Source organism: Biomphalaria glabrata, chromosome 11 (genome assembly GCF_947242115.1).
Source record: "Biomphalaria glabrata chromosome 11, xgBioGlab47.1, whole genome shotgun sequence".
Taxonomy (NCBI): domain Eukaryota; kingdom Metazoa; phylum Mollusca; class Gastropoda; family Planorbidae; genus Biomphalaria; species Biomphalaria glabrata.
In genome coordinates, this window is record NC_074721.1 from 18,632,466 (window position 1) to 18,767,497 (window position 135,032).

Sequence of the window (135,032 nt, forward strand, 5' to 3'; positions counted from 1 at the left end):
AACTCGAAGGTTTAATACAATATGGTATGAGTCTATGAGTTAGTATAAGATCTAATTATTTTGTTACTTTGTATGTGACAGTATGTCAATGTCTCAATTAAAATTTATAATTAATATCACCAGCCATATCATTTTAAATATTTAAAAAGTAGACATAGATTTTTATTATATTATAAATAGATAGATTAGATCTATATATAATTTTACAAACTTTAGAAATGATTGATTTTATTTTTTATTGATAAGCCTTCTAGACTAGATCTAGCATCTCTAGCTAGACTCTAACATGTAGATTGTAGATCTTTGAATTGGATCGATATTCACCTTCCTAAATTGTCTCTAAAGTCTATAGCTGATTTGAGAGGCCCAACGAGGCAAGACGAGTCTATTAGTACTCTGTCTCTTGATCTATCTAGTAGGCCTACTAAGCTAGTGCATTAGCCATAGTGTAGTCAAATCTTGACAACTAGTCTTCTAGATCTAAGCTTCTAGAATAATTAGATCTAGATCCAGTTTAGATTTAGAGTATAAAAGTTTTTACTACCTAAAATACTAAATCTACTGATCTAAATTCTAGATATATAGATCCAGTTCAGATTAGGATATAAAAATATTCCACTAGCTAAAATTCTAAATCTACTGATCTATACTTAATATGTTATATTATATGTTATATTATATGACATCTATCTACAAAAATTATTATTAAGATATAATTATACATTCTAGACTAGTTATATATGTACATAAAATATATAAATAAAAGATAAAATTTATGCAGGCCTAGGTCCCATAAATTTATAATTGATCCAGATCTATCAGTAAAAGTTACCTTCGATTGGCAGTTTTACCCAATCTAATCTATACAAGACAATTTATAATCCATGCCTTGCCTACACCCCATATATATTAGTTTCCATTCCATGCCATACCCATGAGTTCATGAAATAATAAATGATGTGGTGTCAAGTTGGATCTATCCCCTGAAATTCAGTACTTTAATATAAAACTCACATATCTAGTTAATTATTTGCTGACACTGATAAACTTGGACTTGTGTGATACATATATGTTTCTTATCAGATTTAATTAATGAAGTTTAGGTGCATTTTAACCAGTAATAGGGCTACAAAAGTATCATCAGGTGTATTCTAACCATTGGTATTTTTCCTGGCAACATTTCTATTCTAGTCTGTGATAAATTATAAATAAAAAAAAATGTTTGTAATGTTTCAGTTATTAACAAGTAGAACCATGGCAACCAGTTCTGATGATGTACCAGAATGGCTCAAGGATCATACTTATACTACTTCTACTCTCTGGGCATCCATTCAATATTTAATGTAAGTACTACTATACAATTTTTATTTTAGTTATCTAATAGATGTTTTATGAATTGTGTGATTTTCATGGTCAAGCAACATCCAAATATCTGGGATGGAATTTAACATTTTTCTCTAAGTTTTTTATTTTTTTATTTATAACACTCTTAAGCACATTCATCTTTCATGAATGCCTAATATACCTTGGCTGTTGTGCAGGCCATTCCTTTACAATAAACTGTTAGATGAAATTAGGCAAAATTGTCTGATAATTTGTATGTTTGATACAACGTTTTCAATTTAATAATATTATTTTTTAATTGTAATGTTTTCAAAAGAAATTAACCAATATGCCTAATTGTATAATTACAGTTATGTTTGGAAATGCAAGAAAAAGGCATGCATTCCTGAAAAGTCAATGATTGGTTGCACCTCTTAAAGGTAAGGTACTGCAATTTTTCCCATGTACTTTTCTCATAAGCTGAAGTACTTGTATTTTTGAAAAACTAGTTCCATGAAAATGTAAATCATAATATATGTTATAGTTGCTTTTAGATTAGTTCAATGTGCATCAAATTAACTGAACATCTGCCTTCACCTATAGTAATAATTCATAACTATTAAGGTCAGGGCCATGTCTACACATTAACGCAGTAGCTCCTTTTAGGTACAGACTATTTTTAGAATGGCAAAATTATATAACTATAATTAATAACATATATACGTTTAGCATGGTCAACACATATGTCACACATATTTTTTATTTTTTTTTTAAATCCTTTTATTTATTTTTATAACTAGATAACTTTCTGTTATGAGAAAAGATGAGATTCTTGGACTCCTGCATAGCACCACCAGAAAGGAAAATCCCATCATGTTGCAAAATAAAAGTCTTGGACCAATTTTAATTTAAGATATATATATTATACTGTAAGCTGTATACATATTTATGTATATCCTGTCATTCAGCCAACAGGTTTGGATTTAGTATTTCTTTAAATCTGTTTGATATTGTACTTGAAAACTATTAATCTGAGCCCCATTAAAACAAGAGGGAGTGCAGTGGATGAGTGGTAAGGGAAATTTTACTTTTTTAAAATTAAAATAAGAATCTAACAAAAGTAAACATATAAAATATGGTGCATTCTTAAAACTAAAACCTGGTGCAAAGGTTTAAAATGTTGGCAAAAAAAAAAGCAACATCAATTAAATATTCTTAATTCCCTTTGCAAAACTTACTGAGAAGAACATGCATGTTGTTCCCTCATAAGTTTCTTGACAGAGGAAATCTTGTTTATATTAGATTTGAATTAAGCAAATTAAGAAAAAAAATTATAATCATTATTTTAAATGGTTGTATCTAAACCTTATGAATTATTTTTCAGTTATAAGTATATTGAAATGAATGGATAATCATGAAATTGTTAAATAATTGCTGCTATCATTCCATTGACTAAAGAACCATATTTTTCAAAATTAATTAATTAATTAATTTTCAAGCAGAGTTCACATAGATCTTGAGTGAAATTTTTCTTTTTTTGACTAATGCTTCAATTTTATTGTATCATTAGTTTTTTATTTTTATTACCCAGAATATTTAAAAAATGAGTACACTATTTTCATGTAATAATGTAACTTGGTATTCACACATCAAAATACGCTATAATCTTTAGGCCATATAGATTTGTATAAATATAAATTAACTTGCTTAAATACATTGTAAATGTATATTGTTTGGATAAGAATAAAGTTTTTCTGTAGACAATTATTGTTCAAGATTTTTTGATGCTCCTGCTTAATAAATTATATACACAGGTCATTAGTTTTAACACACTACTGACACAAGAAAAACTGGTCGCCCCCACTTCCATTACATAGATGTAATAAAATGTGACCTCAAATCAGTGAACATCAATACTGACAATTGGGAAGACATAGCTTTAGACCGCAACAGATGGAGAGACAGTGACCAAGAAAGCTATGGACAGTGAAAGTACATAGGTCTCAGCTCAGGAAGAAAAACGTACAATCCGAAAAATGGCCAGCTCCTCTACCACCGAAGCAAAAACCACCTTAACCTGTGCTATCTGTGGATGGGAGTGTCTCTCCGAAATAGGGCTCCACAGCCACATGAGGAAGTGTGCTCTGAGATGAAACCTTAGTCTTTCTATTTCTACGACTGAAGGAGGCCAATGATGATGATACAGGTCATTAGTTTTAACACGTCTGATAATAAATGACAGTACAAGTTATTGAATGAAAATTTGTCATTATTTCAGGTGCTTTAGGCCTACATCAATGTGAGGTACCAGTACTTTGATTGTGTCATATAACAATTTAAAGCAACATTTTGAAATGAATAGTGTGTAGAATTGACAGTAAATACATTTAAGTGATGGGCTGTGATCTGCATGAATTGAATTTGTGTTTTTGATCTTTACTTCAAGTAAATGTTAATGAACAATTAATTTTTAATGAATAAATAATTTAAAAATAAATACAAAGAAACCATAAACATCTACTTTATTTTAATAATTTTTTTTCATCAGAACAGAATTTCCAACTTTGCATTCTTAAAATAAAATATAATTTATTTAGAGTAGAGTCAGAACACAAAATCATAGTTTTGAAATTAAGTAAATTAAGCTAAGCTGTGATCTCTTATAAACATTTGTATATAGACTACACACAATTTAATTATTATTTTTCATCAAATTTCAGGAACTAGTACATGTACTTATGCATATTTGACAATAAAAAACCTTAGTCAATGAAATAGTAATACTAGTAAATGAGATAAAAGTAAACTAAATATCATCAATGCTATTGAAGCCACACTTGTTTCTTTTTATCTTGTTTGGTGGACTGCAATTAAAGTTGCTATTAATTTTACTGATTGTCTTAGCTGAAATGCCAGTGTCGTCTCTTTGAATCCTAAGCTTATTTTCTTGGTTACTGGAAGTCCAGATGTTTGGAGTTTCATTTTAAACACCTATATATTCCGAAATGGCCTTCCGATAGGCAAAACCTATTTGCCTAACATGTCATATGCACATAAAGAGGTACCACAGAAATGCTTTAAAGACAAGCTTAGGTGCCAACTTGCTTTAACTGACATAGAATAAGAGAGCACCTGGTTGCATACAGCTTCAGAGCGAGACAGCTGGAGGTCACTTACAAAGGTGTGGTATACACCAATGAAAATTAATTGCCGAGGGTAGACGTCAAAAAGACAAAAAAACAACTGATTCTACCACAGGTGGACAATGGTTATGCCTGTGCTCAGTGTGGCATAATATGTAGGTCACAGCTGGGGCTGAGTAGCCACTGGAAACATAGCATTCCTCATAAGTCTTCGGAATCAAAGACAAGCCTATCATTTTTGTAGAATAGTTTGTAGCTTGTGTAAATGCATGAAATGCCGTCACAAATGACACAAGTCCTCTGTGAGTTTGATGGATTATAAACATCTTACTTCTTTGCCTTATATTAAATGGTCCTTCTGTCTGTTCCACTAGGTTTATCTAAATATCATTGATATATCGTAACATGTCATCAAAATAAAAACTAGAATCTCTGCAACTGGTTTACAAGTCAGAAGTCATATTAACACTTGCCATTTAAAAAAAAACAATTTAGATTACTGATTAGTCAAATTAGTGACTCATTATTCGATTCATTTTAGGCCTATAATTTTTTTTATGTGAATATATAATGATCCTTTACACTTTGTGACTTTACTAGTAGATCTATACTTTGGAGTAGACTTGTTTGTTGAGCTAAAGTCGGAAGTACACATTGAATTTTACTGTGATCTAGTAATCATCTAGTCAAATGTAGTGATCTACTAGTACTAGATTCTAGATCTAAAGTCTAGTAGTAGAGAGAGTAGGCCTATCTGTCATATCGTGATCAGTAGGTGGCTGAAGTTTTATAAATCTATTCCATGACAAAAACCCTGGCTAGATTTAGATCTAGTGGTCTAGACATCTAGATCTAACTAGAATTAAACTACAAAACTGAATTAGAGAAGTAGCTTTCTGGATCTAGAACTAGAATCTATATATTATAATATTACTAATATTAGATCTAGTTGCGTCAAACGCTTAATTTTTGGTTGTTGTTTTTAATAAATGCACATAAAATACATTGTATTTTGGCAATAAAAATACCCAGTTGGTAGTCAAGTAATTCTAATAATTAATTTATGAATGACTCTATCAGTATTTGTTTTAGATCTATCAGATTCATATGACTTATTATTTATACTTATTTTATATCATTCGTCCAAGAAAATCTAGCTCTAGATCTATTTCATTTTAGATTAGGCTATAGTTGTTTTGTTGTTGTTTTTTTGTCATTTTATTTAGGCTACAATATTATCAAGATTAACTTTTTCTTTGTTTCCCACGAGACGTGTATGCCTATAGCCTAGTCCTTTCGATAATAAAAAAAACGATTAGAAATGCGTAGCTTGGAGTGTCAAAACTGTATTAGGCCTCCTATTTTTATTTCGTGCAATTTAGTATATCGTAACAAATACGCATTTGGCGGAACGGTAGACAGGTCTTCATCCAGATTTAGTGTAAATAAACCAAACACAGAAACACTGAAAGATTGTATTTTCGGAATTTAGATTCTATTTTTTGGAAAATAAGTGGCATTTTATAGGGTGATCGAAAAAAAAAAACTTTTGTGACGATCTCTTATTCAGGGAAATTGTATCTATTTTATCAGATAGTCAGAAAATGGATAAAGTTTTTACAGATCTAATAAAATATAGTGTGGGGAAGTTTTACTCTCTATGAAGGTAAATCCAAGTGGCTCTCGGAGTAAATTTCTTCTTTGGCATCCTCATCGATTTTTCAAAATGGTATGGTGCGCGAAAAAGATGCGCGACGGCACTTCGACTCTCTTTGTCTTTGTAAAAAACTCGAAGCTGGTGTTCCATTAGTATAGTTCCATGGACTGATAGATTTAGTCTGATGGATTTGGTGTGGTGGGTTTGGTCTCTAGAACTGTAGCAAATTAGGTTATATAAAACCTTGCTTTTCAAAAATATATATATGAATACATTCGTTACATGTATTTCTTTCTAATACCAACTCAGAAACTCAAATGTTTGTAAATCGTCTATTTAAAAAAAAAACACAAAACTTGGAACTATTATACTTTTTTTTAATTCTTCGTGAATTCTTAAAACTACGAAACTTTCTAAAAAAATTTTAAAAAAATTATTCCAATCTGAAAAATATATTAGTAATAACTCAGTTATAATACCACAAACACCCAACCATGGCTCTATAAACTTTAGGCCTAAATTTTAAAATGTAATTCTAACAAAAAAATAAGAGTTAAAATGTAACATTTTTTTAAAAGACTAGAATGTGGAGTTTAAATCAGCGAAACCCTTCTACAGCGCTGTCCTTTAGACCAACCATTTAAGCGTAGCTGTAATTCCAATTGGAGCTATAATTATTAACCACAATAGTGTGAATATAAAACTCAACGACATTCACTTTAAAAAAAAACAACGCTTGTAAAATGAACCTCGCTGACTCAACCAAATCATTCGGTTACAAGTTTCAATACGTATTGAATCCAATTATCGTTGTAAGCTGAGCTTAGAATCAGAAGCTCGTAAGTCACTAAGCCTATGATGAGAACACCAAGGAATCATCCACTTATGACATCCCACACAAACTGACGCTTCCACAGTCGCCCCCCCCCCCTACTCACAAGCGTCTACATTGATTTGACCCCAAGTTATAATTTTTAACGGACAACCACTTACTAACACAGAAAAATACCCGCGTTTTAAGTTTTTACCATACATTGTTTCTGTGTATATGCGTGTTTTAGAGAGGAAGGTGGTGAGTGGGTGGTTGGGTCTGTAAAGTGGTGAAGATTTTACATCAAACTGTCGAAATAATATTAATAGCAATAAGTATAGTTTTTACATATTGCGTCATCAGATTTGATTAAAACTTGAATTCCATCTTAAACTTACTAAAAGCACACTAATCATTCCTACATACTAGAGTGAACTTGAATATGAGTATTGCTTACAGACGGAGGTTTTCTGTTATTACGGCTACCCGAGAGATAATAAGATGACATTAATGATTAATTATATAATTAATCTGATAATGCACTATACATTTTGATGCCTCATTACGTGTTGCTTGTCTTCCACAAACAGAGAGTATGTACAACTTCCTTCCTTTATTTAGTAGATGAATGTCATTTAAATATTAGAACCTTTTATAGAGAGCGAAAAGGAAAGGCTTGACTTCCGAACCGAGCTGTCTGGAGTTCAAATACCGGTGAAGACCGAAATTTTGAACTTTTGGATTTTTTTTGCGAAGTAAGGGAGACAATGTCGCTGCGTTGTTCTACATAACAAACGCGTTTGCACCCCCCCCCCCCCTCCGGATAAAAAGGTCTGAAATAAATACCTTTATTTTTTTTTTTTATTATTTTTTTGGAATGGGTTGCTTGAGCTAGCCAGGAAAACCAGAGACTTGGCAGAATTTAGGTCATGGTTAATATGCATGACTAAATGCATGACGCGTAGGACGTAATCATCTTCTTTTTTGAAGTAACGTCTGTACTAAACAAAATGATTGGACAATTTCAACATTTATGTTAATTGCCGCATTTAAATATATTTTTTTTTTTGCTTATTCTTTCGAATATTCAAATTTTATTTGCTCTTGGAGAGCAAAATAGTTTTAAGCTAAAAAAAAAAATTGAAGAACAAAATGATGTGTAGATTTAAATTTTTCTTCCTTTCAGCTGCCACAGTAGTTCTTGCATTCACAGCTTCGTTCAATTCGCATCAGTTGCACTTGTTTTGTTGCACTTGTTTTGTTGCACTACTTAAGATGGCACGCGAGGAATGTGAACAGTTATTGCCGGAATCTAAAGTGGCGTGATGTACCATTTATTTAGAGCAGAGCATAAGTAGACGTTGCCAGTACTAGGGAGTCTCAGAGTAATAGGTGCCTTCATTTCCCTTTGGGGTCGAAGTTTATCTCTTGGAAACAATTGGCCTACCTATATACCAGCATAAATATTCAGAGGTATCAGTGTTCGTTGGAAAGGATAAAACAAAGCCAATAACAACCGAAGTTAAAACTTTTTTTAAAAGTGATTGTCTCCGGTGGTGTTGAGCGGTTCTAATACATTGTCTCCGGTGGTGTTGAGCGGTTCTAATACATTGTCTCCAGTGGTGTTGAGCGGTTCTAATACATTGTCTCCAGTGGTGTTGAGCGGTTCTAATTCATAGTCTCCAGTGGTGTTGAGCGGTTCTAATACATTGTCTCCAGTGGTGTTGAGCGGTTCTAATACATTGTCTCCGGTGGTGTTGAGCGGTTCTAATTCATAGTCTCCGGTGGTGTTGAGCGGTTCTAATTCATAGTCTCCAGTGGTGTTGAGCGGTTCTAATACATTGTCTCCAGTGGTGTTGAGCGGTTCTAATACACTGTCTCCGGTGGTGTTCAGCGGTTCTAATTCATAGTCTCCAGTGGTGTTGAGCGGTTCTAATACATTGTCTCCGATGGTGTTGAGCGGTTCTAATACATTGTCTCCAGTGGTGTTGAGCGGTTTTAATACATTGTCTCCGGTGGTGTTGAGCGGTTCTAATTCTGGCACGATCTAAAACAAAATATAATCTTTGATATTTTGGGGCTTTGGCACATCGGCACAATTTAGGCCATGTCGTGCCCATAAACCCTCAAGGGTTACTTCCTCTTTATAGCTCACGATCTAAATATTATACAGCTAAGTTATTGAAAATAAGGTCCATTCATAGCTTAAATAGTACAAATAGTAAAAATGTATATCATTTAATAAAAATCTGTTCTTTGCCCTATCTCAAATCAAATTTTCGTAGCCATCCCCACCTCCCGGATAAAGCCCAGTATTTTCCCAGGGTCGATATTATCCAACAGTGTTTTTAAGTTGTCTGCTCCACAATATTTCTCTCTAATATCCTGGTATCTGGGGCAATCAAGGAGGATATGTTCCACGATGAGATAACAGTCACAGTACTCACACAGCGGGGGGGGGGGGGGAGGGGGGGCTCTTCTCTCTTTAGCACAAGGAGTGTGTGATATAGGTGCGACCAATTAGTCTGGACACATGGTCTTGCTTAGTTATATCAAGATTGGTCAAACTGTGTAGATTTCTATAAATAATATGCAGACACCTTACAATTAGCTGCGTATATTAGATCCAATTGAAGATGTCACTATACATCATACATTCCTTCATGTACAGCAAAACGAATACTTTTTTTCTCAAAGATGTTATTATGAATCAAACTGTAGACTAGGCAAGTCTGAATCCAACTGTAGACTAGGCAAGTCTGAATCCAACTGCAGACTAGGCAAGTCGGAATCCAACTGTAGACTGGGCAAGTCTGAATCCAACTGTAGACTAGGCAAGTCTGAATCAAGTCTTGGGCTCCTAAAAGTACATCTAGCACAAGTCGTTGTAATGACTTCAGTTGTGATCTATTGATCCGGTCAAATCAATGTCGGGATCGGTCCCCCAAAGACAGTTTCTTCTGACTTAACAGAATCAGGCATACTGTAGCTTACGTTGTGTGAGTCGGCAGTTGTATATATCAAACAGTATTAGAGAAGGTCTCGGTTAGGTTAAGGTTGGTATGAAGTCTAAAGAATTCTGGTCAAGGGTGTCTGGTAAATACATAGAAGTATAAGTAAATACTAATGTTGGATACATGTACAACTAATATACATAAACTTTTTTAAGTACATGCCAGTCTTATATAAAAAGTTCTGAAGCAAAAAACAAAAACCTTAGTGGGTGGACACGGATCTCGAAAACGGCTCTAACGATTGTCTTAGAAATTCGACAGTTTATTTATATCTTTGGGAAAAAGAAGCAAACTTTAAAAAAAAAATACTTTGTAGATTTAACTTACCTGATATCATGTGTGGGTCAGTGTTCACATGACCTGAGAGTCATTATTAAAAACTCAAAATATGTATAGAGACAAAAAGCCTCGTAATTTGTTGCACTCTATTAAACTGGAGACATTTCAAGTCTGTCTGTTGTTTCGTTTCGTATCTTCTAATGCTTAAAGAGACATGTTTCTTGAGAATTTTCTGTTGCTGTTGTTTTAATTAGTTTATTGCGGAATCAAAGACATGCTGGGGATAGATGCTAGACTCTCTAGTGTTCATGTGGGGGGGGGGGGCAAGGCGGAACTGGCAGGCTTCCGTGATGTCTTCAGAACCTAACCCTAACCTTAACCCTAATACAGCTCAACTCAAATCGGGATCCAAACTCAAGCCCCTTGGATAGCGGTATATGCCACTCACACACACACTCACACACCCCACACACACACGCGTCGTTTTTCCTCCAGTTTTTATTTTTGCATCGCATGATGAGTAGATGAAATCATTTCTACTTTCCATCATGGCCACGCTTAGATAATTGGACGCCCTAGGCCAAGTGAATTTTGTGGCCCAAATTGAAATAGAAAAATAAACAAAAATCGGGAATAAAAAGTGAGCAATTTAGTAAAAAACCACTTGTATACTCAAGCAATAACATTGAAGTTTCGCCATTTCTTCTCTAAATAACTTGTAAAGAGTTCTGTGCGAGGCCCCCCACCAGTCGGAGGCCCTAGGCGACTTCCTAGTTTGTCTATGCCTAAGGCCGGCCCTGTTTCCATTGTCTGTTGTACATTCAATTCAATTCCTTTCCTTGTCAGTCCGTTGTGTCTCTCCCTCATCAGATCCTATCAAGTGCTACACCTGTGAAGGGACAGCAGAGAACAGCACGTGCTCTGACCCCATAGATGTGAACCACTCGGAAGTCAGGACCAAAGAGTGTGACCGAGGCATATGTCTCAAGTGGACCAAGTACAGGGGAGGTCAGTCAACCAATAGTTTAGAAGCGACGGCAGAATGACCGGAAACAAGTGTATGTGTGTGTTTGTGTGCATATGTGTGAAAGGTGCGTGTGTGTGGGGGGAATAAGTCTTATCTTATAAATTACAGACGTTACTTTAAAAGAGAAAAAAAAAACATATATTGGATGCGGGGCATGTGTCAATCTATCGTTGGTTTTCCTGGCTGATTCAGGCAATTCATTTCATGCTCTAATCTCACAAGGGAAGAAGGAGCACTTGTATGAATTTGTCCTAGCTTGTGGAATAGGAAATGTCCCTTTTGTATTTGTGTCTTTCTATGTATTTTATTATCTTATGTTATACCACAGGGTTAAACTAACAAAATGATCACCTAGTTTAACCATGTGGTATATGGTATTAACGTAAAGATGTTTTCTATTTTGTTACAAAGCTTATATCAACTCTGTCACTCTGTCTGTCTGGGTGGAACCTTGTACTTCTCCCACTTCCTATCCTCGCATCAAAACTGTTTGCCTACAATTTGTTTTATTTCATTTTGTTTTTCAATCGAGGCCTGTGAATTTTAACATGTTTGAAATGAAATAGTTTTCAAAGATTTCAAACAGAAACAACAATCTGTCACTAATGTTGAGAGCCAGGAAAACTTCTTAAAGGAAACAATTGTTTATAGTTTCATCTTTTTTAACATGTGCATCTGAAGAGAGGCATCAATTTGGTTGACTTTTTTTCTTACACCGGGTTCAATGACGTCTGCTATTTTCATGCCATGACGTCTGCTGATGTTTTTCTCGGATTGTTTCTTTACTCTCAGAATATAGTTTGATATTTGTGAATGATATTTAGTCCTGGCTTTGACTTGAACCAAACTTTAAACATTTTCTGCCAATAAATCGTTGACTTCCTAAGACTTGGTTATTCCAACTTTGACTTCATTAGACTTACACACAATTTACTTTTTCACACTCACACACAATTTACATTCTCACACTCACACACAATTTACATTCTCACACTCACACACAAACAATTTACATTCTCACTCACACACAATTTACTTTCTAACACTCACACACAATTTACATTCTCACACTCACACACAATTTACTTTCTCACACTCACACACAAACAATTTACATTCTCACTCACAAACAAGTTACTTTCTAACACTCACACACAATTTACATTCTCACACTCACACACAATTTACTTTCTCTCACTCACACACAATTTACTTTCTCTCACTCACACACTAACAATTTAATTTCTCACACTCAAAATTTACTTTCTAACACTCACACACAATTTACATTCTCACACTCACACACAATTTACTTTCTCACACTCACACACTAACAATTTACTTTCTAACACTCACACACAATTTACATTCTCACACTCACACACAATTTACTTCCTAACACTCACACACAATTTAATTTCTCACACTCACACACAATTTACTTTCTAACACTCACACACAATTTACATTCTCACACTCACACACAATTTACTTTCTCACACTCACACTCTAACAATTTACTTCCTAACACTCACACACAATTTACTTTCTCACACTCACGCACTAACAATTTACTTTCTAACACTCACACACAATTTACTTTCTCACACTCACGCACTAACAATTTACTTTCTAACACTCACACACAATTTACATTCTCACAATCACGCTCAAACAATTTACTTTCTCACACTCACACACAAAACTTCCTCGAGACAAAAAAAAAAGATGCTGCTACAAAAATGTCCAATACGTAAAGTCTATTCCTGGGCCGACATTCTGTGCCAGTTTTTGTTTTCTCTCAAGCCCAACTGTTCAATCAGTCTCTGCACATCTTTCCTGTTCTTGTGATGAATGATGAAGTTATGTGTTTAGGTTTACATCGCTAGAGAGAGTTTAAATTACAATTTGTAACCAAGTCAATTTCACTTTCGCAACTACGCCTTTGAAGTAAAGTCGAAACTTTTTTGTTTTCATTCCATTACATCATGTGAGGTCCTCGTTTCTCATCGGAACTGTCTGAAAATCGAAAGATAATATATTGGATCGGTGGTGGCTGAGTGGTTCAGCGCTAGGCTGGGGTCCTGTGTTCGAATCTTGGTGAAGACTGGGAATTAAAATTTCGTGATTTTGGGGGCGATCCTGATTTCACCCAACTTTAATGGGTACCTGACTTTATTTGAGGAAAGTAAAGGCGGGTGGACGTTGTGCTGGCCACGTGACACCCAGCTCGTTAACCGTTGGCTAAAGAAACAGATGACCTTAGCATCCTCTGACCTATAGATCGCAAGATGTGAAAGGGGAATTTAACTTTTTTATATTAGACCTAGGGTGATATTTAAAAGCACACGTTATTTTATAAAGCTTATCTCAACTCTAACTTTTGTTTTAATTTCTAGGTGTCCTTCAGATGATTCGTGTCTGCAGCGCTGACCTGGACTTCCATCTGACCATGTTGGACGGTGTGTGCAGAACTGAGCGAAACGGAAATGGATACCTCTGCATGTGTGGGAAACATCTATGCAACTCTGTCTCCACGCCCCATGGGGGTGCTAGCTTGCGCGCCCTTATGACTATCTTGCTCATTTTATGTATATATACTTACTGGACCACCTAACCCTAACCCAGAGGGTTTGAGATTGACTTCCTAAACTAGTTGGACTATATATCATCGATTTTGAGAGAATCTGGACTCTCATAAAATCAGTCGAAATTTTTGGAGATCTTCGAACTTTATCGAAAATTGTGGACATCTTCAAACTATGTGAAAACTCTTACAGCATTCAGAGTATTTTGTGTCTTGAATGGAATAGACATGCAAAATTCAGTCTTGAAAGTGTTTATATTTACACTTCGCTGACAAAATAATCTTTCCCATGGAAATCGATTCATTTCCCGTAAACATTTTAAACTTTGAGACTATTTTTAGAATGTTGTGTTATGAAATAGACGCAAAACAAAGAAACTCTCAACTAACATAATTTCCTTTTTTTGAAAAGGGAAAAAAAAACAGTTATTTGAAAAGGATGCAAATAAAAGACGTACAACGTCATCCTTACTAATCCTTAGCACATTGCAAGTAGCCACATTCTCATATCTTGTGACCTAGTTAGCATTTTTTAGCACATTTTCAGATGGAAAATGTATCAACTCTAACAAGAGTAGACTTGATCTTGTATTCTGTGATAAATGGTAACAAATATTTTTTGCTGGGAAAAACAAACAAAAGCAAAGGGAAAATATGAAAGAAAGACAAAAAGAAAACTATTAGCTTATATTTCGCTTCAACTTGACATTTAAGGTAAAATGTTGGCATTTTCCAAAAAGAAAAGAAAATTTTCAAACATTTATTTTGGCAACAATTTGTTACAAAATTATTATTTTTTTCCTGCTATACTCTTCAATACTATGTTTCGTTTCACCTTGTCATAGTCTTTCCGTGTGATTGTTATTTAACTTATGCAAATGTTGAATTGTTGACCGTGTAGTTATTTTTTTTTTCCTGTAGTCTGTCGTGTCAGCGTGAGAATGGTGACAGTTGAAGAGTTGCCGATTTAGCTCTTCTAATTGTACTAGGTAGCATCCAGTATTCCTGAATGTGTGTGTCACTTGTTCAATGAACGTATTTTTAACCTTTGTTCTTGTCGAGGTTGTTTCACAATAATCTCTTCAATTATACTTTGTTCACTTTAAAAATAGTTTTTGATCCTCATACCAGTAAATAGTGCAATGCAATTCGACAAGAAAAAGTAGTTCCTCTTTGTTATATGTTATCAATATTCATGTTAACTCTAGTAGACCTACTAACCTTTGTCCAAGTAAAACAATTGTACCATCAAACATCTTTTTTTTTAACCCAATCAAATTTCATGAGCTCGGCAACCCACTTCGCGCATAAAGTCTTCCAATTCCTGGACCCAAGCAAATGATGAATAAAAAAGGAAAGACGGTCAAACGCAGAGATAAATATCGTCTAAAGATAAACCAATTAGCAAGGGTTTCATGGGACGTGCAGGGGTAACTGTTTGGTTACTGCTCAATACTTCAACCAGCCAATAGAAATGGTTAACGAAAAGACACAATCACTTCCCTCCTAGTTTAACTTCAACACATTTCTTATTGCCTTTCAACAAAATGTTAAGTCCTGTTTATCCTAAACTTTTCTACCCCCCCCCCTTTCCCAATCCCAGACATGTTCAGACTTTTAGAAGAAAAAAATTCAAGATCATTTTTGGGAGATACGATGTTACAAAAGAGAATATTTTTTATTGACGGTCCCCCCCCCCCCGCCCTTTTCTCTATATGGTTTGTAGTGGCTGAGTTGTAAGGCGCTTGGCTTGAATCTCAGTGAAGACTGGGCTTTTAAATTTCGACATTTTACTACGTCCTTGAGTTCACCTAGTACTAATGGGTACTCAGCATTAGTTGGGGGGGGGGGTAGGTAATTGTGCTTGGTCGTTGTGCTGGCCACATAACAACCTCGTTAACCATCGACCATAGAAACAGATGACCTCTACCAGATTATAGATTGCAATGTCTGGAAGGATTATTTTACTACAGCCTATATAGAATCTCGGTATAAATATCAAGTCGCTATCTACAAAATTATGACCACTTGATTTAAAAGCTTCTCGCATCAATTGCAGCAGCTGCATTATTTTGAGATAATTATGTTTTATTTTCCACCATCAATATATCGAGATCAGTTTCTTTTATTGTGATATTTTATAAACTAAATAATATTCAATTCTGATCTGCTGGAACTGTATTGAGGTGAATATCTTCCTGGACTGTTCTTTTTTTTTCAATCTTTTGATCTGAATCATCGCACACTGTGGCTTAAGAATGAGTTTGGATCAGCATTGTATTTTTTCCCCTTCTTTTTTATCCCCGTTTGGTTATTGAGCCATCGAACTGTTTCTATTGAACAACGATCTGTTATTGTTAGCTCCATTCTATTCTTCAATGTTGTCTTTGTTTTGACCAAACTAGCGCCAGCAATCACGTGTCTGAGAAAGCTAAAGGATGGGAAATGGAACATTAGATATTACACACACAATGTGCTCTCTCTCTTGATCGAGTTATCTAAAGTAAAAACACATCGACACACGTGAGAAAGTTGTATCGATTACTTAGGCCCCTTACACATTGCACGTCTTTCACCATATGGCCAAACAAATAGTGCCGGTACGCCTGAATGTGTAAAGAAGGGCGTGGGAATTTTCAGTTTACGCCCTGACGGTCGAATATATTTACGACATTTTTAACTCTTTCTCTCCTAGTTGATTAAATTAATTTAAATTGATTTTTGGATTTATAAAATGTAATTTGTGTTGTGTAAAAAGAGCATGCATTCTCCTATGGTTCAATTACCAACTAAAACATTTTCTGATAACAAACAAAAAAGTTATTAAAGTTTAATCATAACAGGATAGTGAAATACAAAATTAGATAAACGAATATTACTATCGAAACGAGAAAAATAATTACGGAGAGAAAGAGTTTACCAGTTGTCCTGCCACTTAACTCCACGGACTCATTGGGCCTACATGACTAAATGTCTGCTTTTACACAGGACAGTAAGTTTAGCTCAAGGTATCATAAGATATTTATTTCCAATTTTATGGACATGGCTGCCTGGTTGTGCGGTTTGCGCGCTGGACTGTCGTATGGATTTATCGATGGTCCAGGGTTCAAACCCTGCCCGCTCCCATCCCCCCGTCGTCCTGTGGGAGTTTTGGACTAGGAAGATAAACTATCTTCAACTCTGAAGGAACATCCGAAACATGTAAAACATTTTACAACATTTTGACACCATCAGGCCATGAAGCTATTTTACTAGTCTAATTATAAGCATACATTTTAAGAGGGCGTTGTGAACGATTGATAGAGCACTTAAAAACCGAAAGGTATAGTTTTGAGCTCTGTTAGGACAATGACTTTATACTTCGGCATTTTATAACATCCGTAAGTCCACCCAGCTTTACTTGTTACCATGGAAATAAAAAGGTTGGGGAAAGTCAAGGTTGTTGTGCTGGCCACATGACATCCTCTTGACTAGGCCATACAAACAGATGCGCTTTACCTTATTTGCCACACTGATCGCAAGGTCTACAAGGGACGTTTACTATACACGTCTTAAAACATATTTATTTTGTGTTCCAGTCTAAATGAGGAACATAAAAGACATTTCAATATTCGCTCATTTCAAAGTAACATCCAGTTGGAAAGCTTAGATCGGGTTCCAGCTTGGACACTAAGATTGATCTAGATTGGTCAAAACTGAAATCTCTCTAGTACGAGAACAAACTAGATGCACTGACTTGTTGTTGTCTATTGTTTACTACTCTACTTTGTGATATTACTCTTGTTTGGGCGTGCTTTTATACCACAGTCTAGACTCGATATACTGGACAGTGGACACCATCTAACCATACTTAAACGTTAGCAAACCTCACAACATACGCTTACACACATGCAACCAAGTTTGTATAGAAACTTCCTTCCAATTTCAGCTAGAAACGGAACACTTCAGTTGAATTTTGAGAAGAAGTGGGGACAGGATCCAATCTTTCAAAACTAAACTTGTGCATGTTGACATTTCCTTTGTCTTTTTTAGTCTTTTTTTTTTCTATTTCCAACATCACCACATGTACCCTTAATGGAGCATACCCCTCACTTTTTGGATACAATCTACTCTAACTCAAAAGTACTCTCTCACATTTATTTGGTTCCTGGCTACCACCCCTCACAGTTTAGCTGAAACCCCCACCTTTTGATATGGGTACTACCTTCTATAATCATGACTACCAACCTCTCTAATAATGGTAACATCCCCTCACAATTAGGGTACCAACCCCTCTAAATAATGGCAACCACCCCTTCACAGTTTAGGTACACCTTGCTATTTTTTGGACTGCAAACCCTCTATTATGTTCATTAGCAGTTGTTTTTTTTTTTGTTCTGACAGCCTATGTATGGAGTCTAGACTGTGTTGTAGCAAGCTCCTTCATTTTAGTACATCATGAATGTTTCTGTCTTGTGTCTAACCTAGATATTAAAAGAGCTATAGCTAGATTTTTTTTACTTCTATATCACCGTTACCATGTGATACAAATATGATTCAAATAACATGTCTAATGGAATAAAAACTTTCACACTCTTTTTGTCGTGTTCATTTTACAATACCTCTATTCAAGTCACTCCTTTATGGAACCTGGACCCAGTAGGAACCTAGACAGCTGATCTCAAAAATAGCTCTAACGATTCTCCTATAAATGTAACAGTTGATGTATATCGCCGAGACAAGAATTACTAGCTCGTTTGGCCACAATGGGAAAACTCTGGTTTGATCATTTATAATTTTTAAAAGTAAAGAAATAAATAAATCTAAATTTGGCTTGACTAGACTTAGAATATAACACAAGGCGTAGTCAGCCCTAGTGTACCGAAATTATACGATAACAGGGTAAATTTCAGATGTCTTCAATTTTATTTAAAGAATATCTAAGCTTTAAATATATTCTTAACGTACATCTAATACAGGTTACATGTAGATTCTAGATATAGAAGTAGATCTAAACTAGATCCTAAGAGATTTAAATCGAAAGTCTAGTATTGGATGGTGTCAAAATCACGGATTCGATACCTGGTTTGGGACGAATATCTGTTTTTAATTATTTCATTTTATATTTATTGTATTCATAATGGAGGTATTGTCTTTTTTGAAATGTATTTTTTAATGTTTATCTTTTTGAATGGAATGTTCATTATTTAGTTCATAACATCACAAAACTGGGAAACATACTGTCTAGACTCTAGACTGAGGCTAATGATATATTTCAACAACAAAGATGCTGTACCTTCCAGAACTTCAAGTCAAAGATACTTGATAATATCTAAAGAATGCTGCCTAATTATTCAAGTCCCAAGAGACACAACTCAGAATATGTCAAACCTGAAGTGTACCTGCCGTCAATGGTGTACTTGGAGTTTGATGCCCTCCAAGAAAAATCTACAATAAAACATTGAACAATTTTTTTTTTTATGTTCATTTCAGACTTCAGCGCTCCTCAAACCTTTATTTATGACACAAACAATTTCCTCTTGCGTTCCCCTCCCTCCAATTAGCTGGATCGAACTTGGATAATAATTTTACCAACTCCAAGATATTGCCTTCATTTTGTCATTCGAATTCATTTTTCATTACGAAGGGTATCTTAACTTGCCTCACTCCGTTACACTTTAATATTGACATGGTTGTAGAGTCCAGAAAATAATTTTTAAAGCTCAGGAAAACGCTTGGCGGAGCTAAAGCGCTTCCCCATAAGCTACCTTGCTGTATTGAGAGGAAAATATATAATTCTACCTCTAGAAATAACTTCTTTAGGTTATAGAAAACACTTTAAAAGTATCTACAAAACACTATTTCTGAAAAGAAAAAGACTTAACGCTTAGCGGGGCGCCAGCGGTAAAAGGTTGAGAAACACTGCTCTTTTGTCTCGGATGAAGTTGAATGTCCCTCACACTTCAGATACGCCAGTCCCATCCGTTCTTAGTTTAATTTAGTGACCTGCAATCTCTGTACGAGGAGATATAGTACAAGCTAGACTACGGAGAAAGAGCTTCTAAAGCTCAGCAATGCCGAAAAGCGCTTGGCGCCCGGGTCTCTTCCCCGGAATCCGTGGTGGAAGCTTTAAGCGCTCCCCCAGAACAATTATCAAGGGGGCGGATTACGTACATTTTCTGGTCTAAATGGTAGTCAAAGTTTGAATAAAACATAATAATGTCAAACCGTTTCCGTCTAAAGTCAAAGAAAACATATTCATGTGATGTTAAGTGTGTTTCTAATATTAATAAACTTTTTTTGTACAATATGTTATAAATATTAAATAGATATCGTAAACAATGGGATTTTATAATAAAACTGGTTTGTGTAAAAATCACTGCAAGTAGTTAATCAGCTCGCCATATTGGTTCTCAACAAACAAGAGTGGGAAACGTTTGGAGATAACCGCACCGGGTGACACCGATTCTAGTGACGCCACTGCACTCGGAGGAGAACGCAGTTGTGATGGACATGGTTAACATTCTTTGGTGACACTTCAGAGGGACAATTTTCAGCTTACGGAACACACGTAGTCTCATTCTGTTGTGTCCGGTTCTGAGGCTACTTGTTGGTCGTGTTGACATAGCCTTTAAGATGCAGTGAATAAATTACAACTTCCTCAATAAGTCACGTTCTCTTTGATATATGCATTAGTGGACCATACGATCCAAGCAGACTTCAGCCTAGAGTTTCCCAGTGAAGATATCACATTCCATACATAGAGCATTAAATGGGACTGAACTAGTTACTTTAGCTCTGTTCTGAATTGTGATTGTCTGTGAAAGAGTCAAATCAGGAAAAGGTTATCGAACATTAAAATATTATCTCCCAGACTTTAATAAAAGCAAGACTTAGAGTAATATGGCTCTAGACAAGATTTGAAGTGATGTAACTAGGTCTATCGATTTTGGTTTTCCGGCAGTTTCAACCTACGATTAATTCAAGGGAACCTACTCTTGGTCCCATACGACTAGGAAATAAAATAAGGGGAGAGAATACTTGCCAATGTTGATTTTTTTTTTAAAATTAGAAATGTCTGGAATTAAGAAAAGTATCAGTGCTTTCATGGTGTCCGTGTCCATATGCGCAGGCTCCAAATGTTTCAGCTGTGTTTATATTGAGAAAAGAGGGTGAAGATAATATGGTGAAACCGATAATTTATCACGAGCAATTCATCTCCAAACCAGTCAGATCGCCAAGCAGCTACAAGGTAACTAGCTACAATACAGGTTGATACAATTTGAAACACAATGTAACATAAGTCTACACCTAATGTGTAAGATGATAAATCGCATGGCGGTTTGGTCTTAAAAAATAAAGAAAAGAAAATTGAAGCTGCTATCGTGACCTAGAAATTCAACCTTCAGACTAGACAAAACGAAAACGCATCGCAAATGATGGCATCTATATTCACTTTGTAATCAGGTATACTCTTGGCCCGTCATGTATCCACATATGTACACCACTGCTCCATTGTGTTCAAATGATGGCATCTATATTCACTTTGTAATCAGGTATACTCTTGGCCCGTGATGTATCCACATATGTACACCACTGCTCCATTGTGTTCAAATAGTTTATATGCAATATATTGCTGTTGTTTGAGTGGGTGGGGGGAGAACATCAAATACATAATTGTTATTGAATGAAAAAGCTTTGTTCTCAGATTTGATTGTCAATGACTGAAACCATCAATGAACATTAACTATTAACATGTTCATAACTTCTAAACAGAAAAGTATTTAAAATAAAAAAGACAAGCATTGAAATGTTGTACTATCTGTAATCATGTTACTTTTTAAGAAATGATTGGACTCATTCAAAAGTGTTGACGTCAAGACGAAACAAACCAAATCCTCTTGTAGGGAGATGTCAGCTAGGATGGAAGAGTAAATGTCTAGGACATCACTAATAGTTGACATACCAGTGTGTCAGGTTTCTACTTGCTGGTGATGTTTCAGGTAAATTATTTATGATTTACACCTGTCCAATTGTATAAAACTATTTTACTCTGACAGGTAGATTAAAGACAGGTTGATTAGTGACAGGTATATTACTGGGCAGCTGGCTGCTTGACAGGTCCAAGTCTCGATTGAAATACTTCAGATGGAGAAAGATCCTGTTCAACAGAGGCGTAGCAAATATTTTGTATTGGGGATAAGGTGGGGGTAATTTTTACTTTGCACACACCACACATACACATATAGATCTTTGTCGTACAAAGCTATAAAAACAAAAGTTTTTTTTTTTTGTTGTTTCGTGTGGAGGAATGGGAGGGTCTAATAGAATTCAGGGTATGGAGAAAGGTTATAACGTAGTATGGAGAAGGGTTATAACGTAGTATGGAGAAGTGTTATAACGTGTTATGGAGAATGGTTATAACGTAGTATGGAGAATGGTTATAACGTAGTATGGAGAATGGTTATAACGTAGTATGGAGAAGTGTTATAACATGTTATGGAGAAGTGTTATAACGTAGTATGGAGAAGTGTTATAACGTAGTATGGAAAATGGTTATAACATAGTATGGAGAAGTGTTATAACGTGTTATGGAGAAGTGTTATAACGTAGTATGGAGAATGGTTATAACGTGGTATGGAGAATGGTTATAACGTAGTATGGTGAAGTGTTATAACGTAGTATGGAGAATGGTTATAACGTAGTATGGAGAAGTGTTATAACGTAGTATGGAGAATGGTTATAACGTGGTATGGAGAAGTGTTATAACGTGGTATGAAGAAGTGTTATAACGTGGTATGGAGAAGGGTTATGAAGGGTTATAACGTAGTATGGAGAATCAATATAACGTAGTATTCAGAAGGGTTATAACTTAGTATGGAGAAGGGTTATAACGTAGTATGGAGAATGAATATAACGTAGTATGGAGAATGAATATAACGTAGTATGGAGAAGGGTTATAACGTAGTATTGAGAAGGGTTATAACGTAGTATGGAGAAGGGTTATAACGTGGTATGGAGAAGGGTTATAACTGGAGATTGTTAAACTGGAGAAGGGTTATAACGTGGTATGGAGAAGGGTTATAACTGGAGAAGGGTTATAACGTAGTATGGAGAAGGGTTATAACGTAGTATGGAGAAGGGTTATAACGTGGTATGGAGAAGGGTTATAACGTAGTATGGAGAATGGTTATAACGTAGTATGGAGAATGGTTATAACGTAGTATGGAGAAGTGTTATAACATGTTATGGAGAAGTGTTATAACGTAGTATGGAGAAGTGTTATAACGTAGTATGGAAAATGGTTATAACATAGTATGGAGAAGTGTTATAACGTGTTATGGAGAAGTGTTATAACGTAGTATGGAGAATGGTTATAACGTGGTATGGAGAATGGTTATAACGTAGTATGGTGAAGTGTTATAACGTGTTATGGAGAAGTGTTATAACGTGTTATGGAGAAGTGTTATAACGTGGTATGGAGAATGGTTATAACGTAGTATGGAGAAGTGTTATAACGTGTTATGGAGAAGTGTTATAACGTAGTATGGAGAATGGTTATAACGTAGTATGGAGAATGGTTATAACGTAGTATGGAGAAGTGTTATAACATGTTATGGAGAAGTGTTATAACGTAGTATGGAGAAGTGTTATAACGTAGTATGGAAAATGGTTATAACTTAGTATGGAGAAGTGTTATAACGTGTTATGGAGAAGTGTTATAACGTAGTATGGAGAATGGTTATAACGTGGTATGGAGAATGGTTATAACGTAGTATGGTGAAGTGTTATAACGTGTTATGTAGAAGTGTTATAACGTGTTATGGAGAAGTGTTATAACGTGGTATGGAGAATGGTTATAACGTAGTATGGAGAAGTGTTATAACGTGTTATGGAGAAGTGTTATAACGTAGTATGGAGAATGGTTATAACGTGGTATGGAGAAGTGTTATAACGTGGTATGAAGAAGTGTTATAACGTGGTATGGAGAAGGGTTATGAAGGGTTATAACGTAGTATGGAGAATGAATATAACGTAGTATTCAGAAGGGTTATAACTTAGTATGGAGAATTGTTATAACGTAGTATGGAGAATGAATATAACGTAGTATGGAGAATGAATATAACGTAGTATGGAGAAGGGTTATAACGTAGTATTGAGAAGGGTTATAACGTAGTATGGAGAAGGGTTATAACGTGGTATGGAGAAGGGTTATAACTGGAGATTGTTAAACTGGAGAAGGGTTATAACGTGGTATGGAGAAGGGTTATAACTGGAGAAGGGTTATAACGTAGTATGGAGAAGGGTTATAACGTAGTATGGAGAAGGGTTATAACGTGGTATGGAGAAGGGTTATAACTGGAGAAGTGTTATAACGTAGTATGGAGAAGGGTTATAACTGGAGAAGTGTTATAACGTGGTATGGAGAGGGTTATAACCGGAGAAGTGTTATAACGTGGTATGGAGAAGGGTTATAACGTGGTATGGAGAAGGGTTATAACGTAGGGTTATAACTGGAGAAAGTTATAACGTAGTATGGAGAAGGGTTATAACGTGGTATGGAGAAGGGTTATAACGTGGGACGTCCCATTTAAAGTGCACAAAACAAATAAAATATAAAACATACTTTCATGAACACTATGTGACCGACATTGAGTGAAGTTACATCCAATGGTTTGAAACAATCAGCAATCAATTTTTAATAGGTCGAGACTAACAATAATAAATGTATGTGATTGGAAATAGTTTTATTCATTGTTTTTTGTTACTCGCATTGCTCAATGAATCATTGTTCCATTCACTTTTGTAAACCTTTTTTTTGTTTGGGGGTGGGGGAGCGAGAGGGGAAATTATCTGGGAGAAGGTTTCCGTGCTGCCTTTTAAACAACTTTTTCTTTAAAGTTGCTCGAGTCTGAACTCGAATCTGAGGTCTCGAGCCTCCGCACTTAAAATTTATCTACAAATCACTATTTCTGAAAAAAAAAAGACTTGCTGTTAAACTGGACGGATGTCTCTTACACTTTGGATACGCCAGTCCGATCTTTTCTTCATTTGGTGTGACTTACTAGAAGAAATAGTGCAACCTAGACTAGTGAAAATGAGTTTCTGAAGTTCAGAAGGGCTGAAAAGTGCTTAGCGCCCCGATCTCTTCCCGGACTCCACTATTGTTAAGGGGGCGGCAAGCGTACATTTTCTGGTCTAGATGGTAGTTTAACAGAGGAAACATTTTCAGGTGGCGTTCAGTCTGTTTCTAATTTTAATAAACTTGCAATGTAAAATATGCAATAATAATAGGGCTTGTCTCCGAGTCCGAAGATTAATGAGGAATGCAGTATATTTCCCATGGCTATGTAACAACTATTGAATAAATGTCATAAACAAAAGGATTTTATAATAGAATTGACACTCATTTTAAATTTGTGTAACAATCAATGACAGTTGAAAATCATCTCTTTTTATTGGTTCAACAAAAGGGACAAAATAATGATAGTATTTATTGGAAAATGTTTGGAGAAAATTGATTGGGGGGGGGGGGTATCACCCTGAGCTAACCGCACCGGGTGACACCGACCCTAGTGACGCTACTGTGTCATCCTATGAGGATTTAAGTTATTTATAATCTACTCATATGCATGGTCGCCCGTAGGATTTTTTGCAGGGGGGTGCAAGCTGTCACCTATGGCTCAAAGTAGTGGTCTCAATTTTTTTGTTACGCAGAATATTAAAGAAAGAACTGCCGCCCCATCCGGGCCCCCATACCTAATCACTATTAGGTGCACTAAAATACTTTTTTTGTTCATGAAATTAAAAAAATAAGAAATTAAACACATGAACAAATTATTCACTGTACACATTATTAACTCTATCCGTTATGTCCGTGTTTCCCTACGGTTGATCAAACAAAAACTGCAAACGTTGACTGTGGCTGCCGAAACAGTGAACAACTTTACTATTTTCTTTGCATTGCAGCTCTTGCATCGTTTTAAGATGAAGACCAAACAAGTTGAACTGACCATTATTATTGCTCGAAAAGCGAGAAGTAATGAAGAAATTAACGAATCAAGATACGTAATGTAAAGCCATATTCTGTAATAACTCCCAAAATCCAGATATGTGTTTTTTTGCTCGGTGTTTGTCAACTGCGAAGTCTCGGCAGCACCAACTCAATATCCGTTACCAAGTTTGTTTACCAGCAGTCTCGCCTTCAGGATGCCATCCCCGAAGTGTTCCTTAGCATGGTCAAGTTGGTTTTGATTATGTCATTACTGAGATTGCTGATGTGCTGTTGAGCGGCCACTACTTTAAGTTGAATTGACTGCAACATCAGGGAAACTGGTTCAAGAACAGGTCAATAATTGACCACAATGACAAAAATCAGAAACACAAGAGGAGCAGGCATTTACAACACATATGCAGTTTGTCTGGTTCCACTTGCAGTATTATTTTTAGATCCGCCAAACAGTGAAAAATCTCAAAGTTGAGACTTAAAGCGCGAATGGATTCCTATTTCTCATTTCATTGTGTCTCACACAAAAGAGGTAAATTTAGCACTAAAGCTATCGCTAGGGACTGATATGGAAGAAGAATGCTAGCCATCACGGGGCAGCCTTGGCTGAGTAGTCTGTCCATGTCTAGACTGTACATAATGTATTCGCTGACTGTGACGTTAGACGCATGCAGTGCGTCTCTCTGATACACAAGGAACTAAACCAATGAAGTCAGATACAATCGAAACCAACAAACCGAACGCTCAAAGACATCTGCTCAGTGCCTGAGATAGCTGCAGTTTCATCACCAAAAATACCCAGCAAATGCAGCTAATTCATGATGCTGCTAGTATTTTTGTGGTCCTATACTGCCGCCAGTGCTCCGTTGATCCGAATTAACGTTTTGACTCGAGCGATGGCGTGTGAAGAACTTTCTTGTATCTCTTCATTCGTAAATTGGTGGACGTGTTTCGTCTGCTTTTTTATCGAGCGCTAACACTGACCGCAACTACGCAAAACGTGAATACATATACACTCTTTATTTGGTTTAAAGAAACTATAACTTTTATGAAATTGAAAGATAACTGGCAAATATTTCAGCTCCAAGGCAAAAATACAAAATTATATTCTAGACCTTAGCTAAATATAATAATAACTATAATTATGTGCAAATGAAAACAAATCGTCACGACTAACGTGCTATAGAATATTTGATACCCTTTATAGTGCATAAAATTGCAAGCCTATAATAAATCTTACATAGTCGGCCACAAACTACAAATTTGCCTATTCTCAAACAAGGAAATCCTATGCCGAACTGGGAGTCGAACACTTAGTGAGGTTGTGACTGAGCGTCGCATGAGGTTTGCGGGACATGTTCTACGTCAAAATGAATTACGCACACCAAGAGTTGTGATAACATGGAAGCCAAAACGAGGAAAGCGCAAACAGGGACGTCCTCGTATTACCTGGCGACACACCTTCATGGAGGACCTCAGAACAGTGGACACCAGGTGGGAGGAGGCTTCAGACATTGCCAGTGACAGATCATTATGGAGACAGCTTGCCGCCCAATGCGCTGAATGGCGCGGGAGGACCTAAGTCTAAGTCTAAGTTTCTTACAATAAAAGCATATCTTTACAACTGTACAGTTCAAGCACTTCTTAAGTCACTAGCCTACTTAGAAGATAATTGATTTGAAGGTGTACAAAAATTAGCTAAAATGTGGCTACTCAGAATTCAGAGGCGTGCACGTTCATGATCGGCCATCCTGATACGCCTAGGCTAGTCTACTACTACATGGGGGACAGTGCCCGCCGACCTCCTCGTGGTGTCCCCTGGTAACTGGAGTAAGTCCACCCTTTGCTCTCAGGGTGGTCTGAAAAAGGCTAACGTTGCGGGAGCCCCAACTTTCCTAGCAGGCTCTAATGCTCTCCTGGTGCAGAGTTCTGCTGGTGAGGTCAGGGTAATGCTAAGATCTGATCGACATAACCCCTGCACGCTCGTATTGTGTAGGGATTTGTGTCTGTCGGGGTTCTAGCTAATGCTGAACTGATCAGCCGCCGCCCTGGAGACTAGTGGAGGGTCAAGCCATCAAAATTTGTGGGCCCTAAACTGGTGGCTTTAAAAAAAAGGTCTCCTGCATCACTCCACTTTCGTGGATTAAACCCTGCCCATACGAGCGAGTGGTTGAGTTAACTGATCTTTCGATCGATTCATAGTTCAATGTTCATGTCTGGACTGTTCTTCACTGCTCGCTCTAAGGGGCAACCCAAATCTCCTCCCCCTGGAGGAACCCATACAACAATGTCGAGTAAATTTACAAAGAAAAGCGGGTCTGAGCAGACCCTAACAGGCTCCGCTGGCCAGGTAAAGGGCATTAGGCCTGGCATCGAAAAATGTGCTACTAATCGCCTCGCAACGTTGGTACATAGGGAGAACGGGCCACGTTGTGAAAAAAGAGCTACCGTTCTTCCCAACACACAAACCCTGATAACATCCTTTTTCCACCAAACAAACACTACAATTAAAAAACCAAAAGTCTCAGAAAAAATTAACCCAACACCAACACCTCATACTGGGAAAGTAAGTACCCCCCACACTAATTTAGCTGGAAAGATAAAGCAATATGATCCCCAAATTTCCAAATCTGATGCTAAAACTTTCAAAGTCCTTCAATGTAACGTCCGAGGACTTATTCCAAAAGACACTTGAAATAACTAACCTGCTCCACAAAGAGTGTGTGGATGTTGCCTTACTACAAGAATGTCTGATAGGTGAAAAAAGAAGTGTCTCAATACCCGGGTACTCTGTTTTCCGCTGCTCCTGTGGGGATTGCCGAGGCCTGGTTACATTGGTGGCTAATGCTCTGGTCGCCAAGAAAGTGTCCACAGACTTGAGTCAGGGGAGGACAGACACTTTGGTATTAGAAATTTGGAAAAATAATAGACGCTTCAAGTGCATCAATGTTTATAATCCACCAAAACAAGAACTGGCTTTAGATGTCAGAGAAACAATAACTGTAGACACTATCATAGCTGGAGATCTAAATGCCCATTCACCTTTCTGGGGCTATGATGACACTGATCACTCTGGTAAAAAAGTTCATGACCTGTGCAATTCTACTAACCTTTTTCTTTTGCAAAATAAACACTCTCCTCCTACTCTTCTGCATGCTAGCAATGGTTCACTATCACGATCAGATCTTTCTTTAGTCTCTGCTAATTTGGAATCTGTCATAACTTATCAAGTACTAGGCGATATTGGTAGTGACCACCTTCCAATATTACTGACTGCCACTCTTTCTAAAATGAACACCAAGACCACTAAAGAACCACGAAAGTGGTGCTATAGTAAGGCTAATTGGAAAGGATATGAGACAGCTGTCGACAATGCCCTTGAAAAAATCAATGTAGAGTCTAGCTCTGTCGTCCTTGTGTACCGTCAGATAACAACAGCTATCCTGGGCATGGCTAAAAAGTTTATTCCTCGAACTTACCCTTGTAAAAAATTCAAAAACTTTTGGACGGCTGAAATCAACAAACTTGTTATGGCTCGGAGAAGGGCATACAAAAAGGTAGAAAAGAACCCAAACAATCCAACACTCAGGCAGAAATACAACAGACTCAGCCTACTAGTCAAAACGTCTGTTAACAGGGAAAAACGAGAACGTTGGACCAACACCTGTGCAAGGTTAAACCTAAGGGATAGCTCTAAGGCTTGGAGTCTTCTGAGAAATCTCGAAAATGCTGGGCGTACGAAAACAGCAACCCCATTATCTTCACCGAGTGGGGTAACCATTTCATCGAAAAAGAAAATTGCCACCTTGTTGAACAAATATTTTGCCAAGATCAACAAGGCTGCCAAGAAGTCCCCAATGTCCAAAGCCATTGATAAAGCTCGCAAAGCTGATGAAAAAAAAGACCGAAAGGAACCACAGACCGAAAGTGCTGAGGGAACGATGAACTCCCCATTCTCGATATGCGAGCTTAATGCTGCCATAAGGAAATGCCAGCTTAAAAAGGCTCCCGGGCCGGATGGTATTACCCCCGAAATGCTTAAACATGTAGGGGGGAAAGGAAGGGCCGTGCTCTTGGCATTCGTAAATAGAACCTGGGCAGATGGTCATCTGCCCAGGGCCTGGAAACGTGCCACCATTATTCCTATACCAAAAAAGGGAAAAGATGCTTCCACTGCTGAGGGCTACAGGCCCATCTCACTCACATCTTGTGTGGGAAAGATGGCTGAAAAAATGTTAAATGAGCGTCTGGTTTGGTACCTTGAGAGTGCCCGTCTTATAGCTCCAGAACAGGCTGGTTTCAGGGCTGGAATGTCCGCTATAGACCAAGTCAACATCTTTGTGCAGAGCGTAGCAGATGGATTCCAAAGGACCGAAAGCACATACGCAGTCTTCATTGACTTAAAACAGGCATATGATAAAGTATGGCGGCCTGGTTTGCTTCATAAGATAAGAGCCGTGGGGGTGCGGGGACGGATATATTACTGGATTAGAGACTTCCTACAAGAGCGTACAATAAGAACAAGGATGTACGGAGAAGTCTCAGGGGAAATGACCCTCGAGCACGGCCTCCCCCAGGGCTCCGTCCTGTCATGCGCCCTTTTCACGGCCTTCATAAATGACCTACCGGCTCAGCTAAAATGCCAAAAGCTGCTATATGCTGATGATATTGTCCTTTGGAAATCCGGAAGGAGCGCAACCTCTATACAAAAAGTGCTACAAGAAGACCTCCATACGCTCTGCTCATACACACAAAAATGGAGGCTAGAAATAAACACCTCCAAGACGGTATATTCTCTGTTCACGCTCGGGACTGGCATTCTCGGGCAACCTTTCCAGCTCTCCCTCAACGGAGTGGCTCTCAGCATGGAAAAGCTACCCAAGTACCTTGGTGTAACTTTAGATCGCAAACTAAAAATGTGTGAGCACATCCAGGATGTTGTAAGAAAGGCCTCAGGGAAACTTTGCATTGTGCGGAAGCTGGCATCCACGAAGTGGGGAGCCCGAGCAGACATGCTCCGATTACTGTATTTAGGAGCAGTCCGATCACAGCCTACCTGTGCAAATTTATGGCTCTAGGACTGCTCTTGAACAACTTGATAAAATACAGTCCCAAGCACTAAGATTTGTCTGTGGAACCTTTAGGACAAGTCCAGTGAATGCGGCTGAAATAATGGCTAATATAGCTCCACTAACCCTTAGGAGGGAAAGGTCAGTACTGACCTGCTATGAGCGGTATAAAAGGCTGGATGAATACCTCCCAGCTAGAAAACTAGTGGATGGTTGGAGATGCAGAAGACGTATCCAGATGCAGTCTTTTATGCATCATGCCACTAGACTATCTGATGAAGCTGGCCTCTCCACCAACCGAAAAAACATTCAACGCTTTCATCCCCTTCCCCCTTGGTGTCGCACAACAACCCCAGACATAAGCTTGAAATTAGTAGACCCTAATGCCACTAAGCAAAGCCGTTCATCTAACGACCTTCAAATCCTAGCTCTGGAGACCATTAATACCTTCAAGCCCAGTGCTATTTTTGCATACACTGATGGATCGGCATCAATAGATTCTGGAAGAGCAGGCTATGGAGCCTACATCGACTTTCTTGGCTCTCACACAGTCAAAATCTTTGGACCATGTGGTAGTGTTTGCAGTTTTGATGCGGAGACCATGGCAGTCTGTGAAGCCTTAAAAGTCATTGACTCTCAACTCGGCGAGGGACATTTGAGGGCAACACAGATTGTTGTTGTCACTGACTCAAAATCTGTACTACATGCTTTGCAAAGCCCCGGACCATGGCCCCCCAATATCAACACTGTCATCATGGCTTCACATAACATCAAACAACGCTATGGCACCCCTGTAATAATGCAGTGGGTACCGAGTCACATAGGTGTGACTGGCAACACAATCGCAGACTCTTTGGCCCACCAGGGAGGGCAAATTCCACCCACTGATCAGGCTGTAAGCTTTCATCAAGCCCTGGCTATAATACAAAAAACAGAAATGGAAAAGTGGTTTGAGTGCTGGGACAAGTCCCAAAAAGCCCGTGGAGTCTGGGAGCGCATGAGGGGCCCTGACCGCACTTCCCCGTGGTGGAGGCTGTCCAGGCCTGAGCAAGCTATTATAGCACAGTGCAGGACAGGCCACTGTCCTGTTGGCTCATATTTCTCGCGGCTATGGCCAAATTTCGATTCACGGTGCCCTCGCTGCGGGGAAGAAGAGGAAACCGTGCCTCATATTCTGTTTGACTGCCCCAGACTTGCTGATCTCCGTCTCGACAGGTCTGGGAAACCCAAAATTCTCGACCTGTATGGCGACATTCATGCACTACGCAAGACAGCAGGGTTTCTGTCCAGGGCTTTTGCAAGAGAGGATTTGAGCCTCTCAAGCCCTCACTCTAATGGAGTTTGATGATGATGATGATGATGACTACTACATTAACTTGTCTTTACTACTGTACTTCAGTCACCAGTGGAAGCACAATTTGTTTATTTCCTAATTAAATTTTAATTGATTTGACGGCGCAAAAAAAGGGCTAAAATTTTGCTGCTCAGAATCCAGGGGGTGCAAGTGCACAACCTTGTACACCCCCCCCCCCGTTGCGGGCGCCCATGCTGAGTCCTATGGTTCTCATAACCAGAGGTTATTCATTTTCATACGGTAATTCAGACGCTTATATGAAAACAGCCAGTCATTGTATTTTTATTTTTAATTTTTTTTAAATAGTCAAATATTGTTAAATTTATGGATTCTGTATACAAAAAAAAATGCAAATGTATTATTTGATCTCTATATACATGTTATTAGTTATTACTATTACTATTAGTAGGTTTATTACAATGCCAAACCAAAAAAAAAAAAAAAAACAACCAAAGTAGTGATACAAGGGAAACAACTTTGTAATGTACCAATACACTGGAAATGGTTGTTTCCCTTAGTTGTAGTAATTTTATTTTTGTGTATGATCATGTCAATACTTCAGAAGTTGAAATAACAATTGTTGTTGTTTTTTTTAATTATAACTCATTAATTCCTCTAATGCAAGCGTCTAAACAAAATAGTTTAAACGTGACAAATGAAACCATCTCTTCACCAGTAACCAAATGTAAAGGTTGTTTTATTTCCCGCACTTGTGAAATCATTAAACTGTCCAGATTTAGCATGCCCTAATTTATTTATAAATCATGTTAATTAATGTGATTCCAAATATCTTTTTAAAAGGTTTATTATTTGTTATGAAACTTAGAATGTACTAGTCTATAAAATAAACTTACACTTAATTACTTTTTAACTTATCAAACTGTTGACAAAGTATATTTTAAAAACTATTTATGAGTCATCTATTTTCAAAATCTGGAGTATCTATTAGTAAACTGGTATCGATGCCTTTAAAATTTAAATTTGTGATTAGCAATTCTGTGACACAAAAAGCTAATATGTTTGCAACTTGATGTAGATTTAGACTCATTAGGTTAATTATTAGCTTATATTTCATATTATTTGCGAATAAATATTCAATATTTGCTAGTGTGAGAGTAAAGGAGTCTCTAATTTAATAATGATTTTCTGAGATTGAAATAACACATTGTCACGTAAGATATTGAACATGACAGCTAGAATTAAGAAGAATTAAAAAAAAAAACTAGTTATTTTATGTTTTTCAATAAGATAAAAAAACAGTTCTATGGGATTTAAAAAAAAAAAATACAGATAAAGAGTAAAAAATTGTATGTCATTTTACTCAATCAATATCGATACCAAATAGTTCGGATCTAGATTTACACAAGTCAAGCATCCATAGCAGTTCTTTTTGAAACAAGATGGCGGACTCTGAGGAACCCGAAAACGTGGAGACTACTCCAGCTAACGATGTTGTGGTTACAAAATATAAAATGGCTGGTGATATGGTTAACGGTAAATAAAATAAACGCTTTGATACTCTGTTTCAATTTGTAAAATCTTAAAGTCGCTTAATTTCATTTATTTTTGTTACACAACATAACCATGTGGTAAGCTTACCGGGCCCCGGCTAAAAAAAAAATCACTCGTTCAATCAATCTATGAATAAAAACAATGAGTTACAATGATTACAATCCATTCACAGTCTCAGAGTCACTTGACTAAACTGTCTAAATAATAGTAAGAATCATAGAATGATTGAACCAGTTCATGCTATTGAACTTTAATCAAAAATCCAATATTTATTTATAATATAATATGCAAAATTTAGTTAGAGTCTTTGACTATGAATCTGAAGCTGATCTAGCTAGGTCTAGAGTGACTAAGGATGTGAAATAAAAAAATTATCTTTGAAAAAACAATTTTTCGTTAGTACATTATAATTATTAAAATACTTCGAAAGAACTTTCCAATGGCAATGGTGTATAAATTATGAATGTAAGTTAAACAGAAAGTTAAGATTTTTTTGGTGGCGTTTTGACCTAACATTGGTTGACATGGAACAACGAAGATGAGAGCGTCTTGCTCGCTAAGCCAGTGAGACACACCCCCCGCTCAAAAAGATAGAAAGTTGGAATTGAGTTTCGTAGAGGATAAATCTACTTATTAAATAAGAAATTTAATGGTAGATCTAGAATCTAGTATTATAAGTAAATGTCTAGCTCCCAAATCTGATTTCATTTATAATTATGAACTTCACTTGCTTAGAATGTAAAAATTGATAAAATAAACAAATTATCGGGTCTAGAGCTACAAGAAATGTCTGATGGGTGTGGACAAAATGGCGGCGTTGTGATGGGAGAAATTAACAAAATATATAAAAAGTGGGATCAAAATCGCCTGAAACAATTTTTTTCAAATGCGCTTTGAAATTTAAAAAAAATAGAAGTGACCAAAAAAACTCTTTAAAATCTATTTAGACCTATACATAATTGCTATATCAACTAGCCTATGCAAGTTTATTCTTAAAATAGTTTAGTTTTCAAAAAAATAAAAAAATCCCATAGGGAGCAGTGCAAATTTATGCATCAACATTATAATCGATAACAATTAAAGTGAGCATGGTATCGTCATAAAACTTGGCAGAAATATGGCCAGATATATATTCTATTAGCACAAAAAAAATCAAGTTCTAAAACGTAACCTGAAATGAGTATCAGTAAAAAGAAAAATACATATACTTTCAAGTAAACAAAAAGTAAGAAAATACACATTTTTTTTTAAAGTCCACATGAAAAAAGTGTTCCTCAATATAAAATGTATCCATATTCACCTCTTTTAGCCACGATTACAATGGATTTAAAATCATAATCGATTTCAATTAAGGGCCTATGTACAGAAAGTAAGAAAAAAACTATCTCAAAATTTGATGCCATTTTTTAACTTCCGGTCTTACGGATTTTCACATATCTATAGAGTCTAGACTTGACCTAGATTCTAGATCTAGATTTTCTAGATTTATTTTAGATTAATCATCTAGATCTAGAATCTAGAGTAGTTTTTAAAATTTAATCATAATCCGGACATTAGACATTAGTTAGACTTAGGGAGGTGAAATAAAAAATTTATCTTTGAAAAAACAATTTTTCATTAGTAGAAAATCTAGATCTACATCGTTAAAATACTTTGAAAGAACTTTCCAATGCGGCTATGGTGCATAAATTATGATTGTACGTTTAACAGTTAGATCGAAAGTTATTATGAATTTTTTTGTGGCGTTTTGACCTAACATTGGTTGACATGGAACAAGTATGATGAGAGCGTCTCGCTGGCTAAGATGGAAGAGATACACCTCCAGATCAAAAGTTAAAAAGTTGGAATTGAGTTTCCTAGACGATAGATCTACTTATAAAAAATGAAAATTTATAGTAGATATCTAGTATTAGTAGTAAATTTCTAGCTCACAAATCTGATTTCATTTATATTTATGAACTTCACTTGTTTAGAATGTAAATATTGATGAAATAAATAAATTATCGGGTCTAGAGCTACAAGAAATGTCAGAATTGTGGACAAAATGGCGGCATTGTGATGGCAGAAAATAACTATTTTAAAAGTGGGATCAAATCGTCTGAAACAATTTGTTTCAAATGCGCTTTAAAATTCATTCGCTCTGTATTAATGCACAAAAAACTACTTGAATATATATCCAGAATATTAGGCCTTACATGGCCTGAAATAGTTTTACATCTAGGACGAAATTTTCTTATCAAAAACTGTAAATCCCATAGCCCACAATATGCTAACTGTATTTTCAAGTTTTTGAGTGGTGCACTCGTGAAATCGCGATAAAACTTGGTAGAATTATTGCCAGGCATGATATCTAGCGTCAGAAAAAATTTGAATCATGGGGCATTTGTGTTTGTATTTATGCATAATTTGAAAACATCTTAATGATTTCATGTGAGGGGCTATGCCTGGGGATCTTAAAATTTAGTTAATGTTAATATAGAATTAAAATCTGAGTTTATTGATGCCTAGATATAGAGACTGTCTGATATAAATTATGGTGTCCGGAATCAAATAATGTGGGTCAAATTTGTCTGAATTAAATGAAAACACATGGCCTCTTTGACCTTAAATATAATAACAAATATAGGTTAGGGGTACAAATATAAGTAGTCATCCTTATTTTCCTTAAACTAAAAAAGATTTTGATACTTCATTTTCTTTTCTATTTCGAACCATTGTCAAATAATGTGCTATCAAAGTCAAACTTTGAAATTATGGCCTATAGGTGGCGGAATAGCATAAACTACTCTAGATCTTTAGAACTTTAAATACTTTTACTTTATTGGAGTCTAAGCCCCATTCATGATACACTCATAACACTGAAATACACTCCTGAAGTTTGAAGGCTGGAACTGGAAGATAATCTAGAGTATTCTTGAAAATAGATCTAATTCTATAGTCATAGTGATTTTTTTTTTAAAGTGTTATGCACTTTCGCTGTGTCCAAGTACTTGAAATACAACAAATCCAAATTGAGGTAACACCGAACTTAACGCTGGAACAGATAACACCACGAAAGGCCAACAATCGATAAAGATAATCGACGCTGATGTTCATCAACAAATATGTTTAATAATCAAGAAGGAAACCATCGAATGTCATCTATTATTTTCCATCTATAAAATCCTTACTTCTACTGTGATAAGAAAAACGTCTTGTTTTTAGCATCTCCTAGAGTGTTCTTACTTTTTAAGGTTATATCATGTCATCGTCGCTAAGTAAAACTTTTCCCCTGTTACAGAAACAAATAACTAATTCCTAATCGTGTCATAACAAAGTGCATTTTTGCTTATCAACATTCAGTGGAAAAAAGAAACTCCCCATCTTGCCCATGTCCATTTAGAAAAGAGTCTACTTGCTGGGAGTTGTTTTTTTTTTTTTTTTTTTTAGATCTAGATTATCTACATCTAGTCTAGATAGGATTCATGCATAATTCATTTATATTAGGCCAATATTAGAATATTGTATGCCTCCTCTGTTTAGGACCCCTTAACTCAAAACATTTAGATCCTTGAACAGACACAAAATAGAGCAGTGAGATTCATAACAAATGAATATTCACATTTGACTAGCCTGTCTAGAGTAGTAACATCTTTAGTAAAATCACTAAATTTAGAAAGCCTTAAGGGTAGGAGACTCAGAAGTAAAGTAGCAATTATACATAAAACACTGAACCATAATCTTCAAATAAAAAGACAAAATCTAATTAAATACTCAAAAAGACACAAAGATAAAGGCACTTTCCTCGTTCCATATGCTAGGACAAATTTGTACAATTGCTCCTTCTTCCCTAGTGCAATTAGAGCATGGAATGGGTTGCGTGAGCTAGCCAAGAAAACCAGTGACTAAGCAGAATTTAGGTCATTGGTTAATATGCATGACTTGTAAGACGTAATTATCTTCTTTTTTGAAGTAACGTCTGTATTATATAAGATATGAAGATAAATAAAATGTAAGCCCAGTTTTTACAGCTTATCAGGTCTTAATTATTTTTTTCCCATGATCCTTTTTAAAGATTTGTCCTCTTCTGGGGGTGTAGGTATCTGTATCTAGTTGCAAAGCAAGATTTAAAAACACTGTCATTAATATCAATATATATGTGAGCTGATATATTTAAAATAACTGATTATTATTCCCATTGTTTGTATTTTGTTAATATATATATATCTAAATTTATTTTATTTTTATTTTTTTTTAGCCATATTAAAAGAGTTGATTGCTAAATGTAAAGTAGGGGTTACAGTTTTGGAGTTGTGTGAATATGGTGATAGTCGTCTAAATGAAGAAACGTCCAAAGTATTTAAGAAAGACAAAGAAATGAAGAAAGGTATGTTTGCTCTAGTTAAGTTGGTCTGCTGGCATATAATATTCTTTAAATACTATCTAATTTTTGTTTTGAATACACAAATTCATATTGGTCTAGATCTAAATTAGATTTATAATACATATATATATTAATATAAGGGGGGAAACATGTACATAGGTGATTACATATTGCAGGTGATTAGAAAGTGAAGGTTAAATAGAATATTTTTAATTGTAAAATCTAACTGTGCCCAAGATTTACATTTTTAAATTGTGCATCAAATTTACAGATATGTTATGTAATAAACATATTAAGAAACACGAATTTGAAAAGAAAATTTTTTATTACTTTGTTTGGTGTTCCATAATTAGAACAGGCAGGAAATCCACATTCAATATATAAATTTATTACCTTTCACATGTAAGAAAGCTTCACATTTTCCACATTGAAATTGAATACACAATGTTTGACTATCACATGATTCGGGTCATCGTATCAGTGTTGCACTTCAGAAACAGTCTTCCTATTTGGCCTGCATCAAAATGATGAACATGAGATGAAAATTCACTGGCTTCTAATCATGTTTCATGAAGTTATTGTGTATTTTGTAAAGCCAATTCAAAACAGAACAGCAGAAGACAATTTTTTCCACTGATTGATGTCCAATATAGCAATATTTTCATCAGCTCTGTCTACACCTCTCATAAGATGTTGGTAGGAGTTTGATCAAGTTTGGCTGCTGTACTTGGATTTTTTTTCTAATTGTGTTAATAACAGTTGACATTACAAAGGGGGTGAACGCCATCAGTTAATGCAACATTGTCATTATGCCAGTTACATTTGCCATCAGTTCTTTTCTTTTCTCTTAGCACTAGATCTTTCATTGGTGCTTTGTCAGATCATTTTTCACTATACCTGTTAAGTGATGCCATGAATTAAATTATCTAGTGAAAAAGTTAAAATATGAAATTTTGTTGTCCAGGGTGAGCACTTACAAGTGTTTTACTAGACTGCTGGACATTAGATGCACAGATACCATAGTTCTTATTCTTATAATTGTTTTCTGGGCTTTTGCCTTGATATATCCAAGACCCACAAATGTAGCCCATATGATTGGCACCACTTGAAGCTTATTCCGAGTGGGCTTTGCATAAAATGTTTGCACTCATAATTGTGATAAAACATTTGAATTGGAAAATAGTCAGGCACAGATTTACACCATTTTTTGCAGTGTGTAAATAACTTTATCAAGAAAAAATTTTGAGGATTCTGTAACTCTACCTGCTTGCCATTTCCAAACAACTTTTGTCACTTTCTTCCATCTTTGATGGTCAAGTTGTGCACTAGAGTTTGACACCTCTTTATCATCAGAGCAGGGGTGTCACTTTTCCTGGATATCCCGGAAATCCAGGTTTTAAAATTATTTTTTCTCCCCTCAATTCTAGATGTATTATTGGAAAAATGTATGCTTAGTAGCATTTTGTTTGCAGTCCAGATGGTGGTTCATGCCTAAAGGTTACTTGATTTTTTTTATATTTTTTTTTTCTGTACTGGAGAGTAGATTAGGTTTGTGTTGGTGTTGGCCAATCTTTTCCCTCTGGATTTCTTGAAGAACTTAAAAGGAAATTTTATTGACTTTTACCTGGGTTTAAATTTAACTACACGTTTCAGTTTTAAATGGTTATGTTACATATTTCTTTATCTAATTTTTAATTAATTAGCCAATTTTGTATTTGCAGGCATCGCCTTTCCAACATGTGTGTCGATCAACAATTGTATATGCCATTTCTCACCACTCAAGTCTGATCCTCCAGTGACAATTAAGGAAGGGGATGTTGTTAAAATGTTAGTCTTCTTTTAGTTATATTTATAGAAAGATAAAATTTGGAATTATAAAGACATTTTACAAATAGTGACATTATATTGTCATGTCATATAAAGAATGTGATTTGTTGATATCAGTAATGAAACTTTGTTAAGATCATCAACACTATCTATGACCTTATTTTTGTATGTTTAGTGACTTGGGAGCTCATGTTGATGGATATATTGCAGTTGTTGCACACACTGTTGTTGTTGGTGCCAGCAAAGTAAGCTGTTTGTTGTTTTGTTCATTTACTTAACAAATATTACTGTTACTTTATAGTTATGTATCTCATGCACATCTATACTTCAAATATGTTTACAATATATAATTTTAATACATATAACAATTTCATGTATGATGCTATCTTTGCTGAATGGATAATCCATATTAATCATGGGCGTAGCCAGGGGGGGATGGGAATTTGGGGTTCAAACACACACACACACCCCAACCAATGGGGTTTTGAGTTTAAAAACCCCTTACCAGGGAGGGGGTTTTGAGTTTTAAACCCTCTACTTGGGGTTTTTGCAGTTAACCCCCCCCCCCCCTCTTCTATAAAACAAAACAAAAATGCAAAGAAAAATCCCCTAATTCCAAGAGCACAGTTAAGGGAGATTTTGATTTTAAACCCCCCTCCAAAATTTACGATAAACCCCATCTTCAATATAAAAAAAAAGTTAATTACGCACATGAGTGTAGCTAAATGGGTTTTGACTTAGTTTTTAGTTTAAACCCCCACTTCAGTGGGGTTTGAAGGTAAAAAATACCTCTTTAATAATAAAAACAAAGCAAATTATACACTCAAAATGTTTTGAGTGCAGTCAAAGGGGTTTTGAGTTTAAACTCCCCTCCAGTGGAGTTTGAAGCTAAAAAGTACCTTTTCAATATAAATAAAAGCAAATTACTCACACTAAAATCTATGAACGCAACCAAAGGGGTTTTGAGTTTAAACCCCCATTCAGAGGGGTTTAATGCTAAAAATACCTCTTCAATATAAAAAAAAAAAAGCAAATTACACACTAAAATTATTTGAGCGTAGCCAATCCAATCTGGGGTTTTGACTCTAAACCCCTCTTCTACAGATGGCGTTTGTTTAAATTTTAAAACCCCTCCAGATGGTTTTGAGTTTAAGATCCCCCTACAGAGCGTTTTGAGGTGGAAAACCCCCAACAGATGATTTTGACGATAAAACTTCTCTTTTCGATATAAAATCTAAAGTAATTTACTGTCACTTAATTTCAAGAGCGTATTCAAGAGAGGTTACACATTTTTACCAGTGGCAGGGCTCCCTTAATAAACTGCAGTGAATAGTCATCTGCCGAAATTGAAAAACACTAAATGTGGCTCAACAAAGATGGCTAAGACAGATTTTAGGAGTCAGTTGAGATCGGGTTTAAATCAAGGAAATCCTTTGCCGAACTGGGAGTCGACCCTTTAGTAAGATTGTGAGACAGCGAGCATGAGGTTAGCGGGACATTCTCCGACAAAATGAATTACGCATAAGAAGAGTTGCAATGATATCCTAGTACAACTTGACGCCACTCATTCATTGAGGTCCTCATGGCAGGTGGGAAGAGGCTTCAGACATTACCAGTGACAGATTTTTATGGAAACAGCTTGACGTCAAATGCTCCGAACGGCGCGGTAGGGTCCAAGTCAGTAAGAATAGCACATTAGGTTTTTGAAATAAAACTTTTTAATAGCAGGAAAATGCACTGTAGATACCTCAGAATATGCATTTTGTTGGCTTTCAATACCAGAAATAGTGCTTGGCGGCGGGGCTTCGTCCCGCGCTAGCGCTCCCCAGACCTCATTGCTAGTAATGGCAGGGAATCTACAATTTTATGGAAACAGCTTGATGGCAAATGCGCCTAACGGCGCGGGAAGGTCTAAGTCAGTAAGAATAGCACATTAGGTTTTTGAAATAAAACTTTTTAATAGCAGAAAAATGCACTGTAGATACCTCAGAATATGCATTTTGTTGGCTTTCAATACCAGAAATAGTGCTTGGCGGCGGGGCTTCGTCCCGCGCTAGCGCTCCCCAGACCTCATTGCTAGTAATGGCAGGGAATCTACAATTTTATGGAAACAGCTTGATGGCAAATGCGCCTAACGGCGCGGGAGGGTCTAAGTCAGTAAGAATAGCACATTAGGTTTTTGAAATAAAACTTTTTAATAGCAGAAAAATGCACTGTAGATACCTCAGAATATGCATTTTGTTGGCTTTCAATACCAGAAATAGTGCTTGGCGGCGGGGCTTCGCTCCGCGCTAGCGCTCCCCAGACCTCATTGCTAGTAATGGCAGGGAATCTACAATTTTATGGAAACAGCTTGATGGCAAATGCGCCTAACGGCGCGGGAGGGTCTAAGTCAGTAAGAATAGCACATTAGGTTTTGGAAATAAAACTTTTTAATAGCAGAAAAATGCACTGTAGATACCTCAGAATATGCATTTTGTTGGCTTTCAATATCAGAAATAGTGCTCTTGGCGGCGGGGCGAACGCGCTGGGGGAGCTCCTAGCGCTCCCCCAGACCTCCTTGCTCGTATTGGCGGGGAATCTACAATTTTTCCGCTAACTCATGGAAGGACCTATTCTAGGGCACAATAAACGTCTTCCGAAAGAATGAAGGGTCAGAATGCAATAAAGATTATGTACACACACACACATAAATACATTTTTTTTTTTAAAATTTGCGGGGGGGGGGAGAGAAAAAAATCCTGGCTACGCCCATGATATTAATTAATCAGTTTTGCTTTTTGGGAGGGAAAAAAGCCTTGGTTAAAGACATTAACTTATCTTTAACATTGAGTTCATGGTGCTCCACAAATTTCACCGGTCTCGTTAAATTTCCACCAAATATTTAAATTTGGCTTATTTCTTGTTAATATTTGAGAGAAAAAAAATTCAATGTTATTGCATAATTGGCTGGTTGTCCTAATTGAGCTAACCAGTGCCCAAGCTGAAGCTATATATTTAGATAGCATTTCACTTGAAGATCTACATAGTTTGTACTATCTGTTCTGCCTATCATATTGTCTGGGGGGGGGGGGGGGGGAGAATAACACTATGAAATAATGCAGGTCTTTTAAATATGTTCTTTTTCTTTATAAATAGCCTGTGATAACTTGTTTATATCCAGATCTAAATAGTTTTAAAATTTAGCTTACACACTAACTTAACATACAGGTCTCTGACACAGAAAATACACATTATTATTAATCATTGTTGGTATCTCTGATCTTAAAAAAAAAATAGAACAGCAACAATTTCTTATGTTCAATTAATCTTTGACTAACTAAAAACAAAGTAATTTCTAATTGGGGACTTTAGATTCTTACTTGATATTTGTCATGAGATGTTTCTCTGGGCATACCACAGTTGATTACTGCTTTGGGTGGGAAACTAAATGACCTTCACACTGCTGAATACATTGTTTCTTCTTTTTGTGGATTTTTGATCCCCCCAAAAAAACACCCCAACTTAATGAGCTTTAGGGTTTGTAGTTTAACTCCTCAAATTTTTACCTGGTATTTTTTTTAAATATAATTTTTTTTTTCTTGCTAAAAAAAAAACTGTTTATTTGTATCAATTAGAATGACTTAAACTGCAGACCAGTATTTATTATAATGATGTAGATCTAGTGAAGATAGTTCACACATAACCTTGAAAAGTCAGTAAATCTAAATGTACGCTTAACACTATATCATACATTTCCTCCTTTTTTAAAAGAAACCTGATCTCATAAAATTTGTCATGTGAAATGCTAACAACCCTGTTCACATGATTAATAATGTAAAAACATAACATTTATTATAGTTGAACAAAAAGTGAAGTTTTCAAAACCAAGGGAAGTAACCACTCATTATTGCTTTCTGTTTGTTATTCCCGTTCCACAAATTTACTCCATAATAAATCTCTAATTTTGACATGAAAAGGTGCTACATACCTAAATCTGGGAATGAGAATTAAGTATTTATTTTACAATAAGAGAATAAAAAATTTCTATTATGTTCAAGTATTCACAGTACTATGGTTATTGAAGAGACTTGTCAGTTTAGCACATGTTTCAACTACTATATCACTTTATAAGGCATTTTCACAACATTCATTACTTTTGATTTCTATGCTACACCAACAATTAAAAAAATCTCAACTACAAATAATTTTGTTACTTGTCATGACATTTTCATATTGAAGCGTTCCATGATTAAACATTATTAATTCAAAGTCCTTCATTCATTTATCTGTTGCGCTTATTTTTTAATATTTTTATGTTGTTTTTTTTTTTTTTTGTTTGTTTTTTTTTTTTGTACAGTTTCATAATTCTTGTAAGTATTGGGCTTTTTCTTGTGGTTATGTGTTCTGACATAAGGAAGTTTGACTTTGCTAAAAAAAAAAATTTTTTTTTTTGAGTAATCATTATAATGGCTCCTTTGAAAACTTGTTTTGCAGGAGAACCCTGCAACTGGTAGAAAAGCTGATGCTGTTTTAGCTGCCCAAAAAGCTCTAGAGGTAGCCTTGAGGCTTGTGAAGCCTGGCAACACAGTAAGTTTTTTATTCACTTAAGATTGTATCACTGTCCAGATTTTTTTACTCTATCAAAAACTATTTTATCTAGAATGTTTTGTTAATTTTTTTTTTATTTTTTTTTTCCCTTTCAGAATTACAATGCTACAGATGGTGTACAGAAGGTAACAGAAGATTTCAAATGTAAACCAATAGAAGGTAAGAGTTGTTGTTTTTTATATCTTTATGATTGCTATTATTTGTATGTCACTAATACAAAAAAAAAAGATTTAAAACTTCTTTTTTTTTTAAGGTATGCTTTCACATCAGTTGAAACGACACATAATTGATGGTGAAAAGGCTTTTATACAGAATCCAACTGAAGCTCAGAGGTATTGACTAATATTTTTTTAAGACTAAGACAAAAACTTGCAAGACCATACAAGATGATTATATGAGCAGACCTGCCTACCGTTACGCAAAATGCGTATTCGTTATGCAAAATCTCCCAAAAATGACCGCCAGTACGCAAATACGCATTTAACCCGTCGCGTTACGCATTTCGTATGCTTTTTTTTTTCTCCTCTCTAGACTAGCTAACAAGCGGTCACGGAGGTCACGCTAAGCCCACCTGTGGGAAGAGGGGCGAAACAGAAAAGGTGGGGTGAACACAATGTGCCCAGATCTATACGTTGATTGGTACTTAATAGCAATTAGATGTCTAGAAATGAAGAACGCGTGAGTGAGGGAGTGGCGGGCTGGTACCAGGTTGGTACCGTCAGTTAGCTGATACACCAACGTGACTTTTTTTTTGTAGGCTAAGTTCATGAGTAGAAATTTCTCGTATTCATTTGTATAGAAAAAAAAATCGAAGAGCTATCGATTCAAAACACATTGAGTGACACTGTAGATATCTAGTCTAGATCTAGATCTGGATTCTAGATCTAGAATCTAGATAACTTGTTATACAGGAATAGATGTAGCTCGAGTCTAAGTCTAGCTAGTCATTACGTTATGATTCTCTACATTACCCTACAAACAAGTTATAGATCTAGTATGATTTAGAATTTAGATTGACTAGATCTAGATCGATAACATCTACTACCATCTAGTCTAGATCTAGACTAGATTCTTAGTCTTAGTATAGAATAGATCAAGTATGAAGGTAGGCCTACGAAAGTTTGGATCTAGCGGATCCACGGCATCGGTAACACTTTTGAGCCCAGATCTAGAGTAGATTATATTCATTATATAGACATAGATCTAGTCTAGATATCATCTCTATTGATCTAGATTTAGATTGTAGATCTAATCATCACATCTAATATTATATATATATTATATATATATCTATATATATATATGACAAAATAGAGGATCACGTAAGTGTTACGCATTCTGGTGCCAAAATACGCATTTTGACCGTAAGTGTTACGCATTTGGACTTTTTTTGGTAGGCAGGTCTGATATATATATGACAAAATAGTGTATCGCGTAAGTGTTACGCATTCTGGTGCCAAAATACGCATTTTGACCATCAGCGTTACGCATTTGGACTTTTTTTGGTAGGCAGGTCTGTATGAGGTTGTTGTTGTTGTTTTTTTTCTGTCATGGGTGTAAATTTGGTGTATTTTTTTCCCCACAATTCTAAAAATTTTGAAAATATGTTATTTTAGATGCTGAAAGTTTGTAGTTGTATGAGACTCTTGTGCAGTGTCATGGTGTCCACAAAACCTGGACCTTCTGCAGTTGGTGAAAAATGCTCAAAACCAATGTACGCTAACAACCTTTTTGCTGTGATATTGCCAGATATGGGGACAGTTAGAGAGAATCGCCCAGAACCGAGATGCCTGGAGGAAGCTGGTTGGTGGCATATGCCCCAGAAGGGACCACAAGCAGAGATGAGATGATTGCCATACTTGTTGAAAGTTATCTTTTTCCTCAGGCAACTCTTTAAGGACTACTTTAATGATTAACATGCTTGGTAAACTTTAAAAAAAATATTTCAAATGTTTTCACCAGGAAAGAGCATGAATCCTGTGACTTTGAAGTCCATGAAGTTTATGCCATTGATATCCTTGTGAGCTCTGGAGAAGGCAAGGTACTTGGTATCAATATAATAATGTATCTATTTCCCCTTTAGATTTCTGTTGTTTTTTTTTTTTATTTTTTTTTATTTTTTTTTTTTTTAATTAGGGTAGGGAACTGGACACTAGAACAACAGTTTACAAAAAGAAAGACATCATTTATCAGTTAAAGATGAAAGCTTCAAGGCGTAAGTAAACAATGAGATATAGTTTTGACATTTTTGTTTCGGTGTTAACATTGACATTTTTGTTTCTGTGTTAACATGTTTATTTATATGTTCATGTTTGTTCTCCAGAGTTCTTGAGTGAGACAGATAAGAAATTCTTACTTATGCCATTCACTCTTCGGTAAGTGTACATTTGGTATTTGCAATGGTTAAAGTATACAAATAAATTTTAAGAGGTTGTTTTGTTTTATAGATTTTGAGCTTTCTTCATGTCTTTTAATAGAATTTTTTTTCTTTGTTTATAGCGATCTTGATAACAAAATTTGGGGTTTCATTATTTCATTCATGTTCATTTGTATTAAGGTAAAATTAAAATGTCTTTTACTAATTCAAGCTAATTTTATTTTGAAGTCAGCAGGATATTGATAGGTCGTGCTAAAGCACTCAGTGCACAAAACTGTTTGTAATAGTTTTTTGTTTATTGGTTTTCTCATTCAGTGGCGTGGCTGGGGATTTGAAATGTACTAAATAAATATGTCTAAATTCAAATTGGTACAGTAAAAGTAAAGATTATTTGTTTCTGTGGCCTAAGGTTAACGAGGGTGTCACGTGGTCAGCACAACAACCAACCGCATTTACTTCTTCCCAACTAATGTCAGGTACCTATTAGAGCTGGGTGGACTCAGAGGTACAGTATATCAGTAAAATTAACACAAAAAAAATGATGATAAGACTCGATAATTTATAATGCACAAGTGAAAAATCAAGCTTTCTGGGCAGCAAATACTTCTATACCATCATCATAGGTCAGTGATGACCAAACCACGATCGAAAGGTCGGCACAAAGTGGAGAAAATCCTCGCTCCAAAAAAAACTTTGAAAAAGGTATCTTTACCTCTCATTTTTTCTCTGATGGATTGGTACCATGACCTTTAACATGTGTGCATTTATGTATGTAAAATCTACCAAGAAAAGTGGGTGGATCTTTACTTTTTTTTTTTTTTTTTTTTTTTTTTTTTTTGGAACATGATAAAAATGCGTTTTATAAATATAAAGAAAGTGGCTGTTTAAAAAAACATGTACATTGGCATTATACAAAAAAATGTGGCGGCATCCTTGGTTTGAACGACGAATAAAAGATTGATTAACTACAGCTAGAGATAGGATGCTCTATCGGAATATTCAAAACAAATTAAAGAAGACAAGGAAATGATTCGGTTTTAAAGGTAACCACACTGTTGCTAACATTTTAAGTAGAGAAATGAAGCTATTTTCTGACGCGTTGAAAAATCTAATCGTCAAATCACACAAGTGTAGTACTAAATCCAAGGGGTTCTGGTAAACTAGTTTCAGAACATTTTTTTTTTTTAGTTTTTGTAACTTTTTGTTCATGTAGCCCGCAAGACAAGTGTTGAAAATTAAAATGGCCTGCAGGTCGAATTAGGTTGGGCATCACTGATCTAGATCAATGCTGTCTAGCTGACATTAAAGCCATGCTGCTTAGTCATTCTTGCCTCATTGTGCTTCTGAGATAGTTTTTGATTAATTTGAGTTTTGAGAATGATCTTTTATATGATAACAATGGAAGTGGTCAGTAAACAGTATTTGGATGGAGGTTGCAAGTTTTGAGCACACATAATTACCATATGAAGCTAGCTTCCTCAATATGTCAATAGGTGATAGTGGTAATGGTTTGTTGATGAAAATGCTTGTGCATCAAAGACCTCATTGAACAAGTGATAGGCCTGTATTTCATCATACAGGAACAGGTAACACAGTTTGTGATCAGCGTGTCATCATCCATAGACTCCAGCAGGTGTCTTGGTTTAAGAAGAAATATTTAAAGGTCAAGTATAGACATGGTGGGACTTTCAAATTGGGGCCGCCCAGCCACGCCACTGTTCTGATTACAAAATTTTTTTTTTTTTTTTTTTTTGTCTGATGCTATTGGACCTTCATAATTGGAAATATATTGCTTAGACATCAACTTAATACATCTTAATGACTAGAAAGGGAAATGAGTTCACATTGTTTATATAGTGTTAACTATTGTTCATATATATTATATATATTTGTAATATTTTGTTTAGGGCATTTGAAGATGAGAAGAAGGCAAAGATGGGAGTACTTGAGTGTGTGAAACATGACTTAATGCAACCTTTTAATGTTCTCTATGAGAGAGAAGGTACCAATGTCTACTTTGAATTACACATTTATGCATTTACTTTCTTATGACTTTGTTTTTCTGCAAAGTTCATGGAAAAATTGATCCATTAAATTATGTCTTTAGGTGAATTTGTTGCTCAGTACAAACAGACAGTCATTCTTATGCCTAATGGACCACTGAAGATCACTGGATTACCTTTGGAAGAAGGATTCTTAAAAAGTGAATACACAGTCAGTAACCCAGAATCTGTGGTAAGTGTTTTATTAATTGTAGGTTTTCTTTTTTATCTAAAAGCTACTTTGTTGTGTGTTGATCATTCAGTTAAAGTTTTTCTCTCACCTACAAATCCCACGTCATTATTTCAGTATCACCTCAATAATTATTTGTTATCTAGATAACCAGTTATGCCGTTCATGTACATGCACATAAAACAATAGCCAATCTAGTGCCTAGTTCATAGTGATACCATTGGTCATTCAGACACTTAATTGGAAGAGGTTGTTTGGAGTAAGAATAGTTTCTGAGACGTTCTACTAATTTTTCCGTATTTTACAGGCACTTCTTAGCACATCTATATCAAAAAAAGCAGCCAAGAAGAAGAAAAAGAAGGCTGGTAAATCTCTGGCAGAGACAACGGAGAATGTTGCTGATGCTGAAGAAGAGGATTAAACAATTATTCCTTTTAGAACAGGACTTGTTGAATACGAAACTACATTGATGGATTATTGGCCTTTCAGGGGATTGGGTTGAGTTTAATGCTACTGGACTATCAATGAGAAAGAACAGCAAAAAAAAAAACAACATACATCTCTTCTTGTTTTAAACCGTGTTTTTAGTGTGTAAGGGATTGTATGTCTTGAAAGCAGTAATGATGGTTTGACTGTGTTACTGTTTTACTTGGGAGAAGGCATTGTGATGAAATAAACATTTTAACTCTGGATTGGTTTTTTTTTTTTTAAAGTATTTTTTAAAAAATTACTTTTTTGGTCAACAATATTTTTGTTTTAAACTCTTCATAGAGAAATGGTGCTGGTAACTATTCATTCCTATTACCAGTATTAATGAATCAGATCTGTTGACTATTCAGACTTGAAAGTATGAAGTCTTCGATAGTTTGTTTTTTCAATGACAATGATACAGTAGATAGAAGGCTGGAATTATTGTGAATAATTGGTAAATTTTTTTAAATATTTATTTTTAAAACTGGAAAGGTATTTTTAGATGGTTTATTTTTTTTATAACCTTAAAGGATATGGTACATACTAGTTTTACTGGAACTGGTAGTTAAAAATGAGATTCTAGTAATACCTGAAGATAATTGGGGAAAAGATTATCACGGTTAAAAGCACTTATCATATAGGTTCATGTATATTTATCATGAATGAATTGACTACTTTTTTTCTACTTTAAAGTTACAAATACATTATGACAAGTATTCAGCATTTTATTTTTTATAATGATTAGTTGTTCTGTTCCAATCCATTGGATAAAACAAAAATCTCTTCAGTCATCTCAGGGGAAAATTCACTACTGGATTATTTGGAAATTAAAATGATTGTTAAATTGTAGCACTTGGTGTCCACTCTGTGTTGGACTATATCCAATCATGTTAACTTGTTTCAACTGACAGCATTCTTGTAGAGCAGAATGGCGCACAATAGCATCTTAATGACTTCAATTGACAATAAATGACTTTTTATCAAGATCCATTTTAGTATGTTATTTTGTTTGACCAAATTAGATGCTTTCTTCTGTTAAACAAATATTTCTTAATAAAGCTTTCTAAATTGGTCTAATAATAGAGCTTGTAAGAGTGCCAAATTTATGAAAGATTTTGATCGTTTTAGTAGGAAACACATGTTTATATAGTAGTAGTATCACACAAATATACAACTGTAAAATGGCATTAGTGTTCTTAAAGTTAACAGCTGTTAGCTAGTACAGGTATTAGTAAAGCTGGACTCTCCCTTTGGCTTAATTTAGTTATGTTGTTGGACATGATCTGTAAAAAAAAATAAAAAAAACAACTAAAGCCATTCTCTGTATTACTACTAAAGCTGTTATGCACTTATGTTAGTCTCATTCTTTTGCACCTAGCACTGTTGTCTCTGTTCAAATTTTCAGTCTTGTGTCGATGTCAACAAGTACACACCGGAAATGGGGATGACTCACTGCATAGGTCTACACCTATAACTTGAATGTAACGTGTATGAACAATTTATACAGATTTCACTTGACAGTAGATGTGTGTAAAAACGAGTGAAATCCTTCAAACATGATCTCACTACAAATAGTCTTTTGACTATCTCCTTTCACCTCGCACTGGCGTCCTTCTTATTCCCTTGAATTACGCCAGACCGCCTCAATGGATTCATCTGAAACTCATCAACCTATACCGCCGCCCTTCTGGCCTCATGGTTACATCAGCAACAGGCATATACTCGTAAACCACTAAGTTCATCAAATATTTAGTCTCGATTGCTTAGCACTACAGTTGTGAAACTCTTCACTCATGATTGGGTTAGGTTTTGTCAAACTTCAAATATCGCCTAAACTTTGTAAACTGTTGGTGCGCGTACGTCGGAAATAAGTGGGATGGAGTGTGAAGAAAAAATATAGACACACCAGAATTTTTATTTTTTTTTAAATGGAGCTTGTATAAAGTGTAATTGTAAATCTGTTCGATTAGAAATATTTTTACCAATTATTTTTTGTTTAGCTTTCTCAATACGCTATGGTCCTATCATTTTGTCTTGACCAATAGTCCAGGTGGGGGAGGGGGTCTTGGTTAATGTTTACATGATCGTTTTTTAAATGCATAAAATATGTTTACTCATGGCTCAAGTGGGACTAATTCAACTTATACCACCACATCTGACAAGTACGATTTCTTTCCCTTGTTCAAGATACCAAACAATTAAAAATAAAAAAAAAATAGTTAATTTTATTGATTCTAGTTTTGTCAGGTAAAAGGAATGATTTTGCTAAATTTCAGCTTAATCCGAGATTGTGTGTGGGAGAATTAACGTGTACACACTTTTTACCACAGAGAGAAATAGTGAATAGATATTAGCTTTGTAAAAAAAAAGTGTGGGTGTTGGTAAATTAAGTCAATCAGGTGAAAACCAACTCGAAATTGTAGAGAGGAAAAACAAAGCTTCGATGAGGTCTTCTAAATCAATTGTCCACAACTAAGTGTGCGTAAACCTAATAAAGAAATTCCTTGGGTTTCCAATCTGCAAAAAAAAAAAAAAAAGCAAAATAGAACGTCCTCAGATGTACATTCTAGAAGCAAGCAAATTCATTTCAACACCCACTTACATTTCCAGCCTCAACAAACTACATGTTGTATAGGCCTTCAGGGACATAACTAGTTTCTGGTAAAACAGTCGTCAGCAAACTTGCATTCCGTAAGAGCCAAAAATGAATTTTATTTAAAGAGCCTTTTTTTTAACATTTTTAAGAGCTATTTTTTTTAAATCAGAAATGATCAGGGTCTGGCGTTGGCTCTGTTGATTCCACTCTGTAAAAACTCAGTTGCTACAGAAAAGAAAAAAAAAATGAACTTAAAGGGATAATTTAACATTGGGCCAGGGCAGTCAATTCCCGATGACGACGTTGGACTAAATCCCGAAACTGGCAAGCTTTTCAATAGATGCGATGGAAACCTACCAGCTGGACATCCTTGGAATCTGCCATGCCTAGGTACCAGCTGGATAGAGGCTGAGAAAGTGGCCAATGACCGTGACCCATCTCTTGGAGAGAACTTGTCAAAAGGTGCGACAGGAATTCTTTTATTACAGTAAACAGTAGGCCTACTGTAAATGAAAACGTTTCCTTTCGATAACCAACGAACCTCGAAATTTTTTTTTGAAGTTGGTGATGGCAATGTGTGCTTTAGTGGACTAAACATTCTCATCACCAATTCCATTACTTTGCGAAGATCTTCCAGAAATGTATGAGCATATAATGCTTTCTGCTGAGTAATACAATAAGTAAATAACAATAAGTAAAATAAGAAAACCTCGATTTTTTTGCCTGTCATAATTTTCGCTCCATCTTTTGAAATCGTGACAAATTTTCTCATGAAATTTAATGTTTTCCGAAGCACTCAATGGACCTCATTCACCAATTGTAAACAAACATTTAGCGACGTGATAATATTGATAAAACAATGAAAATTACGTATCACGTGACAGCCTTTATGGATTACGCAATTTGTATAGAAGATATAGAGAACCACGTGGCAAAATGTTTGTTTACGATTGGTGAATGAGGTCCGTTCCAATATTTGCTATATCTTCTACAAACGTTTGTCCTATGGACCTCTGCTTACCGAATTATTACCTCGCCAAAAAGTATTTCGGCGCGCAGCAAATAGACGGAGATAATGTACATACGTTTGCGATGGACTATCCGCGCTAGTGTTGCTTTCTAAAAATGTCTTCTTTCTGTAGAGTTGTGTTTAGAAAACGTTAACTTTTCTCTTACAAAACATCTATTTATCTATATATATAATACTCTTCTTCTCTCAACAGTTTAAACGAGAAGAAGTAAAGGAAAGATCACTCTCTTATTTCTGCAGATAGTCCACGAGAAAACAAGAGGAAAAGGGGGGGGGGGGGGGGAGAGTACGTGGGTATTCACACGTCACTACGGATGGCTGCGCGCTGAACTGTCAAACCCTGCTTGCTTCCATCCCCCTTCGTCTTGCTGGGGGTTTGGACTAAAAAGTTAACTATCTTCAACTCTGAAGGAACATCCGAAACATGTAAAACATTTTACAAACCAACATTTTACAAACACTAAATAGCAGGGCCGGACTTAAGCATTGTGGGGCCCTATTCGAAACGGATTTCGCGAGGCCAAGTTTGGGTAGGGAAGCGGACAATAAGTCAAATTTAAGAGTTTGTATTAGAAAATAAATTCGTCTATGCACTTTATTCATTATTTACTACGTACAGAATTACTTTACGAGCATTGTGTGTAGCAAGTCATACAGTATATCATAATAATTCTGTTTCCTACATAGATCCCGCTCAATAGCAAAAAAATTACCAAATATTTCAATCTATCTTTGAAAATTGTTGACCTCAAGTAATTCTTCATTAGTTTGAGGCGCGAGAAGCTTCTTTCACCTGATTACACAACTACGACTAATGCATAATGCCGTTTTTATTTATCGCGCGTAGGATTGGCGTTTTCCATATTGAACGACACCCCAAAATGACATTTTTTTTCTATATATTTCCGTATATTTTAAGGACATTTTTGTATATTTTCGCAATTTCGGGAGATTTCCAGGAGCTCCTGGTAAATTGACAGTCGCGGCGTTCCAGTACCACCTCATCGTGGTCGCCGCGTGAACACTCCGCTCTCCGGGAGTGGCCAAGGGTACTGGTTGCTTGCCGCTGATGAATGAGCAGCCGGCAAGTGTAAAAGGAACTCAAAGGGGTTATGTCCAGCCCCCCCCCCCCCCCCCCTGTGGGGCCCCGGGGCAACGGTGAGTAAGAGACCTAACGGGATCTCCGAAAAGCGGATAGCGCTGGACACCAACTCGAGGGTTGGTCGGGTTCTCCTGGGACTCGGCTGATTCGCGGGTCTCCCATTGGGCAAAGACTGGACTGACTGGCGCGGCCTTAGCGGGCTGCGTCGGGCGGACTGGTCGGCGTCCACGAGCTAGGCTCTATCTAGCCCGTCCCCTGTGAGGTAGTAGAGGAACGCGCTTCCCAATAAGCAGTTTCGATACTGGGGATATCGAACAATCCTTACACAACCACTCCTCCAGTAGGTGAGCTCTTGCCATACGGAGGTGGTGACCAGTGGTGCGGACTTCCCGCACCCAAAGATTTCGGACCCTCTTGCAGGCCCTGCGTACACTACTTTCTAATCGGCAATAACTAAGGCCGCCAACGGTCTTCGACTTCTATACAAACATGAATAATACACGTCAAACCAGAAAACCCGGGTACGAGCAGACCCAAACAGGCTCCGTCGCGCGGGTAGCGGGCGGCTGGCCCGACAACGAAAAATCCTCTACTACTCGCCCCGTGGTTCCGATCCGGCGGAACCTGTCGAACCACGAAAAATCAGCGAAGGTTCCCCTTCCCAGGACAAAGCCCTCTTCCCAGGCTACACTGCATTCGTTCTTCCCTCGGAAGAACGGTAGCCAAGGTGTGGCTAGCCAACCACACCAACCTGGTGATCATGTCCCGCACCAGGCCCAACCAACCATTACCACCCAAAAGGCCCAACCAAACACGACCAACGAAGCGAGGACCATCGGTCCTCCAAATCACCAACCATTACAACGGTCTGTCGCTACCAGTCCTAAAACCTTAGGGAGCGATAGACTTAGCCAGATAAAAGTACTTCAGCTCAATATCTGTGGTCTAGTACCTAAGATATTAGAGCTCACGAAACTCCTCCATGAGAGGGCAATAGATATCGCACTATTGCAGGAGACTCTTGTAGGCAAGAAACGAAGTAGCCACATCAGCGGCTATACGGCTTATAAATGTAAGTGCGATGAGTGCCGTGGAATAATCACATATGTAAGAAACGGCATGACAGTTTCTCAAAATCCTGGCCCTCAAAGCGGGCGTACCGACGCCATCTCGCTAGATATTTTCATAGCTGGAAGAAAACTTACGGTAATCAACTGTTATAACCCGCCTAAACATGAACTTGCCATTAACCTCGGCAATAAGAACATCTTAACTAAAACTCTATTAGCTGGGGACTTAAATGCGAAATCTCCTGCATGGGGCTATGACGCAACCGACTCCTCGGGCCAAAAAGTCCATGAAATCCTAAACACTACAAACCTATTCTGCTTGCAGAATAAACATAGCCCGCCAACTCTCCTACACACTGGCAACGGGTCTCTCTCGAGACCTGATTTAACACTAATCTCTGCTGATCTTGAGGGGAAAACCACAATAAAAGTGCTTGAGGACGTCGGAAGCGATCATAAACCCATAGAAATTACTATTGCCCTCTCAGAGGCCAGGGGTGTAGCCACTAAACGGCCCAAGAAATGGAGCTACACTAAGGCTGACTGGCCAGCATACGGGGCGGCTGTCGACTCCGCCCTGTCGAGTATCGCGATGGAGGAAGGGACAGTCGACACAAAATACGGCGAAATCACTGCAGCGATTTTGGGTGCGGCTAGGAAGTATATCCCGCGGACCTATCCCGGCATAAGGCATAGACCCGCCTGGTCCCGAGAATTAGATCGAATAGTCAGGGCCAGGAAACGGGCGAGGCGCAGAGTACAAAAAAAGGGGACTCCCGAATGCCGCAGGGAGTTTAACGCATTATGCCGGAAGGCCAGCGAGGTGGCCCAACGTGTACGGGCGGACCACTGGAGGGATGCCTGTGCCGGGCTGGATCTTCGGGATACTTCCAAAGCCTGGCGTCTTCTTCGCAATCTTGAGGCCAAAGATTCAGCGCGTACAGCCACCCCATTATTGTCACCCAGTGGGGATCGAGTGGCAAAAGATCAAAAAATGGCCGACTTGCTTAACAAATATTTCGCTTCCATAAGCAAGTCCGAAAAGAAGTCTGCCACGTCTATAGCCCTCAACAAGGAGCGTAAGAGACTCGAGAGGGAGTCGAATGGGTTGGAAGACCTGGACACGTGCAATGCGCCCTTCTGCCGTGCTGAGCTGGACAGAGCGATAGCTAAGTGTAAAAACAGAAAGGCTCCGGGGCCAGACAAGGTTACTCCTGAGATGGTAAAACACCTCGGGGGTATTGCGAAAGACAAACTCCTTGAGTTTGCGAATCGGACCTGGGTAGAGTCCAGACTACCCAGGGCCTGGCGCTGTGCTACCATTGTTCCAATACTAAAAAAGGGCAAAGACGCGACTAACGTGGAGTCCTACAGACCCATATCTCTGACCTCCACTATCGGCAAGATAGTAGAACGGATGGTCAGCGAGCGACTCGTGTGGAGCTTTGAGAGTGCCGGTATCCTAGCGCCAGAGCAGGCTGGCTTTAGGGCAGGCTTGAGCCCGATCGACCAGGTCACGATTTTCATGCAGGAGGTGGCCGACGGGTTCCAGAGGTCCGAGAGCACATACGCAGTTTTTATTGACCTAAAACAGGCATATGACCGGGTGTGGAAGCAAGGCCTCTATCTTAAACTTAGAGCCATGGGCGTACGCGGGCGGACCTACAACTGGATAAAACAGTTCCTAACGGAGAGGAAAACACGAACACAGTTCCAGTACTCTCTAAGTGGGGAAAACACCCCTATAAGAGGGTTACCCCAGGGATCCGCCCTCTCATGTATCCTTTTCATGGCCTATCTTAATGATTTGCCCAGCTCACTCCGGTGTCGCAAACTGCTATATGCTGACGATATTGTCCTCTGGTCAACCGGGAAGAAAGCTGACCAACTTCAGGCAGCATTACAAGCCGACCTCCAAACCATCTCCTCGTATTGTTCAAAATGGCAGATTCAGATAAACGTTGCCAAAACGACCTGGAGCCTGTTCAGCCTGGGAATCGACATTCTTGGGGCCCCATTCGAGCTCCAACTCGGTGGGCTGCGACTCCAACGTGAAAACACGCCAAAATATCTAGGAGTCACACTAGATAGGAAGCTCTCAATGCACTTGCACATCCAGGATGTTGAACGAAAGGCCTCGGAGAAGTTGGGGTTACTCAGAAAGCTAGCCAGTACCAAGTGGGGCGCCCGAGCTGACACGCTCCGCACACTGTATACAGGGGCTGTCAGGTCCCAAATTGAGTACAGCCTGCCCGTGCAGGTGTACGCAAGCAAGACAGCCCTCGAATCACTCGACCGTGTACAGGCCCAGGCTCTCCGATTCATTTGCGGCACCTATAGAACGAGCCCAACTTCCGCTGCAGAAATTATGTCCAACGTGGCTCCTCTCAGCCTGAGGAGAGAGCGCGCCGTGCTAACTGCCCTGGAACGCTACAAAAGGGGCGAACCAGGGCTCCCGACCCACACTTTAGTCAGTCATTGGAGAGAAAAACATAGGATTAAACGGACCTCATTTATGCACTGCGCTACAAATTTGAGTGCACAAGCTGGCCTCTCCACTGACCGGGTCCCAATTAGACGGATAAGCACGTGCCCGCCCTGGAGGAGACAGCCCATCCCTCCCATAAATTTCACTATACACGGGTTGGAGGGGGCCACAAAAAGACACACACACCCGGACCTACTTCGAAAAATGGCATTGGAAACACTAAAGACCTACCCGGCCGATGCCATATACTGTTACACAGACGGGTCGGTCATGAAGGACCCCGTAAGAGCTGGGTATGGGGCCTATATCTGTTACCCAGACCTGGACCCTGAAAAGCTATCAGGCACATGCGGCCTCGCCGCATGTAGCTTTGATGCTGAATTAACGGCGATTACGAATACCCTAAAACACGTGCTCCAAAAACTGCGCGAAAAGATAACCGTTGCGACTACCGTTGTAATGGTTACCGATTCCCAGTCCTGCCTCCAAGCCATGGCTGGCTTCGGGGGAAAGTCCAAATTGGTGGAAGAGGCATTAGGCGCCGCAAATAACATCCGCCTGCTTATTGGAGCTGTCATCGTTATGCAGTGGGTGCCCTCGCACTGCGGCGTGAGGGGCAATGCCGTGGCTGATGCTCTAGCACGAGAAGGAGCGCTGGCCGTGCCCGCTTTCGAATCGCCAAGTACGTTCCAACAGGCTACGACAGTAATACGAGAGTGGGTACATGAAAAGTGGTTGAAATCCTGGGATGACTCCAACACTGCCAGGGGAGTCTGGCAGCACATGCGCCGCCCAAATCGAGAGGACCCGTGGTGGAGGCTAAAAAGGTCGGAACAAACAACAATAGCGCAGTGGCGTACGGGACACTGCCCCATAGGTGCGTACTTCGCCCGGTTCCGGCCAAATTTTGATGCCCGTTGCCGACACTGTGGGGAATCAGAAGAGACGGTGGCGCACGTCTTGCAAGAGTGTCCGCAGCTCCGCGAGCTGCGGGAGGACGTATCTAGTGGTTTACTAAATTTGTATGGAAGCTACGAGGCACTACGCCAAACAGCAGAGTTCCTTACCAGGGCACTACGGGAGACCTAGGTCTCCCTGCCTTGTCACCAATTGGAGTTCATCTCAGGTAAATTGACAGTAGGGAGTGGGAAATCTGTTTTAAGTTATAAAATGGTTTAATTTAATAATTTATACACCTTGAATTAGCGCGGATCCTTTGAAAGTGCGGGGCCCACTGCGGTCGCATAGGTTGCAGTGGACTAAGACCGGCCATGCTACGCCGCCGGTCGACTGGTAAATAATATTTCGTGACTGCATTCAACACTTTACAAGGAGCCGCAGTCAAAGAGCCGCATGCGACCACCCTGGTAAAACGAAGCCTTAGCACACCACCGCCCTTCCCCTTTTCTTGAGATTTTGGGCTAGGAGGATATAATCATTTCTGAAGTAGGCCATAACGTCTGAAAACGTACACAAATGATTTTTTTTTTTTTTTTTTGGGTGGGGGGGGGGGGGGTCAATTAGGTTACGTCTGACGCCACTAAGTGTGTTCGAAGCCATTTGAAAGTTCCCTATAATGGACACGTTAGTAAACCTAAATCATTGAGATTAAACAGAACTATTCTCACCCAAGTACCCATATTAAAAGACAAGTCGTGCCACATGTAAACACGAAGAAAACAAAATAACAAAAAAGACTTATTTTAAACAGCAGTGGCTAGAGTTAACATTATCACATCGGACAACCTTCGTCGCTAACAGGATCTTGTATATTGTTCACTAATTTGGTCACCAGCATGTTACCACCACAACTTTTGGTCAAGCCTAAAATAGAAGTAAGTAAGCTAGTCTTCGAATGTACAGTAAGAATTAGAATTAAGTCTCAAGTTTTACTGATAATTGAATGCCCAGATTGTGCATCATTAGTTGTGGGACATGCACAGATAAGTAAACCATTAGTTTCTAATGGGATTTTTTTTTCTTTGATCGGGTGGATAGTTGCATGTTTTAAAAGTTATTGGTCGTGCGGTCACTTTACTTTGTCATTCACTCTTGCTTGTGGTCACTTAACTTTGCCATTCACTCTTGCTTGTGGTCACTTAACTTTGCCATTCACTCTTGTTTGTGGTCACTTAACTTTGTCATTCACTCTTGCTTGTATTCACTTAACTTTGTCATTCACTCTTGCTTGTATTCACTTAACTTTGCCATTCACTCTTGCTTGTATTCACTTAACTTTGCCATTCACTCTTGCTTGTGGTCACTTAACTTTGTCATTCACTCTTGCTTGTGGTCACTTAACTTTGTCATTCACTCTTGCTTGTGGTCACTTAACTTTGTCATTCACTCTTGCTTGTATTCACTTAACTTTGCCATTCACTCTTGCTTGTATTCACTTAACTTTGTCATTCACTCTTGCCTGTGGTCACTTAACTTTGTAATTCACTCTTGCTTGTGGTCACTTAACTTTGTCATTCACTCTTGCTTGTATTCACTTAACTTTGTCATTCACTCTTGCTTGTGGTCACTTAACTTTGTCATTCACTCTTGCTTGTATTCACTTAACTTTGCCATTCACTCTTGCTTGTGGTCACTTAACTTTGTCATTCACTCTTCCTTGTGGTCACTTTACTTTGTCATTCACTCTTGCTTGTATTCACTTAACTTTGTCATTCACTCTTGCTTGTGGTCACTTAATATTTGATTTCTCTTGCTTCTGTTCTTTTGTTACTACATATAAATTGTTGTAGACCATTAAAAATAAGAATGAATTAATAGATAGTAGACATTAAAGGTCATCATTTTATTACTTAAAAAAACAACAACTGTTATTCAATGGATACTAGCTTATATACATCTAGAATCTAGAAGGAAATGAGAAGGCTGACATACTCGCCAAGTGAGGGAGAACAAACTCACAGTTAAACTCTGCACTCTATCCAGAAGAAATGAAGAAACTAATAGTAAATAAAATAAATGAGAAATGGACAAACTCTCATCCAAATCACAAGAAAGAGGATGCTTTTTATAATCTATCCCGACAAGATCAAAGTCTAATCTTTCGACTCAGGACCGGACACAACAGAATGCGACAACATATGTAGGCTACCGGAAGCTCAAAATTGGAACCAGTGAAATCTGCCCATGTAGAGTATCACCAGAGAATGCCGACCACGTCCTCCAAAACTGCTCTCTTTACCAAGAGGCCCGCATAAGACACTGGCCCCAAAACACCCCAATAGAAAGAAAACTATATGGAGAGCTCCCTGCTTAGGAAACCACTGCGCAGTTCATCTCATGTATTGGTCTAGTCCTCTGAACGCTCCAACATAAAAATGAGAACAAAGAAGGATAACCTGACATCCTTTTCGGTACTTTTCACATAACATCCACAACAAACAATGATGTCATTTAAACATATCAGGAATGGGTACTTTATTTACTCTTGGCTGTGTGGCTATCTTAAGTTGGTTTGCGTTTTTCAGACTGTAGGGCTGACAAAGGGGGCGCGAAGTTATTTGTTTCAGGGGACTAAATCCGTTTATGTGCAATATTTATTTCATGTTTGAAAAAGTAAACCTGACCGTATTATCAAGGGTTCAAAAATGAAATGAGACGTTGTTTTAGTGGACCTTTTCAAATGTATATAGGCCCAACGTTTTTGTGAGACACTTCTGCAATAAGATCGACTGAAATATATAGAACAGCATTTTATATTTGACTTGTTTCTATAGTGAGTTGTACTTTGTTCTTTCTACATTGAACTTGAAAGTTTCGTAACTCCAGTTAATAAAAGCTACATTCAAGTTTGTTTCAAAAGAAATGTTGCTGCAAGTTTTATTCCTGTTGAGCATTTAGAGATGAATATGTCTACTTGGGGTTTAGTTGTAGCTGTTTAGAGCTAGTCACCAACAACCAACCATCCAACAATCAACTCATAGACAACGTGCCAGCAATCGCAACACCATTCACGCTGCAAACTTCTCCACCAAAGGGAATGTGTTGATTAGAAGTTCTTCAAAAATGTCCGCATTTTGTTGTTGATTTTCGGGCAGTACGTTTGTTTGTAGTAAAGAATATAAATAGTGCATGGGTTGTTTTTTTTTAATTATTTTTTATATTGGCCGAACTATTTCATTAGTAATAGCGGTAGTTATAGAGCACGAATGTAAAACTATTCTTACAGAAATAAACATTAGTGACAAAAAAGTTATGAAAGCTTATATCAACTGTCTGGTAAAAAGTTGTTACACATTATTTCTCCCACAACCAATCTCCGAGCAAGTTGAAATTTTGCACATTTATTAGTAAAAAAAAAATAATTTAATTAACCTTTGGTAATTAATTTTGTGTTTGGTATCGAACAAGGGAAAGAAATCGTTCTTGACAGATGAGGTGCTATAAGTTTAATTAGCCCCCTTGAGGAGGAGCCCTGGAGTTGCAATTCAAGTCGTACCGACTTTTGTTTATGCCTTTACAAAACGATCACGTAACATGTCCATTTATTTCCCCAAATAGGCCCAGACAGGGATAGAATCATAGCGTAAGGAGAAAACTACAAGCATGAAATCGCGCGAAACAAAAATAATTGGTTAGCATATTTCTAATTGCAGATTTATTATTGTTAGTCTAGATCTATTATAAATTTAATTATTATTATTATAGCTTTTATATAGCGCTATTTTCATGCTTATAGGATGCTCAGAGCGCTTTGGTCCAATCTCATTTGTGGACCAGTGGGGGTGAGGGGGTATCTAGGAGTTGGTTTTCCGTGCTGCCAGCGGTTCTCAACCTTTTTAGTACTGCGACCCCTTTTTTCAGTTGGTCACTATGCGGCGACCCCCAACCGTAAAATATTGTATTTTTTTTGTTTTTTTTTTTTGGAGGGGGGGGGGTGTAATCTATAACATCGAAATCAAAATGTAAATAGCTGATATGAATTTCCAAAGTTGTATGTTTAATACAGAAACACAAAATATTTTTGCTAATAGATAAATTGCAAATAAATGAGGTTGTATCTTTATGACTTGGTTACTTTTCAACTGCGTATTCACTATATTCTTGATTTTATAATTATGTGACAATTTGGAAAATATGACAGAACATGGTAAAAAACTCCAGCAATTAAGTCATACATTGCTACAAAAGTTTTAGACAATTTGTTAAAAAAAGCCACAACGTCATTTCCATGGTTGAGCTTGTTTCTGTTTGACCAGATCAGGAATTCGAGGGCTTGCAAGGTCAGAACAAATGTCATCTTCTGCATCAAATATACCTACTTCTGAATTTAACAAGTTAAAAGTCCTGTTTCACAAAGATTTGGTGCTAGAAATGTAAACTGTTGCTGTAGTTCACTTCATCGTTAAAGAGCGCTTCAACCTGCAATTTGGTTTTCATATTAGAAACGAAAAATATCGTTTTCGAACTGTACCTCGGCTAACTTGACCTCAGCTAAATAGAAACATTTTTGGAGTCATCAAATTCATTACAACGCTTTGAAAACAATCGAATGTTTGTTTGAAACACTCGAATTCACAAAATTCAAAGGGCTAACATCGTTTTCTTGTGGAAATGACTAATATTCGTAGATGAATTAAATAGTAAGCTCGATGACTTTTGGGTGACTCATTCTGTACCAAAAGTTGAACATCTTAACCAACAACCAAGTATACTTTGACCAGCATCTTTGCAGAAACTACTAATACTAATATTTTTTTCCAGAAATGAGTAAATTTTGTCCAATACATCAAGTGCTGTAGTTGACGTTTCAACAGATTTACAAAGAAAGAAGTCGTCTTTAAAAGAGCCGTCATTTCTATACCCTGGCTTTCTTGTCATCTTGACAACTTTACTACTGTATGTCCTTGTAGGCCAAGCTTTAACGATTCAAGTGAAACAATGTTCTAAGAAATCGTCCATCTATTTTCTTTTCTTAACGTTCTTTTAATCCAGGTCCATGTTCACGATTTGTTTCATAATGAAAATATTTCCTTCAACAACATGATGGCGTATTACTAATTATAAACGGACGTGCTTCTCGTAAATTTTCACCCTATAAATAATTGAACTAATATCTATATATTGCAATAGTTATGCTGTGACGTTAAAATGTTTGAACTGATTTAGATTCAGTTGTTTCTCAACATTCTCGAATTACAATTAGAATTTGTTTAAAAAGTAAATAACTTTTAAAAATATGTGTTTAAAAATGTCGTGTTTTCTAGAAGAAAAAGATATTTTTCTGATAGTCTTAGGCGACCCCTGGTAAATCGCCAATCGACCCCCAAGGGGGTCGCGTCCCACAGGTTGAGAACCCCTGCTTTAGGCGCTCAGTAAACGCAACTCTGCCCGAGTCGGGTGTCGAACCCCGAGCCCCCTTTTAGGTAGCCAAGACAAGCCAAGAAATAAATGTATATATATTTTTTGTTAAGCCAGCCAAGTGGAAGAATGAGTCAAGACAGGCTAGATGTTTGCCTTCTTGATTTTTAAAGTTGCAAGAAGAATATTTTTGTTTGTTTGTTCAGACATCGCGATTTCGTATGAATATTCGAACTCATTCTTGTTGCCAACATTGCGGTAAAAAACAACAACAAAAAAAACAAAAAACTACTAGAGTATAGGTCTACCTAGAGTGGACTAAACTACACACTTAGCGATTGCGACTCGGCGGTTAGGGCATCAAAACTACTAAGACTACTTTCTGGACACTTTACCTCACTGATTTTTTTCAATCATTCTAGGCGCCAAAATTTTATTTCACAATAGTTCCAAATATGAATGTTTCTTTTAATAAATAATTAGGGCATAACATAATAGCTTTTTTTCAGCTATATTAAATTACTGACTGGCCAAATTTTCAATGTTAAATTGTCAAAATATACAAGGCCTATCTCCTATCTCGGATTATCGCGCACGAATCTCAATTAAAAAAAATGGTGTATGGGGGGCATGGGGAGGGGTGTTAACGAATATTTGAATGGAAAAAGCGAATTTAAAGAAAAGTATTATTATTAAAAAAAAATTTAAGCTAAATAAAATATGCCTTTCTTCAAGATCTAGCTAATACTAGATCTATAGATTAATACAATGGTAAAAGAGATAATTGAAATCTCGTTCACATCCGAGACTTTGAATTTACATAAATTATTAGCCTCGTTCTGAAACTTCCTTTCTCTTGCCGGGGTTGACGAGTAGTCCACGCTTCTTTCAAGACCTTCACTAAATACAATAATGCCAGTAAGTTATCTTTGTTTGACGATTTCGATTCCTATTTAATTATTTTAGTTAACGTAATGGTTTTATCATTTATTACTAGTGGTCTAAACTCAATGAATATTATTAAACCATATTTAAAATGTAAAACCAGCAGAGAACCTCGTTTAGACGTTTATGATCGATTTTCAGGTATCCAGCCATTTTGTAATTTTACCGGCCAGCCAGAACTTGAGTACTTTTTGAGTACTTGACAGAGTCGTTCTGGGTTAATAAAAAAATCAACTAAAATACGATGTTTTTCTTAGATTTAGATTTTGAATTGAGATTTTGTTTCACTGTCCTAAGGCAGGCTAAGTGATTTATTTTGAAATTTCAACATGTACAACGGCGACGCTACTATTCTAGGCTAGGCAGCTTCTAACTAAGCTTTCAGCACATTCAAGACATGTCACATGCCGACATGGTGCTAGATTTTTATCCTGGCAGAACCTGCAAATTAATGCCATTGGACTGACTGTTCCCAAAGTGGTTTGAGTGATACTTTGAAAGCTGCATCAAAAAAGAGGGAGGACTGCTATTTCATTTATTAAATAGAAAAACAAGAGGGAATTAAAACTGAACTCATGATCAGGAAAGCATAGACTTTAAATAGGCCGTTCAGTCCGCCTGAAAAATCTTCCGTATTTTTTTTGTCCCACTTCGCCGCGAAACGAGGTTAGGGTATCCCATTTTCTTTTTAAAAGCCTCTTGTAAATATAAGTCGTATATAGTCATGTGATACACCGTTGTACGCAGAAATGGATGACGTTTCCATTACTGTTTGAAATATTAAGATAGCTTAAGTGTGTACGAAACTGTTGCAGGTTGAAGTTTTCTCTTTGTAATATCTTCGTATTCTGTTGACCCTTAAGAAAATTTCAAACATCGTTTTAAAGCTCATCACTTGCCGATTCTATGTGTGTAATTAGTTTTTTTGTAAGTATTGACAATTCCAGCGGCTTTTGATTGAAAGTAATTTTTTATTTTGGTCCAATCAAATCACTCGCGCAGCCCTTTTTTTTTTCCCTACGCGTCATTCGCGATGTCAAAAGTAGGTCACGTGACTGGGCCCAGCCAATCACCTTGTGCTTACCGGCTGTATAAATGGGTCAAATGAATGAATGCCATGTCAGATGAACGTATTTTCTCACTTAAAATATTATTTCATAATGTTAATTAAAAGTTAAATAACATTAAAAAATCACAGGAATATTAATTTTAATGTATCTTAAAATATATATTTAAAAGCTAAATAATAATTAGATCTATATAGATTAAAAAAATAATTCAAAGTGACAATGTAAGACAAGACAACCAAAAGTGGGACAAACAAATAAGTAAAATACAAAGGCAAAGAAGAGGTCAAAATAATTAACTAAAAAATTTATAACTTTTGAACTAATTATCTGATTTTCAAAATTCTTTTTGTGTCATTTATATCTCAAAATTATCCATCTAGCTATAGTGGTTTCATTGCATATAAGTAAATAACTATTTTATCACTGAACTCCCTACTTTAAAAAGAAAAGTATCATTATATCTAGATCTAAATTATTCTAAATCTATCATACCAAGGATCAGAATGCGCAACTGGGTTGAGCATTATTTTTTAAAGACTAGCAAATTAAGAAGATAGCAAGATTGATTTTTTTCAAATGGTTTAAGTTTAATTCCAAAGCTTTTTCTATCTTAAAGCTGCAAACCCTTTTTTTTAAATTACCTTTTAGATGCATAGCAAGCATTGGATAACCAGCACCTCATAACAGCAAGATTATTGGTTTAGACTAGGCTAGGCGCCACATGCAATATTTGCCCTTTACTTAAGATTAAAAACTTGAAAATTATCTCAATAAAAGAAGCTGCTAAATCAAACAACTCACTGCATTTTTATCAATGCATCTTTATTTTGATGGTTATTACAGAAATAACTGGTAGATCTAGATTCTAGATTTGTACTGTACAAAATCCATTTTCATATATGAACAGGTTTAGTCTTTTCCTATGCACCTAGCAACAGTTTCTAACTCAAAATACAATGCTGAATTCAACAATAGGATTAGTATGATTGTTGTATCTTTTTAACTTCTCTTTTAAAAAAAAGTATTTTTCTTTAATATAAAGTGTGCCAGCAGAATTTAATAAAATATACACATTTCTTGTGATCAATTACTGTACCGGTACCAAACATTTTATAGGAAACAGTACACAAAAGGAAAAAATTGGTACAGTGGCTTCAAAAGTAAAGCAGAATGAGTGCTGAAATAAATATAGCATGCTAAAAATCAGTTTGTCAGATAAAATATACCAGGCCAAAAGTTGGAACTGGTTGTTGGGCTATATGAAATGCATGCCAATGGAAAGCAGCTATTACTTTACTTAGATTATTACATGCTACACAGAAATGTTAACATTTTCTAAAAATTTTATTTCAGTATCAAGGTGGTGGAGGATATGGTGGTGGTGGCGGTGGCAGTTATGGAGGAGGTGGTGGTGGGGGTGGAGGACGTTATGGTGGTGGAGGTGGTGGTGGAAGAGGTGGTCGTGGGGGTGGAAGAGGAGGTGGTGGTGGTGGAGGAAGATACAATGACGACGGTGACACAGATCCCAATGCTGAACAGTTCAGAAAATTGTTTGTTGGAGGACTTAGCTATGAGACAAATGAAGATGGCCTTCGTTCCCATTTTGAAACATGGGGTGAAATTGTTGATTGTGTTGTCATGAGAGATCCTAATACCAAAAGGTTAGTTTTTTGTACTTTGAAATCTTAAACAACAAAGTTTTCTAGTTATATTTATTTATATTGGTACATTATTTGATATATTTCAATTCATTTCTTCAGGTCCAGGGGTTTTGGATTTATTACTTACAAAGATTCTGCAATGATAGATGAAGCCCAGTCCCACAGACCTCATAAAATAGACAACAGAGAAGTAGAAACAAAGCGTGCAATGCCCAGGGATGTAAGTAAAAGAAAACATTTCACCAAAAAAAAAATTTAACCCTTATATTAGGGATCTAACCTTTCCTTTAAGCACTATTTTCTTTATTTATTCTCAGAGTAATAGATTAGTACTGGGATTAACATCATATTTTTTTTTTTAAATAGATCCTTAAACTTAAACATTTCAATATCACATTTATTATAGTTAGAACATTCTGCTTACCTCTTTATTTGATCATTTATCAATATTAGAGCTAGCATGATTTTATGTTCTTTCATTACTATCATACACCTACTCAATAACGATATTCAGTTGACATAATGAAATTTTCGTATCAAAGATCCAATTGACTAAACATTAGATACATAGTTTCATGAAAATCTAATTCCATTCCAATATTACTAAATAAACACGTGAAATGTTGAAATAGCCTCGCTATTAAGATTAAAATTTGTAGAGGTTAAAATTAAAATTCCAATGCTATGTTGAATACATACAAATTAACTGAAAATTGGTAACTGACTAAAATTTGCTTTTCAGGCTGCAGGAAGCAGCAACCATCAATCAGTAAAAAAAATGTTTATTGGTGGAATGAAAGATGATACAACAGAAGAGCACATAAGAGAAGTCTTCACTCCATTTGGTGCCATAGAATCAGTTGACATAGTGACAGACAAAAACACAGGCAAAGTCAGGGGCTTTGCTTTTGTCACATTTGAAGATTATGATTCAGTTGACAAAGCTGTTTGTAAGTAATTTATATTTATCACTTCATTTAGTAAGCTCACTTTTGACATTTTTGTATCATCAAAATTTTTAAGTGCCTAAGTTCAAAGCAGTGATGTTATAAATATTTGCTATCTGAAACAGTGATGGAAAAAATCTACCACCTAGATCTCTGAGCTTTGCTAATATAGCTTTGAAATAGTTTTGAAGTGTGCTTTCAAGTTTACTTATATATATATATATTTTTTGTTTTAACATTTTAGTAAAAAAGAGACATGATCTGAATGGTAGAAAAGTTGAAGTTAAGAAAGCAGTATCAAAAGACCAAATGGAAGGTTAGTGATTGCATTGTTTAAAATTTAAGAACTTTTAAAATGAAAGATAAATGCTTGCTTTGTTACTAACTATAATGACAATTTTCAGGAGGCTCCAGAGGTGGTGGTATGGCAGGTGGACGTGGAAGAGGAAGAGGGGACAGTTTTGGTGGTGGTTATGCTGCTAATGGAGGTAATTATTTTATTAAATTTCATTATGGCAAAATCCTTTGTGTTGTTCAGTCTAGTACATGAACATGACTTTGATATGATAATTACACAGTGTGCTTGTGGGATTATTTTTTTTGACATTTTTGTCATCTTAAGTTTGAAATATTATTAAGTGTAGCTTTAGTTTATTTTGACCCATTTTTTAAACTTAAAAAAAAACTTTTTTTTTCAATGCAGGTGGTGGTGGATATGGAGGGGGTTATGGAGGTCAGGGCTGGGGAGGCTCAGGTGGTGGATATGGAGATTACAGTAAGTTTTTCAGCTACTGTGTATAATCATATATTGATTGATCTATTTTAAGTTTTTCTAGTTAAGTCTGCAAATATTTTCTTCTCTAATCCTAATACTTTTATTTTCACAGATAGCAATTGGGGTGGTGGCGGCGGCGGCTTTGGTTCCAACTATGGTGGAGATTATGGTGGTGGCCCAATGAAAGGGGGCGGCTACTCAGCTCGTGGACAAGGCCCATATGGAGGTAAACTTAGTATTTTTGAATACTTAATATTTGTAGGTAATATAATTTAAAATGCCTCTGAACTTTTAAAGGTAAAAAATTTGATTTGGAAGTTTAGATGATGCATTTTTTTTTATTTCCTTTTTTTGTGACTTGGCAAATTTTCTCTTCCTAAAAAATTCTTAGATAAAGATACAAACATTTTGTCGGCAGGTGGCTATGGACAAGGCGGTGGTGGTTATGGAGGCGGTGGTGGCGGTTACCGACGTTAAAGGTTTTGTAGCACTTGTTAATAAAAGAAAGGTAAGTTTTTCGCAAAAGTAGACTTTCTTGCAATTCTAATAAATTTTATTTTGCTTGAAAACAATCATGTGCTTCCAGAAATCTTTCCTTGTACATTCTTGCTGGCTATAAATTGGCTTAGAAAGTCTAATTTTGTGATAGGTAGTATTAAATTATTGGTTGCGAATAGACCTTAGTCTTTTGAAAGACGAGCATTTTGTCTTTTATATTGAAACGTCCCATATAAGAGTGCTTGGTTGTGACTTTGTCCAATGTTGGTGAATAATGTTGATTGGAGAAGGATCATACAAGCTTCCCAATTAATGAATGCCTGGGTGTCACTACTGAACTTTTTGCCCTGGTAATGTATATCATTTGTCCATTTTTTTTTTTTTTTGGGCGTCAAATCATTCTTGATAGTACATTTCAGGTTTCATAATTTCTATTCCTTTTCCTTACTTCAATTATAGGCAGGCAAACAGGTTGTAAGCAGATTAAGGAAACTAGAAAGTGGAAGATTTAGCAGGCAGGCAGTTCAGACTTCAGGCTTAGATAGGGTTTTTGACATCAGCCTAGGCAAATCCTATTCTCAAAGCCTTCCAATCATCAGTTTCAACTTTAGGTTTCCTAGCAACCTTAGCGAGCAGTCTACTGTTAGGAGTCAGATCAGGTAGCCGCGTTAATTCAGTGTAGTCTTATTGCTCTTATTTTTCAATGTCTACTGAGTGTTATTTTTTTTTTTTTTTTTTTTTATAAAATGTTCTTACTATTATGAGATAATGTAGATACAAGTCAAGGAAGACACATTTAAGTAAATAGGGCTCTTAATTTATTTGGAGACAAATACAGGGTTTAGAGGGGTTCACAAGATTAGTTTACATAGCTAGAATGAAAATTGTTCCTATTAGACATTAAACTGTGCCTGCCTTGATATTAGATTAGCCAGTGTATTGTTAGATGTTATGCCTGCGTTATTATTAAAATATTGTAAGACAAAAGCCTGCATTAAGATTTTTAAGTTTTGCTTTTATATTCCATCAGTATATTTATCATTGTCATTAATCATTCAACCATGTCATTCTTTCAGTCATTTCATATCATTTGGGGATTCTGGGCTGGGATATTCATTCATCTCAAAATTTGTCACCACTGTATTTTTATGTTGTCTGTCTTGTGTTTTTTTAATGCATAAATGTTTGTGGAATAAAATGTTTTTACCTTGACAAAATGTTTTGTTTATTTCATATGAGCATTGTGATTTATATATATATTTTAGATCAAGCTTAAGAATAAATAAAATTTTACTAAGTTGTCTACATTAAATTTGGACTGCTGGACATCAGCTTTCCAAAACAATTACAATAATAGGAATTTTTTTGTTTACAACTACAGGTACTCAATAAAACACCTTTAACTCAATCATTTGGACCTTATTGAAATTGATAAAACATTTACTAGGAATGCTAATGTAGGTTATCTTGGCATTCCTGCTGTCTTGTGAGAAAACAATTTTCTACTAGATCTTAATTCCAAACCAATTTTAATAGTTTGATAAGATAATTTTTGGAATTAAAGCCTTTTATGTCTCTGGATTCATGCTAAAAAGGGTGCAGTAATGGTTTTGTGGTGATTGTAATACCATATTAAAAACCGCTGGATTATGCTGCAAGAGACTTAATCAGTACAGGTTCATTTATGTACAAAAAAGTTAACTTGCCCCTTTTATTCAATAGGGAAGATGATGCAAGTAGCTTTGTTAAACAAAATCCTCCCCCCCCCCCTTTTTTTTTTTTTCATTAGTAAAACCGTTTTTTTTTTTCTTCTTGGTCTGCAAACCAAAACATCTAGCTACCGGTTAATGTCTTAGTGAAATCTATTATCTATATCACTATTCTTTATCCCACAAGTTATAACAAATCTTAGAACACGTTGACTAATGAATTATATAGTGGCACAAATTTACATATACACCTTGAAAAATAGTAAGGGTATTTCTTTATAGTGGATAAATGATTAGGCTACAGGTATTGTACAATAAAGGAATAATCATGTGCCACTTAAGTTTTTACTGTAATTTTTAACCAAAAAGTTGATTTACTTTGTCATTTGGTAATAGTTATGCGCTCAGATGAATGTCTTATCTGGAATATAATGCTTCAAGTTATTAAATAAAGGATTAAACAAAAACACCAGTACAAGTTTATTTATAAATCAAGTATTTATTTATAGCTTCACTTATAAATTCTAGTTTATTAACATTGTGTAATAAAGCAGCAGCAATTTTTTTTTTTTTGAAAGCCACTTGTATTGGTACTGGTAGGGAAAACATGAATGCACAGAAATGACAAAAATAAATTAGGTACCGGTAAAATGCAACCCACTCTTCCAAAATAATTTGAATTCATTACCATATCATGCTTCTGTCATAATTTATTGATCCTTGCAAGTTAAATAAATAGCATAAACAATAAATACTCTATAAAGAAAATGTTTGCAAATTTGAACAGAACATGAGGTAATCTGTAAATTGAGAACACCAACTTTCTCAATAGTAAATGTTGAAGTGTGAGATGACAATTGGGGAGATGAGACAACTTGCTATCATCTGACGTTGTATGCTTTCTTGGCAATTTCTGCATCATCGTTGAGTAATCTTCCTCTTTCAGTGTAAGATCTAAGAAAGGACCTGGAGTAAAGAAGTATCCCCAGCCCCCACTTCCATGTCATGAAACACCAAACACATGTCAAGTAATAATCTGTTCCATATATGACTAGACCTAGATGGAAATATAATGAATGTATTAGAAAATAACTAAATTATTACATTTTCACAACCTTACTATTTTAACTGTGAATAGACCTTGTTTTTAATAATTTAAATAAAATTGAGCTCTTGTGGTATGAAGGGGGGTAACCTTTTAGGGATTACTGGCACTGCCTAAAGTGGATTATCACTGAAAAATAACAACAGAAATATCAAAAACATTTGTTGATAGTCTATTACATTTTCTATTGGAGTTCTCATGTGGTCAGAAATATTTTTTTTACCCCATTTTTGTTAAGCTTATTTATTTGGATCTTCTGTTCCTCCTGTACTTATTAAATGTTGTTAAAATCCAAATAAATGAGTAAAAGTAAAGTTTCCCTTTCAGACCTTGTGACAGATGATGTAAAGATCATCTATTTCTGTGGCCTACTGAGGGTGTTGTGGCCATCACAATGACCAACTGCCTTTACTTTTCCCCCAGCTTAGGTCAGGTACCCATTTGAGCTGGGTGGACTGAGAGATGCATAACGATCCTGAAATTAAAAATTCCAGGATTTGAACCCACAACCCCTAGTTTAGAAACCAAATGCTTTACCGCGCCTCCAAATAAATTAGTACCATACTGGTAACTTCTAAGATTCCAAATTACCGGTACTTAAAAAGTCCCTAACCCAATTTTAAGTCATGCAACACTAGCTAAATGAATGTTTGAGTTAAAAAAATGGACTTATTAAATATTTATTAACCGGTACCATTATTGAAAGCATTCTACTTTTTTTATATTTTTTTTTTTACTACACATGGGTTATAGTTCAATAAACAAGGGAAGGGAACCACTAGAAATATAGTGAACAGAATTGTTGCACATACTGATACTGGTACAAAAAGGTTGAGGATGGAGTCATGGATATAGGAAACACTTTTGAACAAAATGAAGAAAAACATGAAAAAAGGTACCGGGAGTGCAGAGTGGCACAAGCTCATTAGGCAAGCATCTTTTTTTTTTTTTTTTAAAGACATTGCTACTTCTTAATAATTGTACATGTACATTATTTTAGTCATTATCAAGTGGGACAATTTAATGCTGGTGATTGTCAGCATAATGGACCTCATTCACCAATCGTAAACAAACAACATTTAGCCACGTGGTGCTCTTATCTCTTCTATATAATTTACGATCTCGTTTAATTCATGATGGTAGTCACGGGACAGCTTTTTTCATTGTTTTATCAATAAGATCACGTGACTAAATATTGTTTGTTTATGATTGGTGAATGAGGTCCATTATGGTCTGATTTTTTAATATGTGTGTACCAGTATTTGCCTTATTATTTTTAAACTTGAAAATAAACTGAAGTACCTGAATATACATTTCTATAGAGTGATGTGTTTTCTTTCTTACAAAAAAAAAACATCTTTGTAATTAATCAAAGCTGAATGAAATTCAGTCACTTTTCCATAAATATCTAATGGATTTACAGAAACAATGTAGCTTTTTCAATGAATCCTATTTTAAAAACGGGCTAGATTTTCAGCTTTATTTAAACTATTACCTAAAATCTAATCTCTTTGTATCTTACCATCTTGCTTAGTTATTCCCAACACTAGGTATGCCACAAGGCCGCAAACTCCAGCTAATTGTATAAAACAACCCAGCAACATAAATGACTTCAAACACATGGGATTTGAATCCCACGCTCTCTTGTGGTAGGCTATTGTTACACCTAAAGCGATGGCTGCTGCCAAACCTGTCAGTTGATAAATTAAATTAAATTCTAAAAAATTAATATAAACACAAAAGGGTTGCAAAAACCTAAATTTAATTTTTTAACTTTTAAATAAAGTAGAAATTTAAACAAAAATAGTTCTATATTAGAAAGGATAAAGCTTGTACTTGAAAAGGTTACAGCAGGTAATAAAAGTTAATTAATAAAGTAAATTCCTTGTAGATTTATTGCTCCCCCTCCCCCAGTATCTTATTATGAAATATGTAGAAGATACATTAAGTCAAGGAAAATCCATTTCAATAAATAAGGCACTTGATAAAAGCCATTTATTTTTTTAAAGACTTGATTGAAATAAGAAGAAAAACTTTTTTGACATCTTACACTAAGAATATAATGGTACCCAGTAATTAAGTATTTGAATTGTTCTTAAAAGTGTATTTGTCACAACACCACAATACAGGTTTTTAATTACACAATTTGATTACAAAAGTGCTTTGAAAAGAGTATTACTAATACCAGGTACATGTAAATTCTAATTAGATCATACAACCAGTAAAGTTGCAGTAAGAAAAAGAAACAAGCAAAATATTTTTAAAATCCTTTTAAAAAAACAAAGCTTATCTGAGAGGAAGAACTCCACACTTAATATATATCAATAATGTATACATTATTTTGCTTATTGGATATAAACAAAATAATTAATTGGTTAGGGCATAACATGGCCTAAATTGTGCAGATGTGCCAAAAAACAAACAAATATCTAATTGGTTAAATTTGTAATTGATTCATATTTTGATAGGTACTGGTATAATAAATAATTGCTTCAAGTTTCAACTTATTTGTATTTCTCCCACACCCATTCTCAGATTATCTAAGGGGATAAAACATGACATATTTAACAATATCAGCAAATACTGAAGGATTAATTTCCCTTATAGGTATCAAACAAAATAATTGATTACCAGTAATTAGGCCTAATTGATTATTTGGTTAATTTTTTTTTTTATTCATATATTGTGTATGCCAATGAATTATTGTACAAAGTTTTAACTTGATCTGAGAATGGGTGTGGAAGAAATAATAAGTACAAACTTTTACCAGAGACAGAGTCGATAATAAACTTTGTAAAAAAAACAAAAACCTGCAGCGAACACTTAATTATGTTGCTTTAGCTAGCTTTTTTTGTATTCTTGTATTCCTAGTGAACTATTAACAGACAGACAACAATTTTAAGAATACAAAAATAAGTTTTTGCCATTTACAATAAACATGACAACAATTTTAAGAATACAAAAATAAGTTTTTGCCATTTACAATAAACATTGTCATAAGTGAACATCAAAGATTTAAAGAACAAGTTTAAGTGGAAAACACACTCCAATCAAAGTGAGTTGACAATGTATGTTATATTTTTCTTTACAAATTTCGGATGTTCCTTCAGATTTGAAGATTATTACATCCTAGCCCAAAATCCAGCAGGATGGAGCAGGCAAAGTTTGAGCCTAGGACCATCACACGACAGTCTAGAGTGCATATTGCACAAGGCCAGGCAGCCTGTAATAAAAAATAATTCTGATTGCACTTGCATGTAATAAATTTTATTTACAATAGATTTATTTTTTTTGTTGAATTCACAAATATACATATTTCTTGCAGAGCTATCTCCCTCTGGGAGACCTTTGCTTAAAATTTCTGAGTGGGCAGGGAATAAAAGGGTTAAACAATTTCAATAATTAAGTACCTACTTAATCATATATACATAACAAATGTTTGTTCTTACTATTATAAACATTCTCTTGTGGTGTCTCCATTTCCCATTTCACCTTTTTTCAATAAAAAAAAAAAAGCATATGAAGCCTATCTGCAACAGACGGGTGTTTACAAATCATGTGAAAATGTAAACAAAGTTTTATCATTACAACTGGGCTGCTCAACAGATACCATGAATGTACAAATAAATAGTACCATAGTACACAAAGGATAGGCTATATTTAAAAAATATCAATCATATAAAGTCTCAAAACACTAATAAAAAAAAAGATGAAAAGCTGCCTGATCTGGAAACCAGTGGTCATGTGAAGCCTCCAACATAAAATGAGAACACAGAAGTAGAAGCAATATAAACAGACTAAAACTTGCAAGTGAAAGCCAAAGAGATTTTTATTATTAAAAAAGAAAAACAAATGTACCGGTACCAATGTTTGAAAAAGTGCACCGTTTCATGGCCATATCATTTTAACACCTTTCTTTTTAATTGCAAGACAATTTATTTAAGACACAGGAGAACATTAGCAGGGTGAAGGAAATAAATCAACGTGTACACTTATACCCATCGTGAATTGTAGTTTGTTTTTACATACTTTAGTCTGGAGTTTGGACAAATGTGAAGACTATAGAGACTTTCTAGTAGGTATTAGTAAAGTAAACACACAACTATGAATTTTGTATAAACACTTTAATATATATATATATATATATATATATATATATATATATATATATATATATATGCCTATATCTTGTTATAAAGAATGTTCAATGTGAATAACATTTGTTCATGTCATTTCATTTTCCGGCTTCCTTAATATCTGACATCACTTATCCGTTCAACACAAAGTAGGCCCGATAGGTAACTACGCCGTTTGCACTACATTAACACATATTGCATTCCAACCGTAACATCCTTGTTTTAAAAATAAAATGAAAGAAACTAGGCTAGCGTTCGCTAGATCTATTTCTAAACAACTTACATTTGTTTATAGCATTAGATTACGTCACTTATTTTCTCAAAATGAAATTTTATAAATTAAATAGATAAATAGAATAATTGGACATAATTATAAGGGCCCCTATTGATAATTTTGACGTCACATAATTTTGCACGGACTTGTGAGGCCTACATAATAAATATAGATCTAGAAATAGAATATTGAATATTCTAGATCTAACTCTAGATTAGTCTAGATTCAAACAAAACAAAAATTAAAAAAAAAACAATTAATCATCGTGACAATTAATGTTACATAGGCATACATAGTAATAGGTATAGAACTAGCATTCTAGATCTATAGTAGGGGGGGGGGGGGGAGAGGGACTAGTTCAAATAACCACCATAAATTCTAAAATATTCATATTGTAGGCTATATAGATCTATATCTAGCTTACCAGACACAAGTGCCCATAATCCAGTATTGTAGTTTTTATAATGAGTGCTAAATACTATGAACACGGAAACGCCTACAAATATTCCGATGCTGCTAAATATTATTCTCAATTTTAGCGGCCATCCAGTTATCCTTCCGACTGGTTCATCCATGACTGTGGTGCAGTGTAGCCTCTCTGAGTGTGGTCACAGACTCGAGGATAAAACAAAAGTCCTGACCTGATCTAACCTATCCTACACAACTAACAGTGCACACTTGAGTGATTTGACCTACATTTGCGATGCTATATAGGGCCAATGCTGCCAAAGTAACCAATTTTTAACACGCCTATTTTTATCTTTTGTGCATTAGATGCTTAGACTATCTAGAGCTACACTTATTCGATAATGTAGCCTAACACACAAATGGCTACACATGGTCCATATTTCTTTTGTATATATATATATATATATATATATATATATTGGATATTTTTAATATACTAAAAACTGAGTGGGATACCTGAGTCGAGACGTAGCAGGGGTCACCCTCGAAATAAGAAGAATTGATAAACCTGAAAATGGGAGTATAATGGCGAAGTGGAGCATGAGTTCAAGACAATAGAGCTTAGTAGAAGTGTGTATTAGGGGCGTACCTTCATGTGTGTTGTCTAGTCATCCTTTGGCATTAATCGTGTCATTAAATATCACCAATCTTACCTGACTTCCTTCGTAGAATTGCCTCCCTTAAATTTACAACACTAGTTTGAACCTCCTTCAGTCTCAATGGATTTTAATGTTTCTCACAGGCTACTTTTGATATCCATCTCTGAAACGAAATCCTAAATAGAAAAGTAGCACTGTAGCGTATTATCAAATTGTTACAACGATTGCAAACGATTTCACATTTTCTCTGATGTGTAAGATTATGTTTTGCGGCGAAGTTTGATGTTCTTCTAAAAGAATGAACATTGAATTGTTCCTTGGACATAAAGAGCATATTCGTGCAAGCCAGACTAGTTAGGAATACATCCCATTATCACTACCCGCTTAAGAGAAGAACTAATAAAAAGATTAGCGAGCACAGGTATAATTTTAGTAAAAGCACATGAAGAATACCACTGACGACTTTCAAACACAATAGAATCTGTGAATAGAACTTTCAAATTTTACAAAGATAATATACTTGCTATTATAAGGCTACTACAGGATTTCAGTGTAATTGAAGCTTAAGCCCGCTTTGTATCGCCTATTCATTTAAAAAAAACAACAACAACATTAGACGTTTTCTATTCACTTAGTTCTTGACACTTTAAATCTGGCAATGTATGGCTTTTGACAAGCGTATCTCACACACTCGCCTGTCTGTCTGCACACTTATTCATAATTGAAGACAAATTATTTAATCATTTAGTGGTAGTTAATTTTGTTTTGTATAGTAAAAGGATTTAAACCTGTTAGTATTGAAATATATGGCAGTGATCTTGGGGTTCTTCCAATTAAATATGCTCTTTGTTTTTTTTATTGTTTTTTTTAAAGTATTTTTAAAATATTTTTTCTTCTTTAGTTCTTGCCTTGATTTCCACCCCCCCCCCCTTTTTTTTTTACCGAATGTATTTTTATTATGACAATCTATACGTAGTCTTGAGAACGAAGTAGAAGAAGAAAAATATACGTAGTCTTAAAAACATTTAAAGTTGGCACCATTGATTCATACATCAGATCTATTGTTATTATTTTATCTCATACAGAGGCCTAGAAAGCGTAGTAGGCCGACATGCTTCACGGCTTTAATCTTGCTCGTGTTGCATGACTTGATCGTCCTTCCAACTTAACTGTTTTTTTTTTTGTTTTTAAAGGGGATAGTTATAAAATATAAATTGGCCTTAGGCATAGATCTACATGTCACTGTCACACTACACAGACTGAACATTTAAGAATAGGACGTGACAAGAAACACGTAATCCCCGACGTCCTAGGCGGGGATCAAAATTTAATTTCAAGATGTTAATTCTATTATGTGTAACTACATTTCTGAAACCAGTTACAAGTAAAACTTAGATCTTCCGTTTAATACAAAGTTTCACACACAAGACATGTGAGAAAAAACAACAACAAAGTAATGACAGCTCTAACTTTGGCTCACTTGCCTATACAACGATCAGCGGTGTTCAGAAGAATAAACTTATCAAGGTATAGATCTAACTGTTATCTTTCTCTTTGTTAAGATTGCGTAATACATTTTCTAATTGACTGAAAAGGTTATGCACCGTTCAATGAAGGATTAAGAGCATTGATCTGAAATCAGTAGGCCTAAACTCATTGGCCTTAATTCACCTCACTTATTGAGTGTGTGTATCTAAGTGTGGTGTGTTTTCTGAGTGCGTGTGATCTCGAGAGAAAAATGTTAAGTGATCTGGACTTTTTGAGATACATACAAACTTGAAGGTTTTATGACTTTTTATCTTTTCATATTTAACAGTAAAAAGTTCCCCTTACAAACCTTGCGATCTATGGGGCAGATGATGTAAAGATCCACGTGATCAAGATACATTCTAGATAGTGATGCTGTAGATAAATATAATCTTTTTTTAGCTTTGAAACTATTGAATGTTTTCCGCATTTATATGAACACTTTTTTTTGCCTTCAGTTTTTTTTGTTTCTGTTCGGTATTTTCTTTTCTGAGGAAAACTTTTTTGCAACATTTTCTCCTTGACCACTTTAGTATTTATGCTACTAGGAAACTGTTTCACTTGGCTTGCTTTTACAAAGATTATATCAGCTCACTCTGTTTGTCTGGTAAAAAGTGTTTACACGTTATTTCTCCCACGGATCAAGCTGAAAATTCACACAATTATTCATTGACATAGACAAGACATGAATCCATAAAAAAAGTAACCAATAAAACAATTAATAACTGGTAATTCATTATTTTGCTAATAACTACAAGGGAAACTAAAACTTCAGTATTCACAGTTGGGTTTAGATAATTGTTCACGCTATTTCTCCCTCACGCATTTTCCGATCAAGTTGATAATTTAAACTAATAATTATAGTACCCAACAAAACATGAATCAATAAACAAAAATGTTCAATTAGTCAATTAATTATTGGTAGTTTAATTATTTTGTTTGGTATCAAATAAAGGAAATAACTTAAACATTATTGATAGATATAGTTTTAAGGACGGAGTTCTTCCCCTTTAGATAAGCTTTTTTTTTTAAAAGGATTGTTAGGCTTGTTTACGAGTCTGATGAGCTTTGTGGCCGTTTTGGGTGAGGAAAGTTAAAAAAAAAAAAAAAAGAAAAAAAACTCCTCATTAAGCCCGTTGGTACTACTAGCATAGAATGCCCTAGCAGACTAATACAGGGACACCTCGAATCTCTTCTCGATAGAGACAATGTCAATCATAGAGAAGCAACGTAATAACCAACAAAATAATACAAAGTAATATTAAATATTAAGTAATATTAAGCAATATTATTTTTTTTTTGTAAAACAAAGCTTATATAAAGAGAAGAACAAAAAAAAAAAAACACTGCAATATATCTCAATACTGCAGGAATAGCTACCCTTTTCTATATAAAACAAAATTATCTAATTACCGCTAATTGATGAACTAATTGGCTTTTTTTTTCAATTGATTCATTTATTGTCTTCGACTTTGAATAATTGAGCGAAATTTCAAGTTCCAAGAATGGGAAGTTGGAGAAAACACGAGTAAAAGAATCCTCCCAGATAGACAGACGGACGGAATGAGCGCTTTGTGATATAACAGCAAACGACTGAAGCCCTATTATATTCAATTTTGTTTTAAAAATTTTAAGTTCTAAATATTGCTTATTTAGAAACAACAACAACATAAAAGCGAATATTTCATTATTGGTATTTTGGCGGGAAGGTCAACGCGCTGTTTTTCCCACCTTGTTATCGGTTAAGTATCTCCGCCCAGCTTTGATTCTATATCTTCAGTTTACTTTACTCAGAAACATGACCTACATATTGAAGAGTTCATCTATAAGTCATTGACAGTTTTAGTGGCTCTTTGATTCTATTGGGCGCTACTATCACTTACCCCTGGTATTGATAAAATCAGTAATGCCCAACCTAATTCGACCCGCGGGCCATTTTCATTTCCAACACTCGTCTCGCGGGCCACATGACCGAAAAGTTACACAAACTAAATGAAATTGTTTTGAAACTAGAAACCTGTGGATTTAATACTTAATTAATAGACTATTTGACAATGATATTATTTTAACGATTCAAAGAATAGCTTCATTTCCCTACTTAAAATTTGAGCAACAGTGTAGGTAGCTTTACCAATGACTCATTTTGTGGCCTCTTTTTTGGATCCTCCAATCTCTAACCTAGTTTAAGACTCTTCAAATCGCAACTCTAACTAAGAATTCCGACAGTTATTTAATGATGACATTTTATGTTGTTGTTTTATTATATGTTGGCTTATTACCATGTTCAACAAAAAAGTCAAGATATGTTCACTTTTCCTGGTAGATTGTACATTCAGAGACCCATTTCATAAACACACAAATGTTAAAGGTTATGGTGCCAATTCATCAGAGAAAAAGTGAGGGTCCAAAAGTATGTAAAGATACATTTTTTTAACCCTTTTTTTTGTTTGTTTGGAAGGGAGATTTCTACACTTTGTGCCGGCGGGCCGGATTTAACCACGTCGCGGTCCGGATCTGGCCCATGGGCCGTATTTTGGGCATCACTGGATCAGATCAATTAGCTTTATTATAGGCTTGCAATTCAATATTCTATAGCACGTTAGTCATGACTATTTGTTTTCATTTGCACATAATTCTAGTTATCATCATATTTAGTAAAGTCCTAGAATAGATGTGCTTGAGCGTTGGATTTGTTGCTGGCGATTGTATTCGAGAAGAATGCATTGGTTTTCTCTATGTTGTTAAGAGAGACGTATTGTCTGTGTCTAACGTCGTTGTCAACGAATATATTAAGTACATTCTAGACATGGACAAACTATTCGACCAAGACTACGATGGCTGCCCCAGTGATGGGTAACATTCAGATCTGTGTTCAGGCAAGTATTCATGAAAAATATCCAAATGGTGACCTTGTCCGTCGAACTTGTGATTGACCTGAATGACGTTTCAGATATACGTTATTACGTAATGCTGTTGGTATCATCAAGAAGATTAGCTATTTTTCTTCCGTAACAGTTCCGTAACAGTCCCAAGCGAGAGCGTTGGTGCTAAATTTACCCCTTTTGTGTGAGACACGATGGACAGAGAAAAACGAATTTATTCGCGCTTTAAGTCACAACTTTGAGAAGATCTTTGACTGTTTGCCGTATAAAAAAAAAACGGTTGTAAGTGAAAGCAGACAATCTGCTTATGTGTAGTCAGTGCCTGCTTCTAGTGTGTTTCTGATTTGTGTTTTCATTGTCGTCAATTATTAATCCGTTCTTGAAGACGCTATTAGTTTTGTGTGGCCTGCCTGTCCGCCCGCCCGTCCGTCCGTCCCGTTTAGATCTCGTAAACTAGAAAAGATGGTGAAAATCCGACATCACAATATTTTAGACCATTAAAAGCTCTGATGCAACGGCTACTTTTTTCTTTTCCGAAAGCGAAAAATCTAAATTTTAAAATCACTTATGCAAGCAGTTTTTTCATAAAAATACACCACTTTTACTACTATTCACTATTAATAGTAACAACACTTGAGGCTCTTTATTAGGGGAGACTACTATTTACCATATTTTTAACACATTTATGCAAACGGTTGTAGATTTTTTGTCAATTTTTTAAAAAATTTGTATTGCTAAGTTATGTTAGTGCTGTTATACTAAGTACTATATTTACAAAAACAAAATGTTTATTATTTTTATAAAGAGAAAAAATCTATTTAGTATGCATATAAGTTCCACATAATTTAAAACAATTAGTAAGTAGTTTTTCATATTATCGCTTAAATTGCAATGCAATCATCTACGCTGCGTAAGAAAAAAAAGTTGTTTTTTTTATATTTTCGGAAAGGTTTTATTCTTGAGGAATAAGAGATTGGCCCTTTACATAACAATTAGATCAATTAGATATTCATTATGAGACATCAGTTAGGCCAGGTTCACATCTAACTTCACATTCACGTTCACCTATCCTTTGGTCTGCTGGACCGCTGGGGCACCACACGAGATCTGTTAACCTTTTTTTCTTCATTATTTTCTGTCATTTGTCTTTGATAGAATTTCATTCTGACAATATTGAAACCTGCCTTTTTACCTGCCTGGTGGACCACTTGGGGGCCGATTTTGAGTTTGTGTTTCCACACAAACTGTCTTTGTAACCTTGTTTATTTTCTATTTCATGAAATAAGTATTTACAGTGAGCTTAATATCGCATAGGCATGGGGGGGGGGGGGGGGGGCACCAGTTCTTTTTTTTTTTTTTTTTTTAATATTCTCTGTAATACAAATATTGAAACTAAGACTTTGAGCCATAGGTGGAAACTTGCACTCCCTTCAAAAAATCCTGAGGGCCCCATGGTTGGTGTAGGTCCTGTAGGTGAAACTTTTTCTATATAAGTGCTATCATTTGGTTGTCAACTAAGACACAATTGGTTTATTGTTCTTTCACAACCGGAACTCAAGGGATATTGCTGTTATAGAATACGTGACTACGTAAAAAAATTTTTGTAAATGTAACAAAAATGTTGGCTTTCTATCACGTTTCACAAAAAAAGTAAAGATCCGTTCACTTTTCTTGGTAGATTCTACATTCAGGGTCCCATTTCATAAACGCACAAATGTTAAAGGTTAATAGTGAGGCCCTAACGTAGGAAAATATGCATTTTTCAATTTTTTTATGAAAAGGGGATTTTCTATCTTTTGTGCTGATGTTTCGGCGGGCCGGACAGAACCACGACGCTGGCCGGATGAGGCCCGCGGGCCGTTTTCTGAGCAACTTTGTTATAAACAAATGGGCAACTAATTAGCGTCAATAAAAGAGATTCGTAATGAAGGTAGACTAACACGCATTCAGATATTGTTAAAATTATAGCAATTCATTGTATCTAGTTGGCAACAGCGAAATTGAGTTTGGCGTCTTTGACATCGTTTATTTTCTTGTGAAAATCTCCGATACAAAATAAAATACGACACAATACAATAATGCATTTTAATAACAAGTAGATATACATGAGACATTTTAAGAATTAGTGTCACAAAAGTGGATGATTTCATTAGGACTGCGTACCAAAGGCTCCCATTTACGTTTGATTTATTTCACACCGAATCATTGTTCTAGTAACAGAATTATAGTACTCAGTGGCGTTACTAGGGTCGGCGTCACCGCACCCCCTGCCCCCCCCCCTATTGACGCCACTGATAGTACTGATTTACGAGGTAAATATTCAACATGAATTCCATTCGTAGTTAATGTCAGTATAAATGAGTTTATCTTGAGCACATCTGTGTAGCATAGTGGCTGAGCGTTTAATTGATTTGCTTCCAAAATGAGAGTTTGGACTTAAAGATTTTGAAAATTGAGATTTTCAACCGTTGATTTAAAGACGTCCCTGTGTCTCTTCAGCTCAACATTTGATTATCCTTGGTGGAAAGCCAGTGTGGTCATTGCACTGTCTGATTGACGTTCTCGTATGATAATTAAAATGTGTAAACTCAGCATGATCTGCTCCAAGGCCCTCCAGGTCTTAAAGAAAACTGAACTAGTGCTCAAAGCAGGAGTATCTCTGTAATGATATGTAACGTTGAAGATAGCCAAGGGAGACAAGAGAACAAAGTCGTGTCTTGGTTATCTAACAAGGTCACAGATAACTCGCTAATTAACCTCACATTGTTGACTGTTGACAATAACAAAAGCATTTGTTTTCCTTTCTCATCGTGTCAGAATGTGTAGATTCTAGACTCGCGTGTGCATTTCAAACTGGCCGGGATATAGGGGAGACGTGTTATGTGGCCAACTGTCAAGCGAAACCAATTCCTTTTGTTTTTTAATTTTTGTAAAGTATTCTATAATTTAATAACAACAACCCAGTGGTCACCATGGGTTCTTTGTTTGGTCAATGGGTAGGTTTTGCTTCTTTTTTTTCCTAGCATTGCAAGCACGACGATGACATAAAATGAAATTAAACAAAGCAACAGTGCACCAGTACCTGTTTGCAGAGGCGTAGTGAGAGGGGAGAGGGGGCAAGGAAGCAGGTTGCCCCGGGCGCCACCCTAGAAAAAAATTTATTGTAGATATTTCAGTTAGGTAATACACATTATAAGGTTATTTGTATTATATTATTGTTAAATACGGGGACACGACAATTCGTTCACTGACATTTTGTTCACCGATAAATCGTTCACCCGACAATTCGTTCACCCGACTATTCGTTCACTGGAACAGACACAAAATAAAGCAGTGAGATTCATAACAAACGAATATTCACATTTGACTAGAGTAACACCTTTAGTAAAATCACTAAATTTAGAAAGCCTTCAGGACAGAAGACTCAAAAGTAAAGTAGCAATCATACATAAAACACTGAACCATAATCTTCAAATACAAAAGCAAAATTTAATAAAGTACTCAGAAAGACCCAAAGATAAATGTGTATTCCTCATTCCATATGCTAGGACAAATTTGTACAAATACTCCTTCTTCCCTGTTGCTATTAAAGCATGGAATGGGTTGCCTGAGCTAGCCAGGAAAACCAGTGACTTGGCAGAATTTAAGTCATTGGTTAACATGCATGACTGAATGCATGACGCGTAGGACGTAATCATCTTCTTTTTTGAAGTAACGTCTGTATTCTATAAGATAAGATAATTTAAAAAACAACTTTCACCAATGTTTTGCCAACGCTTAGCTAAATGTAACAAAACACTGATCAATGAACCAGTTCTCCTTTTCTAAGTCATGTCCGATACAGTTGTATGACTTCCAGAGGAGCCACTCTGTCTAGCACTCAGCTAGGTGTTAACTAGAGTATCCAACTGAGTGGGTAGATTCCCGGCAGAGGAAAAAAAAAAGAGGGGGGGGGGGGGGGAGGGTATAGCTATAATAAAGGTGAAAGTAAAAATGTTACCTATAGTAAAGTGAGGGCCCATTTAAATGTTTCAGCTTGCTTGTAAGATCTCTTTTTTCTTTTAAGTATAAGTTTTATCACATACTGTCCTCATTAACAAAATATTAACAACAACAAAAAATAAAAAAAAATTAAAGAAACTCGGATTAGGCCCGATCTCTAGCAATTTTTAGCGGCCCCCGAAAGGAAAAAAGACGCTATTAGTTTTGTGTGAAATGTCTGTCCGTCTGTCATTTCGTCCCGTTTATATCTCGTAAACTAGAAAAGATAGTAAAAATCCGACATCATAATATTTTAGTCCATTCAAAGTTCTGATGCAACGGCTACTTTTTTCTTTTTTAAAAGCGAAATATCTTATTTTTTTAATCACTTATGCAAGTAGTTTTTTCATAAAAATACACCACTTTTACAACTATTCACTATTAATAGCAGGGCCGGTCTTAGGCCACTGCAACCTATGCGGTCGCAGTGGGCCCCGCGCTTTCATAGGCCCCGCGCTAATTCTATTTGTAAATATTAAATTGCAAAATTTATACGAAAAATTCATGGAAATGTCCTGCATTTCTTAAAATCTCCTGAAAACTCATAAAAATCTCCTGAAAATTTATAAAAATCTCCTGAAAAATAGACAAATTTGTCATTTGTGGATGTCATTTATTACGGAAAACGCCCTACCTACGTGCGATAAAAAAGGCTTTGTCAGCTTTCATGTAATAAAATGTAATAATCGGACGAATTTTCACCTTAACCGAAGTTTCCAATACCTTATTTTCTTTTATAGTCATTGGCTTATAAATATGCCATAGGTTGCAAGGTTCGTAAAGTAAAGTTAATTTGATCGCTATTTTGTACTTAGTAAAGAATGAATAAAATGCAAATTCGAATTTTTTTTCTAATACAAAATCTTAATTTTTACTTATCATCCTTATTGTCACACAGACTAGGCCCCGCGCAATCAGTTTCGCATAGGGCCCCGCATTCGTTAGGACCGGCCCTGACTAATAGTAACAAACACTGGAGGCCTTGTAGTAGGGGAAACAATATATTATCATATTCATAAAACTCTTTTGTCAAAAAATTATTTTTGTTACATTTGAATTGCTACGTTATGTAACTTCTGTCCTACTAACTACTACATTTACTCAAAAATAATGTTAAATTTTTTAAAGAGAAAAAAACATCTATTTAATTTACAAATAAGTTGGACATAATTTAAAAACAAAACAATAAATAAGTAGTTTTTCACATTATCGCGTGAACTGCGACAACAGTATTTACATAATACGGAAATGTTTTTTTTCTCTGTTTTTAGGATTTGAATTAAGAGATTGACCCTTTACAAAACAATTAGATCAATTAGGTATTCATTATAATACATCAGTTTGGCCAGGTTCACATTTAACTTCACATTCACTTTCACCTATCCTTTGGTTTGCTGAACCGCTGGGGCAACAAGATCTGTCAACCTTCTTTCTCCATTTTTCTCTGTTATTTGTCTTTGATTGAATATAATTCTTCTGTTATTTCTTAAAATATTGAAATCTGCCTTTTTACCTGCCTGGTGGACAACTTAGGAGGCCGATTTTGAGTTTGTGTTTCCACACAAACTGTCTTTGTAACCTTGTTTTTTTTTTGTTGGAAATAATAGCTACAAAGGTTTTAATGTAAACATATTAATCACGCGGCGAGAATATAAAATATTAACAATATCTTACTATCCAGTGAACGATTTGTCTGTGAACGAATCGTCGGGTGAACGAATTGTCTGGAGTAACAAAAAAACTAAAACAAATTAATTCCACTTATCTTATTCATGGCAAACCAGTAACACAGACTAAAAACGCAAAATACCTAGGTGTTATAATAAATGAAAAACTATCATGGAATCCACATATTGATGAAACTTCAAAAAATGAAACAAAGCATTATGATTTATTAAAAGAAATTTCTATAAATCAAATAGGAACATAAAACTAAAATGTTATTTAACCTTGGTTAGGCCAATAATAGAATATGCATCCTCCGTTTGGGACCCCAAAACATTAAGAAACGGGAACAGACACAAAATAGAGCAGTGCGATTTATATCAAACGAATATTCACATTTGACTAGAGTAACACCTTTAGTAAAATCACTAAATTTAGAAAGCCTTCAGGACAGAAGGCTCAAAAGTAAAGTAGCAATCATACATAAAACACTGAACCATAATCTTCCAATACAAAAACAAAATTTAATAAAATACTCTGAAAGACACAAAGATAAAGGCACATTCCTCGTCCCATATGCTAGGACAAATTTGTACAAATACTCCTTCTTCCCTAGTGCTATTGGAGCATGGAATGGGTTGCCTGAGCTAGCCAGGAAAACCAGTGACTTGGCAGAATTTAAGTCATTGGTTAATATGCATGACTAAATGCATGACGCGTAGGACGTAATCATCTTCTTTTTTGAAGTAACGTCTGTATTATATAAGATAAGATAAGAACGAAATGTAGGGTGAATGAATTGTCACGTGATCGAAAAGTCAGTGAACGAATAGTCGTGGAACCCGTTAAATACTTTTTATTTATGATCCTATATTTCTATGTGGTGTTCGTGGAAAATGGGGTGGGGGGCGCCAATAAAGTTACTTGACCTGGGCGCACGTCATGCTCACTACGCCTCAGCCTGCTTGTCTTCTGCCTAAACACAGAGAACAGTATAGATCGCAAGATCCGGAAGGGGGTACATAAACATTTTTTTTTCACTCTAGGCTCAAAAATGTTTACAGGGTCGGATTTAAGGGAGGGCTGGCGGGGACACTGCCCAGTGGAATCCACAAGAAAGGGGCCCCACAATAGAGAAAAAAATCCATATTTTGACCTGTCAACAGTTTTACGTTTTTCTTAGGACATTTTTTCCTCGCATTTTTCCCGACACTGCTTTCAATCTTACAGTTGGCAAGACTGTCGTGGTTAAAAAGTGTCCGTTTATAGTGCACTCGTAACAGTAGCTCCGAATTTCCTACATTGCGTAAAACTTTAAAAATTTTCATTTTTTCGTTTAAAGAAATAAAATTGAATATTTTATAAAGTACTCTCTTTCTTTTATACTATGGCCAGCTTTTATATATCAGTTATTATCAAGTGAATTGTTATAAAAGCTTTCGAAAAAGTGCAGGGGCATCCACAAAAAAACGTCCTGGGGACCTCCACGCACTTAAATCCGGTCCTGACTGTTGTTCTAGAAATCTCTTCACTCTTGTGGTAGAGCTAAAAATAGATCATAATTATCCAAGGTCACTCAAAATTCTCACCTGTTTAAATAAGGGACTTAAACTGTTTTCATAGTTGAACTGCACACGTTCTTCCATTAAGCACATACCAGCATTAGGATGAATGTATTCAGTATGACGTGTTTCTGTCTGCATTGTCCATTGTTTTTCCACCTCTACTCCTACTATGTTTATGTAAGAGTCAGCGCGGACAATATTTCTCAGTCTTATTATGTCCGTTATTTAAAATGTTAAAAACAAAGCCTATTCTGAGTTATCTACAGTACATTATCCTGCAATCTTCTATTTAAAAAATTGTAGACCAGAAACCAAATCGGCAATTCATTGGAATTTATTCGTGAAGTCCAGAGACTGATATCATTTGTTTTACTATAGTTTTCCTTTAGTTTTTTTTTTTTTATTGTAGTGTAGGGTAGCCACAAAAACCATTTTGTCTAGGCTCATGAAAGCTAGTAATTGCAGCTTTGCTTTTCCTTTTGTAGGAATGGGGGGGGGGGGGGTTAACCTCAAGGCCTACCCACCCTCCCCCAATGGCTACGCGCATAGAATTGGGTGACTGGTGTAGTTTGCTTTAGATTAATATTGAAGAGGTTTTTTTTTTTTTTAACCTAAACTCTAAGCTACATTGTTTTCTGAAAAATAAATTTACTTTAAATCTAAAAGTAAACAACATTTTCAAGTGGGTCATTGTACAAAAATGATATTGTTTATTGTATGTATAACATATAAGTCATCACATCACTTTTCACATTTCATTCTTACTGATTACATGGGCATTTGTTTGCCGTCACCGGAAGCTGGTTACGTCCTTGTAAATGGACGATTCCCGCTAGGGCACCATGGAAACCAGAATTGTAATCACATGCCACCTCATTCAGGACGTAGTCCGACCTGACGTCCACGTACTGATCATTCTCTTCCGGTCCACCCACCAGAGCCCCCGTCAGCTCGTGGGGATTAGGACCTGGTGAGTTGGCCTCGTTGTAACCGCAGGGGGCTGGTTTGCTAGGGCAAGAGGCAGCCCGGTGATGGGGTTGTCGAGGAAACTTGGTTCCGTAGCCGATTTCGTAGCTGTAGCAGCCTCCATCGTGAGGGTTGTCCCCGAGGATGTAATTAATCTGTTCGACGGCCCACTTGCGGTAACTGTCAGCACTAATTCCGGAGTCAGCAGCTACGAGAGCTAAAAATGCTGAGTTGGCAGCCAACCTATGTTAAAGTGAAATATAAAGTTTGAGCTTAAAAAAATCTCAAAGTATTATAAATATTTTATAAATAAGTAAATCTTATTTAAATAAATCTTAAAGTAGGGCACACTTTTTTGCGGGATACAGTTATTAAATTTATCCGCGGCAAATATGTACTTTTTCTTTAATCAAACTATTTCCAGGTATCATTCGTGTGTGAAGTAGGTCAGACCTATCAAGCAGAGGGAAACCTATAGCCTACATTAAATGTATGTTAGTCTCTCATCAAACAAAACTTAAACACTCGCAGTTAGTCAAAAGAAGAAGGGCTCTGAAAAGGGCAGTAATGACTGTTTTGAAATAATTGTAAACATTAAGCAGTTACTTTCCTTGTACTACTAGGATGAATGTGCTGCGGTGTTAAAAACAATTGATTCTTAGTAATAATGTTGACATTTTAACACATTTCCAAAATGACCCTAAAATGACCTTCAACCAGATTATTTCTTTACAGAGAGAGAGAAAAGAGGTGATGGTTTACTTGAAACCATAGAGATATCACTTGATCAAATACCTTTGCTCCATCCTTTTGTCAAAGGTATTCACTATAACTTACAACACACTAATCAAACTTAATCATTGGTCATCACTTTTTTTGATACTTTTTCTTTTAGATTTTTCCTCTTAAACTTGATCCAAACAAAATATAACATCTACTTTTAAACTTGATCCAAACAAAATATAACATCAACTTTTAAACTTCAGCCAAACAAAATATAACTTCAACTTTTAAACTTCAGCCAAACAAAATATAACAACTTTTAAACTTGATCCAAACAAAATATAACATCAACTTTTAAACTTGATCCAAACAAAATATAACATCAACTTTTAAACTTGATCCAAACAAAATATAACATCAACTTTTAAACTTGATCCAAACAAAATATAACAACTTTTAAACTTGATCCAAACAAAATATAACATCAACTTTTAAACTTGATCCAAACAAAATATAACATCACTTTTAGAATTACAATCAAAATATTTTCATGTTATCACAGGACAATAAAATCAGAAGATTAAACAAAAAACAAAAAATAACAAAAACCAACTAATCATAGGTGTGTACTGACCTGAGAGATCCCCATTTCATGGCCCAGGCCAACCCACATGGAGTATACTTGATACCTCCACCAGGGAACCAACTGTTAAAATAGTTGATCACCACCGTCCTGTAGGCGTTGTCTTTGGTTTCCTCATATAAGAGCTGATTGCAAGATACTGGGGAACACATTTTGTTTGAAAATTGAATGCTGGCGAGAACTTTAAGCGGTGGCGTAGCTATGGTGGGGATAGGGGGGAATTTGAAATACCCCCGTGCCCCCACTAGTGAAGGCCCCCAAATGAGTGTTCGAATTTTTTAAAAATATTAAATATTACGCCATTATCTCATATCATGATGTTGAATGTTAAAATGCAGGGGGGCCCCTAAAGAGGTCAAGCCCCCGGGTCGGGCACCCAAATTATGGCAAATTCCAAGCTACGAGCTGACTTGAAGTCATCTAATAAATTGCTATTAAAGATAACTGAACATTCCTAAGTGTTTATTTGTAGTGTTTGACTTTTTTGTTTAAGACTTGAATGAATTAAATTCACAATTATTGTTTGCACTGAAGAGATTTAAACTATGATCTTTGTCCTTTTTGAAAAACAGACAGCACTGGACAAGAGATTCAAAAAATAAGCGACAGACAGAACTTTGAAAGAGCTCAATGGACTCACGTTGTTTGTTCTCCAGGTTCAAGGCCCAGATGTAGCCTGACTCGGCCTGAGTTTTAGCGTTGTTGAGGTAGACTTGGTTGTGAGTGGCCCGATACAACCACACGCCTGCCTCACACAGTTCGTCCTTGTAGCTGGTCGAGGCATAAGTGTTGGCTAGAGCCAGACCTCTGAGGAGATAACACACAAGTCAATAATAACTCAGGTTAGGGAAAGTGGACGCTGGATCGAATGTGTGAATGTGACTGTGTGTAAGGTCTGTTGAGTTAAAGTTAAAAGCTTTAGAGACGACACATTATTGCCAGGCTCTCAGGCTTGAATAGCAAACTGTAACTTCCTGAATCAAATCAAACTCAGAAAGAATTTCTATCGTATGAAACTACTTATATATGTCTAAAAGCTTGTTCGACTAAATAAATAATAATCAATAATGATTCTAATGATAGTTTTCCAGTGGTAAATGGGCAACAGACGACAGGGAAATATAAGAGAAATGTTTGACAATTTATAATTTATCACCTTGGTCGTAGCCAGGATTTTTTTTTGGGGGGGGGGGGATTTTTTCTCCCCCCTGCCATATACATATATTTGTGTGTGTGTGTGTGTATGTTCTGACCATTCTTTCGGAAGACGTTTATTGTACCCTAGAATAGGTTCTTCCTAAAGTAAGTGGAAAAATTGTAGACTCCCCGCCCTTGCCAGCTAGGGGGGTCTGGGGGTGCGCTGCGAGATCCCTCAGCGAGGGGCGAAACCCCGCCGCCAATCATTTTTTTCAGGTATTGAAAGCCAACAAAATGCATATTCTGAGGTATCTACAGTGCATTATCCTGCTATTAAAAAGTTTTATTTCAAAAACCTAATGTGCTTACTGACTTAGATCCTCTTGCGCCTTTCGACGCATTGGGCGGCATGCTGTTTCCTCAAAAATCTGTCACTGGCAATGTCTGAAGTCTCTTCCCACCTGCTCTGAGGACCTCCATGAAAGTGTGGCGTGAAGTTGTACTAGGATTTCCCTGTTTGCGCTTACCTCTTAATAGCTTCCATGTCATCGCAACTCTTATTATGCGTTATTCATCTTGTCGGAGAACATGTCCCGAAAACCTCATGAGACGCTCTGTCACAACCTTACTAAGGGGTCGACTCTCAATTCGGCATAGGATTTCCTTGATTGAGACCCGATCTCTGTAAGTGACTCCTAAAATCCGTCTTAGCCATCTTTGTTGAGCCACATTTAGATTTTTTCAATTTCGATAGATGACTATTCACTGCACTTTATTAAATAGAGCCCAGCCACTGATAGAAACTTGTAACCTCTCTTGGCTACGCTCTTGGAATTAGGTGACTGTAGTTTGCTTTAGATTTTATATCGAAAAGGGAAGTTTAATCGTCAAAATCATTTGTTGTGGGATTTTTAACTAAAAAATTTCTGGAGTTTTTTTTTAACAAATTCAAAACCCCATTTAGCTACGCTCATAGAATTTGGTGTGTGTAGTTTGATTTAGACTAATATTGAAGAGGGGGTTTTCAAACTCAAAACCATCTGGAGGGGTTTAAAATTGAAAAAAAGCCATTTGAAGGGTTAAGGTTAGGGTTAGGGTTAGGTTTAAACTCAAAATCCCCATTGGCTTGGCTACGCTCAAAGAATTTTAGTTTGTAATTTACTTTCTATTTATATTGAAGAGGTATTTTTTAGCATCAATCCCCGCTGTAAGGGGGTTTAAACTCAAAACCCTCTTTGGTTACGCTCATAGCATCTTGAGTGCGTAATTTGCTTTTTTATATTGGAGAGGTGTTTTTTTTTAGCTTCAAACCCCACTGAAAGGGGGTTTAACCTCAAAACCACTTTGGCTACGCTCATAGCATCTTGAGTGCGTAATTTGCTTTTTTTTTTATTTTGAAGAGTTATGTTTTAGCTTCAAACCCCACTGAAGGGGGATTTAAACTCAAAACCTCCTTTGGCTACTCTCATAGAATTATGAGTGTGTCATTTGCTTTTTTTATATTCAAGAGAGGGGTTTTACCGTAAATTTCGGAGGTGGTTTGAAAACTGAAATCTTCCTTAGCTATGCTTTTGGAATTTGGGGATTGTCGTTTGCATTATTTTTTTGTTTTGTTTGATAGAATAGATGCCACTTGTGATAGTTTCGATTGATGACTATAGTTATTTATTGAATGAAACTAGATTGAGTTACAAATTGTTAAGCAACTGACCTGTGCTCGTTTGCAAACTTGTACAGACTCTCTGCTGCAGTCAAGAGTTGATTGCTGTAAGCTTGATCTCCCTTGTCTTTGAACACTATGGAACCAATGGCGAGAACTGCGGCTGTTTCTCCGGCTACGTCACTACCCTACATACCGGAAGTACAAACTGTACAAATATCCTACTTTAGTTAGAGCACATTAATTATACACTATTCCAGTCTTCATCTAAAACCCATCATTAGGCTATGCCACGATTAGTGAAGCTACCCTGACAAGACAACATTACCATAGCAGGCAAGGTACTGGACATCTAGACAAAAGCTGACCATTTCTTAGCAGACAATCTACTAAACATTTAGGCTACAGCTTACCCTTTCATAGAGGTTTAGCTACTATATATAGTTAAGCATCAGCTTTCATTAGCTATTAGAAACATAAAGTTTCAGTTAGAAAATCTCACTAAAAAAACAAGTCACACAAGCTAGTTACAAGTAGACTTGTAACTAGTTCTTCCACTGCAGTGCGAAATGCAATACAGACATAGTTTGGTCTTATAGTAGCCAGGCTATGTAAAAGTAAAGTAAAGTTTCACACCTTATGATCTACAGGGTAGATGATGTAAAGGTCATCTGTTTCTGTGGCCCACGGTTAACGAGGGTGTCATGTGGCCAGCACAACGACCAACCGCCTTTACTTTTCCTCAACTAATGTCGGGTACCCATTAGAGTTGGGTGGACTCAGAGACGTGATTAAAGTATCATATAATTCGAAGAGAGGAGTGAGAGAAACACAAAAACTCTCAATTCTCGTCATTCTTCCCGCTTGTCAAGAGCCTTACTATGACTCACAAAACATCCAAGGACAACATACCATTTAAAAAAAACAACAAGCCCACCAATATTTAGCTAACCCAAAGCAACTAAGATTTTTCTATTAAAAAATGAAACAAACTCCTTACCGGATGAGCCACCGAGGCTACTCTACATGGCCTTGACATTGTCATGTCTTCTGGTCGACCCCAAAAGTTGTGGTCTAATGTTTCATCTCCTACTTGGAACGTGAACTCTTGTTTGGAAGGGTTCCAAGCTCTCAGGAAGTAATCCAAAGGCCATTTGATCATGTCATACATTTGGTTTAACTGATTGGCTCTTTGATAAGCGTCTTTCCATCTAAAATAAAGTAATTTAAATGCAGTTGTTTATGAAGCAAAACTATAAAAACATTTGTTCAAATGAAAAGTATTATAGGTTTTAGCTTTACCCAATCACCAATCATAAACGTGGCAGAGCTATTAAAGAAGTACACTTCAAAATATCAACTGGGTCTTGAAGACCTCCCATGGAAACAGCTCAAGAGGAACGATCACGTGACAAGTAACTCAGGACTTGCAAAAACTTCCTACAAATAACAATAAGAAAGCATCAAGAAGGCATTAAGGAGGCATCAAGAAAACAGCAAGAATGCATCAAGAAATCATCAAGAAGGCTGCAAAGAGGCACCAAGAAAGCAGCAAGAAGGCATCAAGAAGGAATCCAGAAAGCAGCAAGGAAGCAGCAAGAAGGCGTCAAGAAAGCAGCAAGGATGCATCAAAAAGGCATCAAAAAAAGAATCAAGAAGGCATCAAGGAGGCATCAAGAAAGCAGCAAGAAGGCTTCAAGAAAATAGCTAGAAAGCAGCAAGAAGTCGTCAAGGAGGTATCAAGAAAGCATCAAGAATGCAGGAAAGGAAACAAGAAATCGAAAGATCCTAACGCTAGATGAAACACTTCAGATGTCAGGAAGCAGAAATGAATGATGGTAACTGTTTGAAGATCATGTTGAACGTTGAAGTGACGTGTAAAGATGCAAGTTACAAAAGTATCGATATGTATACATTTATTTATATTCTTGGAGACTTAAACAAGTTATCCTTCGCAGGTCCCACGATTACCCATACTCTTAAGCGAGTAATTCTTTTACATTCAGATAGACTGCAACATTCAGTTAGACTTACTTGTACAAAGACCACAGCAGTATGTTGGCAGTTGCGGCCATTGGAAGTCCAAACTTCACGTGGTCACCAGCGTCGTACCAACCTCCCACCACACAGTCATGGAGGGCTGAGTCTCCTCTCCAATGAATGGGATTGTTGGCTGGAAGTGGACCAGACCTTCGCATAAAATAAAATTGAGTGATATCATGAAACAGCAACAAAATAAACAACTACAATAAAAACAACACATTTTATTTTCTGGTGTCCCCCTAACCATAACTTTTTTTCTGTCTCTCGATCCGTAACGATGTCAAGCATTATCAGAAACACTATTTTGATTAACTACAAAATTTCCAACATTTACAATATGAAACAAAGGAAAATATTCTAAATTTGACACCAGTTTCATCTTTCCAACTGGTATTTGAAATAATCCGTTAAAGGTAGACGCTAACACCTGGACCATTGAAACTACAGAGTAAGATTTTTTCTAATGGCAAGATTGAAACAGAGGCTCCTTGCCCCAGCTACTGTCTGGCAAGATTGAAACAGAGGCTCCTTGCCCCAGCTACTGTCTGGCAAGATTGAAACAGAGGCTCCTTGCCCCAGCTACTGTCTGGCAAGATTGAAACAGAGGCTCCTTGCCCCAGCTACTGTCTGGCTAGATTGAAACAGAGGCTCCTTGCCCCAGCTGCTGTCTGGCAAGATTGAAACAGAGGCTCCTTGCCCCAACTACTGTCTGGCAAGATTGAAACAGAGGCTCCTTGCCCCAACTACTGTCTGGCAAGATTGAAACAGAGGCTCCTTGACCCAACTACTGTCTGGCAAGATTGAAACAGAGGCTCCTTGCCCAAGCTACTGTCTGGCAAGATTGAAACAGAGGCTCCTTGCCCCAGCTGCTGTCTAGCAAGATTGAAACAGAGACTCCTTGCCCCAGTTACTGTCTGGTAAGATTGAAACAGAGGCTCCTTGCCCCACCTGTATCTGGCAAGATTGAAACAGAGGCTCCTTGCCCCAGCTACTGTCTGGCATTATTGAAACAGAGGCTCCTTGCCCAAGCTACTGTCTGGCAAGATTGAAAAAGAGGCTCCTTGCCCCAACTACTGTCTGGCAAGATTGAAACAGAGACACCTTGCCCCAACTACTGTCTGGCAAGATTGAAACAGAGGCTCCTTGCCCCAACTACTGTCTGGCAAGATTGAAACAGAGGCTCCTTGCCCCAGCTACTGTCTGGCAAGATTGAAACAGAGGCTCCTCGCCCCAACTACTGTCTGGCAAGATTGAAACAGAGGCTCCTTGCCCCAACTACTGTCTGGCAAGATTGACACAGAGGCTCCTTGCCCCAGCTACTGTCTGGCAAGATTGAAACAGAGACTCCTTGCCCCAGCTATTGTCTGGCAAGATTGAAACAGAGGCTCCTTGCCCCAGCTACTCTCTGGCAAGACTAAAACAAAGGCTCCTTGCCCCAGCTACTGTCTGGCAAGATTGAAACAGAGGCTCCTTGCCCCAGTTACTGTCTTGCAAGATTGAAACAGAGGCTCCTTGCCCCAGTTACTGTCTGGCAAGATTGAAACAGAGGCTCCTTGCCCCAGTTACTGTCTGGCAAGATTGAAACAGAGTCTCCTTGCCCCAGCTACTATCTGGCAAGATTGAAACAGAGGCTCCTTGCCCCAGCTGCTGTCTGGCAAGACTAAAACAAAGGCTCCTTGCCCCAGCTACTGTCTGGCAAGATTGAAACAGAGGCTCCTTGCCCCAGTTACTGTCTTGCAAGATTGAAACAGAGGCTCCTTGCCCCAGTTACTGTCTGGCAAGATTGAAACAGAGGCTCCTTGCCCCAGTTACTGTCTGGCAAGATTGAAACAGAGGCTCCTTGCCCCAGCTTCTGTCTGGCAAGATTGAAACAGAAGCTCCTTGCCCCAATTACTGTCTGGCAAGATTGAAACAGAGACTCCTTGCCCCAGCTAATGTCTGGCAAGATTGAAACAGAGACTCCTTGCCCCAGCTACTGTCTGGCAAGATTGAAACAGAGACTCCTTGCCCCAGCTACTGTCTGGCAAGATTGAAACAGAAGCTCCTTGCCCCAATTACTGTCTGGCAAGATTGAAACAGAGGCTCCTTGCCCCAGTTACTGTCTGGCAAGATTGAAACAGAGGCTCCTTGCCCCAGTTACTGTCTGGCAAGATTGAAACAGAGTCTCCTTGCCCCAGCTACTGTCTGGCAAGATTGAAACAGAGACTCCTTGCCCCAGCTAATGTCTGGCAAGATTGAAACAGAGACTCCTTGCCCCAGCTAATGCCTGGCAAGATTGAAACAGAGACTCCTTGCCCCAGCTAATGCCTGGCAAGATTGAAACAGAGACTCCTTGCCCCAGCTAATGCCTGGCAAGATTGAAACAGAGACTCCTTGCCCCAGCTAATGCCTGGCAAGATTGAAACAGAGACTCCTTGCCCCAGCTAATGTCTGGCAAGATTGAAACAGAGGCTCCTTGCAATAATACCCTTGGTATCTGATTTATTCATTGATATCTTTGAGACTAATCAAATGGGGAAATTGTTACATGTATGACAGAAAACATTTCAATGAGACTTTACCTTTGAGCGTCGTAAAACAGAATGGACTTTCCTAGCGCTGAGGCGTAGTCTTTGGCAGAGTGGACAGTCACACAGCCAAGTACAAGTATACCAAGGGCTTGGAACAGCATTCTTATAGACTTACTTAAAGAAACAAAAACAACAACAATACAAAATAAGGATACATTAATTATTTGATGCAATATATTTTGATCAAAGATTAAACGGAAATTAACCCGAAGGTGAGATATGCGAAACAAAAATGTTACAGTCCACATAACATTTAAAAGATGAAATGATATTAATTCGTATAACTTTAGATAAATTATGTCTCGAAACAAATGAGATTTTTAATAATATGAGAAATCAAAGAAGATTCAAATTAATACCGTAGGGCGTAGTGTCAACTATCAACGAGTATTCCAAAGTAGTGTAAAGTACACACACAATTAATACAAGACGAACCGAAAATGACAGATCATTGCATTGCAAACATCAATGTGGAGATTACAAATCACGAGATGAAAACAAACTTATAAACAGGGCCGGCCTTAGATTATAGGAGGCTCCTGGCGAAGGGAATTTGGTGGCCCCAAATAAAATTTAAAAAAGAAAAAAGAAAAAGAAAACAGCGAAAAAAAAGCATGCAATTTATAAAAAACCTGCCCGTCTACAACTGAATAGAAAAATAACTGAAATTCAAATATTGCAATTTTCGAAGTAGGGGCCTAGAGACAGAGTTAAACTAGTAAACTGATCCAAAAGTGGCAATTTTTAGTCCTGTTCGAGGCCCCCATCCTTTGGGGGGGGGGGGGGGCCTAGGCGGCTGCATTATGTGCCTATTATCTTATCTTACCTTATGTAGTACAGACGTTACTTCAAAAAAAAGAAGATGATTACGTCCTACGCGTCATGCATTCAGTCATGCATATTAACCAATGACTTAAACTCTGCCTATTCCTAAGGCCGGCTCTGGTATAAAAACTAGAAGTAAAGAAAGATGGATATATTTATGTGTATTCTAATATAAGGATTAATTAACCACATTATATCCAGGTGTATAAAAGTGAGATAAAATAACTGTCTTATAGAAAATTAGGAGAAGAAATGCCAAAAATATTGATTTCTAGACACAAAAAATGTTGAATTTAAATCTTCTTTTAATTAATTAGTTATGAAAGTTATGAAAATATTTTGTGAATAATACTTATGTGATGCTTAAAAAGTAGAACAAAAAGTAACTTATTATTTACGATGTAAGCTGCTAAGACAGAATCCTGTCAGAACTTGGCAAGAGTTCAAAGCCTGATCTATATACACACACAGTTCCAGTGGGCAGCAGCAGAAGTCAAAAACAAGACCCAAGGTTGAGATCTGACAATTGTGATCATTTTGTGTCTCGAGGTCACGGATCAAAGATAAGACAACTCGACATTCTGTGTCGCTTCTGCAGAAGTGAGTCTCAAACTATGCAATAACAAAAAGCTTGATGCTTATTAGCTACTACCCCCGTATCTTGAACAAGAAGCAATCTCTCCATTAGCAAATTTAAAATAAAGAAAAATTATTAAAAGGTGAAGGTCTTCAAGTTCCAATAATTTTTTTTTTACTTCGTTACATTTTATAGTAAAGATTTGCATCGATGCCGGACAACTACAAGTATCTCTTTTTTTTTTGTTTAAGTGTTTTGGTGTACACAGTATAGAAAGTTTTGAGAAGCTTTGTACCTGAGAAGATATATGATAATTAGTGCGCTTTTTTTTGGCAATTTAAAATCACATTTTTTTTCACTTCAATCTGAAAGTAGTTTGTATATTTCTTAGTTGACGACTTTGATGTAGTGTTCTTTGACATTGTTTAGTTCATCTATTTATTTCAAAATAACTTCCACTATTTTTTTCTTGCATTGTATTCTGTTTTTTCTAGTCTTTGAATTAATACTGCCTTTACATTCTGCCATATCGCTTTTTCTTCATTTTCAGTATTTCTGTATTTTCAAGTTTCAATAATGTTAATAACATCTTAGCATACAAAATACATATTTAAAAAAAGACAACGTATACAGCTTACAATAAAATAAAATATATATCAAAATAAAAATAATTACATTTGTGTTTGCTCAAGCCGGGTTTCGAACTCGTAATTCAGCACCGTCAGCTCGACGTACCAACGCCGTGAGCGTTGAGTTCTGGCCTAGCGATAATGACTTGACTATTAAAAAAACAACACTAGGATTTGACGTGTAACGAAAGTAAACAAAGAATACTTTTGGTGGCTTAAGAGAGAGAGAGACAGGTTTTAGTTTCGGAAAGTTTAGTCTAACGACAATTACGTAGTAAAAAGTTAAGTTCCTCTTCACCAGGTTTCGAACCCAAGACCCTAGGTTCGGAAGCCAAGCGCTTTACCGCTTCATTATGTATTAAAGAATTATTTAACATCATTCATAAGCGTCGAGTTGGCCTTTCGCTTGTTATTTGAGTGGGCTATTTGAGAGTTACCTCCATTTGGACTTATCTACAAAAAAAACAAAAAACAAAAAACAGCGCGGAGAAGCATAACAATATTCTAGATGGATTAGAATTAAGTAAACATTTAAACAAAGCTTAGATGAAACTTAGATAATCTATCAATTAAGTGAAAGCAACATTAAATTTAATGAAGAAACAACTCAGTTATCGGTACACTACAACATGTTTCGCCATGTTGTTTTTTATTAGCCATATTTAAATGTATTAGTTTTTTACTTGAAAAATTATAACGGTCAAACAAGAGTTTCCCTCGTGTGGCCAACGAGTTAGTCATTCTTTTCTCAGCGATGTACATCAACTGTTAAATTTCAAGGAAAATCTTTAGAGCCGTTTTTGAGATCGTGTCCAGGTTCCAGCCTCTACCCTCCATCCTCCATAAAGTTATGACTTGATAATAGAGGCACTGTAAAAAAATAAACAACAACTAAACAAAGGTGAGATAACTATGTTTAAATTGTAGTTTAACAATTCCGAATAGAATACTTTTTTTTTTACAATTCCTCTTATCAACTTGCAAACTCTTTATGGGTTCAACAACCTGGATGGATGGACACGGATCTCGAAAACGGCTCTGACAATTTTGCCATCGCTCTTACAAAAGTCTTTATAAGAAGTTGTCTTTTTTTTTCAACTGTTTTATACTTGTTTTTGTCCCTCTGGCGCTTAGACTATTGTATCTTGTAAGTATAGAAATGTTCAAGGTATTTCTTTCATTAAAAAAACAACAACAACTAACTATTCTAGTTGCATATTTTAGGACAATGTAAATAACGATTTTTGAAGTGTACAAAATGATGTTATAAATGTTTCAGAGTTACTTGCATTTATTGGGATGTATTGCATTTATTGGGATGTATTGCGTTTATTGGAATGTATTGCATTTATTGGGATGTATTGCATTTATTGGGATGTATTGCATTTATTGGGATGTATTGCATTTATTGGGATGTATTGCATTTATTGGGATGTATTGCATTTATTGGGATGTATTGCGTTTATTGGAATGTATTGAATTTATTGGGATGTATTGAATGTATTGGGATGTATTGAATTTATTGGTATGTATTGCATTTATTGGGATGTATTGCATTTATTGGAATGTATTGAATTTATTGGGATGTATTGAATTTATTGGGATGTATTGAATTTATTGGGATGTATTGAATTTATTGGTATGTATTGCATTTATTGGGATGTATTGCGTTTATTGGGATGTATTGCATTTATTGGGATGTATTGCGTTTATTGGGATGTATTGCATTTATTGGGATGTATTGCGTTTATTGGGATGTATTGAATTTATTGGTATCAATCGCTGCAGGAATGTTTATATTAATATAATGACAAAATACCCGCCTGCAGATCGAAAACCAACTTACATGTCAGGCACCCTCCAACTTCAGGTATCAACAATCAACACAGTTTTATTTCAACTAACACTATACCCTTTTTCCCATTCATCTTTGCCATACATCACCAACCCCTTCCGATTTCCCGCGCTTCTACACAAGCCTCTGCCTCGGTAGAGAACAACATCGGACAGATATGTTAACTTAAGACTATTTTGTTTAAATCGTTTGTCTTTTGTTTGTTTTGTAGCAGAAGAAGGCCTCGTGGCCCAAACGTCCTTTGTTTTACTTGGTCCGTCAGGGTTAAATATAAACATGTTTATTGTTGTATTTTCTAACTGAATTCGTGTAACAATATCATGTTCATTTTTGTTGTTAAAAAATAAACAAACTACCGAACATGGCACAGAAACATATATTGATGACGTCATTTATCACGACAAGCTCAGGGCATTAGAGTTCATTGTTTTTGTAAAGCTTTATATTCCTGTCCTTCCTCTACTTTATGACACGAGGACTTCCTGTGTCGAGAACTTTGGGACGTGTAAGTAAACAATTTAGTTTCTTATCAATTGTGCTGAATACAAGGACGGAACATCTGCGTACTGTAGAAAACAATTCCATCTTCTCGTGTTTATATTGTCTATCAGAGTGCGTACACCCTTCCTCTCTATTCGCACAAAAAGGCTTTAAGTCCGTTAAGTCTTTGCATAGGATTGAACTCTATTGTCATAATTAGTGCCCTTGCCTTCGAGAGGTTTAGTTGACGTGACATAGATTTGGGGAACATTGGCCAACAAATTGACATATCGTCAAAGTGAGCGTATAAGAATACTTCACTATTTGTATATGAACGCTAATTTGAGCTATGAAAGAGTCGTATGGTCAGAACTGGCAGATGTTTAAAATCGTCTTTTTATTCGTCAAAAGAGATTCCTTGTACTACAAGACCAGAGTTTCTAAAACTTTTGACCTATGCGAACTTCTTCTAGACGTTTCAGAACACCGAGAAACCCTCAGCCAAAAGATTTATTCTTTTTTTGTAGGTCTACATACACAAAGTAATAATAACTCTATTGCAATTAAGTACTCAATTAAAGAGCTTTTTTAATGCGTCAGAGACACATCAAATACATCTAAAAAAAAATGGAAACATAGTTTTGCCATTGAAAGAGTCTGTATCGACGGAAGTTGTAACATCCATATCAATTTCTTAATCTTTGTAGAAACTTGTCTTATAATGTAAATTAGCTCGTATTTGAGTTTGTAAGTGTAACAACATAAAATAAATAATAACAAGATTACAAAGAGGTGACCCCCATCAAATTTACCAATGTTTTAATCGTTTAAAGAAATCTGATGTTATTTTTCACATAAAAGCAAACAGTGCAACACGTCGTCTTTGATAAGACACTTCTGAAATAAGTAGAGTAGTGTTAAGTGATCACCTAAGATCAGTATGGAAACCTCCAGATACACCTAGTGAGGTAGCTCAGGGTATCATCCCTCCCCATCAACTTTCTTGAAATTTATTCCAATGAACACTGTTGCTAGTTATTTTGTTGGTGAACCAATACAGTGAGCTGATTACCTAATTTTATTGAATTTTTACTCAAATGTAAAATCCTATTGTTAATTACATTTATTCAAATGTTATTGCACATTTTACAATAATATTTAATTAAAATTATAAACAGACTTAACGTCATATGAACAGGTTTCTTTTGTTATACTTTAAGACAGAAATGGTATAACGTTGTGCTGTGTCATTGACCCTTAAACTACCATCTAGATGTGTCTAGGCATATTTGGGCATATATCTATCAAGAGATTTTATTATTATCTTTTTCAATGAGTCTGCTTTTGCCAAGTTATAATTTTTTCCAACTTGGTCGTCACCCCAAAATGGTGTCGACTGGTGCGACCGCTCCCCTCACACCACCTCCCCCATAGTGACGCCACTGCTCTAAGAAGTATCTCGAGAATTTATTATCTTTTTCAATGTGTCTTTACAACTTGGTTATCACCCCCCAATTTGTTTTTTGAAAAATCTGTTTGCATATATAATTTAAAAAATTAGATGGTTCACTTTTGGAAAAGAAAAAAGTAGCCGTTGCATCATAACTTTGAATGATCTAAAATATCATGATGTCCAATTTTCATTTTCTCTTCTAGTTTCTGAGATCTAAACTGGACGGACGGACGGACAGACAGGCCACACAAAACTAATAACGTCTTTTCCCCTTTCGGGGGCCGCTAAAAAGGATTTAAAACTTATGATATTTTTTCTAATTTATAGAGTGAACATGATATTTAATTCTAATTTATAAATGGGTATTTAAAGAAAAAAAAACAACTATGTGCAGCGCGTACTCCATTGAAACTCTTTCCTTTTCCAAGTGGGATACGCGTACCTCACTTTGGGAAACACTGTACTAGACCATGGTCAGGAAGTAGGACAGACTCTTGGCATAAAACCTGTATCCACATTCGAGGCTAAACGTAGGACAAATATTTGTTTGACATGTGCCTTGGTTGTAGGACTGAGAGATTTGTTCAAGACTTTCCAAGTTTTCTTTTATCATCTACAAGTATTTTATGTAGATTTTAATAGGTTAAATTTGAAACACAAAAAAAATAAAAAATTATAAAAATTCACACATTTCATAATATTAAAACATCAATCTACATTTGAGAAAATCTGGCACATTTAAACGGCACAATTTTAACATCGCAATGATTCAATAACTTTCTGATACTTCAATAATCACGTCAGCCATTCTTTGCTAGTGATACACTATTAATGGTCATTTCAGTGAATTGGATAAACTATTATTTGGATTCCTATATATATATATATATATATGTCACAACGTGCGTTGTGGTGCCGGGGATTTCACTTGAATTAAAATAGTTGAATAAATGACGATCTAGGATTCACAATAAAATATTCTTTGTTAAAACACAACTCTGGAACTTTATTTAAATATAAAACGTAAGTACAGCTTATGTACAAGTTACAGATTAACAAGCACAAGTAATATTACAAAGGCTTAAACCAAAGCTCTTAGAAAACATGACTGCCTATTAGGAAATTCTTTCATCGACTGGCGTTCTTTCCCTCTCGTCAATTCTCTGGCGCTAACTCTTTTTAAAAAAATGTCTTTATTTATTTTCAAATCAACCAATAGATTTGCAACATCGTAATTACGTCTCGGGTAAAACCTGAGGCGCTGTCAAGGATCTAGATTTGTGGGGTAATTCCTGAGGCTCAGTCAAGGGTTTATATTTCTATTTACACACAATCTTTTAAATGTGAAATATACAAATAAATCTATTATGGCATCTGTGACAATATATATATATATTCCTCTCTCTCTCTCTATATATATATATATATTAGAATGTTTAAAAAGCAGTGTTTCTCAACCTTCAGCGAAAAAGCAGACAAAAACAGCCACATTGAGGCCTTTCTCTTGACAGCTAGGGGGTCTGGGGGAGCGCTGTAAGCTCCCCCAGTGGGGATCGGGGCGAAGCCGAAATCGTTTTCTTGCGTTCTTCACTGCAGAAACGCATTTTCCTAACATCTACATCTCATTATTCATCCTATTAAGTTGAAGTGGGAGGAGAAATTAAGTGAACCAATTAGCATAACTTGTGAGTTATTGTCCTAATTTATTTTTACAACATAAAAATATCAGTTTGAGTAAATGTTGAAAAGATGACTAGGAAAATAATATTTGGGTTCAGACATCATCTTAATTGTTACTCTTACAATGAAAAATTTCATATGAATTCTAAATTTTCCAAAACAAAGTCTATCTTAAAATAACTCAGATAAAGTCGTATACAATGACATAAACTCTGTCGCCACATTTGACTTTTCTGTTTTAAAACGTCATCTTTTCATCTGGAATGGGGAGAGGGCGGTAGAGTGAAAACGTTAATTCTCGCTCCTTTTTATAATTTCTGCTAATGATTGCATTTAGCATTAAAGAATAGAGGTTGTGCGACTCGATAAAAGAATTCAATTTATACTTTTAGCTTATATAAATTATTTTAGTGACACTTTTTACTATTTTGTAATTTCTTAACTAAAATGCAAAAAGAAAAAAGTATTGGTTTGTCCGATGGGTGGAAGGCGATCGCATGTATCGCCCCTCCCACCTGGAACAACCCTTTTTCATTTTATATTTACTTATGATAAAATTTGAGACCAGATCGTGTGTCCGACATTATATACAAATGGATTAAAGCATCAATATATAGTTTATATTATTTAGATATTCAACTAATTTTGTTCAAAAACTATGATTTCTCCATAAAAATAGGACCGCCCCACCCCCACTTAGAGAGCTAGAGTGGGGAGGGCAGCAGAAGCTATCGCCCCCCCCCCCCATCCGCCTCACCGTAACGGCTAAGATACCTGAAGTGTAGCAACATTATATAACAATTATATTGTAATTCAACTAATTTTATTCACAAACTATGATTTCTAATTAAAAGTAGGACCGACCCCCCCCTCCTCTCAAAGGATTAAGGTTGGAAGGGCTACATATGTTCGCCCCCCCCCCCCCCCCAATCGGCTAACAGGGGAACGACATAAGATAAAGATCGGTTAAAATATCAATAACAAGTTTTAATTATATAGATATTTAATTGATTCCGTTGACAAGCTGTGATTTCTATAAATAAATTGGACCGCCCCCCACTCGAAAGTTTATGGTGGGGGGGGGGGGGCGGGATTGATGCCATGGCCACCTCCCCATCCCACCAAATCGGCCAACATACTAGAGGGGGGGCGAAATAATCTAAAAATAGGTTGAAATATAAATAATTAGTATATATTATTAACATAACTAATAAATTCGTATAGAAATTGTGTGATTTCTTTACTAAAAGTCGGCCTTCCCCTCCCCCCTTCGGGAGGGGAGGTGTCGGTCGAGTGGGGGGGGGGCGATCGCCCCTACCGCCCCCCACCCCTGGATCCGCCAGTGGCTCTAAAGAGATCAAGTCAAGACAAAGATGATTCACTGAACACATTCAACACTTGTAACATACAGTTTCGGAATTCAAACAAACTTTAGGATTGGATTCGAAATTTCATGTTCAAGGTTTGTTACTTCATTTTTAAAAATATTTGATATTTGTAATTTAAAGCTCGGAGAGTCTAAAACCTCTTTAGTTCCTCTCTGATTATCTTCCAAACAACTCAAAATTGACCTCGAAATTTGCATACGTAAAGAACATTTGTATGAAGGGTGAAGTAAAGAATTGAGTTCTCAGAGCAGGGGAGTGAATGCACACAGAACACACACTGACTAGAGATTTGGTTTGACAAGATCTTTGTCCCCTTCTCCTCATGTCTCCCAAAACTTTCTGTTGACTTCGGCGAATCCTTCAAGATGGACATTAGGACCCACGTGTTACTCTATTGGTCAGAACAAGAACCTGCTTTAAGTTCCGTTTGTTCAAGAAATTGTCAATACCCTCAAGGCTTACATGCCATTCTTTTAAAAAATAATTTTTAGTTTGCAAAGAACATCTTTTGAATATATATGTCTATGTTTTGTGAAGGCATGGTGGCTGAGTGGTGAAGCGCTTGGCTTCTGAAGTGAGAGGTACCGGGTTCGAATCCTGCTGATGACCGGTATTTTTAATTTCGGGATCTTTAGGGCGCCTTGAGTCTACCCAGCTCTAGTGACAATAGTTGGGTAAAAAATAAAGACTGATGGTCGTTGTGCTGGCCATATGACACCCTCGTTAACTGTGGGCCACGAACACAATGATTTTTACATCATCTTCCCTACTAATCGCAAGATCTGAGAGGGATACTTCACGGTTTTGCAGGAAATAAAAGAAAGATGTTTTGGAAGGATCTGAAGACCCCCAGGACACTCGAACATACCGCTGATGAGCCACGACAGTCAATCTTGCTAAAACATATGGGAGAGTAGAACTTGACCTACCCACAGAGACTAGTGTCCTATGTTTATTGTGTAGTGACTACATCTTAGGCTGGGCGAAAGTGGTGAATTTTCAAGAGAATGTGTTCTGTTAGATAGCTAGTTTAGTGAGTTGGGTTGCGCACTTTATTAGCCCGACTGTGAACCTACATTTTATGGTGACGACACAGACTTTGGGTTAGAGATTAGAATAAACTTTAAGAAATCAGTTACTGCTAGACTCCTGAGGAGTAAACATCGCTGTTAGTGACAGACTAGACCAGGGGCGGACTGGGTATCAAAATCGGCCCGGGCATTACCATATAAACCGGCCCACAAATAGCATATCATATATTTTCGAAAAAGGGGGGGGGATTTTACCCCACTCCGCAATTTATATATATATATATATATATATATATATATATATATATATATATATATATATATATATATATATATATATATATATATATATATATATATTAGTGTGTGTGTATATGTAATTAATCTTCATTACATTCTGATCTTTCATTCTTTCAAAGTTTTTTCTAGCCTAGAATACTCTCTTCCTATAATTAGTGGAAAGACAGTACACACCGCCAAAGGGACAGGTAGGGAGTCCGGGGGAGCGCTGTGAGTTCCCACCAGAGGAGTATTGGGCAAAGCTCCTGAACCAAGCATTATTTCCGTTATTTTAAGCTTTAATAATGCATATTCTGAGGTATCTACAGTGCAATTAGCCTGCTACTCTTCCGCTAAAAAAACTCATAAACCAAATCTGCTATTCAATGGAGTCCAGCGACTGGTAGAAAATGGTAAAATGCTTTAGTTTTTGTATTGGATTGGGAAGGGAAACCACAAAACCCCTTTTGGCTACGCTCATGAAATTTGGAAACCGTAGTTTGCTTACGTTGACTGCACTGGGGCAGTAAGTAAAGTTTCCCTTTCAGACAATGAGGTCTGAGGCAAGTGATGGTTTGAAGACCCTTCCCTCCCGGCTACGCCCATGTGTTATATTATAGGTGTAAGTCTAATTCTCTACAAAATATATAAAGTTTGATAACGCATCGAAAACTGGATGTATGCATTCGTAGGATTACATAATGTATTCTATTTATACATGTATGTAGTCTGAAAACTATAAACAATACAATAGTAGCCTAATGAGTTTGAAGCTTTTTGGTATTACTTATAGATTACAGACGTTTCTTCAAAAAATAAGATTGTTACGTCTAACGCATTTCATGTGTCAATCTAGTCATGCATGTTGATCTGTGACTTAAAAATATGCTAAATCATTGGTTTTCCTGGCTGACTCGGGCAACCCATTCCATTAAAGATAAGAGAAAGCAGAACGGTTAGAGAGGCACTTATTAAATGTGAAAAGCTCTTGCTTCTTCCAAGTACATTCTCAAAAACGCGATCTGTGTATGAATATATCATGACCCATTATTTAAAATATAAATCTCCTTTCATTAAATATCGGATGTGACAGCTCTTTATAAATTATTGTAATTATTTTCATCATTAATGACTTCATACGAAGCATAACTTTGCCATTTATTACAATATATAAAAATTGATTTAGATTTATTTTTTAATTAAATAATATTTTTTAAAGCCTTAAGTGAAGTATTTTTAGATCTATGTTATTAAAAATAAACAAAAAGAAACTTTCTTTTTCTATTCAAATCGCAGAAAGTAGAGCTTTATACCCATATTGAGCTGTGAATAAGTTGGGTGGTTTGCAATTTCACGGCTGTGTGTATGTGTTAAAGTTAATTTCTATTAAAGTATTGTTAATGAGCTAATTGTCGCGCCTATTTTTGCGTTATATCAATGTTTTCTAACTTAACCTCTCTCATTCCTTTTTTTTGGTTAAATTTCCTTGAAACCATTAAAAGACGGGGGAGGGAAGGAGCAAAAACAAAACAAAACAAAAAAAACAAAACAACAAAAAACGGAAGTGCCATCAAAGGCCCATGCCGACCAGCAAAATGATTAGGCCAAACACAACCTCGAAGACATCAAAACAGTCTATGCCGCTCGTGCATAGCAGAAAGTATGGTATAATGTTTTGCAAATGATAATACGCACAGTGTATTGTGTATTTTTTTGTTGTTGATATTCTTGTTAATTTTCAAACAAGATTAATGGTACTAAAAATTAACGTGTTCGGGCCTTTGTGTCTTGCTGCTGTCACTTTTTTTTTTCTTAGATCGCGACCAGACCGGCCCATTTGGTACCGGCCCTCCGGGCATTTGCCAGTTTGCCCATATAGCCAGTCCGCCCCTGGACTAGACTGTGGCCCATTCTGTATTAAACGTTATTGAATTTTCACCTTGAGTGAACTTAGTCATTGAGTCTTCGTTCCTGTTTGGTACCTGTTCATTCTTGTCACGTGATGCTCATGTCTCGAGCTCGCAGTTGAAATACACTCAACAAGGTACGCACTGCACTTAGTCTGATTTAACATCGTTAGAAATACTTCAATTACATCTGATTTACACATGCTTCCGTTACAGTTCACATCATTGATGTAGTGTTTCCTTATTGTAAGATAACTGATGCGTCGTTCATTCACGATTAACCTAAACACTTCTAGAAACATAATATTGAGAACAAACTAAGGGCTGAGGGGGTAAAAAGTTAGGCCCTTGAACGGAGGGTCTAGAATTTGAATCTCGGTGCAGACTGAAGTTTTGACTTTTAGGATGCTTAACTCCCGTTGGGGAAGTAAAGACGGTTGGTCGTTGTGTTAGCCATATGCTACACTCGTTAACGATTGGCCACAGAAACAGGTGAGTTTCATCTTTTCTTTCTTGTCATTCTCATTTATTTTCCTTGCCTGAAAACAAAGAAAGTCTAAAGTGGACAACAACTTGAGTAAAATAATAATAATAAAAAAACTCAGTTTATTGATAAATTGATACGACAGTCAAGATGAGCCCATCTTAAGATGTAGGACTAAAGACTCACTATTGGTTACATGGACATTTGTTTTGTGTCGTCGGGACCTGGTTATGAACCTGGAGATGCACGATACCTGCCAAAGCACCATGAAACCCTGAGTTGTAATCGCAGGCCACCTCATTTAGAACGTAGTCCGACCTGAGGTCTGCGTACTGATCACTGTCATCGGGTCCGCCTACCAGGGCGCCAGTTAGAACTTGTGGGTTGGGGCCATGGGATTGGGCATCAGCGGACCCACAGGGAGCAGGTCTGTTAGGGCAAGAGGCAGCTCTATGATGGGGCTGTCGGGGAAACTTGCTACCGTAGCCGATTTCGTAGCTGTAGCAGCCTCCATCGTGAGGGTTGTCCCCGAGGATATAGTTGATCTGTTCCACAGCCCACTTCCGGTAACTGTCAGCACTAATTCCGGAGTCAGCAGCTACGAGAGCTAAAAATGCAGAGTTGGCAGCCAATCTGTATAGAAATAGCATGAGATAAAATAGATATAAAAAGGGTCAATAAACAACATATTTGTACATATATAGGAATATAATATAAGATAAGATGATTTTTATTGATCCAATCAAATGGAAATTCAGTTTGACTACAATTGACAACATCGGCGTAATTACTGTACAATAATAATATAGATGAAAAATACGAACAACATTCACACACGAAATATATACACATTCACAACCAGCGTGTTATGAATTACACTTCTATGTACTTTTCGATGACGACTGATGATCTTGTAACACTCTGACCGAAAGTGGGATGAAGGAGTTTTAAAATCTTTCTGTTCTAGTCCTAATGGAAAGGAGACGACCACTTCGTTCAGATCTTGTGTAACAGTGGTTTAATAGGTGCAGGTTATCTTTAAGAATCGTGAGTGTTTTGGAAAGGCATCTTTCATGAAAAAATCTTCAAGAGATAGTAGCTGTGTTCGAGTGGTATACGATGCTTTTTTTAAATTAGTCTATTTAGTCTAACTCTAGTCTTTGTACCAGTGAAGTTTTACCGTACCAGCAGGTGATGGCAAAGTTAATTAGACTGCTGATGGTTGCTGAATAGAAAAGTTTAATTATTGTTTTGTCGATGTTAAATTTCCTTAGCTTTCTAAGATAGAAGAGTCTTTGGTGAATTTTGGTGTAAAGGTTTTGACAGTATCAATGGGAAACATTATAATGACTTTGTTTTAGCGCCAGCAAATTTAGCAGAAAATAGAAATGACTAAGGGAGGAGGGAGATAACTGTTTTTTTTTAAATTATCGGCAGTTATTTCCCTTTCCTTCCCTTGGTACTGAATACATACACAAAAACATACACATAAACACACAAATTCATACAAACACACACACAAAACATTTGTGACCGGTTTGAAGCATTTCAACTAAATACTTGATTGGATTACATCATAGATAGCCTGCAGCTCCTTCGGTTGGACTCACCTGAGAGATCCCCACCTCATGGCCCAGGCCAGCCCACAGGGCGTGTACTTGATACCTCCCCCAGGGAACCAACTGCGAAAATAGTTGACCACCACCGTCCTGTAGGCGTTGTCCTTGGTTTCTTCATACAAGAGTTGATTACAGGATACTGAGGAATAAAACAATGGGACACTTCGATACAAAAAAAAACGTCCAAAAGTCTGGCAGTCAAATCATTTCAGAATACTGGAACGTGTTACACGCTTTTGTTGGGGAGCTTTAAACAAGAAATATTTTGTTCTTAATAGCTGGTAAATGTTCGATTACTAACAAAAATATAGCTTTATTTACCTCGCCCTTTTCTCCCCTTTCCTTCGGAAAAGAATTCTGGTTAAGCCAATGTATAAATCTACTAGACTTTATAATGTTCTGATGATATGCCTATAGATCTAGACTTTTAAGACTGTTCTTTAATGTTCCTGAACATTAATTTATTAAACACTTTAGTGATACGATGATAGTGGATATCACTTACATGCGGAAATACCCGAAGACTACCTTATAAATATTTTCCAGTCCTTTAACCAAATTCAATTTTTTTTTTTATACTTTGAAAAAAACTTTTGTCAGACTAGAGTTTTCCCAGTGTGGCCCACTAGCTAGTAATTTTTTCCCAACGCTATACATTAGCTGTCGAATTTCTTGGAAAATCGTTAGAGACGTTTTCGAGAATCGCGTCCAACCTTTTGCCAATCCAGGTTCCACTCCGAAAGTGTGACTTGACTAGTGGTACTGTAATGAGAACACTGTACTAGCCTACAGTAAGAAATACACGAGTCCTGACTTTTTAAAAACCAATTTTTAACCAGATTTAGTTTGAAGTGTTAGATAAGAGTTTCTTGCTTTAGAAAACAAATGGGAGTGAGTCAAACATAGAACAAACATGTAATAGATTAGTATTTATGTACATTTACACACTATCGCAACATTACAACACCGCTTGTGTTTACGTAATAAACAGAGTTCTTAATATGTCTTCCCTCATAAACACTTGTCTTGTTAATTGTATTGAACTAATATTTTACTTGGTTTCAGAAGTGGGTTTGCTTAATCTTTAGATTGTACTCCGTGGCTCTTTGCTCAGAGCCAATTAAAACCAGGATGAATCAGGCGCAGAGTACTTTGAATGTAATCTGCTTTTCAAGACAAAGATTCGAATCTACATCTTCTTGGACATGGACCAATGTATTGTGCTCCTTTTTGTAGGAGCTTCGCATACAAGCTAACGAAGCAAACTAAATCTGCCACAACTTAAAGCAAAAGAAAAAAGCTTATGGTGGTTCAGTACATTCACCATTGAGCTGGTCATTGGACATTCCACTTTAAGTAACTTAAAACTTACAAACTTAGACATACGTCTGAAGACCAAAAGGACAACTCTAAAATCACTTCGTACATAAAAATCGAACAGGACATTAATGGCAGCGGAAAGTGTTGTAAAGAGAAGATGATAAAGGTAATCACGAAGAGAAAGGCAAAGAGTGTAGCACCCAGTAGGTTAATGTATTGTTGTGGTTGTTTAGTAAAAGATGTAAAATAGATCTAGGTCTAGATGAAGTATTATTTACTAGCTCCTGGAGTTCGTTTTACAACCAAACAACATATATTAAATTCTATAAAATACTTGAGAAAAACTATATACCAGACACATAATATTTAATCCCAAATGAAAGGGCACAGTCCAAATGTCGACAGTTACCAAAGATGATGTCTCGCCATTAAGAGAGAGTGAGTCGTTCCTACTACTGTCTGTAACCGTTAAAACTAATCCCATCATTCCTATTCAGTTAATATCCCGTAATTTCCCTATTTCCGTCTTACATAGTCTATTTATAGTCTTGTCAAATTCCCTATTAAAGTAAACATATAACAGTATTGAATCCTGAACGGCACCCGCCTAACTTTCCTTTTATCTTATGCGGTCTCGTTCTCAATAAAAGGTCTTTTATAAAAATTGCCTATGTAAAGGGGTCTATTTTTTGTTATAGTAGACTCTCTATGGTCAATCTCTTTAGTGGATCTTTGGATGGGAGGGGGTGAGAAAGTATTCGTGCTTCTTTAAGCGGTCAGCTAACACAACACTGCACCTTAATAAGTAGTCTCTCAGCCATACATTATGTGAACCTGGTCGAACATTTTAGGAATATGAAGAACTTCTTCAGTGTGCTCAGCCTTCGGCCTCACTATGAGAATTTGAGCGTTAGTTGTGGATAGCTTATAATGGGCTCATTCAACTTTTTATTTATTGTTGTGTAACTGCTGTCAGTCAAGGGATTTCTAAGTAGATATATGCTGATTTCTAAGTAGGTCAACTCTGATTTCTAAGTCGGTCAACTCTTAATTCCAAGTAGGTTAACTCACGTTGTTTATTTTCCAGAGTTAATGCCCATATGTATCCTGACTCAGCCATAGGTTTTGCATTAGTCAGGTACTGCTGGTTTTTGGTAGCCCTGTATAACCAGACACCAGCTTCACACAGTTCGTCCTTGTAGCTGGTTGAACCGTACGACGAAGATTGATAGAGACCTCTGGAGAGAACAAACAATGATGAAACCAAACTATTTGTATGATTCTAGCAACCTGTGAGGGTGCATCTATGAGAGAGAGAAAGAGAGAGAGAAAAAAGAAAGAAAATAAGAGAGAAAGAAAGAGAGAGAATGACATATATAACAGCTTTTCTCAAATTAACACTCACGTAAGCTTTTTTTTTTCTCATCTATAAAGTAAATAATCCTGGTTTCTTACATTGCGATTTATAAGGCAGAAGATGTAAAGCTCATATATTTCTATGACCGATGGTTAACGAAGATGTCATTAGGCCAGCACAACAACCAATCGCCTTTACTTTCCCAACTAAAAAATAAGAAATTCCTGTCTTCACCAAGATTCGAACCCGGGCCCTCTCGGTAACAGAAAGACAGCTCTTATCACTCCGCCACCACGCCCCCCCCCCCATTGAATGTCTAAATGAAAGTATGCATGATATCAACTGACCTGTGCTCATTAGCAAACTTGTACAGACTCTCTGCTGCAGTCAGGAGTTGATGGCTGTAAGCTTGATCTCCCTTGTCTTTAAACACTATGGAACCAATGGCGAGAGCTGCGGCTGTTTCTGCGGCAACCTCACTACCCTATACAAAAAATGACCAACATACAAAAGATGACCAACACACACGAGATGACCAACACATAAGAGATGACCAACACACACGAGATGACCAACACATGATAACCAACACACACGAGATGACCAACACATAAGAGATGACCAACACATAAGAGATTACAAACACACAAGAGATGACCAACACACAAGAGATGACCAACACACAAGAGATGACCAACACATAAGAGATTACCAACACACAAGAGATGACCAACACACAAGAGATGACCAACACACAAGAGATGACCAACACACAAGAGATGACCAACACACAAGAGATGACCAACACATAAGAGATGACCAACACACAAGAGATGACCAACACATAAGAGATTACCAACACACAAGAGATGACCAACACATAAGAGATTACCAACACACAAGAGATGACCAACACATAAGAGATGACCAACACACAAGAGATGACTAACACATAAGAGATGACAAACACACAAGAGATGACCAATGTACATCATAAAAACAGCACTGTGATGAAAATAATGCGTATAAAATGAAAACGATATAAAACCAAGATTTTTTTTGTTTACATGACATTCGTATCTGATTCAGTGCATTGTATTGAAGAGTTCAAATAGCGGACTCACCAGTAATAAACCTATACGAAAACAATGGTTCCCACCCAGTTTGCAAAGCTGAAAACTATTAATATAACTTTAAAGCCGCGTCTGTAGTGCTACTTTTAAAAACAAAATTCTATAAATTAATGACACATTCAATTGAAAACAGCTTCTATTATCGTCCATCTATGACATCATAACTTTTAACTTTATGTTTTTACCGGATGAGCTACTGACGCTACTTTGCATGGCCTTGACATATTCATATCTTCTGGTCGGCCCCAGTAGTGGTGGTCTAAAGACTCATTCCCCACTTGGAAAGTAAACTCAAGTTTTGAGGGGTTCCAAGCTCTCAGGAAATAATCCAAAGGCCATTTGATCATGTCATACATTTGGTTTAACTGATTGGCTCTTTGATAGGCGTCTTTCCATCTGAGGGAACAACACATTGAGAGAGATTTTACATAAATAATTTAGTTATGATTTTAGAAACAAACAAGAATATAAAAAAAATAAATCGATTCCTTTTTCCTTAGTGAAATTAGAGATACGTACATTTAAACAGACATGTTTATTTTGACAGACATTAACATTTAGAAATGTATGTAGATTATATTTAGGCAGACATTAACATTTAGAAATACATGTAGATCAATATTTAGACAGACAGACATGAACATATAAACTATATTCGACAGACATATACTTTTAGACACACATGCATATACAGGTAGATGTGTAACTTGCATTTGGATAAATATATCCATTCTAACACATTTCTATACCAAGACGGAAAATACAGTGAGACTTACTTGTACAATGACCACAGCAGTATATTGGCAGTTGCGGCCATCGGAAGTCCGAACTTCACGTGGTCACCAGCATCGTACCAACCTCCCACCACACAGTCATGGACAGCCGAGTCACCTCTCCAATGAATGGGATTGTTGGCTGGAAGTGGACCAGACCTTTGAGGAAAGAGTCATTGTCTTCTATGTTAGATATCTCTTAGCCATATATAGATCTCGATCATTGGTTATTATTGTTATTACAATTTATCACATTTCTCTGGTTGGTTAATTTGATCCATTATTTAAAAAAAATGGAACTGAACACAAAAATAGATCCTTGGAAAACTTTGTGCAGGTCTTTAAACTCTAAGAAATGACGGGAGGCTGAGAGCACCGTCAGTCTAGCCATTAACCTTGCCAAATATAACCCTCAGGGACAAGGACCGTCAGTCTAGCCATTAACCTTGCCAAATATATCCCTCAGGGACAAGGACCGTCAGTCTAGCCATTAACCTTGCCAAATATAACCCTCAGGGACAAGGACCGTCAGTCTAGCCATTAACCTTGCCAAATATAACCCTCAGGGACAAGCACCGTCAGTCTAGCCATTAACCTTGCCAAATATAACCCTCAGGGACAAGGACCTTCAGTCTAGCCATTAACCTTGCCAAATATATCCCTCAGGGACAAGGACCGTCAGTCTAGCCATTAACCTTGCCAAATATAACCCTCAGGGACAAGGACCGTCAGTCTAGCCATTAACCTTGCCAAATATAACCCTCAGGGACAAGCACCGTCAGTCTAGCCATTAACCTTGCCAAATATAACCCTCAGGGACAAGGACCGTCAGTCTAGCCATTAACCTTGCCAAATATAACCCTCAGGGCAAGGACCGTCAGTCTAGCCATTAACCTTGCCAAATATAACCCTCAGGGACAAGGACCGTCAGTCTAGCCATTAACCTTGCCAAATATAACCCTCAGGGACAAGGACCGTCAGTCTAGCCATTAACCTTGCCAAATATAACCCTCAGGGACAAGGACCGTCAGTCTAGCCATTAACCTTGCCAAATATAACCCTCAGGGACAAGGACCGTCAGTCTAGCCATTAACCTTGCCAAATATAACCCTCAGGGACAAGGACCGTCAGTCTAGCCATTAACCTTGCCAAATATAACCCTCAGGGACAAGGACCGGTCCTGCTCTTTATTATAATAGTTTGTTCGGGCCATGGTGGCCACGGAGTGGCCAGGTCTGTCATTTCAGGTGCTCCTAGACTCGCTGGCTTTTCAGGACTTCCAGCGCTCAGACTATTTTTTACAAAGCTTTTTTCAACTCACTCTGTCCGTCTGTCTGTCTGTTACAGTTTTTACTACACGCTATTTCTCACAGTCCTATTCTTCGATCAAGTTGGAACTTTACGCAATTATGTGTTGTATCAAACAAAAGATGAATGAATTAAAAAATTAACCAAGTTGTCGATTAATTATTGATTATTAATTGTTTAGTTGGATATCGAACACAAAATATGAAGGCTAGCGAAACAAGCTCCAGCTGGATTAACCTGCCCAGTATGCAGCCAAACGTTCCGGGATAACTTAGGTTTCACCAGCCATATGAGGAGGCACAAAACCGCAGTGTAAAGGCCTCAACCTCCCCCCTCCCGTGTGAGGAATGTGGTCATCATCGGACCACGACATATGTATTGACCGTGCAAATATTCGTTATTTTGTTTTTGACTGAATGAGAACAAAAATAGGGTCAGCGCTGACTTACCTTTGGGCGTCATAAAAAAGGATGGATTTGCCCAGAGCAGAAGCGTAGTCTTTGGCAGAGTGGACAGACGCAGAGCCAATTATAAGCACAGCCAGACACTGCAACAGCATTTCACTAAGCTCGAAACTGTCCTTGAACAAAACAGAAGAATTAGTTCATTGTCTGTAAGTTCGAAGACTAAATCATACATGATATTCAATCTATGTATCTGTATGCGATGGTCCTGGAAGGCGATGATGGTTAACCACTGACCCTGCATTCGTGATGGTGTCAGCAACGACCAAATAAAAACATATTTTAAATATACATACGTTAATAGTGACATTACTCAATACATATTAAAATTTTTTATTTCTTACGGCCAAAATATACCCTACTCCCCCCAAAAAATAATTTGACTTTACAGATGAAGTAGTTCAAATAGTGCTACTTACATTATAAAGAAATAACAAAAACCACTATAAAACCTGCTACATAAGGTATAGTATTTAGTAAGTAGTTCTATTCTACAGAATACAATGTTTCCATCCCAAGGCCTGCTGTTACTTACCCTCAGACTAAACCTAAACCAAGTTTCTTATCACAGCCAGTGCATCAAGTCAACGAACATTGGCAATACCATCGGGTTTTTATTGTGGACAAGGTCAGAGGTTAACGGTTTTACGATTTAAAAATTGTAAAAAAAACAAACTACAACAACGGATGTTAAAATACATTGTGTGTACTAGATCTATACTTATGAACAAATACTTAAACTAAGGGTTTAAATGGTGTGTGGTATAATAATGTTGATATACTCAAGCTATACTTAGCTGTGACCTTTATATCATTGAGAACATATGTATGTCATAATAATTAACACTAACACACACACACTCATAAAACATCTTTTGTCAGAACCATTTCAGTTAAAGAAATCTTTATGAAAGACAAAATGTGAGTACATACATACTTCTGGATGAAATGAGAAAAGGTTAAAGGTTACATTTGTGTACATTAATTACGATCATAAGAATGGTTTGGTGGCCCAGTTATTTGACTTACAGTGGAGATAAGGTCACCACTTCCAGAACACCAGAAACTTTAGTTCTCACGTTCAATACTTTCTATTATCTGGTTAACAAATAGTACAAATAAATTTAAATGACCACTTTCAAACCTTGCGTTCAGATAATTTAAAACTCATCTGTTTCTTTTGCAGACAGCAAACGAGGGTCTCATGTGGCCAGCACAACGACCAACTGCCCTTACTTTCCCCAGCCAATGCCAGGTAGCCATTAAAGTTCATCTGGCCAGCACAACGACCAACTGTCCTTACTTTCCCCAGCCAATGTCAGGTAGCCATTAAAGCTCATGTGGCCAGCACAACGACCAACTGCCCTTACTTTCCCCAGCCAATGTCAGTAGCCATTAAAGTTCATGTGGCCAGCACAACGACCAACTGCCCTTACTTTCCCCAGCCAATGTCAGGTAGCCATTAAAGTTCATGTGGCCAGCACAACGACCAACTGCCCTTACTTTCCCCAGCCAATGTCAGGTAGCCATTAAAGTTCATGTGGCCAGCACAACGACCAACTGCCCTTACTTTCCCCAGCCAATGTCAGGTAGCCATTAAAGTTCATGTGGCCAGCACAACGACCAACTGCCCTTACTTTCCCCAGCCAATGTCAGGTAGCCATTAAAGTTCATGTGGCCAGCACAACGACCAACTGCCCTTACTTTCCCCAGCCAATGTCAGGTAGCCATTAAAGTTCATGTGGCCAGCACAACGACCAACTGCCCTTACTTTCCCCAGCCAATGTCAGGTAGCCATTAAAGTTCATGTGGCCAGCACAACGACCAACTGCCCTTACTTTCCCCAGCCAATGTCAGGTAGCCATTAAAGTTCATGTGGCCAGCACAACGACAAACTGCCCTTACTTTCCCCAGCCAATGCCAGGTACCCATTAAAGTTCATGTGACCAGCACAACGACCAACTGCCCTTACTTTCCCCAGCCAATGTCAGGTAGCCATTAAAGTTCATGTGGCCAGCACAACGACCAACTGCCCTTACTTTCCCCAGCCAATGTCAGGTAGCCATTAAAGTTGGGTGGACGTCTTTAAGATCCCGAAATTCAATTTTTGTTTTGTTGGAAATTTGTATGTAGGTGAGTGGGATTTGAACCCCTAACTTTAAACCTAATACGCTAGCATTATTTTCCTGTCCATATAGTTCGCTTTTCTTTGTTTTTATTATCCTGACACGTGATTTCTCCCACATTTAATCTCGGATCAAGCTCATATTTTGCACCATTATTTCTTATACCCGAAAACAAAAGAATCAAAAAAAAAAAAAAAATTAACTGTTGGGAACTTTTTGGAATCTCAAACAAAGGAAAGAAATTGTAATTGAATGAGTGGTGGTATATGCTGAATATGTCCCCTTTGTAGGTCGTCGTCTAAGTCTGAACACAAACCTGAAAAATAGGTCGAGACTATAGAAACAATAGATACTTTCACATTCTACCATGTTCTCACTAGCAGAGTGGTTACCATGTTGGCTTGAGATGCCTGAGAAGGTTTGAACCACGAGTTTGAATTCAGGTCGTTCCTCACTTTTTAAATTTTTTTTAAAATGCTTTTTTTTATTGTTAGTCTAGATCTATGATTTCCAAAGTGGTCTATATAGACCGCCAGGGGTCTACGAAGATTACCAAGTGGTCTACGAAAGTGAAAAATAAATTGGGGGGTCTACGATAGTGGATATTATTTCAGCAGCTTCTGACTTTATTTTCACATCCCATTAATGTAACTATTTCATACAATAATATATGATTTTTACTTTAGTTATAAATATTTATCCTTTTATTTACATAAAAATTGATGTATTTAATTTCAATATTTATTCAAATAGAATATTTTTTTCTACATGTAACTAATCTTTAACAAACATAATGTAGATCTTACAGCAATATTTGAGCTACAGGGAAAAGATCAGGAAATACACGAGAAACAGCTTTTTGAAACTTTTACAATGATACTCAAGGCAAATAACTTCATATTTAATAATTGAAGGACTACTTTACAAAACAACAAATTTCTTTATGAAACATAATATCCATAGCAAAGGATGATGTACTTGCAAAAAAATAAATAATCACATTTCCATTTTGTTTGGTAATTACAGTAATACTTATTAATTGTTATTTCAACCGATTTAAATTTTAGTTTTATCAATAAAAAAAATCGATCTTTCTAACTTAAAATGTAACTTTAAATTTTACTTTTTCACTCTTCGACTTACTTAAGTTAAAGACACACCACGGGCAACCGGCAAAAATGCAATATAAGTTAATCAGGGGATCTGCCGAAAACTAGAAAACATAACATAAAAAAAAGGTTGGAAACCACTGGTCTAGATCTATTACAAATTTAATGACATGACTGATCCAAACTAGTTGATACAAGTACACTTAATAGAATCTTTTAAAAAAATGTTTTTTGTTATTATATATATATATATATATCTTTAATCTTTACCTTTTATATATCTTCATAAAAAAGAATAAACCAATGAATTATTATGTTTTAAATCTAATATTACAGTACAATCAGCCGTTTTCAAATCGATGCTAAAAAGATACAGTTCTTTCTTGGCATTTCATTGACATTCAGAATGTTTAGAAAATCTAGAGCATATGTTGCAGAGACTTACGAGTTTGTCTTATTTTTCAAAAAGATGGCATTTAAGAAATTGACTGCTTTAACTCTCTGATACTTATCAATAGTTGCAACTGCAATGTTCACTAAAAGATGATTATTGTCGCGTAGTTATCCTAACTCTGTTTTATATGTCCTCTACTCGCAGTACTTGTACGGGGCGAGAGTGCCTTTTATTTGTGTTTTGAATTGTTTTGCTACGTCACTAAGTCCGGTGACATCTATTGTTCATTCTTTGTCATGAGGCAGTTCACCCTCTGAGTTTGGTTGAAACGGACGGTGTGTTGGTCCGTAAAAGGTTATTATATCTATAGTCTGTACTAGTTTTCTTGGACTTATTATTCAGTAGGATTTTTGGACCCCTGTTTAGGGTGAGTTATTCGTTTGGGATATCTCTTATTGTATGTTGTATGAGATTGTCACTATTTCTAGTTTTAGAGTAGAAGTTAAGTTTTGTGTTTATTTCGTTTATAGGGTGCCAGTGTTGGAGTTGTATATACTGGCTCGAGTCTATGCTAGTGTGGGCGTCGCTTGCCGTCTCAGAAATATATATTACAGTTTTTAGTGTCATTGGCAAAGTGGCTATCATCTGAGGTCTAACTTTACTATTACCGAGGTTGGCAGTTTTGTGACGCCAGTCGGTCAGAGTCTGGTGGACTATGAAACCAAAGTGACAAGTTGATAGCAGTAGCAGAGGTGCTTAAATTAATTATTGAATAATATCTTTATATATACCTGTTATATATATACATCTAATATATATATTGTCTATTTATCATCCTCATTGTACATACACATATATAGGTTTCATACAATTAAATTCATTTATTTTTGTTGTTATTTAAACTATTCACCTAGTTGGTTTCTCTATGTACGACTGTGTGTGAGTGATGTTCTTGTCAGGTTGAACCCCGGGACCTTAATGGTATATAGCTAGATAGCAACGCAAATAAATCCTAAACCTGACAATTGTAGTTGTCAGCTTTGGTTACACTTTCAAACTCTTTGATGGTTTTATGCTAAAGAGAAAGCAAAATAAAGAAATGCAGTGGCGATATAATGTAAAGCAATGAAAAAAATTAAAAACCAATCAGAGTCTTCAGAGTCAGTGACATTTATTTAAGAATACAATGAACTTCTTGCCGATGCTTGAATCCAATAGCGAGGCACGTGTTCTTTCTGTGTTCCTTCTATTGGTTGCAAGGACATTTGTTGTGCGTCGTTGGGAACTGGTTATGAGCCTGAAGATGGACAATGCCCGCCAAAGCGCCATGGAACCCAGCGTTGTAATCGATCGCCACCTCATTCAGGACGTAGTCCGACCTGACGTCCACGTACTGATCTCCCTCGTCAGGACCGCCCACCAGCGCCCCAGTCAAAACGTGTGGGTTAGGGCCGTGAGAGTTGGCATCGGCGGAAGTGCAAGGCGCCGGCTTGCTAGGACATGAGGCGGCTCTGTGGTGGGGCTGACGTGGAAATTTGCTCCCATAGCCTATCTGAAAGCTGTAGCAGCCCCCATCGTGATGGTTGTCCCCGAGGATGTAGTTAATCTGTTCCACAGCCCACTGTCTGTATCTAGCTGCATCAATACCAGAATCAGCCGCTACAAGAGCTATAAATGCAGAGTTGGCAGCTAATCTGTTGAAACAAGAGAGTAAGTTGAAATACAAAAATATGTTGTAAAAATATTTAAAGTTTTAAATATATAAGAGCATGACCAGGAACAGGAAGTGATGTAAGTAAGTGAAGTAAGTCAAGTAAGTAAAGTTAATGAAGTAAATGAAATAATTGAGGTAAGTGAAGTGAAGTAATTGAAGTAAGGAATTGAAGTAAGAGAAGTACGTTAAGTAAGTGAAGTGAAATAATTGAAGTAAGTGAAGTGAAGTAATTGAAGTAAGTGAAGTAAGTGAAGTAAATGAAGTAAGTTAAGTGAAGTTAGTGAAGCAAGTGAAGTGAAGTAAGTTAAGTGAAGTTAGTGAAGCAAGTGAAGTGAAGTAGGTGAAATGAAATAGGTGAAGTGAAGTAAGTTAAGTAGGTGAAGTAAAGTAAGCAAAGTAAGTGAAGTAAGATAGATAAGTGAAGTAATTGAAGTGAAATGAAGTGAAATAAGTGAAGTAGGTGAACTGAAATGAAGTGAGGTTAACTAAAGTGAAGTAATTGATGTAAGCTAGGTAATTGAATTAAGTAAAGTAAGTGAAGTGAAGTAAAGTGAAGTAAGTGAAGTGAGTGAAGTGAAGTGAAGTAATAGAAGTAAGTGAAGTGAAGTAATTGAAGTAAAGTGAGTTAAGTGAAGTGAAGTGAAGTAAAGAAAGTGAAGTAATAGAAATAAGTGAAGTGAGTGAAGTGAAGTGAAGTAAAGAAAGTGAAGTAATAGAAATAAGTGAAGTGAGTGAAGTGAAGTGAAGTAAAGAAAGTGAAGTAATAGAAGTAAGTGAAGTAATTGAAGTGAAGTGAAGTAAAGAAAGTGAAGTAATAGAAGTAAGTGAAGTAATTGAAGTGAAGTGAAGTAAAGAAAGTGAAGTAATAGAAGTAAGTGAAGTGAAGTAAAATGAAGTAAAGTAAAGTGAAGTAAAGTAAGTGAAGTGAAATAAGTGAAGTGAAGTACAGTAAGTGAAGTACAGTAAGTGAAGTACAGTAAGAGAAGTAAAGTAATTGAAGTAAGTGAAGTAAATGTAGTAAGAGAAGTAAGTAAGTTAACTAAAATGAAGTAATTGAAGTAAGATAGGTAAGTGAAGTAAATGAAGAAAGTAAAGTAAGTGAAGAAAGTAAAGTAAGTGAAGTAAAGTAAGAGAAGTGAAGTAAGTGAGGTGAAGTAAGTGAAGTATATGGTCTAAATGTTTCCCCTCACCTGAGAGATCCCCACTTCATGGCCCAGGCCAGCCCACAGGGCGTGTATTTTGTGTTTCCACCAGGGAACCAACTGTGAAAATAGTTGACCACCACTGTCCTGTAGGCGTTGTCTTTGGTTTCTTCATATAGGAGTTGATTGCAAGACACTGGAACATACAGAGTGTAGAAGTTACTAGCAACAACTAGCCTCGATTTCAGAACAAGACATGACTTTCGTCTCTCATGTCAAAATGAAACAAATATCTCTTAAGGCTTAACTGAGAGAAACAGAAAGGGGAAACTTTTAAAAAAAAATTACTTTTTTTAAACTAAGAGAGAAAGAGGGACACAGAGACAGACAGTAAGTATCAGATAGCTTTGCTTTGCTCCTCAGTACAGTGCGAGTGGACCTCTCTCCCCCCCCCCCCCTTTTTTTCAAAGTATAGTACTGGTTTAGGGTAAGAAAGTAAAATGTTGAATTGTTGAAATGGTCTACATAGGAGGATAAAGTGATGACTTAATCAGTCAGTGATTTGACTAAATATCAATGCATTTATATTAATCATTACAAAGATAGACTCACATTGCTTGTCAGTATAAATTAAGGCCCATATATAACCAGACTCGGCCATAGATTTAGCATCCGTCAGGTACTGTTGATGTTTGGTAGCCCTGTACAACCAGACACCAGCTTCACACAGTTCGTCCTTGTAGCTTTTGGATGCATACGTGTGAGTCTGAGCTAATCCCCTGTGGACAAGCAGGAAATACAAATAAGAAACACGAACATTCTAATGGCATGACAACAAGGGAGGGGGGCTGTTTGTACAGAGCTTATATCTACTCACACTGTCTGTCTGTCTAGCTAACACCCAATCTCGGATCAGCTGAAATTGTGCACAATTATTTCTTTTACCTGACAACCCAAGAATCAATAGAAGAAAATAAACCAATTAATTAATTAACTATTTGCATTAAATACTTTGATTGGTATCTCAAACAAAGGAAAAAAATAGTACTTTATTGAAGTGGTGGTATAAGCTTGAATTAGTCCAGCTTATATTAGGCTGCCATCCAGGGGCGGACTGGCTATATGGGCATCTGGCCAAATGCCCGGTGGGCCGGTATCCAAATGGGCCGGTAGTAGTTACCGCGATGGGTTGAGACCCTCTGAGAAGGTGTCAGAGACTCTACTCTAGTAGTTACCGCGATGGGTTGAGACCCTCTGAGAAGGTGTCAGAGACTCTACTCTAGTGGTTACCGCGATGGGTTGAGACCCTCTGAGAAGGTGTCAGAGACTCTACTCTAGTAGTTACCGCGATGGTTTGAGACCCTCTGAGAAGGTGTCAGAGACTCTACTCTAGTAGTTACCGCGATGGTTTGAGACCCTCTGAGAAGGTTTAACAAAAATTCAAATGCAGCTCGTTCCCTTTTTTTAAAATTTATTTTTATAATTTTTTGTTTTATTGTTAGTCTAGATCTATTACAAATTTAATGACATGACACTGATCCAAACTAATTGATACAGCTACACTTCGTATAAGCTTTTTAGAAAATGTATTTCTTATGTAACACATGTCAGGCAGTAACACATGTCAGGCAGTAACACATATCAGGCAGTAACACATGTCAGGCAGTAACACGTGTCAGGCAGTAACACATGTCAGGCAGTAACACATGTCAGGCAGTAACACACAGTTGTCTAATTCCCTACTTAAACACATCTCAGGCAATGTAATTTCACCTACTGACTGTCATGCGTAGAGCCAAACCTTATAGATCTATTCTTTATTTGCCAATTTTAGCGCCATTAGTTTAAGAACTTTTCCGTTGAGTACTACATACGCCTTGATATGACTGCTCTAGCAGATTATTTTTGAAATCTCAACCGAGTTTGAAGCTCTGTAGACATTCACTGTTATTATCTGGATAACAAAGTTCTGAAGTAACAAAAATAAAAACACTTTAATCAACTGACCTGTGTTCATTAGCAAACTTGTACAGACTCTCTGCTGCAGTCAAGAGTTGATTGCTGTAAGCTTGATCTCCCTTGTCTTTAAACACCATGGAACCAATGGCGAGAGCTGCGGCTGTTTCTCCGGCAATGTCACTGGCCTACATATGAATGGAGAAGACAATAAACTAAATTGTATTTAACATAAGCCCTCATGTTCATTGAATGTACAATTCAACAGTTGCCAACTTTTCATATAAACAAAGTTGCAAACTTTAAAAATATAAGCAATCGTGATAAATCCACGTTCTATACCATTTGTTAGAGATGACTAGGAAGAAAGCGTAGCTAGGGTATTTGATGTGCGGCAGTTCCTCATGATGCCCTCCAAAATGTTTAAAAAAAAGCGAAAAGTTTCAAATTTCGAAATGAAATGTATTCATTATTTAAGCATTGCTATTTCTCTAAGAATCGATTTTACATCAAAAAAAAAAAAAAAAAAAAAAAAAAAGAAAAGAGATTGCCAAATTAGTGAGTCATCGTTGATCGTAAGTATTGCTTCATCAAAGTATGTTTGGAAAAACTACGCTTGCATACACTTACCATAATAGTCAAGAAAAATATGCAAATCAAGATGGCAATATTTGGTGACTGACATTTTTATTTTCTATAAAACTCTAAATCTCAATAGATTCTTGTTTTGGAAGTTCGGAGACTTCTGGAGAATCTGCGACTAATTTCTGAAGCACCCAGACAAAATTAGTTTTTGTCTATGTTGCTGGGAGAACCATCGAGATTGATTTCCATCTGAGGATTCAATAAAGGCGGCTAAAAGTCATATTTATCATGACGTTGTTCTTATGGGGTTATTATTTCATGACCACTACAGTCCAAGGAGGATAGTTCCATCAGTAGCTCTTTCTCGTGTGTTGATAGAAAATCTATCTTCATCTTTTTTCACCTGGCAATTTTTTCTTGTGGCCAATACGTCTTTGAGGCTCTGCATGACAATGTAACATAAAATTTTCATCCAGATTTTAGATGTTAGGTGTACTGTGGAAAATAATCGAAAAAATATTTGCTTTTTAAATTTTCTTTGTTTTTTTGTTTTTTCTTGAGCACTTATATTACAATAAATTCGTTTTTATTTTGTTTGGGACATGAATGTATTCGGCCTCTCAGGAATGGATCGTACTTGGATAGTAATTTCACTCCAGGATATTTCTTTGATTTTGTTCTGTCAATTCTTCTTCAACTCGTTCGCGATGCCCAAGGAGTGCCAGATTCTGCTTGAAGAGAAAACGCCAAGATTCTCTACAGATAATCTCTCTACATTTTCCCCTCTTGCTTATTTCAATCTTGAGCCTTGCTGTCATTATTGTTGCCTAGTCACAGACAAACTTCAAGTTCCCTCCAAGCAAGTGATGTGTGTCTGAGGGGCTAAAACCGATTGGCCACGGATTGGCCACATTACAACGGGGCTTGAGTTCGAGTCCCGACTCTAGCAGGGTTGTGTTTGATGAGCGGCTGGAAAACCTTCTCCCGAATTCCCTCTCCCCCCACTGGTCCACAGAAGAGATTGGATCATTACAATTTACTAATTAAAAAACAAGAACAACACCATTATAAACTTGTCCATAACCAATGAAAGGACATTGTGTAAGGCTTCAAAAAAAAAAAAAAGTATAAAAGTGCATTGCCTTTAGAGATTTGATAAAATTTGCTTCAAACTGGTGTACAGCTTAAATTTAATTTGATTCAAGCTGGTGTACAGCTGGTATACAGCTGGTCAAATTTAAGAAAGAATATAAGACATAACCCTATGCGGCCCGCACCACCCACACATTGCTAGCTACGCCACTGGGGTTATGACTTCCCAGTCTCCCAAGACTGCTAATGGAGAGAGGTGGTGACCAAGAAATCTATGAACAGCGAAATGTTCAAATTCTAGTAAAGACTGGGATTTCTAATTTCGAGACAATTATGGCGCCTCTGAGTCCACCCAGCTCTAATGGGTATCTAACATTACTTGGGGGAAAGGTCGTTGTGCTGGCCAAATGACATCCTTGTTAACCGTGGGCCACAGAATTAAGATAACCTTTACATCCTCTGCCATCTAGATTGCAAAATCATAAGGTCTGAAAAGACAACTAACATTGCTGTCATTATTGTTGTCATGAAGTTTGACGGGACGACATGACTATAATACAATCTACAGAAATAACTCATTGGGCGACTTTAGAGAAACATCTAGCTAAATCTTAATTCATTCAAAAAACAAACAAACATACCTTTGCTTTCAGAAGTCCAAAACTAAAATTTGCAGGCTGCACGTGAAATAACCTTTTTAGTATTTGAAATATGAACTGACAGACGGAGGAACAGACGGACAGACAGACCATAGAAAACTAATATCGAGGCCCTAAAAATAAATCAATATTCATGAACACCGAAATGTTTCCTCGGTGAGTTCTGTTGTCGTTCTAAAAAGTAGTACATCAAAAAGTGTTTTCATTATTCCCAAAAGATCATTAGATCTAGTGACGCCTTACCGGGTGAGCCACAGAGGCAACTTTACATGGCCTTGACATTGTCATGTCTTCAGGTCTGCCCCAAAAGTTGTGGTCTAATGTTTCGTCTCCTACTTGGAAAGTGAACTCTTGTTTGGAAGGGTTCCAAGCTCTCAGGAAGTAATCCAAAGGCCATTTGATCATGTCATACATTTGGGTTAACTGATTGGCTCTTTGATAGCCGTCTTTCCATCTGATATGGGCATTGGAAAGAAAGTGCAGTTTTATAGTGCTAACAATTCATTGTATTTATTTAGGCCCTAAAAGTATAAAGGCCAGGTCCTAAGTCTAGAGATTATGGTAAATTATTTGTTTCATTATAAGAGTAACTTAAGAAATAGACATTAGTTTGGGTTAGTCTGTTAGTTTAACGTGTTCTAGACGTTGCCTTCACAGACTGACTACTGGTCTAGTACTGGTAGGATGTAGGATTCAAACTTTGGATGATCATGATGACAGCCCGAAGCCCAGCCAACGACCATGTTTAGACACTTTTAATGTGAAATAACGTAAACGCAACATTTTGTTGTTCCGAGAAATAAAATGTTTAATTCCTATTTGGAGCATCATTTCATTGTTTGTTCCCTTGAAATACAAGCCTCTATTTCAATTACGTGGCCATGATACTCGTATCTCGAGATGAAGGATAAAGGATGTGGCTCAAGTGAATACGCTGACCCAGTTGTGACCTTAATATCTTGCCACAACTGAGGCAATGTCTTTTAGACACATGTGCTTGTCTTTGGATATCAAAATGGGTAGGTGTTAACTGCAAAGGCGTTAGAGTCAATGGAAAGTTCTCAATTTGGCTTCAACTGGCCCCGTTTATTATTTTCTCATTTACTTGTTTTGCAATGGACTTTTAACTCTTTCTCTCCATCATTATTTTTTCTCGTTCCGATAGATTCAGATTCGTTTTGCTAATTTGTATTTCACTCATCTGTTATGATTACGCTTCAATAACTTTTTGTTTGTTATCAGAAAATTTTATGTTTGGTAACTGAATTATAGGAGAATGCATGCTCTTTTTACACATCACAAATTAAAGTTTATAAATCCAAAAAAACAATTTAGTTTAATGGAAGTCAAATCAACGTTGGCAGCGTCAATTGGGAGAGAAAGAGTTAAAGGCTAGGTTACCCAAATAAATGACAGTTATTGTGTTCCCTACAAAGTGTTACAGTTGGAGGAACACGCTTCATAAGAACACTTGTAGACCTCGAGACAAAACCTTGATTTTCAGGAAAGCAATACGAAATACGAAATGACTAATTGTTGTTTCTATTTGTGCAAAGAATTTATTACAAAAATTGTAATTTATTTTTTAGAATCCATCACCGCTATTATCATGCTTTTTGTGTAAGACTAAACATTGAAAATAAAGAAGCAAACAAAATTTGACCAAATTAACAATAACAACTATTAGACTGTTGCACGGTTCATTGAAGACATTGATATATAAGTAATGTAGTATTACTTTCTTAGTCTTAAATCGATATTTGTTGTAATCTTTCATTTAGTATGTCTGCAAACAGATTATGTTGTAATCATGTAATGTTTTTTTTAAAGGAACATTCTGAATCTATCATAATACAGATGTTTGAGGCCCAAGAATTAAAGTTAATTGTAATCATTTAAAATTTGGTTAAACAGATATGAATAACATTTCATTCTGAGCGCACATTTAGCTAGTAAATTAGGTTTATGTTAGTTGATTCTTCTAGCCATTATGCATTATCAGATGAAAATAATCAGAAGAAAATCATTTATCCAAACTGAGGTCGGTGGCAGAAAATGCCAAGACTTTATTAAGACAAACTTACTTGTAGAGTGACCAGAGCAGGATGGTGGCAGAGGATGCCAAGACTTTATTAAGACAGACTTACTTGTAGAGTGACCAGAGCAGGATGGTGGCAGAGGATGCCAAGACTTTATTAAGACAGACTTACTTGTAGAGTGGCCAGAGCAGGATGGTGGCAGAGGATGCCATAACTTTATTAAGACAGACTTACTTGTAGAGTGACCAGAGCAGGATGGTGGCAGAAAATGCCAAGATTTTATTAAGACAGACTTACTTGTAGAGTGACCAGAGCAGGATGGTGGCAGAGGATGCCAAGACTTTATTAAGACAGACTTACTTGTAGAGTGACCAGAGCAGGATGGTGGCAGAGGATGCCAAGACTTTATTAAGACAGACTTACTTGTAGAGTGACCAGAGCAGGATGGTGGCAGAAAATGCCAAGATTTTATTAAGACAGACTTACTTGTAGAGTGACCAGAGCAGGATGGTGGCAGAGGATGCCAAGACTTTATTAAGACAGACTTACTTGTAGAGTGGCCAGAGCAGGATGGTGGCAGAGGATGCCAAGACTTTATTAAGACAGACTTACTTGTAGAGTGACCAGAGCAGGATGGTGGCAGAGGATGCCAAGACTTTATTAAGACAGACTTACTTGTAGAGTGGCCAGAGCAGGATGGTGGCAGAGGATGCCAAGACTTTATTAAGACAGACTTACTTGTAGAGTGACCAGAGCAGGATGGTGGCAGAGGATGCCAAGACTTTATTAAGACAGACTTACTTGTAGAGTGACCAGAGCAGGATGGTGGCAGAAAATGCCAAGATTTTATTAAGACAGACTTACTTGTAGAGTGACCAGAGCAGGATGGTGGCAGAAAATGCCAAGATTTTATTAAGACAGACTTACTTGTAGAGTGACCAGAGCAGGATGGTGGCAGAGGATGCCAAGGTAGTTCCAAACTTGATATGATCTCCAGCGTCGTACCACCCACCTACCACGCAGTCGTGCAGGGCAGAGTCACCTCTCCAATGAATGGGATTGTTGGCTGGGAGTTTACCAGACCTGTGATATAAGAGTGAAAGTTTCCAATCATAGTTTCTCTTAATTAAGACATTCTATCGTGTGAGTATGTCTATAGAGTTATTTTGACAACCCATTTCCTATGATGAGACTAGTATACCTTTTAATTACCTGAAAATAAAGAGGCAGCATAGCTATAATAATGACATTTCTTTTAGCAAGTAGTCATTGCAAAGCCTTATATTCACAATTTCTATCGGTTTTTGTACACGCTATTTCTCCCACACCCAATATCGGATCAAATTGAAACTTGACACAATTTGTTTATTGTACCTAACAAAGTATGAGTCAATCGGGCAATGAACCAGTTAGTTAATTATTGGTAATTAATTCATTTGTTTTGTATTTAAGAAGGATAATAATAATAATAATAATAATAATAATAATAATCTTTATTATCCGTAAGGAAATTTGTCTTACAATTTGTGCATTACACCAAACAAAAAACATAACTATAAGAAACCAAAGTGTACATTCACACCAGACTCACTCATAATTTACATGTGACAAGTTTATACCAGATTGTTCTTATTTAATGATTTGATTGCCAGGGGAACAAAAGAGTGTTTGTGTCTGTTTGTCTTTGCTATCGGTGTCTTGTATCTCTTTTGTGATGGTAAAATCACAAAGTCCTGACACAAAGGGTGATTCTTTATTTCGAGGATCTTGTTAGCTTTTTTATAGATGTTTGTCTCAAACAACTGCCAAAATGGGGTTT

At 36.6% G+C, this 135,032-nt stretch overlaps 5 protein-coding genes, 1 long non-coding RNA gene and 1 other non-coding gene across 12 annotated transcripts in view; 4 read left to right on the forward strand and 3 right to left on the reverse strand.

The window, feature by feature from the left end:
• Positions 1-3,087, forward strand: part of LOC129921840 (uncharacterized) — a 3,360-nt gene extending 273 nt beyond the window's left edge. Inside the window, exons 1-4 of the long non-coding RNA XR_008773825.1 lie at positions 1-24; positions 1,237-1,343; positions 1,695-1,763; positions 2,124-3,087. The exon at positions 1-24 is cut by the window's left edge and continues 273 nt beyond it. This is a non-coding gene — a long non-coding RNA (uncharacterized LOC129921840). The remainder of the gene's footprint in view (positions 25-1,236; positions 1,344-1,694; positions 1,764-2,123) is intronic.
• Positions 3,088-33,588: 30,501 nt separating this feature from the next.
• LOC106058972 (proliferation-associated protein 2G4-like) lies at positions 33,589-50,608 on the forward strand. The gene is made up of 13 exons (XM_013216494.2): positions 33,589-33,744; positions 38,000-38,128; positions 39,847-39,952; positions 40,128-40,197; positions 44,429-44,521; positions 44,638-44,701; positions 44,796-44,874; positions 46,505-46,583; positions 46,679-46,757; positions 46,866-46,917; positions 48,827-48,921; positions 49,027-49,154; positions 49,459-50,608. The coding sequence occupies exons 1-13, from the start codon at positions 33,651-33,653 to the stop codon at positions 49,570-49,572; spliced, it is 1,182 nt and encodes a 393-aa protein (XP_013071948.1). The 5' UTR covers positions 33,589-33,650; the 3' UTR covers positions 49,573-50,608.
• Positions 50,609-65,021: 14,413 nt separating this feature from the next.
• Positions 65,022-74,253, forward strand: LOC106058974 (heterogeneous nuclear ribonucleoprotein A1-like). 6 transcript variants are annotated; one of them, XM_013216496.2, is made up of 10 exons: positions 65,022-65,144; positions 67,595-67,902; positions 68,002-68,122; positions 68,645-68,852; positions 69,094-69,165; positions 69,254-69,337; positions 69,553-69,624; positions 69,737-69,850; positions 70,016-70,132; positions 73,690-74,253. In XM_013216496.2, the coding sequence occupies exons 1-9, from the start codon at positions 65,139-65,141 to the stop codon at positions 70,099-70,101; spliced, it is 1,071 nt and encodes a 356-aa protein (XP_013071950.1). In that variant the 5' UTR covers positions 65,022-65,138; the 3' UTR covers positions 70,102-70,132; positions 73,690-74,253. The 6 variants fall into 6 exon arrangements, with proteins under 6 accessions (XP_013071950.1, XP_055859875.1, XP_013071949.1 ...); XM_056003900.1 differs by having other exon boundaries at positions 65,024-65,144; positions 70,043-70,132; XM_013216495.2 differs by lacking the exon at positions 73,690-74,253 and adding an exon at positions 70,582-70,860 and having other exon boundaries at positions 65,024-65,144.
• On the forward strand, positions 68,938-69,010 carry LOC129921864 (small nucleolar RNA SNORD24). Its single transcript, XR_008773850.1, has one exon. It is a non-coding gene; the product is annotated as a small nucleolar RNA SNORD24 (small nucleolar RNA).
• LOC106058975 (heme transporter hrg1-A-like) lies at positions 70,840-78,039 on the reverse strand. The gene is made up of 3 exons (XM_013216500.2): positions 77,771-78,039; positions 74,459-74,626; positions 70,840-72,888 (listed from the first exon to the last, which is right to left on the reverse strand). Exons 1-3 carry the CDS (start codon positions 77,919-77,921, stop codon positions 72,713-72,715), a joined length of 495 nt encoding a protein of 164 aa, XP_013071954.1. The 5' UTR covers positions 77,922-78,039; the 3' UTR covers positions 70,840-72,712.
• Positions 78,040-90,780: 12,741 nt separating this feature from the next.
• Positions 90,781-120,513, reverse strand: LOC106072737 (uncharacterized). The gene is made up of 16 exons (XM_056004372.1): positions 120,383-120,513; positions 118,629-118,784; positions 118,038-118,248; positions 117,067-117,203; positions 116,434-116,600; positions 114,034-114,181; positions 112,610-113,056; positions 109,591-109,618; positions 101,913-101,998; positions 99,827-99,949; positions 97,257-97,412; positions 96,223-96,433; positions 95,274-95,410; positions 93,066-93,232; positions 92,417-92,564; positions 90,781-91,302 (listed from the first exon to the last, which is right to left on the reverse strand). Exons 1-16 carry the CDS (start codon positions 120,490-120,492, stop codon positions 90,855-90,857), a joined length of 2,880 nt encoding a protein of 959 aa, XP_055860347.1. The 5' UTR covers positions 120,493-120,513; the 3' UTR covers positions 90,781-90,854.
• Positions 120,514-125,180: 4,667 nt separating this feature from the next.
• Positions 125,181-135,032, reverse strand: part of LOC106072735 (endoglucanase A-like) — a 14,498-nt gene continuing 4,646 nt past the window's right edge. The window contains exons 3-8 of the mRNA XM_056003898.1: positions 134,141-134,296; positions 131,418-131,628; positions 128,890-129,026; positions 127,495-127,661; positions 126,931-127,078; positions 125,181-125,720 (exon numbers count right to left, since the gene is read on the reverse strand). Of these exons, the coding sequence (XP_055859873.1) occupies positions 125,273-125,720; positions 126,931-127,078; positions 127,495-127,661; positions 128,890-129,026; positions 131,418-131,628; positions 134,141-134,296 (1,267 nt within the window). The 3' untranslated portion in view covers positions 125,181-125,272. The remainder of the gene's footprint in view (positions 125,721-126,930; positions 127,079-127,494; positions 127,662-128,889; positions 129,027-131,417; positions 131,629-134,140; positions 134,297-135,032) is intronic.

What these genes read in the sequence shown, in the direction of transcription:
- LOC106058972 (XM_013216494.2), top strand. Translation starts at nt 33,651, where the DNA reads ATGGCGGACTCTGAGGAACCCGAAAACGTGGAGACTACTCCAGCTAAC. An exon ending in GGCTGGTGATATGGTTAACG is followed by an intron (nt 33,745 to 37,999) that starts GTAAATAAAATA and finishes ATTTTTTTTTAG; the next exon opens with CCATATTAAAAGAGTTGATT. An exon ending in TTGTGAAGCCTGGCAACACA is followed by an intron (nt 44,522 to 44,637) that starts GTAAGTTTTTTA and finishes TTTCCCTTTCAG; the next exon opens with AATTACAATGCTACAGATGG.
- LOC106058974 (XM_013216496.2), top strand. An exon ending in TGGTGGATATGGAGATTACA is followed by an intron (nt 69,625 to 69,736) that starts GTAAGTTTTTCA and finishes TTATTTTCACAG; the next exon opens with ATAGCAATTGGGGTGGTGGC. An exon ending in TGGACAAGGCCCATATGGAG is followed by an intron (nt 69,851 to 70,015) that starts GTAAACTTAGTA and finishes AAAAATTCTTAG; the next exon opens with ATAAAGATACAAACATTTTG.
- LOC106058975 (XM_013216500.2), bottom strand. Translation starts at nt 77,921, where the DNA reads ATGGATGAACCAGTCGGAAGGATAACTGGATGGCCGCTAAAATTGAGA. An exon ending in ATTATGGGCACTTGTGTCTG is followed by an intron (nt 74,627 to 77,770) that starts GTAAGCTAGATA and finishes ATCAACTGACAG; the next exon opens with GTTTGGCAGCAGCCATCGCT. An exon ending in GGGAATAACTAAGCAAGATG is followed by an intron (nt 72,889 to 74,458) that starts GTAAGATACAAA and finishes ATTTCCATCTAG; the next exon opens with GTCTAGTCATATATGGAACA.
- LOC106072737 (XM_056004372.1), bottom strand. Translation starts at nt 120,492, where the DNA reads ATGCTGTTGCAGTGTCTGGCTGTGCTTATAATTGGCTCTGCGTCTGTC. An exon ending in TAGCGTCAGTAGCTCATCCG is followed by an intron (nt 117,204 to 118,037) that starts GTAAAAACATAA and finishes TTTTTTGTATAG; the next exon opens with GGTAGTGAGGTTGCCGCAGA. An exon ending in ATGAAATGGGGATCTCTCAG is followed by an intron (nt 91,303 to 92,416) that starts GTCAGTACACAC and finishes ACTTTAACATAG; the next exon opens with GTTGGCTGCCAACTCAGCAT.